Source organism: Camarhynchus parvulus, chromosome 1A, assembly GCF_901933205.1.
Source record: "Camarhynchus parvulus chromosome 1A, STF_HiC, whole genome shotgun sequence".
NCBI lineage: Eukaryota > Metazoa > Chordata > Aves > Passeriformes > Thraupidae > Camarhynchus > Camarhynchus parvulus.
This window is the reverse complement of record NC_044586.1, coordinates 31,952,485-32,074,380: the sequence shown is the minus strand read 5'-3', so window position 1 is coordinate 32,074,380 and position 121,896 is coordinate 31,952,485. Positions and strand designations below refer to the sequence as shown.

The 121,896-nt window shown below is 37.7% G+C and overlaps 1 protein-coding gene across 2 annotated transcripts; it reads right to left on the bottom strand.

The window, feature by feature from the left end:
- Positions 1–1,834: 1,834 nt before the first annotated feature.
- PPP1R12A (protein phosphatase 1 regulatory subunit 12A) lies at positions 1,835–115,443 on the bottom strand. 2 transcript variants are annotated; one of them, XM_030960395.1, is made up of 25 exons: positions 115,101–115,443; positions 70,616–70,746; positions 52,088–52,206; positions 45,747–45,906; positions 43,811–43,955; positions 41,533–41,607; positions 41,003–41,091; positions 40,719–40,876; positions 36,529–36,650; positions 33,792–34,007; positions 32,907–33,001; positions 31,791–31,913; positions 30,260–30,424; positions 29,642–29,818; positions 25,944–26,034; positions 24,307–24,504; positions 23,962–24,130; positions 21,826–21,944; positions 21,104–21,169; positions 17,923–17,939; positions 16,631–16,772; positions 15,872–15,976; positions 14,955–15,002; positions 10,435–10,485; positions 1,835–3,960 (listed from the first exon to the last, which is right to left on the bottom strand). In XM_030960395.1, exons 1-25 carry the CDS (start codon positions 115,335–115,337, stop codon positions 3,874–3,876), a joined length of 3,105 nt encoding a protein of 1,034 aa, XP_030816255.1. In that variant the 5' UTR covers positions 115,338–115,443; the 3' UTR covers positions 1,835–3,873. The 2 variants fall into 2 exon arrangements, with proteins under 2 accessions (XP_030816255.1, XP_030816257.1); XM_030960397.1 differs by lacking the exon at positions 1,835–3,960 and adding an exon at positions 3,992–8,788.
- Between the last annotated feature and the right edge of the window lie 6,453 nt (positions 115,444–121,896).

The window sequence follows — 121,896 nt, the reverse complement described above, 5'->3', positions numbered from 1 at the left end:
GGGCAGAGACAAAAGGGTCCATGTTCCTTTCCTGAAGAGCTGGTGTGCTACTGAGATGACTAATACCTCAAGATGGTCATAAAAGAAGAGTAAAATGCCAGCTGCAGGAAGTCAAGACACTTCCAGGATCACCAGATCAAGTCAATGTAATGATGATTTCATACTCAATTTAGAAATAAATTAATACCTCCTTTGAACAGTATTATGAGTCAGCAGTGAGCCATAACTCATACTGTTGGCTGCACTGGACATTTCTCTGTTCAGGAGTTTGGATGAGATGGGGCCTGGCCTTGAACTCTTGACTTGGGGCCAATTTTAGTCTAAAGTCACCATGCAAACCATTCATTTTCTGACATGGTCCTGCCTTTCCTAGTCTGACATCATGGCATACTTTTTCCTCACCCCCTGCTTTTTTTGGTGTAGATTTCCTGTCTACCATTATATTTTGGCATTATGTCATCACTCTTGACTATAAACCTTGTGGTTATGCCAGCTAACAGTCATAGGAGCCTTCTCAGATGGAGTCCATTTGAGTCTGATAGAGGTGAAATAATTAAAATTTCTCCCTCAGCACACATCTCCTAAGGCAGGTATCTTCAGAAACTCAAAAGCATGTCTTTTTCCTTGTCTAAAACATATGTAAGTAACTACTCTTCCTAAAACAGAAATGAGAGGACCCTTGTATGGCAACCCAATTGCTCTTATGGCAGCAGATGAACAGTGGCTAGGAATCCTGGACAGGTAAGATTAACACCAGTTTAATGTTCATGTGAGCACAACCCAAGTTTAGCCAGGACAGTATTTCTAAATGAGAGAATTCTGAGATTCACATTTTGTACTTGGTGCTGAGTAAACAAATGCATTGACCTGCACGCTATGAATTGTAACGGTGCTTTTGGGGATCTGGCAAGGAAACAGCAGTAAAGCAGTATGAAGTAGCAATTAGGAAAGCTGAGAGGAAATTGTTTACAAGGGAGACAAGGTGGACAAGAAATGAAATTCCAGCTCCTGAGTTTTTTCTTCTAGATAACTGCTATTGTTTGGACCCATTAAGGTCAGGCAGTCCTTATGTAGCCATGCTTCCTGCATTCTCCTCCCACTCAAGTGTCCTGCACTCATTCCTCCTCCCCAGGTTATGGTTCTCTCCACGGCTGGAGCTGGTTCTGGGCAGGCCCTTTGCCTCTTCACTCTCCACACCAGCTACTTCATGCCTCTGTGTCTGACGTTAATTGTGGACACAGAGATCCCTCTCCATACTGTGACAAGTCCCCTGAAAATCTAAGTTGCTGGTCTGAATTACCATTTAAGGCATTAGTCATTTAAGGAAGCTTGTCAGAGTCACCAGCCAGCAATAATATACTTCTTACATGCAAACAGTCTCCTAAATAATAAAATAGTCTTCCATGACCCATTTTTCACTGTGTTGTAGCTGGATTTTCTGAGGATGTAATGGATCTTGAACACAATCAGGAACAATAAGACAATGACACAAGTTTAGCAATTGCTTTGTGAGATTAGGTTAATATAACGTAAAAAATGGTTCTCACATTCTGCACACAGACAGGTTTATGTAAAATATATAAACATTTGTCCAAGTTGTTACAGATTGCATAAATATGGCATTTTTACTGTTGCATTTACAGATGTGCATGTACAATGATGTGCAAATAATCACAATCTGATTACAATCTTTGAAAGGTACTTGAACCTTGCATCCAAGTAATGCAATGAATGAAAAATGCCCACCAAAGAATTTAAATAGCAAACTTATAACATGGTTTAAATTCATAACAAATTTCAATGTCTTATCAGTAAAACTTTCACACATTTAAAATATTTTGTATTCAGTTTATTTGTATATGTCAAAATACATTTTTTTCCAAAATAGTGGGTTTTGCAACTAGTTTCATGCAGATACAAGGTCTGCTCAGTACTACCAATAAAATCAATATAGCACAGTAGCCATTCATTTTTTAGATATAAAGAATAAATAACCTAAATATAAAACACTAAAATATTAGAAACACGTATTTAATCATTCACAGGCACCCAAACTTTACCAAATATAATCCAGAATATGCCTAACTGTCTTGTAACAGAACTCAATATGTTGCAGCCATTCAATTCTTTATGTTAGCATAAGACAATGGAAGTCCCTATGGTTCAGACCCAACCTCTCATACAGATCAATTACAATAAGATATCTCAAACTATCCGTGTACCTTTAAAATCAAAAATCCTGAGCTTGGTAGTAAGAGCATAACCTTACATCTTCAAAAAACCAATCAACAGAGAGAGGACATCACGTCTTCCTTACCAAAACATATCCCACCCCTGTAAAGCTAACCCTCCCTCCCCCCCAAGTAGGCAGTAGGACACAACCTTTTTAAATGAAGGGGTACAAATTCACATTTAATATAGTATACAATATAATCCATAATACAATAGCTACTACAAGCTTTACAATGTACAATTTGTTTTAATGGCTGATCTGTTCAGTGGTTTTAGGCAATAAACTATGTGCCAATAGGATGTCATATTTTGAATGGTTTAGTGAAAATATAAAAGCTGTTCCTAACAAAAACGATCTTCACTTAAGTACTTTTTTGTTTTTAAAGGCCACTGAAATGTATAAAATGGTCTGACACGGTGTTATCAAATTGGATGCCTTCTCACATGGCAACAACAGTGCATATAAACATTATTGTGAGTGTAATGGGTTATGCTTTTCAAATGATTTAGTACATTACTTTGGCTAGCACAACAGTTTTGGACAGCACTCAGATAAATACAGGTATGTGAAATGTAGTGAAGCAGTTATATTTATGCATTTTTTATTATGGTGAACACTATCAAATGAAAAAAAATGGGACAAAAAGATAATAAAGTTTTTATATAGTTTAGACCTTTTGTAAAGATAGGGCTCCATACAATGTACAATGTCTAAATTCTTTATACCATAAAAATTAACGAACTTTGTTAAACACACTATTCTGGATAGCCTAATTTGCATTAACAGACATTTGCAATAGGGAAATATATTCAAGCATGCCACGTGGTGGTCTGAAAAATCAAACCAGTACACATTTATATATACAGCATCACTCAGTACCTGCTCAAATGAATGTGACGATTACAGGATCTAACGTCTTTCACTACAAACTTCTTTTTTTTTCTTTTTTTTTTAAAGTGACCAATAAAGGCAGAAAACAGGACTCTTAAAATATTTCTAGTTTCAACTGATTTTTAAAGCATTTTGTATAGGAAGTAAATGCATATTGCACAAACAGTGAAAGCAAATGTTCCACCAAACATCTCTGTTCCAGGTGGTTGAACAATACAATTCTAGTTAGCTACACAAATTATGTAATTTAAAAGGGTGTGTGGTCTCTGCAAATGGTAAAGCTGTGAAAACACTGTACAAGAAAATCTGGTACACGAAAAATTAGAAGGGAAAAAAAATCCAAACTTAAAAACTGAGTATAGGAAAAAAATGGGAATTGTGGCACAACAAAAATGTTATTGAGTAACTGTCTTCTGTGAGAGCTGAAAGCTTTTGTTGATGTAAAGTGTTTATGTACAACTAAGGCTTACTGGTTAAATATCTGAGGCGTATCTGGCCTTGAATACTTTCCTTATTATGCTGTGGCTGTAAACAAGATTTCTCAGTCATTTTATCTTCTCAGCAGCTGCATTTTAACAGAAACAATGATCTTGATACAAAAAAACACACAGGTAAGAGGGTGTTTGGCAGGATATCTGAAAATGACAGTCTCCGAAGGATCTTCCCGCACTTCCAGTGACTGCCATACCATGGTCCACTGGAGTTATTAGTGATGTGCAATACTGTTACTTGCTGCTGTAGTAAACCTTTTATTTGGAAAGTTTGCTTATAACTCTGATCAAGGCCCCATTTTCATCTTTTAGCCTCTGGTTGTCTGCCTTCAGGTCTGGTAGCATCTATGAAAAATGAAACACGGTGGTTATTTGCTGTTACACCCCAAGTAAAAGCAGCAAGACTAGACAAGGACTCTGAGTAAAAATCTTTATTCAGCTTAATTATCTTGGCAGTTCTCACACTTCATATCAGCAGTTCAGAAAAATCTCCCCTTTTAGCATGATACATTTAAGGGTTAGAGATTAGAAGTTTTCATTTGCTTGGACTAGATGCACTAAAACTCAGTGGTGCAGATGACCAGCCTCTGACAAAAGCATTTATAGTAGCATGAGGAAAGTAATGAAATACTTCGAATTCCAGGGGGGAGGAAGGGGGGCAGAGGGAAATTAACTACCAACAATTTAAAGAGGCTTGTCTATACTGCACTTGCAGAGTTTCAAAAAAACATGCTGTGGCTAAGCATCTCTACCACGGTGCCCTTGGATGATTTCATCCTGATCAGATACAGTGTGATTCAGCTTGTTAGCTCATAGCATTAATCCTCCAACCACTTCCAAAATCATGTTGAAGCACACATCCTGTAATTTGAGATCATGTCCCTGAATAGCATAGTTCACACAAGATCACATCACTGAAACAGATCACAGCAATACCAGGCTACACACTCAGGCAGACAGGTTAGGGATCGGCAAGTTACGGCTGCCAAAGGAGATAGGTGACACACAAGCATAAAAGCTGCAAGGCAGAAGCCAAATGAGGTGAGAGTTGGACAGGATCAGATAGGAAAGGAGGACAAGTCAGGGCATAGAAGTTGGTACTGGGAGAATTCAGCTTCCAGAGAAACAAGAAATTATCTCAGCAGTTCTCTGTATCTACATTCACACACTGATAACAAACGACCTATCACACTCACAGCTCAATTCTATGGATTCTAGCAGGGGTTTCACACAGGAGGTAACACCTATTCCTGGACACTGGTTACTCAGTAACCTTAAGTGCAAGTGTATGCAGGAAGTTCAGCTACCAACCTACCTAACACCTGTTACCCTCTTCTTCATTATTTTTTTAGCACTGTTTATTTTCATTTTATTTAAGCAAAATTATACTTTCAATCCCATTATATTCAGAACATTATAATGGAATAGAAAGAACTAGTAAGTTTAAAAATGCAGGGTCAGTTAACTGTGCACTAGAGCTTTCATTTTTACATCTCCTGTCCACACTCACTTCACTGAACTGCACTCTTTCAAAGTGAATCTACTGAGCTTGTAGATTTCCCTGTAGTTTATTTCCGTGCAAATACCAAAGTATGTGAAAGGAAGTTGACAGGAGATCATAAGAAGAAAAAAGGTAGTTTCTACAATTAGAGTAGTCAAAAATCATTCAGGTATCCTTGATTCCAACTCTGTTTTATGGATGGGCCGAGGGAAAGCCACTGAAGTTGAGCTCTTTAGAGTCACAGGGAAGCTTTCGTTATAGCCAAGTGAGAGCTGTGCTCTGAACAAAAGGAGCTGTAAAACGCTGATTACTTTCAAAAACTAGGTAAATATGTTTGAAATTGGGCAACATGAGTGACCTTTTTGCAATTGTCAAGCATTATTGTTATTGTTAAAGTGTAAGCTGTAAAAAATAACTACTGTTGTCCAAGATAGGGGTCATATCCAGACAACACGCATGTGTCCACAAATAATGGAACAGCCATTTGTTCAGGCAAACAAACCAAAAGCTTTTCTTCCTCCTTTCCATTCTGCTACAGATTTCATACCAAAGGTACTGGATGAAACCACAACAACCCTCATCTAGCCATGCACAGGCAATCAAGGGAGTCTGGTTTTGTACTGGTTAAATAGGTACCTTGAGTAGCATTGTGTGTGCATTCCAATGAAACCTCAAAGTAAACCCAGGAATGTCACAGTCCTCTTTCAACTTACTGAGCAGCGAGGGAGCTGCAGCCCAGAATGGTTAATTACATAGAGACAGACCCACAGAGAGGTAGATTTTCTGGTGAACTACTTTAACAAAATCCACTGCTCAAAATTAGAGCTTTAACATAATCAGTACCATTACATATCTGCAAATGTCTGCAGGTAGATTTTAATCCTGATTCAATTAATAGGTAGAATAGGTCTTAAGGAAATACTCTCTTTTGTTGTGAGTCTACTAGAGCATAGGGGAAGACTTGTAAGAGACAAAAGGGTTATATGACAAGATAAAATGGTATTGAGTTGCACTAGGAGATGTTTATATTGCATAGTAGGAAAAAATTCTTCACCAAGATGGTTGTCAAGCAAAACTGCTCAGGGAAGTGGTGGAGTCACTATCTCTGACAGTATTTAAAAGATGCGTAGATGTGGCACACAGGGCATGGTTTAGGGGTCGTTGGACTGGGGTACTGGTTGGAGTTGATGATTTTGGAGGTCTTTTCCAATTGAAATAATTCTACAGTTCTGTCAATAGCAGGAGATTCATCAGGAAGGATAAGCACACATAACCTAAAATACTTACACTTCTCATCTATACTAATCCCCACATACTTTAAACAAATCTCTTGGAGCAGTGCATTTCTGTGGGTACTCAAACTTCTTGTGAGGTGACACCATACACCTTTAATGTCAAGAGGGAGGAAAAAAGGCCTTTGTAGTAAATTCAATAAAATTACAGTAACACACTGCACTTTGAATTCCAATTTGCTTCTCACTAAAATAGCAAAGTATCTTCCTGTGCTAAGATTCGATTAAAAATGCACTGTTTTGTCTGTCTGTACCATGACTAGCTAGTAACTTTGCAGTATTATCATTTAGCAAATCATGATTCAATAATCATCTGACATATGTGGAGCCATCTCAGATCTGTAAAGTAATCATCATGTCTGTGTTTGCTGGAGGATTTACCAGTTTGTACATACAAAACAACCTGGTTAATAATGATTACAAAAAGCTCATGAACTGCTGAAGTACCTGCTCAGATTACTCAGGCACACTGCTATTGTTAACCTACCACCATACTGTCAAGGCTCCCTGGATATGTGACCATTGCTTCTCTTTTGCTGGTCAGGCTACTCAAGCTCCACAACGACCTGCCATTGAAAACTTCTGCTCTCCTGCTATGGAGAGGAATACTGAATGGTTTTCTGTGGTTAACACCCCAAATGGCTTACCATGGTTAAAGGAATGCCAGTGCTAGCAAAAAAAAAGACAGTATGGATGTGTAGATGCGGATAGCAGTCATTAGATTAGCTCAGCTGTGTTGAAAAACCACATTGTTTGCCGAAGCTGATGCAAGATGGACAGCCCCAAAGGGGCTGCTCTCCCTCCTCATGCAGCAGTGTGCTCCTGCTGCTTTCTGCACAGTTAATTTAGTGATCTAACAATACTGGGGTGAGATGGATCAAGTACCATTATGAACAAAGTGATTTGTTTTCAGCCAGGTCAGTGAGCTGACTTCACTTCCTCAGTAAGGGTTAACACAAGGGAGCATTGCAGAATGCAGGGCCTGGATGAGGAACACCACATCTTAATGTTAGTCCAATTCCAGAAAGACATCAAGCAAAAGGATAAACCTCTTCATTTCAGGCCTCTTAGTGGGGAAAACCCGAGATCAGATTCTGAGCAGAATGCACACTCATCACGTTCCTTTCCAAGTGGGAAGGGGGGTAGATGAAAGGAAGCAGTTTAGCAAGAGTCACTGTGCAGAAGGCTGCCTTATTTTTTTCAACTACACATCTTAAAAGCTTGCTGTAAACTCCAGCCTAGACACTTGTTATATTTAAGAGGAAGAAAGGCATATAGATTTGGCATAGAATGCAACCACATTTTATCGTTATGTAAGTTTTGAACCTTCCATGGGTTTCTGTAACCTCCCTGAAATAACACTAAGAACAGGAGACTAGCATTGTTTTCCAAGATGAAACTCAAAGTAGTTCATACTCTTATCAGAAGGGATCTGAACCAATCTGACACACTAGGCAGAGTTTGTTTTGTGTCTGTGATTTTACAGTCCATGCACTGTAGGACTCTCATCCACACTGGGATGCCTATATGTATAGCAATATAAATCAATGATCTTAACTCTGTGCTAGAACCGCATGTTTTAAATTGTCTATGTAAAAATAAGGATTGGCAAGACCCAAATGGGAAGTTAAATCAATAACAGTAATCAACTTGAAATTCCAATACATTTCTGAAAAAACAATACTTTGGTCCCCTCTGAAACACTGAAATACACAAATGTAAGAAAAATGGTTGCTAATGCAGCCATTCAAGAATGCACAGTATTGAAACTGGTTCTCAAACACTCTTTTTTTGTTAAGGTAAACTTTTATCAACTCTATGCACTTAAACCAAACTGCAGAAAGAAAGCTCAAATCTTAATTTTAATTTGTTAGAAACTAGAGGCAAATCTACTTGAGCATTTACACAAACATCAAAACAAGAGACTGACTTTAGTGTATCCTCATGCAAACCCAAATCCTTTCAGTTGCTGCCAAGATTTTAACATGTCAAAGGTCTCCTAGATCCTTGCCAATTTATTTTCAAGGACAAGCTTCAGTGCTAGCAGGGACAATACCACACCACTCCAGCACATCTGCAACATCTCCTGCTTGTACACTGGGCACCATGCTTTAGCTGTAGCCACACCTCCAGAACCGAGCAACACCGAGTCAGTTTCTGACACACAAGTGTTAATAGTAAAATTCTGCCCAAGCACAAACTGAATGTCAACACCTGCCTGGCTAAACAAAGGAGAAGGAAGAAATTACAAGTCCACAGAGCGCAGTTGCCTACAGGACCCTGACAACTTGGCAAGCACTCGGGTCAAGGCCCTATTCTCAGTCACCAGTCGCTCATTTATGTGTTTCAAAGATTGAATCTGCTTTATTTGTTGCAGCTTCTGCAGGAATCAAAGAAATAGGAGTGAAAATGAGAAAAAAATCCACATGTATATTAGATGAGCAGAACTGAAAGAAAACTTAGAAGAAACAGTCCTGTTTAAAGTAAATAAGCTGCTGTGAAAGGAAAGCATCAAACAAGTGGCACATTCTTGAAAAGCAATCTAAGTACCAGTAGTGATTAGTCACAGCTTTCCAAAACAGTTCAGGATGCATTAACAATGAGAGCTATTCCTGGAATTCTTCACTTAACATCCTAATTGCACAAACTGAATCTCCTATTCAAAACCCTGTACATAATGACACGTTTAACAGATACTTTTAAACAACTGTGCAACAAACTGGGAAGAATATTTAATATTTAATTCAAAACTTTCACTTCTTGCTTATTGAAAGCAAACTTTTGGAAAAAGCAATATATCTGTATTCTCTATTTTTATCAGAAGCCCTGCTTCCCCTAGAAGCTCACATCCTGTCTTCTATTCTTAGGCAGACCATTACTTTCCTCTATCATAGTTTGTTTTTTCTGTATTTCACTCTTCAGACCCTTCAAAGAATCACGGACCTTGTGTCCTGCCTTACAGTAAACTCTCTTGGTCCGAATCCAAGGGAGCCAGAGGCATCACAGTTGCTCTTCTGCCTGTCAGCTTCAATTACTTCAACAGAACTTGGTGCGTGTATTTTAATGAAAAGTATTTGGAAGTTTATGCCATTTCCCAGCACCAGAGGGAGCTAAAAAATGAGCTTAAAAGGAAACTTCTTATTAAGCAGTACAAATTTGACAAATATCAAATGTCAAAATAATGGTATTTTCACATTCCACTTAAATTCTATGAATTTTGTAGGCCATATCCAATGTTTATACAAAAGGACATAATAGAAAATAAACCCACCCAAATTCTCACCCTTCTTAATGATATCAGAGGTTTTAACACTGATAAAGACTGGTTAAAAAATGCAAACAAACAGAAATGTAATTTATTTAAAAAATAATATTGCTTCTGAGATTCACTTTATACATAGGTGAAAAAAGCAGAAATCAAAATGGTAAGCGTCACTCGTCAACAGCTCAAATCTACCTACTGCATTTTGTTAAGTAAAACATGATTCACACTATACAAACAGAAGTTTTTCTATCAACATTGTAACATGCCATCTAATTAATAAAGAGCATGAGATAAGGACTGAAACAACATTTAACGCTTAAATATCTATACAAGTGTATGCTACCACTATTTAATAATAATGGATTTTAATAATAGTAATTAATAAATAAAACTAATGAGTATCACATCAAAATTGTAGACTGCTATTCCATCTTGATTAGCTCAAGATATGCTTCACTCTAACCACCTCCAAATGTTTCATGTTAGCCACGTTATAGAATCCTAGAACTCAGCACCTTCTTCGCAATCGTACCCATACAGCTGCTTATGCCAGCACCGCAGCTTTGCTACAAGCTGTGTGACAGGAGTGACTCTGACATGCAGCTGTAACTTAGTTATTTTCTAGTGAAATTATAGAAACCAGTAATACTGGTAATTACGAACAACAACAACAACAATAATAATAATAAATACCAGTAAGACTACATGTCTTACTGACATAGTAATACACTTTGTTACTAATAGTGTACTAATTCACTTACTTTCAGTTCCTCTTCCATTTCAGATATCCTTCTTTCTAGTGCTCTTCTTTCCTAAATCAGAAGATGTGTGTTAATGCTGAACAATACAATGTTTTAAAAATTATAGCTCGTAAATACTGTGGTAACAGTGAAATACTTCAAGTTTCAAAGATCATACAACCAAAAGCATAGTGTGGACAGAAAACTTGTGACGGCAGTGATACATAGAAATTTGGTCAATATGGAATTTTAATATCCAAAGAGGAAGAGATAGAGAAATTCATATCAAGTCCTACAAAAAATACCCCTTCCTTTTCACCAATTTAGAAAGGTTTTAAGTATACAACTTGTTTGGATTTATTTTTCATGAGCTAGGCTTTTGTAAGACCTTAATATCCAAGAAATGCAGAAAATTATCAGAAACAAGAATATTAAAAGATACAAGCACAGAAGCATAAGCTTTCACAGGCAAAGCTAGCTGAAACATCTGTCTCAGCTCAGTGGGATCTGTCCACACTCCAAACTGCAACAGTTGATACAACTGACACTATAGGACATAGCTCAGTACCAAAGAAATCTAGTTACATGAGATCAGCTGCTTCTTGAGAAAATGCTTCTTGAATATTTTCTGCATTTCTCGTATAGTTTAATTTTCCTTTTATTTCCCTTTTTACCTGAGAAGCAGGAAAAATTATCCTTTGTATATGAACTTGATTGCACAGACTATAAAACAAGCCAGCTTATGGAAAGTTAGCTTAGGATTTTCTATACTACACTGCAGTCTGCAGTGCAGATACATTTTTATTTTGTTTAAACCTGTTTTTCAACACATCTAACAGATGAGCAGCTAATGCAATAGACTTTGGGGTTTATAGCTTGATTGCTTGCTTTCCTGTGTCAGACAATGCAGTGTATCTCATTTAAAAGCAGCTGCAGTTATCAGTACTCTACATTCAGATTTTTTTCCAGAGGGTGAGAGGCAAAAGCAACAGATTATTGCGAAGTGGACATATGCATCTGCATACAATAGTGTTATGCAAACAGCAAGCAGCATTGACTGAGTGTGTAAAACTTTGGTTAGATCATACCGCCCAGTAGATACTGACTCTTGCCGGAAACCTTTCAGATATAAATCATTTGAATTTAGTTTAATCACAGTGCAGTTATACCCCAACATTTTCCCATTACAGCAAACAACTTTAATTTTTATCAAAGTAATAAATATATTACTGCAGTTGTTACTAATTAATGTACTTAACTCCTTCAAAATAAGACTTTTTTTATAATGACTCTAATGAGTGTAAGTACCAGTGAGTCAACGGGACGCAATTAACTAATAAAAATCCCACACTGTCTTACAATACTTAGAATTTTATCTGTTACCTACTAGTTTTACAAAAAAACATATATGATGTGTTCTTATATTAAGCAATATTCAACAATTTTTTCTATTACCAAGAGATGAACAATCAAACAAATTTCAAAATTCCAGGTGTCTAGAAATTCTTACTCCTTTTGAAGCATTTGCTTAACTAGCACGTTGAGCTTGTCTATTAGCAATAAAAACCAATTCAGTAAAATCTTTAACTGACTTTTTATACTTCGCATTATACAAATGAAACAAATAGACTGGTATAGGAATAACAGTCTTTGTAGAACTGTTTTGTTCCTATTATTTGAAGCTATGCTCCTCTTTTTCTTGAAGTGCTTACTCTTTTAGAAACTGGTTTGAGGGATGCCAATGAAAGAATGCACTGCAGTGTCACTGAGAAGATTTGCCAGTATTATTTGATTATTTCCTGGACTCAGAGAAAGCATGTGAAATCTATGAGGACTAAAATTTTATTATATACTTCCTCAACTCTGTAAGATCTGTCAAGTAACATTTGTAACTCACAAAAACAAAAGGAAAAAATCAGATATACACAGATATACAAATATGAAAAACTGACCCCTCCAGCGCTATACAATTTTTAAGAAGTAAAACCAGATGTATGTGCTTACATATATTTGTATAATCAATAATACAAAGAAATACACCTCTCCACAATTCAAATTTCCAGCTGAAGAATTCTAAATTTGGGAAAGATATTGTTTAAAGGTACCTATATTTTTCTGATTTCTCATCCAGACTGAAACCTCTAAGTTTAAGTTTTGGTTTCAAGTCTTATTACCACATCATACAGAATTCTGCAAAGGGCTGTTTGCATATTCGGCAGAGTGACAGGTTGTTAAAGAAACCCTCATTTTTGCCCATGTGTTGCTAGGACCTTGCACATGTGCTCTCATCTGTACCCCATTAGCCCCTTTCTGGTAACCAGTTTTCAAATGAACAATATTTACAGTGTATCACCAAGTCACATCATGGAAACCCACTTCTGAAGGGCAAATTTAAATAAAATTCAAAGCCAGTATTTTCTGAATTTTACTACTGTGCAAATCTAGGCTTAATATATATTCTCATTTTCTTCACTGAAAAGGTAGGTTTCAGCTGGAAAATATCACAGTCCAAAGATGCCTTCAGCTCTTTCTCTGCTGGCCTTTTTTTTCTTACAATTTTTCCTCACTACTTTACTTTTTCCCTCTTCTCTATGTAATTTATATAAAAGTCTTTAGGTTTTTACTTTATTTTAGTGAAGTCACATACTTCGAGAAGTATACTTAGAAAAGCTCGACAATCTCTTTTAATTTTTACATTTTTATTGTTACATTACACATTAAAAAGGCGTTTAAAAAATTATTTTTTAATGCTGAATTCAATAAGCTTATTTCTAGAGATCAGCTATTGATGACTAGCAGCTGAGAATCCTGCTTCAGTCACATTCAACGTGAAGCTTCAGATTTAAACAACAACAACAAAAAAAATCATAAATATATTTCTCATTTAAATTCCTATCTGAAAAGAAGTGTGTAATTATAAACAAGATTAGATGTACAAATTTTGTGTAAACCCTGTTTCAGCCATACAGCACCTAAGTTACATACCTACATCACTAAGTTAATTATTTTATCCACTAGATTTAATACTAATACATTTAGGGAAAATAACATTTCTGAAAGACGTTTTCCTGTTGGACTGAATACCTTAAAAAAAACAGTGCAAGACTTTCTAAAAAAGCCAGTTGTCGTAACGCAATGGCCTGTTTTCGGAGAAAGCCAAGCAGTAATTCAACACTGAAATAATGTCTATCTATGCAGCACTCCATGCATTACCTATGAACCCACACAGTAATGGATGCAGTTCCATCTATTAAATTATAAATGTCCACTTTTGTGGCCATGCTAGCAAGCAGGAAACCAATTAACTGCTGCTGAAACCTTTCTACTGATGAAATCGCTGTCCACACTAGGATGCCAAAAAAATTAAAGAGAAAAATACATGCTAAATGGTAGCAATAAAGTGCAGAGACTATTAAGATAAATATAATGAAACGTCAGGAAGTGCCTGAGAGTATTTCTACATCTCCATGTGCTTTTGAAAAATCTGTTTATATACTGCACAGTTTTGTGTAACTAAAACTTGTTTTGTATAACTAAAACCTAAAATATTGGAAAATCAATACAAAAGGCTAGTGACTATGAAATTTACCAGGGATTAATAAATGTTTACCACATCACTTCTTATTGTCAAAGTCTAATTTTTTTTTCCAGTTTGTCTCTAATGTGTCACTCTAGGATCACAGGAGAAGAAAAGAACACATGGTGTCCAGAGTCATGAAGGAAGCCAAGACCACCACAAAATCAATGTAGTTGCTTTACACTGCCGTGAAACTAAACTTTTATAGGGCTGGATTTTAATTAGCACGAAATTGCAGCCTAAAATTATCATGTGTCCAACTTCTGAAATAATTCCTGTAGTCTACCTCACATATGAATTCACTGCATGACTTCTTTCCCATGCAATTTAGGATTGTTTCTGACTCTGATGCCTCTCTTCCTGCATTGCTTACTCATTCTTCCACTTTCTCCCCATCCCCATTATCATATTCCTCTGGAAAAAGCTACAATGCAAGGAAAGAGGCGCATAAAAATAATTTTATATCATTAGCAGGTTTAAAGTCCCATGTTTGCAAGGCAGAAATAGCTATCTCATTACCAAAAATAATTGGTGCCTCTGGAAAGCTCTGAGGAAATTAACTTCTCTGAATCTTGGAAATGTGTTAAAAGATGAGACACAATGAATCTGCTTAACCCTCTGGAATGCCAACATTGTTTTGGATGAGATGGAACAAGTGGCAGATCCCTGGAGGGCAGCAGAGTTTAGAAACTGGTTATCATGAATGAACAGGCAAACTAAAGGCAATTCTTAAGAGTAACTCCCATCTCACATTCATTGCCACTTTGAAACCTAAAATCCCCAAATCCTCTAAAAAAATGCAAATTATAAGAAAGGCTTCTGTTCCTACTAAAATATATCCAAATCAGGGGTTGCAAAACAAGCTAAAACAAAGCTTGGAGTATTTAGAAGTTCTTTTAATAGGGCAGAAAAGTTCTTTTAATAGAGTATTGAAAAGTTCTTTTAATAAAGGGCAGAAACTCACCCTTTTCTCCATTTCCAAGAGTGATCTGTCAGCAAATCTTTCTTGTCTCTGAAACACAAAATTGATGAAGATATGGACATGTGCTTTGACATAACACAGAACTGAGGAAAAAGACCAATTAGACATTTTAGTATTCTGTCTGAAGTATGTAATCAAAAACATTTTAAAGGGTGTTCAGGGAAGTAACACAGAAATAAAGAATAAGCTGGATTTATCATGCACTTCTTTTGTGACCATCCCTGTTACTTAATCACTACACAGCCTTTGGCTAACAGGAAAAACACAGTATTTCTATCTAAAAGCATTACAAAACAGGCATCTTTTAAATGTTCCTCACTAACATTTGCAGGGTATGCATCAAAGACAATTAAGTACAGGTAAATTGTGGTAAATGTGATCCGACCATATGAAACATTCTACAGCAAGAGTAGACAAATTTAGACAAATCTAACTCCAGTGTATGTGTCTTGTAAAACTGTATGGAGCACTGTTGTCTGACAGCAGTTATTAGTAACAGGAATGCATTATTTGCTCTTCATTTCCAAGATAAAGCTATCTAACCAGCCAGGAAGAACTGTCAGGTTATGTCAATTTGCCAGCGATCCCGCTTGTCAGTTTGAATATAAGCTTAACAGTGTAGAAAGTGTTTACTCCTACCCTGCAAAAAAGTTGCATACAGATACATGCTGGCACGAACCACTACTACCTAAGTAGGCAGAAAGCAGTCTCACATGTTTTGTTCACAGCTGAAGACCAGAATCCTGCACGCTTTTCTCTTTAGAAAGAGAGAAATTCTCCATTCCCATCTTTGGATAAAAAACAAAACCGATGCCTAGTAAAGAGCAGCCCATAGCCTGGGGTGCTTCTGGTTTATTATCTACATTGTTGGTTAAGTACATTTTTTGTTTTCTACAAACCTGAGTGGTCTTCTCCAACTGTAGCTTAAGATCTGTAAGTTCCATGTTGGTGTCATGTAACTGTGCTTTCAGTTTTTCATTTTCAGCTAGAATCTGTTCATAAAGCTAAGAGAAAATATTTGTTAAAAAATCAGATAATAGTGAGATTAGCCAAAAAACCTCAGAAGTATGATGGAAGCACATGTAAAATTAACAAATACATTAACAGTCTAAGAAGTAAAATAAGGATGTTTAAAATTAGCAAGCACGGTAAGGAACTGTTACTAAATATTTTTAGAAACAAACAGCTTTGTATAGGGAGCACACAACTTACCTTACACATAATTAAGCCACCTTTTTTTCTTCAGACTCCACAGATTACCCCACCACAGTAAACTTTTCAACAAACTCCTCCTCTATTTTAAAACAAGATCTAAACATATTTTTACCTTATATGTATGTAAGCTGGCAAACACATAATAAAGTCTTCACATATGCATACATCAGTTTTAATGATACTTTCTTATGATAAATACTATCATATTATTTTTTAAAATTTGACTGTATCTCAGCTCCTCTGATTTCTCCCTTGCCTTGAAAAGTACAAAAGCCAGAAGCTGTTTCATAATGTATATGTACACTGTAGTGGTTGCTGTGCTTCTCCATTTGGCTAAGTTACTTTAGACAGCATTTCAGATGCAATGTGAGACTACTTTCACACAATTGAAGAAAAGCAGTAATGAAATCCTATTTTTGCACCAAACTTATTGAATCAGATACCTTTTTAAAATCAGGGCTATCATCTTTTTCTAGTCTACTGCAGTATGGTTTTCGATCTTCAAGATAACTCTGTGACCCTGATCGCCCCTGCGCTGAATCGTAACGATCACCTGCAGACACGCTGAGCGATCCCGTATCATATCTGTAAAAGAAAAGTTCTGGTTTTTCTTTGCCTTTGCAGCCAAACTGCGACCCCTGACTGTATCAAATGTTTTAAGTTTGCTGCTACTCAGCTGAAAACAACCAAATGCAATTACGTATTTTTGTTAGACTACCATTTTCTAATTTGACGCAAATTTCATTTTTACATTTTCCAGTACTTCAAGATTCTGGGTGAATATGTTTTCAAATTGTTCAGTCTGCAGAGTAATGCATGCAGAGAAATATTTTAAATGTAATTAAATTATTTAATGCAAGCAAATATTTACACATCTTAAAATACTTTAAACATGGCTTAGATAGCTTAATTCTTATTTTATTTATAAAGAACATTTTTTTAAAAGTGCATTAGTTTAACTGAAGTGTTTTAAAAAACGCTAGATGAATGGCCTAGATGAATTTTAGGTTTTGTTACAGCAACCAGGATTTCAAAACTATTTGTTGTGAATTCTAGTATTTCAACAGAAACAGCTGATGAAACAAATCTTTAGCAGTCTTTATCCTAATAACTAACTCAATAAAAGCCTGTATTAATAAAGTTAAGAGCAATTTCACACTGTTCAATCTTCACTAATCATGTGTTAGAGTAGTTTTATTTAACAGATTTTCACCAGTCAGAACATAATAAAATTCAATAATTAAAGCTAATGGCCCAAAAAGAAATGATTTTTTTTTTACATTATCAATATTCCAGCATTTACTTTTTAACAAATCTTAAGGAATTATGTTTTTCAGATACAGTATTTTTCTTGAGGTTACATAGAAATTTTTCAGTAGGATACTCTAAAAGAAAGGCAGTAAGAACCTCTTGTCTTTGTAAAAGCTGGGTCCATGCTGAAAAATCGTTAGGGCATAGGACTGTGTCCACTATGTTCTATGAAACACCCAGCCTGCCTTCAGTGCACTACAAATACAGAGTTCAACATATTTCCCTACCTGGAGTAGTCCACCCACACATGGCAGGACTGTAGCTTCACAATCATACTTCATGCAAAACACAAGTATCATCACAGCTTTTGAAAGCTCAATCCAACCACTGGATTTAAGCTGAATTTGTACATAAACAACTTAAAATGACAACATGCGGACAGAAAGTGTAACAATTCTAATTAATTTGTTTAAATTGCACATACCTTGAAAGGCTCTCACTCTGAGGTGGGGAAAGGTAAAAAGAGAGAAAAAGGATGGATTGGTGAATAATTTAATTAAAACATATGACAATCTGTGAATAAATACAACTAATCAGGTTAAATGCACATGCTATCCACCAGTATGTATTATCTGAACTGTGTCAAGCTTCAATTTTGTTATGTCTGGAAAAGAAAATAAATATGTGCTAGAATGCACTTGACAAAATATGATTTACAAGGATGTTAACATAACACTCTAGAAGTCTGGAGTGCCCTAAACAGTGGAGTTATTTCAGCACTTGGTGCCTTCTGGGTTTGCTTCCTTGTTATCAAAGGCATCAGAACAGTGTTCCTCAAAGTCACTGTTCCTTCTTTCTCTTCTTTAACATCAGCTACAATGTTTTGAAAATAATGACTTCAGCCCAAAACAATATATTAAGATACAGGATCACTGTTTCAACACAGTGTGACTGGAAACAAGTTACTACACCAACAACATAAGGAAGTTCTTATTAGACTTAATTATAGTAAATTTTGTCCCTGTGGATTCACCACGAATGAATGAACGAATTAATGAAAGTAATATTAAAAAAATAACTCTTTTTAGTTGTCAAGTAAACTTAATTAAAAGTAATGACTTAAGAGTAAGGGAATGTCCTCTAAGTATTACATCAGTCATACAAACCCCTCTGCGTGGTCAATACAAATTCATAATTTTTTCCAATTATTATTCCAATCTTGAGTGAAGACATTTCAGTCAAGAAACTCTACTGATGTATCATCACCTGGACATCCCCCAGTGTTATTCTCCTAGCAGTGGCTGAAACCTTCCCCACAGGTGGTTTTCCAGGGGGGCTGATGTGGCTTCCTTGGTTTCCTTTTATAGAAGGAAACTGTACTTTTTCAATGTACATAGGTAAACAGCCACATCCTCCACAATACACTCAATTTCCCCTTTGACACTTTGAAGTGTATTTACTGCACAGAGGATATCAAAGGTACATGCTGTAGCCTAACCACTCCTAATAAAACACTATTTTCTGTCAAGAGCATAAATAATGTTGAGAATTAAGACATTTTGTAGAAAACTGGGCAAACTATTCTGTTGTTTCACTATAAAATCACTTGCATTGGAAAACACTTCCACTGTGTTTTCCAATGCAAATTGGATCACTGAGTCCAACCTTTGACTGAGCACCACCATGACCATAAAGCTGTCCTGTCCAGTTGCTTCTTACATGCTTCCAGTGATGGTGACTCCACAGACTCTCTGGGCAGCCTGTTCCAATGCTTAACTACCCTTTTCCGTGAGAAAATTCTTCCTCACGTCCAACCTGAACCTCCCTGGCTCAGCCTGAAGCCGTTTCCTTTTGTCCAGTCCCTGTTAGCAGGGAGAACAGACCAACCCCCACCTGGCTACAGCCTCATTTTGGGGAACTGGAGAGAGGTCTCTCCTGAGCCTCCTTTTCTCCAGGCTAAACAACCCCAGCTCCCTCAGCCACTCCTCACAGGACTTCTGCTCCAGACCCTTCCCCAGCCTTGTTGCCCTTCACTGGGCATTCTCCAGCACCTCAATGTCCTTCTTACAGTGAAGGGCCCAGAACCAGACACAGGACTCAAGGTGTGGCCTCACCAGTGCCAAGTACAGGGACAATCCCTGCCCAGGTCTTGCTGGCCACACTATTGCTGACCCAGGCCAGGATGCCATTGGCTGTCTCGGCCACCTGGGCACAGCTGGCTCATGTTCAGCCACTGTCACCAGCATTCCCAGCTGCATTATCCCTTGGGCAGTTCCCAGCCATTCTGTCCTCAGCCTGTAGCACTGCATGGGGTTGTTGGGACCCAAGTGTAGGACCCAGTTCTTGGCCTTATTGAACCATATCCAGTTGGCCTTGGCCTACTGATCCAGCCTGTCCAGACTCCCCTGCAGAGCCTTCCTGCCCTCAGCAGATCAACACACTCCTGTCGAACTTGGTGTTACTTGCAAACTGACTGAGGGTGTCCTAGATCCCCTCAGCCAGATCATATGGGAAAGTACTGAATAGGACTGGCCCCAACACTGAACCCTGGAGAATTCCACTCATGATCAGGTGCCAGCTGGACGGAATTCTATTCACCACCACTCTCTTGCCTGAGGCACATAGCAAAAAGTACACGTCCAAGAACTCTTGGTCAGTCAATTCTATACTTCGCCACCATTCCAGCCCAACACACTCACACTTTCAATAATATTCATGATTTTGGGACTGATTTAGCAGTATTTCGCTGTAATGTTATTAATTCTATCAGAAGCACCACATGTAATGCTATACCAAAATTAATGTCTATAGAACAGAATATGAAGTAATTACAGACCTTAGGATAATGATATGTACCACTGGAAGGGAAGGAAACAGAACTATGCAGTTATGTTAATGTGGCACAGAAATAAAAAAGACAGCAATAGAATGAGTCTCTTAACTAAAATATTTAACAGATGTGTAATGGAAGCTTTTACAAAAAAAAGAAAGAAATATCACTTGAGTTTTATTTCTAAGTAACGAACATGATTCTGTAGTGTGCTGCTCCAGGGTTTAGGTCAAAAGAAATACATTCTTCTTATAGCTCAGCTTATATAAATAATCCCTTTTAACACCTCTTCATCCCACTGCCAAATACCTTTCTGTTTTCAAGAACTTTTCCCATCAAATTAAGCCTATTATACAGCTTTCCACTGACTTTTTAACAAGACAAATAGTATTTGTTTAGGATATTTAGAAAACCATTTTGTTCACTGAAGAAATTACATACATTGCGCTCTTCAATTTTCTGTGATTATTTAAATTAACTTCGCATATTATTTTTTAATTATAATAACGACAGCACTGGGATTAATTTTCAAAGCTTTTAATTCATGTGTGCAAGTAATTGGCCATAATTTATCTGACAATAACAATGTAGGTGAAATAAAAATTTTGATGGGTAGAAACTGAATGCTTGCTCCAGTAACCCGCCGCATCATGTCCCTGACCTGTGCGTCAAAAATCGAATCTACATTTCCTGGATGCTAATTCTACACAATCAGAATGGAAGTCAAAATGGTCACTTATGGCCACTGTTGATATGCAAATTCAACCATAACAAAAATTTTACAACAAAATGTATCTCTTAAAAGTTAATGAACAAATTCTCTTTCTTAAATTACCTGAGTTTCTTTCTTATTTGTTCCTTCTTCTGAATCAGACTGGTGATCCTGTTCATTTTCATCACTCTGGTGAAAAAGGTAGGAGAGGAAAAATAATTAAAACTGTTGAAAGCTTAGTAAGATTTTAATGCATACTACACTTTGAATATGAAAATGTAAGAGCAGAAGAATACTCCACAGAGAATATACAGGATATATGAAGAAAATTCTCAAACAGGTACATGTTTTCAGTACCAGAAGGAGATGAAACAATTTTGCATTTGACACACGAAAATCTGGCTTTTACATTACATATGGATCCCGTGACAAAGAAAAGGGAAAAGGAAAAGTCTGAAACATCAAATATAATCTTTCTAATCTGACAGCAGTTCTTCAAGTTGCTAAATACATAGTTACTTGCAATGTGCCAAATCAAGAGTCTCATTTTCACAGCTTTGGTATGCATGCAACAGAAAAGATTTGTTCAATAATTTATTTCTTTTCCTTAGATTATGATTAATTCCTATTAAGTTATGGTTACTACAGTGTTCCAGAATTCTGGTTAGCAGTATCAACTGAAAAAACTTAATTTTGATTTTGCTCCTGAAAGCACCAAACCAAAAATGAGGAATATTTAAATTTTTTCTAGAACAGTGAGTTACATATTGAATTACTCTAAACAATTCTCTATTTTAAGACTATACTATACACATTTCATTTTGTTACAGGTGAAGTTTACTTACATCCTGAGTCCAATACGAAACTCCTGTAGATCGTCGTTTTTCTCTTGGTCTCCGTCTTTCCCTTATAGACTTAGGCTGTGACTTATCTTCTTCCTTTTCTTCTTCTTTTTTGCCCCCTTCTGTTAATAACAACTTTCTCATTCACTGAATTATAACACAACCTAATTTTCTAAAATACTTCTTCTCAGTCCTTAAAATGCTCACAGTAAATTCTTTTTACCAGAAATAAATTCACCGAAGAGCTTCTTACCACATACAGGGTTTGCGGTAACATACACTCCCCAGAACACATAGCTCTAAAATAATGTAAACTCTAATTTCACCTCAGTCACCTAAACAAAATGTCTTAATGTAAGAGTAATACATACAACTTGGATTTACAAGTCAGTTTTCAAAACTGTCATATAATAATTGAAACATCTGTATCAGCAGATGTATAAAAGTACAAAAAAGAGAAGGTAATCCTTTGCCATTCTTCCTCAAACAAGCTTTTTTTCATACATCAAGGATGCAGTATTAAAAAAACCCCAGCTTTTACAAATCCTTCTTAGATGCCTCCTTTTCACCACAGTCCCTTCCATTTTTGCTGTAAGGAAGAATAAACTGGGACTGCCTAGATTAGATTATTACTGTATTACAGATATCCTTTTTCTTTAAAACTAACACAATGGCAATTCAAAATAGGTGTAACAACTCAGGATTGTGTTTGCTACCCTATGTGTTTACAAGCAACTTGTGCAAAAAAACCCATTAAAAAACCTGCCCAAACCCAAGTTCTTTGCTTATTATCATCCAGTTTGTTCAGCCTGTTCTTTTATTAAATAAAGAAACCACAGAATTGAATCCAGATAGAAGAATCACTAATCATTAATAACTATCATCACTAGACTTCAGAGGTAAACAAACACTTTAGAGTGAAGCAAAAATTAAATAGGAAGTAAGAGAAATACATTTATGGTGAACATACACCTTTCCAAATTTAATAAACTAGCATTTTCCCTCTGGGATTTCAAATGATAGTGTATTTCTCCTTCAAATGTCATAGCTTGAAAAAAAAATACAACCTCTGGTAGCTAATATTTACCAAATGAAAACATTTTCCATTGAAAAATCTAGCATGAATTTCCTAGAGTAAGCATGCATTACAAAAGAATTGTAAACCAAATTTCAGTTCATTTTAGGACAAAGGGAAAAAAATCAGAAAACATATCCATGAAGCCCAGCCCCAGTAACTTCCTCAGGAAACACCATTCTAGGGAACATGGCAATACTGCTATACAGTTTATGGAGATTTCATCAGTGGATCATTTTATCTGACCCTCTGTAGAACAAAATTATCAATTTCAATCAGTAACCCCACTGAAGTTACTGATCAATTAAAGTCTTGAATTAAAGTATTTCTCTCAAGTCAACAGTGGCAAGTCCAAGAATAGGAGGTCACACTGTATGTTAACAGGCTTCTCACTTGACAGGCAGAGAATCAGGCACAACACCTCTCAAAATTATAGCAGGGGACTCACATTTGAAATGAAGGCAAAATCTCTGTAACATCAGAGAACCTTTTGTGATCTCTGTATCATGTATCTAATCCTCAGTTTAAGATTACACAAACCAGTGAAAGCATGCAGAAGTATGGTTACATCTGAATGGCAAGGGGAAACATCCCCTTTCCTTTTCCAGCTGCTCGTACAACCCTGAGAGGTCCTTAAAGAAATAAAGCATCATTCCAGTCCTTTAACGTAGAAGGACTGAAACAAACCCCTAGTTATTTAGCAATTATTTAATAAAGTAAAATTCCTTCTTAATACCTGCAAGTATTCAGACCCTGAAATATAGTATTTTATTGTAGTTGCTGTGTTGAAGTAGAAATTACAGCATTATGTAGTATTTATGCGAGTATATTTGAAATTTCTGTGACCCAACAATGGAAAAAAAATCACATGGCTGCAAAACACCACCAAATACAGAAAATCTTTTTTCCTCTCTGAAAGTTTTGAAATTTCTTACAGAAGCTTTGAGCAAGGCACATTCCCAGTGGTCTTACGTATCTCACCGCATTTTGACATACCTATAGGAATGTAAACTGCCCTTTGTCAACAAAACAGCAAAAAACTCCTTCATAAACAGTACTCCTACCTCTCTCACTTTCCTTTGTTCCACTCCGAGAATAGGCAGAAGTTATACCTATAAGGCTGTTTGGTCTGTTTAGCTGACTTGAACTTGATAGAGAGCTAGTGGACGTGGTGAGTAAAGAGGTGGATGATGAGGAGGTTGAAGTTGAACTTGGTCTATAACGATGATACGGCTATTCAATAGAAAAATGTCAGAATTAATTTACCAAGATTAATGAATACAAACCATGGGATATGAAAACATTTAACTATATAAATTATTCTTACAGTACTATCAAAATTAAAATAATATTGTTGGAGTAAAGATTCATATAATTTCTCTACCTAAAGAGACTTATCATGAAAATACCTCTTCAGCAGTTCGGGAGTATCTTTGTCTATAGTCATCATCTTTAGTTTCAGATTCTTTCTTTTCTTCTTGTTTTTCTTTGTCTTGCTTTTCTTTCTCCTCCTTTTCTTTTTCTTCATTTTCCTGTTCTCTGGTTCGTGTGGGACGACTTCTTCCTATAGTTTTTTCAGCTTCTTGAAGATCTGTCAATGTTACGCCCTGTGAAAACAACAGTCAGCAAACATCATTTAAATATAACATTAACATTAATGTAGATGATCACATTACATAAATATTTTAACGAAAACATTCAACTTAAGAAAATTAAATCTATCTATTAAGAAATAAATTTTACCTATATATTCTACCTATAAGGTTTCCTCTTGAATCTTGAAACCAAACATCCCTCTGATATGTGGCAAGTATTTGCTGTAATGCAATCTACCATAGACTCTCCAGCAAACCAATTTTTAGCTGAACTAGTAGATAGATTGCATAGAAGATCCTATAGAAATAATTTAAGAATCCAATTGATGCTTTTAATATGATCGAGAGCATATTAAACATTTCTGAAAGAACCCTAAAATTATAATGCTCATATTTTCAGAAAGGTTGATACTCTACAAATTAATTCCTTGCAACTGGATTTTTAGGTCAGCAACACTAAAAAGTCTCTTGTTATTTTTAGGCTATAAACTAGTTTTGAAATAAGCTCAGAAAGCAAACAATTTTATGAAGATAGCTTTTTTCTACTATACTTTTCAGCTGATGTATCTTAGTGAGACATTGCTCAAAACACTTTGTAATCTACTCTTCAAAGCCAACTTTGCATCTTATGAGTTACTGAATTGCTTTAAGTGTTGATCAAGTTTATTCCAGTAATTCCTGGTAGCTTCTTCACTGCACGGATTCAGCAATAGCTAGCCTGTAGTCTGACCACCATTCAGGGCTCTGAATTAGTACTACGAAGTACAAAAAAGTCCTATACAATGAAGTTGTATCAAGCAGTACAGATCTCTCATTTGGAAAGCTAACCAGAAGTATATGAGGGGTTTAAAACTGCAAATATTTGAAAGCAACATCAGTAAGCAATGTAGCTACGGACTCAGCCTAAAAACAGGAAAGGAAAATGGCTACAGTATTTCTTTGTGCTGTTTTATTCAGGGACTATTTGCTCATAATTCTCAGTTTGCCAGCAGACAGTGGTTGACAGTTGCTCCACTGCCCGAAGAGCATTCAAGTACTATTAGAGATCCTCTATTCTGCTCCTGCCACATTGGTCCCTGTGACAGGATTGTGCTAGTTGCTGATAGATATGAATAAAAACTGGGAAGAACTTTCAAATATATTGGTATGTAAACTAAGAGAGAGAAATGCTGCAAGGAGATATGCAGTTAGATAGTAGACTATTAGCACATAATAGTTTTAGTTTGTTTAGTTTTAGTATGTTTCCTTCTCCAGAGAAATTAGATTAAAAGTATTTTTTATGTCATGAATCTTATTAGCTATCCATGTAGATCAGCTCAATCATATTATCTACAATAGCTCCTGCACAGGAAAAAAAAGGTTAGAAATGGATGCAAATGCAGTATGCTATGCCTGTTTCTCAAGAATAATGTTATGGGTAGAAACATGCAGAAGCTTTAGTAATACTATACCTGTGTAGATCTTCTAGACTGTCTTGCTTGCCTGGATCTAGCTTTTCTTTGGGACTCGGACTCTTCATCCCGTACTGGAGTGAGGTATGATCTAAAGAGTTAATTACAAACAAAATTGGCACATGATAATTTCTACATGGTAATAAAACCCTGTCCCCAACACTGCAGATTGAAAACCGAGGCAGTCAGAAGAAAATATTTAACTATATAGGATAGATTACATTTTAGACATTTCATTCACATCATACCAATCTACTTATTCTTCAAGACGGCAGCTTTAGAACTCAATTAAAATACACAGTTTTCCTATTTAATTTAGATTTCTTTTTACCATTTTCTATAAATTTAACTTCAGCTATTTTGGTATATCACTGGTCTACTAACACAGGGGTAGAAGACCTCAGAGATTCAGCCAGTTAGATGTTTATATATCAAATATGTGTGTGCATTACCTTTTCAGAAAAAGCCAAATGTACTGCTAATGCAGAAAATCTAATTATATCATCCATTTCACTAGAAATTAAGAATCCCTGAGGAGGTGGTTACCATATTTTCACATTCAACATCCACGCTTTGAGTAATCCAAATCCCTTTGAAAAAAATGAGCTTAAAAATAAATCTTCATGAAACTCACAGAAGTCCTGCAGAATAAGCAGGTAAGTGTACTCACAGATAAAAGGCTACTAGAGTAAACATACAAGGTCTGGATTCTTTTTAAGAAATTCTCTAATCCAGATAACAGGTAAAAAACCAAAAGGACATAGATACATGCACAAATGCATATATTTGTATGCATGTAAATCCATAATTAAAGAACTTAGAAGATTTTAATGCATTTGTTGATTTTCTATGGGAGAATACCCTGGGAAGCTGCTATAATTTCACACAGTTTTTAAATCCCTAAATTGGCTAAAAACTGGAAAAAAGTGAAAAGAAAATTTTAAAAAGCGAAATCAAAAGGTTGCTAAAAGGCTGCTTAAAACCTTTCTGAGGCTTCTTTAGATCAGATTCTATCATATTCTTTGACTGTCTCTCTTTATATATCATTAGTTAAGAATAGTTAAGCGTCACTGGATAAAGTTTCAATAATTTGCTAGTAATTATGCCATCGGTTATTAACACCTAAATAATTTATGTATGGAAAGAGCAGTTTGCTCACCTAATAATATATTTAGTAGCCTCAGCACATGCTAAAGAGTTCTGAAACAATCGTAAGATTTAAAAAACTTCATTTACACAGACCTATGATTACAACCTATGCTCTACCCCATTAAAATACTCACAACTTACTGCTATACTTAAAAATATTGAAACAAATCCCATCTTATGGTGCATCTTAAAAAATCTACACTATGTAAACCTGATTTCCTTATCCAGGTTTCTTGCAAGCAGCATTTTTGATTGACTTTCCATTTCCCAAAAACTCTAGGCCATTGTGCTGCTTTAGTTAACCTGACCTGAACCACCACCTACCTAGGAGGGCTTGACTGCAGAGCAGATGTCATCTTTAGGGCTTAAAATTGCTACAAAACTGTTTCCCATAACTTCCTTTTTAGTAACTGCTGCACCTACACCTACGTTCCAATAAATCTGAAATACTTTAAACTGCACTGAGAAAAAATTAAAAGTCTCAACTTTTCAGGTGCACCTTGCAGCTACAGTCAAGAGCAGAAAGTGCTCTTCCCTAGCATCTCTTGCATGTGCCACACACAGCTACCTATGCTGTATTATTCACGATACAAAGACTTAGAGACTCAAGTTTGTAATTTCCTTCCCTGTTTCTCTAAACCAATCCTAAAAATTAAATGAAGACTATAGCTTCTTCAGCTGTTCCAAAAGAATGCACCATTATCTATGTGCTTAATCAATAAAGTACTTTATAGCTTCACTTTCAACTATCTTTGAAATAGTCTTGCAAACATACTTTCTAAATATACAATTTCAGTCGATAAACACAGATTAACTGATTTCATTACTTACAAGAATATATAGCATGTAATATTTCATATACATTTATTTCTTCATGTGCATAGAAACATATGTAGATACACACACAAATATATCTATCTATCTGCATATATACAGATAGATATGCTTGTGCTCATATTTAGAGCACAACATTCTCAAATGCATGCAGCAATTATTCCAATTTTGATTTCTAAGATTCATGGATATACTAATATGCCATCAAGAATGCATCTGCAACAGTACATTACACAATCAGCCCAGTCAGAGAAAACCACAGCGTTTCAGGCCAGCTGCAGGTATCTAAAACATATGTACTATATGCACATTAGTATACACACACTGGTGAGAGCAAACGAGACAGCAAAAACCTAATTCTAATTTTCCTTGCCTTTCTAGCTATATAAGATAGATAAAGCTATCTATCTAGATATAAGACTGAAAGAGCATTTGAATTTTAGAATTTGAACTACTCTGAATTACTTTCAAGAAAACGCACATTTTGTTGGTTATGCTTTTAATTTGTTGGGTTTGGTTCAAATTTCACTATGGAAAATGCAGGTTCTGACTACTGTAGCTATTGAAATGGATTGTTAGCACATGTGGACCCTTCCTGAATCATGGTGGGGAATAATAAAAACATAATCCACTTATCACAGAAGTTTTTTCATCTCAGTTTTAGGTAGGAAGGCAGACTACAGAACACAGAGTACCCTAATTGGGCCTCTATTAGGAATCTTTAAATGCTGCTGCCTTAAGTGAACCAAAAGAATAAAATTTCTCCTATAATAAGGAACAATTTCATTACCTCCGTGAACATAGAGATACATGTATCTGGCACCGATACAGAAAGTACATTTTGAACCTACTACACGAGCAACACACAAATCTGAACTTGCAGCAGGAGAGTTAAAGGATAAACATTTATAAGTACCCAGAAAAAGAAGAACAAAGGAAAGCTAACATGAATTAACAGTCTTTTGAAATCTTGGTTTTGCTTCCATAAATAGAAAGAAATAACTCTCTATGGAAACAAGTATGCACCAATCTTAAGTCATCCTTCATATAACTGTAAACAGAAAAACCCACCATTATTCTTAAAATAAGATTTACATCAGCTTCTTACTCATTCTTCATACTGAGTATCTCTTAAAGCATTGCATTTAAAATTGTATGACTATGTTTCAAGTAGGAGAGACCCTAAATCATGCAATGAAATAAACAGAATGTGTTGGGTTCAATACTCTCTTCTCAATAATGTCAGGCATATAAAATGATTGAAAAAACACTACGCTGTGACTTATTAGCATACTGCCAATGGCACACTACCTCAGTCTGTAGCAATGTAGTTGTAGTAATTAATTAATTGATTGATTGATAATTTAATTATTTTTAATTTAGTGTTTTTACAGAGTTGTATTACTGGTACTTCTAAGAGGACTCATTTAATCTGTAAAGATAAACATAAATCTGAAAATACCATATACCATATGAGTAACCAAGGCCAGTCAAAAACATACAATATCACAGTTTAAATTTCATTAATGGTCTCTATTAGTGCTAAGCTCTTAGATAAACTGAAGTACCAGTTGTTTCAATGCACAGCAAGAAAACAACATTGCTTTATACACCGTACTGTTCAAACCTGTGGTAACCAACACATTCCTTTAAATAGTAAATAAAAAGTATAACTTTTGGGTAAGAGCAACATTACTCTTAGGACCTTTACACACCTCCGTCTCTCCCTGACCTCTGATGTTGAGGACACAGTGCCAGAAGTAGCTGTAGTCATGGCTGTAGTAGTGGCTGCAGCATTTACAACTGATGGTGCAACAGGAACGGTCACTGCTGTAGGAACACTGTCCTTTTCTTTCTCAGTACTATCCTCAGCCCACAAACGATTTGAGGTACTACAGCATAACAAGCAGCAACACAAAAAAAGAGAAAAGGAAACAGCTAAACAATGAAAGCACTTTACTAAACAACTAATAACATGTAAATTGAGGGATGGATTTTTTTTTTAAGAAGCGAAGTGAGAAACGTCTCTACTATGAAAGCTCAGCTTGAGCTATTAAATGGAATAAATTAAGAATTACCAGTTCACAATAATTGAACTTTTATTCTCCAGACCCTTCTAACATTTGATTTATTCTTTTATACCGACATGGCTTTCATGTTACAGTAGAAAGCCATTCACAATTTTTGAGCCAAATTGAATAAAATCAAAACAAATTTAACAGTAAAGTGAAAAAATCCAGAGCCCCAGGATCCACTAAACAAGAACGCATGCACATACATAAGCACACAGTAGACCTGACAAAAAAAGGAACAAAATGTCCTGGTGCCATTACCTGCTTTGTACACCTGCTGAAGTAGAACCCGTTGTACTCTTCGTAGTAGTAGTGTTTGTGCTGGCAGGCAGCATTTTCTGAGGACCAGCAGAAGAGGTAACTGTTGATGCAGTACTTGGAACATTAGAACTTATCAAATCATCTTGTTTTTTACCAAAGGAGCCACTGAAGGAGAGACATGCAAAATGATGGCATTTATTACTTATATTTACTCATTAAAATATCACCAAGCTGTGAATGATCTATTAAACTTCTGCCCATATTCTGTGCCTCAGTTGAGTCTTGGAAACTTCTGGTGCAAAAGAAGCTTTTTTTTCCATTGTTTCCTTGGCTAGGACTTTTAATTTATGATTTTGGAGGGCAGCAGAAGTGTCCCTTAGTCCCGACCATTTCTACACCAAAGAGGATAAAGAATGGAATCTCACTCGTTTATGTAAGAATGTCTTGATCAGATCTACTAAAGCATTCATATAGGGCCCCCAATGTCCCATTTTTAAACGGCTGTTTCACCCACACTGAATACCTCAGAACCTTACTGTACAGCTTGTCAGGAAAGAAAATGTCATCAATATCACTCCTCTTATAATTTGAAAGCAATTAAATATACTGCCCCGTTTTTAAAATAATCTTTAATCACTCCCAGGAAGAATAACCTCCCACTCAGGTTTTTCCCTTGCTCTTCAAGCTATAAAGCAGACCCAGTGATTTACAAGAAATAAATATGCATTATGCCGTATGAGACAGCCTGGTTACTGGTAACATCAATGTCAAGACTCAAAAAAATGCTAAGTATGTATCATGTACATCAGTAGCATGTATCAATATGCAGCTTAGTTATATGACTCTTTTCCTTGATCTATTCATTTTAGCTATTTATTGCCCCAGTAATTACAATGAAGAATTTGACTTACATAGCCACATTGAAACTACACAATGCAGCAAAGTTAATAATGTATTGTATGTGCAGCATATGATTCCTCCTAGGAAAATTCTGCAAGTTAGGAACCAGCACACCTGAGAATATTCTCGTATTTTCATAATTTACTTTGCATTCAAGTGAATTTTATGTATTCTACGATGCTGATACTCAACATAGGTATGGCTATAATTTACAATTAAGGACGGCGGTCCAATACCTCCAAGACTGTTCACGCAATAACCAGAATTCAACAGAGACAGTGTTTTCCCCCTTTTCACATACCAAGCAGAATTATACCTATTGCAACATATCAAGAAATTGTCTTTGACTACTGAACTAATCTGGAAAGAGTCAAATGAACCCCAAATGGAAATAAACCACAGGAAAAAAAAAGCATCTAACTTTAATTACATAGACTAAAATCAGCACAACCACTCTATCAGCATACAACTGCACGTTTAAAACCAGCATAACCACTGCAATACACACTTTGCAATTATTATGAACATGGTAATATGTCACCACTCAGTTTTAAACTGTCCTTACAAAATGACTCAGTGCTTGTTAACTTTTAAGCCTATTTTGATTAAAAAAAAAGAGAAAATCCCACACCTTCTTTGATAACTTGTGTTTAATGATGCAGGACCTTCATTCAAACTGTTTTTCTTGACATCTTCCTCCCATTTTCTCCTGGTGTAGGAACTGCCACCACGTATTGAACTAGCAGATGAATCCCTGTAAAAGAGATTTTAGTTTAGCAAACTTACATTAAAGAAGGCTGTTCTTGATGTGAGTTGAACAGGAGCTTTGAATTAAAATCCTGGATAACTCACTTAAAATAAACATAACTGAATAAGGAATAAAATTGCTTTTATGGACAATCGTTTTTAAGCCTCTGTGAAAAGATACTACATTCATAGTAACACAATTAGAAACAGAAGAAGAAAGCAGCATCAAAAGAAAACTGCTAAAGAGGATTTAACCAACATTAAATCAATTGTTGCTTTTTATCTGTGGTCATTGCTAGCTTTGTTTTTCTCAAAAAAGGAACAGGATGTTTTTCTGTTTGCTCCTGAGATTATCCAGTCCAATAAGGGAAATCTACTTGGCTTTTTTAATAGTTGATTTGATGGCATTTTTCATTCTTTGATGTTATAAGAAGTTTAAAAGCTGGCAAGCCTTAAGAACTCATGATACCTTAAGACCAGCCTAAGTAGGCTTGCAGTAGCCATTCCTGAGGGGTCTGACATGTATCACTAGCTGACATGACTTCAGTCATAAGGAATTTCCAGACTGTTGTTGCAGTTTATAGCAGCAAGGAATGACCTTGCAAAAAGCTACTTAGAAAACCTATCCCAAAAACTGATACACAAAAACCGAATTTCTAATAAAAATACCAGCTCAAGATTTGAAGTTCAGACAATAGGAAGAATAAAACATGTCTTTCGCAAAATTATATGTAAGGCAATCAGGTGTAAGAGGCAAAATAAAACAAAACTTTGAAAACATGTATTCTATGTTCAGATACCCTTGGCCATCACAATGTACCTCTTTTTGCATGAAAATATATGAAAGCACTTTTGCAGTTGCAAACAGTTGGTATTCTGCATAATCTATACAGTCAGACAATGCTATACATTAGCAAAGTTTCAAAACATCAAAGTTTGTCAGTCACTCTAAAATCTTATTTAAATTTCATATTAAAAAGATATATAACTTCATAGTCACCTGTTTTCTTTTTCATCAATGTCAGAGGTACTGGCCAGCCGTCTTGGTATTGTAGGTGCAACATATGCAAGTCGAGTTCCTTTTCCATCTTTCTCCTGAAAGACATTATTTTTTTTTTTTTGTTAATTGTTACTATTATTGATTATCTTGTCTGGAAAAGCATCATTATGCCAACTCTGACCATGTTTATTGTAACCCGATTATACAAATGAGTTTAAAGCTTTAGTTAAATATCATAAAAGACTACAATGGGAAAATGAAACTGCTAATGTTTCCATTCTAGTGATGCTAATTACTTATTTTTTCTGCTTTGCTGCAGTACACTTCCAACAGTGATTCCTGAAAGCAACTGGTTCAGTATTTTTATATAGCACAGTACATTACTATTCTTAATCTTTAAATCATATAAACATTTGTATTTTAAATAGAAGCACAAGTTTTATTTTGTTCAGCTACCGGAACAACACTTGGTTTACTATATCCATGTTTAGTTACAGAACCAATTTTTGAAAATAAAAAATCACTACAAAATGAAAATTAATACAAAAGAGACTTCTTTCATTTGTAAGATTCTTCTAGCATAATTCTCCAAGTGATACAAATGCTATCAAATCTCCCATGTCCCTGAATTGTAAAAATGACTACTAGTTTTGCAAGTCCTAAAAAGGAATAAAATGCCAGACCTATGTACCAGGTCACCAGACACTGAAGAAGCATATTACACTTTGAGAAATACTATAAAGAAGCTCTGTAATTTAATTTTTTGGAATTTTAGTAAAGAACAGTTGTGTACTACAATCTTACTTCTGTAATACATCATTAGCACCTATACTAAGAAAGGTATATGAATTCCTCAAAATGTTGTTTTATCCTGAAAATTATTACCTTTTCTTTGTTGTCCAGCGAAGAGGAAAGTCTAGGACTTGATGCAGAACGCATAACACCTGCAGAGTCCTTTTCTTTCTGAGCTTCTTTGGAAGCAGTAATCTCTGCAAGTGCACCATAACTACCAGTTTTTCTAAGACCCAACCTCCATGAAGCAGGAGATTCATCTTTCCTCTCTTCATCTTTGGGAGAAACCTTGGTTGTAGATGTTGGAAACTATAAAACACATGAAAATGAATTTACATTATTAATTTACATTATCTGTGGTAATTCACGCTCCTTGCAAAGATTCGAGAACACAAATGTTTTTAATAATCGTAAGTGCTGAACTTGTAGGGAAGTTGTAGTGAGAAGCAACCTATGCACTTTTCTCTTGAATTAGTCAATGAGATCAGAAACGTAAGACCGGTCAAGGAATACCACTCTTATAAAAGTTAGCTTACAAAAACCCACACTTTGTAATACACGCTGTGAACTTGAGATAAAAACTTAGAAACATGCAAATCTGGTATTAACATTTTGATTAAATATGTTATTTTGCAACCTGTACATAAACCTGTGCACACAAGAACCTCACCACAGATTTTTCACCCTTATTGGGCACAAGAACAATGCCAGTTTTGCGCAAGCCCTGCCTCCATGATGCAGGATCTACTGACTCCACGACAGGCATGATAGGAGAAATGAAATCATACTAAAGCCAATTAAGACAAGACAAAGATGAAGATTGAAAGGAAGGAAAAGAGAAACCAAAGGTTGTTTTAACACCATATAGTTTGTTCCTAGGTTTATAGTAAGTAACTCTTCATTACAACACAAAGATACCAAAAAAGCAGTATGAGACTTAAAACCACAGTAACAGATTACAACTAAATGTAACACAGCATGTTTACCTCATTCAGAGACAGAATTACAGCTTGCATAGAAAAGAACAACAAAGCCTGTGACCTTACAAGGTCTGTGGCCTAAATCTTCACACCGTTGAGAATACTGGAAGATTCACACTAACATACCCCTCATCATCTTACCATGTATCATTCATATCCCTGAATCACATTCCACATGCCAATAGCTAGCGTGGCTATCCTCCCAGACTTGCCTTACCTTCAGTACCTGCAGTCACAGAGCAGCACTACTGAAAGCAATGCAGACTGAAGGAAACCTGACTTTAGCTTAGTATACCGCATCTGCACCCCTTGGTTTGGCCATCTGTGATGTAAAAGCAGAAGTGCAGCTACAGCAGATCAGATGGTGCAGACCCAAAAAGGCAGGTGCAAGATCACACACAGAGTGCTGCTTTACCTTCATTGGCAAAAACGGTTTAAAGCATTTTTGTTTTATCGATAGGAGCTGTAACTGCTCCTTTAGGTCACATGTACCTGCTATGTTACAAGATAATAATTTTGATATAAAGTGCATTTATTTTATAGCTACAGAAGGCCCTGAGCTTTCCTAGCAATAGGAAGATAACTAGTTTATTTTAGCCTTTTAGCACCTTTTACCTAGAAGACCAAAATATAAACCATTAATTTCTGCATAACAGAATCAGAAGTGTATTGATGATTTATAAAAGCTTATAACTTAGCTTAAAATCAAGCTTATTTCCTCTCTTGTGAAAATACTCCCCCATATGATTAAATCACATACCTGCACCTGTTACATTAAAGTATACTCTGTAAGATGAATCACTATTAGATTCTATTGTGAATATGGAAGTATAATCCCAGTAAGCTATACAGGAGCAAAATACAATTCAGAGTAGTATGTCCTAGTAGTGTATCTTTTCTTTCTACTGTGGCTGAAGTATATCATGGTTACCACTTCTCCTGAACATGCATTTCAGATGCATTAGTACAGGGCTACACTTTGATGATGATGTGTACAGGAAAGTTGTAAGGAATGACAAACGAAGATTTACTGGCTTACTATCCAGCTTGTTCCAATACTCTAAAAGTTGGACTTCTGACTATGCATTCTCATCTACTGTAATTTTTTCCCAAAGATACCTATCTTTCCCTTACCAAGTAAAACTCAAGTTCATCCAAATTAACTTTTCCTGTAAAGTTACAAGCTGTAAAAGCTTCCAGCAAGCAATATGGCATTGCTAGGTGCGGCTTTGAGCTATGCATTGAATAAATCATGTGTCCCTATTATCTAGCTCTTCCATGAGATCCTAACCATACTAAAACAGGGATGAGACCCACACAATTTTTTACTTCTTATTTCAGGTGTAATTTTCAACTTCTCTGCCAAAGTACTAGCTGAATACTTCAAGGGACTCCCAAAAGTCACATAGTCATGCCTGCCTCCCTTGAATTAAGTGCATCAGAAATACAGGTACTGAGAAACACAAGAACTGTAGGTTCCAGAAATTCTGGAGGAGTTTGACATAGCAAAGACTTTCAAAAGATGAAGTTTAGTTTCAGAAAATACAAAAACTCTACTCACTATGCAACAGCATTTTCTTTTTCAGAATGATTTTACATTCAGCTATTTAATAGTTCTGTGTTTTAGGTCCCTGTGCAGAATTAAAGTCATTCAAAATTTAAAAAAAATTAACAGCATCTGGGGAAGAACACAAAGTATTTTAAGAATCTGTGCATACTTTTCTCAATTCACCGGTTAACCAAATCTACTATTTACAATAGAATCAAAAAAGATATACTTACACAGAAAAAAGAAAGAGAAAATCATAAGATAATGATATAATAGAAAATAAAAAAGTATTTTCTTTTACCTTCTTAACAGGTGATGTAGGTGCCCCTTGGCCACCAGCTACTGAGGACGCCGTCACAGCCACTGATGCTGATTGTGTACTTGTGGTATTTGCATTATTAGCTGCCAAGGTTTTGGTCTTATCTGCAAAATATTTACAAGATTTAATCTTAATTCTTCATTCACAATTTCATCACCTTTACAACACCTAACTGAATTTTCATCCAAGAAATTTGACAGTTAACTTTATGACCAGCATTTTATTATTTGCTCCTCAGTGTTTTCTCCCTCACTCCTAATTTACATCTTAGCTAGGTCCACCTTGTTTTCCTAAACAGTTGTGCATGCAACAATTTTTTTGTATTCATCAGGTGTTACCACTCAGAGATGCAGAGACAGAGGTACGGAATCATTCAGGTTCAAAGTGACTCAGGAGATGACCTAATTCACCCTTCTGCTCAAAGGAGGGTCAATACTGCCGATGAATCAGGTTGCTAAAGGCTTTGATGAGTCACATCTTGGAAACCTCTGGAGACAGAGATTTCAGTCTCCCCACACAGCCTGTATTTAAGCAGCTGGCTAATGACCATAAAAATGGAAACAGCAGGAGATATGTTAGCATCTCATCTGATCTCATTAATGCATATGAGTAACTCAAAAGCAGGTGTCGAGGATGGTGCCAGACTCTTCTTGGTGCTGTCGAGTGACAGGACAAGGAGCAATAGCCATAAACTAAAATACAAGGAGTTCCACCTCAACATGAGCAAGAACATTGAGGGTGGCAGACTACTGGAAGAGGCTGCCCAGGGAGGTTGTGGAACCTCCCTCTCTGGAGACATTCAAAACCCAACTGAATGCTTTTGTGTGTAACCTGCTCTAGGCCACCCTGCCTTGGCAGGGAAAGTTGGACTTGATGATTTCCAGAGCTCCCTTCCTACCCTGACTATCCTGTGATTCTGTAACAGTTAATTAACTACAGAAGGCAGGTGCCAATTTAAAATGAAACCTTTATTCTCTGATAATTATGCATGTTTGAGTTCAAAGAAATAATTAACAGTACAGAGAAGCACATCAGGAATTCTGGTCACCAGAATGACCTGAGACAGGGACTACTTGCCTTCCAGAGCACCAATTTTCCATTTGCTTCATTCTGTCTTTGTCCCTTGTTTTTCTTACCTACATTTCACTGTCTACCTACCTAGTCTCTTCTGCTTTCTCCAAATTCCTTCCTCTGCCCATGGTTCATGAACCTTAACCCTTCTTACACAAACTCACAGAAAATGTCATGATTGAGATACAACAACTGCTGTCACTGCTTTTGCTTGAGCTTCATAATGTTACACCTCACTTCTGTTTTGTGTATTTGAACTGCACATTCTTCAGGCTTGGATGTTGCCTCCTATTTATTAGTGCAGTATGAAGCAACATGGGGGTTCAATCCCCACTGGTTTTGGCCCTACTAGACACACATCCTTCCATCTATGTGACCCATACAGCCTGGGAGCAATTAATTTAGAAAGTATACAAGGTTTTCAAGCAGTGTTCCTACAACTAACACCTAAATTCAATAAAGTACTGATATACAATTAGAAGTTGTGTAATTCACAGTATTGGTGTTACACACTTGTTTTAGTTATGGACAGAGTTGAACAGATGTTTTGAATGTTAGTTATGCAGTAAACAAATACAAATATAAATAGCTTACATGACCAACGGCCCCATATCAGAAAGTTCTCTTTAAACACAAATGAAAAAAATGGGTGGTAAAATTCTAGGTTATAAAAAGTTGAACAAGGCAATGTGGACTGACAGTATGATTGGAGATGATGCACAGGCAGATCTGATAGAAATTTGTAAGTAATACATCTTTAAAATACACAGAAATGATTCCTTAAATTTTAGCTTTCAGTTTTCCAGGTTCTGTACTGCAGTAGTATATAACTCTGAACTTCATATAAAGTGTTAGCACCTTCTCCTCACAGTTTAGTTCGACAAAACAATCCTTTTCCAGCCTGAGAACCAAGAACACCATTGCAACTTAAGGCCCAAAAGTTATAAACCACAGTGAATTGAGAAGAGCAATCTGGGAGAATGGGACTTCATAACCTGAAGCTGTAATTGGACAATTAACCCCAATATGTAAATGGACCAAAAGTTTTAAAAGTCTAAAAAAACCTCGTGACCCGTTGTCCATTTGGGTGTAGCCTCGGCCAGGCTCTTGTACTGCCCAAGGTGTATCCTTTGAAAGCCTTTTAATAAACACCTACTTTATTCCTTTAATGCTGTCGAGCCTCTGTTCTAGGTAGCCTCTCAAGGCATCAGAAAAAGTTACCAGGAGTGAAAGCATGGAAGGAAAAAATGGATTTTTCACAACTGTATTCTGAAATTATTTCTAGAGCAGCAAGAACACAGTTGCATGCATGACTAAGCTGATATGGACTAATTAAAAAAAAATTAGAGTATGTCAAAAAGAGCAAGTTACAAAACCTGAACGGATGGAAATGTTATTTTTTATCTTGTTTCCTTGTCCTTTGCAATAAGCTACTTTCATATTCATGTTTTCCTGCTTGGTCTTACAGACAGAAGTGTATTTCTATTTAAACTATATTCTCACATAACCAATGAAACAAAAACACAGGAAAACCTTTTAATTATCCCAAAAGATTTGAAATCACCATTTCCACAACTTTAGAATACTGAACACTATTAAAATATTCCACAACCAGAATGCTCCTTATAATATTTTTCACTTGAAAAATCTTTCACTACCTTAAGCTGAATAATGGTAAAAAAAAGGAAAGTAAAATCTTGGAACTTAAGAGATGTAGCTCTACAGGGAAAAGCTTCAAGTGTATCTTGCCAAATAAAGTATGATAAAGCCTTGTTGATATTAAAACCCCCCGAAGTTTACATAAATTAATTCTTGTGTCACAGTCAAATTTTCCTGGCACGAACTACTGGCAATGAAGAGAACACAGTTACCAGAGTCATAAAGTTCAGCAGACATTACAGTCAGCTCAGTGACAGAGAAATTACTACATGTTATATATTATGAGTAGTTTGAGTTTAGCAAAGCTCAGTAAATAATGGATGCAAGTACACTAAGGTAAAAAGTAATTACAAAGCCTGCCAGACCTTTTTTTTCAGCTTAATAGTGAAATGCCGGATTATGTCAAACGACAAAAAAAATTAAACCATAATAGAAAGTTTGATTTCACAAGTTATTTTTACTTCTATCTACATTAAATGCTTATGATAAATTGGCTAGCTCTGAAATACATTCTTAGTCTTGTCTTTTCAGGTGTAGAAATTAGAATGTATTAAAATAAAAATTGACAGCTCACCAAACCCGGTTACTTTTAAAAGTTTATGTATAAAATATTAACAGGCTGTTTCTAATGACATCCATGTCTACGTACGTACTGCTGCATTGCAATTCTAATATTCTTTATTAGGATTAAACATACATCTTTAAACACTTATTGTCAGACACTTGTTTTCTGGTTTGAAAGGAAAATATGCATTTTGCTCTTTTATTAGTACTTACTGCTCTGATAATTGTTCAAGAAAAAAACAACCCACTAATTCTATTTCTCAGGAGAAAAATACAGAGTAATGTGCATACAATGCAAAACTTTTCAAAGAACATTCCTCTTGAAGTTCTATAAGAATTAACAGTCAACATTAAAACAACACATTTAAAAGTTTATCTCAGTACACACTGAAAATATATGCACTACTACTTTATGAATACCTGAGCCAGATTAAGTAGTAATTACTTCAAGATGGTGAGAACAAATGAGAATGTTTGCACTTCTTCTCATCCAGTCTCTGTACCAGTTCCACAAGCAAATACTGCTAAGAATTCTTCCTCTCTAATTTGACCTTCTAACTTTTTCAATGTTTCTGACATGCTACTTCAGGCTTATATTGTTTTACCTATCTAATAAACAGCATCTATTTGTTAAGGAGCCAGTCAAGTAAGCTGGCTAATAGCTTTAACCCAAGTAGCTACCAGTGAAGACATCCATTTGATACATCTGTTATGACTCAACTTTAGACAGATACAAACTTACTTTAAAATAACCGGAAACTTAGTGAAATACAGAAGAATAAAAGAAATGTAACATACTTAACTCCGTATCATGTGATATTAAACAAGTAAATTTATAAAGTAATATTTGATGAAATGCAATGCTCCAAATAACATACCTGTCTCTGCTTCAGATTCTGAGTCATCATCCTCTTCCTCTTCACTAGAACAACTGGATTCATCCTTCTTTCCTTCTTCTTCTTCATCTGCTTTCTCTTGCTCCAGAGACTCTATACTAGATGCATTCTTTTCTTGCTCCATAATCAGTGTCTCCTTACTGAGTTTGTAAAGAGAAGTATTTACTAAGTACTGAAAAATTTACTGAAGCCTGTTAAGTAGGACTTTGTGACAGTTGTAAAGTCATCTTTTTAAAGACTTCATAATTTTTCTTATTTTTACTTACTTTTTAAATGTTTTCTGTGTCTGATTATTATCCATGTTGGCTGTGGATTCAATTAGGGGAGATTTCTTTTCACGTTTTTCACTATGAAGCTTCAAAACAGAAAATGATGCAGTTTAATTGTTAGAACGGCATCAGTATGACAAAATAACAAATGGAGGGGAATTTTTAAATACTACAAACACCTGAATGCGTAAAAAATTTCAAAAAGTACGAATGTTCAAAGCTCTAAAAATCTTAGAAACTGTTATTCCAAGTAAGATGCTCATTATTGATACTTTGGATCATAAAATGCCCACTGGACAAGACAAGTTGTAGATCGCCTTTTTTCTTCCAAGGCTTTTTTGGTCACCATATGTGACCAAGTAAAGGCATAAAAGACCTTTTAAGATGAGTGTGGCATGACCTGAATTGAAGCTCTGAATTTAAAACTTTGGTTTAGTTTTAATTTATTTCCTGACCTGAGGTGGATACCATAATCATATGTATATTAAAATGTAACATACATATATCTATATATGCACAAGGCCTACCAGATTCTGCTTCTTTTGTAACTCTTCTAAATATCCTAGAATATCTTCATCTGCCACATCAAACGCTGTCTGGCCCTGGAGAAAGGGAAGAAGTAAAACACCGTAATTGTACAACAGACTATAAATGTATGGGACTATGATGTCTTCTCATCACATGATGATGTAGGTTAAGAAGAACATTTAGAGAGAGAAATTGGAAAATATGAATCAAGCTCTACTGCAAACTGTTAGTCTGTCAGTACTTGAAAACAATTTTGCAATATTCTCTTTTTTTGGTTGGGGTGGGGTGGCGGGGGGGGGAATTAAAAAAAAACCCACTTATACCTGATGAGTAAACACATTTTTAAGTGATAAAGACATGACAATAAAATTTTACTATCGTTTGAAGGAAAAAAAGAACATCATGAATGAAAAGTAGATTGATGAATATAATCTCACAGTATTAGTGCCAAACAACTGTTCACAATGGCAGTTGAATTGATGGATCTTGAGCAGTTCAGTATCCTGCCCATCTTAGACTATCACATACAGCTTGATTTTTAAAGTTTTAATGATTTAAAGGAGTTGCACTAAATTTAAGCAGTCATGCATTCACAGTTTACAGCAAAACTCTATGTTACAATTTACATTCTATTTTATGAAAGATCTGCTACAACCACTTGTTATTTCTCCTTAGGGTATGATTTCCATGGCACATATACTTGAAGGCTGGAATCTGGGCAAAGTCCTGTATTCACTGGCATAAATGCAGCTGCATCAACATGCTGGGTGGGCTTACTGAGATGTTGGGGGGGGATCATGACAAGATCATTGTACTTCACATGTACAGAAGTACATATTGCACTTCTGCACGATAACCAGTAATAAAAAAAGAGCCGTCATTTAAAAGTGGCCACAGCAGCTTATAAAAATAATGAAAGGTGTTCATGTTTGTCTGTGCTTATTTCAGTTTCTCAAAATGTTAACTAAAGGCAAACTTATTCCTAATTACACTGTGAAGACTATCTTAACTGGTTAGAAAGGATGAACCTCTAAACTACTAATTCTGATCATACAGCAGAAGCACGTGCACCTTTCAACAAGAATCAGCCAAAACAGCTTGAGGTCTTCTACCATGTGAACTATTATCACAAGTTTATATTTGCATTATAACTACAGTTTTTAATGTGGCCTTCTACTTTCAGGTAGCTGTTAGGTGGTAGTTAGACCTACTATGACCACAAAAAGTCACTTTGCAGAAAACTGTTGCAGTTGGAAGGTTACATCTTAAATCAAATCTGCAACAGCTGATAGCTGAAGTCAGGCGCCTAAACAATAATGGCCAAGTTCTCTGAGATGCTAAGCACATACAACTGAAACCAAGTCCAGAGCTTTCAATCCCCGTATCTCCGAAAGCAAAATGCTTACTAGCTTACTTAAAAACAGGCAAATCTTTCCTAGCTTGCAGAAACAACTCCATATGCAAAAAAAGCTGATTATGTCTCTATGCCTCCTTTTTTCTTATTCTTGTCCAGTGGATTTGAACGTTCTAGAGAGTGCTCTCTAGAGCATAACATCCACACTTTCACAACCCCAGTAAAAACATCTAACACATAAACTGTAAGGAGAACAGAATCTATCTGTAAAACACACTACAAAGAGAAGAATGAGAGCTCAGCACTTACATGGCTGAATGAAAAGGTTTGGATCCTTTTGACGGCTATGTGAACTCATTAACATATTTGTGTCTACTGGGAGCAAGATCAGCAAGCTAGACAGGCCATCACATAAAAGTCAAAGAAATAGAGCTTAGGAAGCATTCAGGTTATGTCCAGGGGGTCCAGAGCTGCCTACAGCTTTCTTCCACCACACTCAAATCAGCATAATATAGTGACAACTCTTCAATATACCAACACAAACTGATTTTAAGAGTTAAAACACTACCCAAAGGCACCATCATAATCTTCAGAGATCAAATAAAAGCCTGAAATGCAATCCATCAAGTCACTAATTTTGTACCTCTGAAATGCCAACAAACTCTTTCAATTATTAATTTCCATGTCAAAGATTGAATGGGTCATTTAATACAGAGCTAAGCATAAAGTTGGCCTTGAAATTAATTTAGGCAATCAGAGAATTTAGTTCTGAACACAACCATGCTGTTTTGACAACACATGCATTATATAAAGCTCCACGGACAGCAAACAGCAGTTTATCATCACTTTTCTTACCCTGGCTTCTAAAGTCACTTTAGAGACCAGAACTTTGTATCTTGACAAGGATTACATAAAAATCCTACCACTTTGTTGACAGCCTCCATATCACATAGGTTTTCCACTAAAATGCGACATGCTTCTTCTTTACCCCAGTGAGCAGCAGCATGAAGTGGTGTCCAGCCATCATAATCTTTAATATTTACATCGTAGTGAGCCTGTATTAAAAGCCTGAAGAAATTAAAAGAAATAGATCTTGACACTGTTGACAGGGATAAATAAATATTCGAGAAAATTGTAAAACTGCTCTGCGGCGATATCTTTCTCGATATTTTAGTTGGGCTACTGACAATTGATTAATTTTACTTCTCACAGAAACACCCGCCTTTTCATTGTTTAGCAGGTGTGTATACATATTTTAAGGAAAATTCAAGAAAAACAGCCTTTTCCATTTTCTTCTCTATTCACTTCCTCTCCAAAGACCATTGTTTCTACAGTTAGATATTCTTCTCTGTACATGCAGTAATAGGCAAAAGGCTTTTTAAGGAAAAGAACTGTAAAATGTAAAAAATTGTTAGATACAGTGTTCTTATTAGTAAACTATTAAAACCTCCTTCTATTCTAAAATTAGCTGCTTGAAACTTTCACTTCCTGTCATTAACTTTTTGTAAAAATCTAGTGTTTACATGCTTCAACTGCTCTGTGTGAGGGAGCAGAGTTCCTCTAAGAGGGAACCTGCTGTTCTGCCTGCATTCAGGACTCACATTCATCATGGCTCTCAGGTGAGCATCAAAGTGACAAAAAACACTTAACCTAATAAGTATTTTTATGTAAAGAGCTGTCTGAACCACTATCCATAATTGTTAGAAATCACGTAAGAACGAAATATTCTTTTCCAAAAATTCTCTCAAGTTTCTCAAGAGCCAATAACTTACTGTAATATCCTCCAATGAGTCAAATGTCACACATGCCGAGCTGCAAATCTAGCAGCCTCGCATCCAATATAGAGCACACATTTTTGATAATTTGAAGCAATCACAAAAATTGCCTGCACATATGTTTTGCCTCTCCTAGGAGAAATATACAGACTGGACTACAAAAAACCACAGTAACTGAGGGTGCTAAAAAATACCGAAACAGTTATAGATACAACTCCCTTACAGACACACCTGCTACTCTAAAACAAAACTTCATTTTTTTCAACAGAATAATTTGTCTCCATCATGTTGAAGCATCAGGGTTTTTTGAAACAGAACTCCCATTCAAGAAATTGCTCTGCAGACCTTAAAGGCATCAATAGTCACAGTCAGGATGTGCGCTCATTTTCACTTATGTTACAGTTTGTAAGAACTCCTAGCACTGCTAAAGCAGTCAAATAAATTTACAATCACATTAAAGCAATGTATTACTAATTATGCTTTATTACAAAAAAAGTAAAGCTTTGATGAAAAAGAAATTAAATATGTTACTATATATACTGATATTACATTAATGAAAAGCAGCAAATTAGGGGACATCTGAAGCCTAAAGCTTTCCAGGGAAGATTTCAAGAGTCATTGAATTGAATTTTAAAAACATCATCAAAACACAAAGCTAAATTATCTGCTTTTTAAGTGTAAAAACTTTTAGCCTGAATTACAAACTCTGCTTTATGTATGGAAATAAATATGGTGCGCTGAAAATATGCACCAACCAGGATGCTAACCGGCATTATAAAAAAGTCTTAAGCTTGTTTACATAGCTGCCTTTAGAAACAGGGAAGTTTTTAATCAACTTTCTTCTCCTACAAGTAAGTATTTAGGTTCAACATGTATACTGTATTCATATTTTGAATGACTTAGAATAGAAAGCTAACCATATAATGATTTATGAGTGCTTGAAAACATCAAATCAAGCTTTGAGCATAGATTGTTCTAGAGACACTGGGATTTTCAAGATACACTCCCTAAATGTTAGAAGGGCCCAATTCCAAGCAGCATTACATCAAGACAATAAAATATGAAAAAGCTAAACCACACTTACTTTAAGACTTCTGTATAGCCCTTAGCAGCAGCTACATGAAGTGCTGTACCACCAGATTTTGCATGCCTGACATCATTTATATGGCCACTGTTGAGCCACTGTCTTGCATCTCTTAGCATTATTCGTTCTTCTTCTTTTCGAGCTGATTCTATATCAACCCCTAATTCAGTCATGGAGGGGAGAGGGGAAGAGAAGACACAAAATATTTTAGGTCCAATATTTAATTTCAATTATATAACAAATTTTATGCCACATTTATATGATACAGTAAAAAAAACCTAAACCTGAATAATGTTCAGAGTTAGATATTAATATTTTTTGGAAGATGATTTCCGAAGTTATGGAAACATCCAACATTGTAAGACAGCTTGCATAATGCCTCTTTTAACAAAAGGAGGGGCTGGGTGGACAAAGTATTATCAATTATTATTATTATTATTATTATTATTAATAATAATAATAATAATAATAAATCTAGTAAAACTCTTCAAACTCATTCTTCTAAGAATGTCTACCATCACACTAATAACTACTGAAGTGACCTGTTAAAAAAAGAGAAAAATTATATTTTAATTTTCTAAGCACCAAAAACCAAGTCTGTGTTGATGCAGCTGTATACAGTAGAAAACAGCTGAAGTTGTTTTACAAACAGATCTCTATGGGAAGAGAAAAAATCTTGCTTCTTAACAGTGATGACAAAATGGAGCCATACCTTCTATACTTTCTAAAGCATGAATCACAAACCTTTCACACAAATAGACAACACTCTGGATATTGCACTTTCATAGCTCTACTAAAAAAACACCCAAAACACTGAAAACTTTTTACAGTATGTCTCACAAAAAAAAAAATTATGGAATTTTTTGGATGGAAAGGGAGAAACACAGTCTATCATCATAATACCTACAAGTATATGCATCAGGTTAAACAAATGGAAATAAATTCCAGACCCTGAAAGGGTAATACAAACACATTATTTGCAAATATTTTTGTAAGTACGACTTAAAAACACAGCAGGAAAGAGATCTTGAACTATGCATGAGCATAATGCTAGCAATGATGGCTGAAAGGTGACAACTCATAAGGAAAAGCAATTTAGAAACTGTGATGATAAAGAGCACAAACTGTATCTGGGTTGACCTCTATGAGAAAATCGGTGGCCCAACCTTCAACAAAATGTTTTTATATGTATGATTTCTCTAATCTTACACACTGGTGTGCAGGGACTTAAGAGATATATACTGTAAAACTTAATGCTAAAGACAATCAAAAGATAAAACTTCACTAAGTACCATAAAGTAATTGAAGCAAGTTAAACAGTCAGTGTTGTGAGGACTTGACCAAACCCCTAGGCTCATTCAATTAATTGCCCAGCAAAACCATTCTAATCTTGACAATTTAGGTAAAAAATAATTAGAATTAGATTTTATCAGAAACTGACAGAAAACCATAATCTGGATGTTGAGTCTCCAAGATGCAGGAAGACATACAAGGCTGTTGAAGGACTCAGCAGAGGAAAAAGCTGAAAAACTTTCCAAGTATGACAAATACGAAGAGTGAAGACCAGGAACTCTGAATCTATAGTGCATTGATAGTCACATATTCTCATTCCTCAGGAAGCTCCTACATATTGATAGGTGAACTACTAACTTCATGGGCATGAGCATCTGCTTTCCTTTCAGAATGACACAGCAGTGACCAGCAGATCCTGGCACAATACTCTAGAATACAGTCATTTACATGTCAGTGTTGCCTGCAAAATACTACTGCATAAATATATAGTGTATATTTGATAATCTCTTAGTCACATTTATGTCCATTCCCTTTTTTCTATGCTCAAAGTCCAACTGTGAATCCTTATCAGCATGAGTAACCTTCTCCACCTGAAGAATCTGAAAAATCTCCTATCAGTGTAAAATTGTTATTTACATAGCTGTTTGTTCTGAGGCACTTCGGTATAAAGGAAGAACAGAGTAAAAACTCATTCCAGACCCTGATCTTGTGAGCTTCTAATGGGTCACATCTAAGCTTACTTTTCAGACAGGCCTAACAACCCAGATTATTATATCAAAACAGCAATGCTTTACAGAAAAAGTAACTAATACTCAATACAGACTTCCATTAATATCACAAACTACTGCATTTCTGAACCCTAAACAAAACACAAGGGTTGCAGAGGAGTAATGGCTGTATCAATACATTATTTTACAAGACAGTTAATTTCTGGTCATATTTCAACAGAAGAAAGTACCAGAATCTTGCCATTCTAAATAAAACATTCCACATTAATAACTGGCGTGAAAATAGGAATTAAACTTTGTGGCACAGAAAAAAAGTTGTGCTCTGAGATAAATACAATTCCCATTATTAACTACAGAAAATGGAATGTAAACAGCCTTTATTATACCTTGTATGGGCCTTTCTCCTTCCTTTTGTTTTCCAGACCAGGGGAAAAGAAAATGCTCATCATCTGTTTCCAACCCTTTCTCCCGACGGCCCATAGATGGCAATGCGCTGCCTCCCAGCTCAGCCTCAGCCACAGCACTAGCTCACACCACCAGTGCACTTAACCTCTCTGGCAGCCTAACAACTTATATCATTAATAATTTATTGCTAAATGCTTCCACTTTTTTCTGATCAACAAGTTTTACTCAACAGCCCAAATCAGGTTTGAAAACAGTGTGCCATTCAGTGAGCATTTAATGAAAATTCAGCATAAATTTAACTGCTGAATCATTGTTTCAGGACGACTCAGCCATATAAAGGCATGTTTTATAGATACTGCAGGGAAGATCAACCCACTTTTTACTTCGTGAAGTGAATGTTTATATACAAATGTAATAGTTCGCATTTTATCCATATAAACAAATCCGAGTTAAGCGATACATCTGGGAGAGTCTTTTTACATCACCTATAATTAAGAATGAGGAACATGTGTTTCTCCTTGGAACAGGAGCGACCGTTCTGATAGTTACTGAATAAATAGCTATCACACTGAACCCTGATTCACCTCACATCACCTCTCCCCACTAACTCATCTCCTGAGAATGTTTCCTATAATTCAAAATAACCTGCTTAAGCAGTTAAAAATATTTTTAAGAGGACATCTGACAATCAGTAGCTAAAAAAGTCACTTCAAATCATTATACATAACCCCACTCGAGCTCTGAGGAGAGACAACATTTAAAACTGGCCAGGGCTGGCCAGGACTAAAACCACATCTCTTTTTAAGTCTGCTGGTTTTCACCAGTGCAAATGAAAACTTTACTGGTAAAAGATAACTTCCACAACTCTGTGTTGAAACACTGCAGAGTAGAAACATGACAAGTCACAACAAGAAACTTAATAATATTTTTGATGAAGCTAAATGATTTTGAGAATTGCATTGGCCCCTTATACATACATAGGACTGACCGATGCAAAAGATATTAGTCATATGGAGGAACAACAAAACAAGTCCTTGATAAAGAGTTTTTTTATAACACACAAAATAGTTTAACCATATGGAGTGCAAACAGAACAGTTGTTCAGCACTACTCTGGAATAATTTCCATTAAACACCTGATTTTGTTATCTGTGAAGTGTTTGTAACTGGGTCAAAAAAATCTTTATACCTTACTTGAGCATGTAATTTACCTTCTCATAAATTACAAAACTAAGGTAGGTTTTAAGCTTAAAAAATAATTAAGCTAATAATTCTCCACTGAAGATTAGGGTAGAAAAATATTTTCCTAATTATCAGAGTGGTACAGCTTCAGTTACAGGATAGCTATTCCCTTAGTTCACAATTCCTGCACAGTCCATTATGTCAAGTCATTCTATTTGCTCAGCAGGACACAAGAAGACATAGGCACAGAAAAGGCACCTGACCCTTGGTGCAATTTAGAGGTGTAGCATGTGGGGATCAGAATGACTAAAGAAAAACAGACACTGGATAATAATACTAGGAAATCTTTATTCTTTAATGGCCAACACTCATAACAATAGAACCTGTATAACAAGAAGATTATTTTGCATCACTGACCATCTCCTCTCTAGTCAGATCAGATCTTGGAGCCTGAATATTAAAATAGGATGAGGAAACATTGAAGATCCTTCCTTTCATTAAGCCTGTAATGTCACACAGAACTGAACTGTATTGTACTCTATGATTTATTTTTGTGCACTTAGTGTCTCTAGAGGCTTCCACGTTTTGTCCTGTAATAAGACATGTCCTTAAAATACAGCTTGATAGCTGCTAAAGATTGGGCAGAAGTACAAATTGATGATTAACAGAATGCTGAGTAGCTGAGTAGTCTGTTTCGACATTTCCTATAAGGCCTGCAAAAGCAGCAAAAAAGGAGACATAACAAGTGATTCTTCTTGGATTTCTAACAGGAACAAACATCAAATATCATCACGTGAATCTGAAATCCCAATGAACCTGACCAATCTTTCCAAGCAATTTTTTGCCACCAAACAACTCTGCTAATCTGTAGGAAGCCAAATTCACAGCATTAACACTGCAAAACAAAAATGAAACTACAGTGAACGCAGGAATAAATACATGAAAGGGTTGCAAGGCAAAAATGTTATGGAAAATGCCTACTTAATTTTCACACAGCATATTTTACCTACACAGAGATAGGATATTTTGTCACCCAGGCTTGTTTATTTTCAAAATAAATAGGCTGGTCTTCCATTACCCTTAACACTGAGCCAGGACTGATCATTCCACAGACCCCACTGTTAACTTGCATTATCAAAACTGCAGCAATGCTTTATTTGATATGAAGGAGTGTATCATATGGAAGAAATACAAATTACCTCACTGCTAGAGGGATAATTATACTCAGCTACATGTAGTTGAAAAGCCAAAGATGAAACTGTCACAATGCCTCACTATTAATTGCACATTAAGAGAAACAATTAGGTTCCTATTTTAGAGCTATTAACTTCTCTAGCCACAACACACACAATTATGTACTTTTAAAGTGATTCTGATAATGACTAAATAATCCTTTTTCTAATGTAACATTAACACACAAATTTATGTAATATCTATATGCAAGCTAGGATGCCATCAAAGGTGCATAATTAAAACCTTATTGCTGAGACAAATGTCTCATGATTTAGTAAGATATCCACTGTAAGTTCACATCCAGATTCATACCCTTCCTAGTCCATTCTCATCCACAATCATGAAATAATTCATTTGATTTTATCTCTGCACATAACAGCCCTCAGTTCTTATGTCTTCAAACACAAGTTTAGAAGGAGGGATAACGCATGCCTTCTTCCCTGCTTCTGTGAAACAAGCAGGCAAACCAGGTGCCATAAAAACACAAGAGGAAGGAAAGTAGGTTGTCCATACTAAGAGATATTTAGTATTTTAAAACAACCTAAATTATTCCTTTAGAAGCTAATAGCTACAGTGTGGGAACATGTACCTTCTTCTCAAATTTATAAGACAGTACCCTACACAGTTCACAGTAAGCTTCAATTGTGAAAGATGTAAACCCCACTGAAATTTTCAGTGCCGTAGCATCATCCCCATTTTACAGCTGGGATGTTCAAAATAATTTAATTAAACTTGCAAAAGGATAAAGATTAGTGTTGTTGTAATTAGTAATGTTGAATATCCACATAATACAAATGTATGTAAAATCCTATATAGCAAAATATTTCTTTAAAAAATGCAGTAACATATAAAAGAGAGATTTTGGAGGAGTTGATTTCCCAAACAATTCCAATTTCATAAAGAGCTACTGCAGTTAATTTAGTATCACACATCAGTAAAGCCAAGCGTTTCAAGAACAACCTTAAAAAATCTAGGCTGAGGTGAATTCCAGAAAAAACTCCAAAGCAAGACTGACAGTACTGTTAGAAAAGAGAACAACCAATTAAAACAGAGAAATGGTAACAGAGACAAAAAATACACACAACTGTCTAATCTGCTGTTCATTGTGTGTTAACTGTAAAAAAGGCTAATCAAGTTTCTGTTAACACTACCAATTAACTGAGTCAAAGCCTTTGCAAATCCACTCTATTTCTGTGTATCTCTTATCTTAGTAGGTATCTCTTGTTTCCCTGCAGATCATGTCTTCCAGTTGCTTTTCACCATTTGCTTTGGGCTTTAAATGGGTTTAAGCATATAAATTAAAACTGGGCAAAGCCTGAGACAATAAGTAGTTTACTGTTAAATTATGTAAATCTGTTTTAAGAGATCGACACCTAAACACCATACATTCTATATTGACCAACTCTCTTTAGAAAATAAATTGACTTCAACAGTCACAATTTAGCCCAAGTTTTCAAAAATACATTTAGTGTCCATAAATACAACCACTATTCAAAATTACCTTGTCTATTTACTTCATTCTGAAGCAGCTCTTCCATTGCCTCTTCTTCAGCAATATCTAATGGAGTGTCTCCTTCACTATTTACAGCTCCTACATGTGCTCCTTGACTAATTAAATACCTGCCAATAGACAAAGAAAAAAAGCCTGTAAATAACACAGCAGAGCTGATGAAAAAAAACCCAAAAAACCAACATATCAGTCACTAAGATATCATATGCACACCTACAAGTAATAGAAACATTTATATTGGGTGTAAGTACAAACCCTTTTGACTGTCTGCAACCTATGAATACTCGCAGGCCTCTTCATCCTAATACCCATTAATACAAATAGCCTCCTGGTGTTAGTTTGCCACAAAGACTCCTGACATGTTTCATATATACCTGAAGAACTGAAAGAAGAAAGTGGCTAGATAATGACTAAAAGTGATGACAAGTTGAACAGGGATGGAACCACCAATTCCTGTGACCTCCTCTAATTAAACCACTCTTGCTTTAACTCAGTGGCACATACAATTTGCCAAAATGATGACTCCTGATCTCTTTGCCAGATTCTTTCAATGAAAACAAAACTACATCTCCTTCTAAGTATTTATAAGGTCAGCTTTTGGTGGGGAAGGAGGCAAGGGGGAGAAAGAAAACAGTACTTTACTCATTTCAATCCCATTATGTTTTCTTATTTAACATGTTACTGTCTCAGGAGTCAAGAACCCTAAAATTCTCAATTTCCAATTACATCAAAGGATCAATTCCAACAATAGGTCACAAAAGTATTATATTATTTAACTGTATTAAACCATAAGCCTACGAAGTTATGGAAAAGCTACAGTTAATGAACAATTAAAATTGATCAACAGAGTCTTGCAGCTTCTGACCATAATATTTCCATTTACCTAAAAAATTCAATACTTTGAGCCATGACAGGAGTCAAGACAAGAAAAAGCTGCAAACACACCTCCTGTCTTGCACAGCTTAATTCATATATTCCACATATTTGAGAACAAAAAAAAATCAGGTTATAGCAAAGAATCAATACCCTGTCATAACAGGTGTACAAAATAAAGAGTGCTTTCCTACCTTCACTATTACAGAATACCAAATTATGCAGGAGACAATCAGAAAATTAATCCAACACTAATACAAATGCTTTGAAGTACTTTATTGCTGCCTTAACTTCTGCCAATTAATTATCATCCTAGATATCTGGAATCTGTTATCTTTAATAAATAACTCAGAATGTAATACTCTCATATATCTGTATTTTTTAATGTATGACTTAACTAGTACTTGTTACTAAATCTCTGTAATTACGTCAAGAAGTGGTAAGAACCAGTAGATCACAAAATGAAAACTAATTCCCAGAAAGGCAACTTTTATCTCCTGACATATACATCATCAGTTGCTACCAACAACTTTGATGCTGGTAAACCACGCTGGTTTTATACTGTTCTTCTTGAAAGAGCGCTGTGCTCTAACTCTGACCTCCCTCCTTTTAAGAGATTGAACTTCTGCAGGAATGAAAAAATAATACAGAGGAACAATGTTTCTCAACAATACTAGTTGTATTAACAGTGAAACAGCCTCCCAGGTCACAGATCAGGTAATTGCTACGCAGGGGGTTGCTAAACAGGCAAAAACAGCACTGGGGAAATCAACTCTCTTACAAAGTCAAAATAAAGTCAACCACTTACAAAAATATCTTTATTTAAAAATCCAAGTGAATATTAATGTTCTTTCAATGTTTACGTTCTAATACAGACAGGAAAAAAAAACATTTTTACATATTTCCACAGAATACCTCTAGCAGAAAATTAAACCACTTCTCTAAGGAAAATACATATCTCATTGAAGCAGTTGTATTTGGTCAACTGGGTCAATATAGATACGACAAAAGAAGAAATGCATAAAAAAGTGAAGGGAATGAATCAAAGGCTAGCATAGCATTTTAAAGTTATTATTTTTATAGATGGACAACTTCACAATTAATTGATCCTTTAAAGCAGACTTCAAAATGAAGCTGCTTACAGATCAAAATCAGATCAGCAATGCTAGGGGATTAGTAGGGTTGGGGAAGTACAGTTATCTGATTTTCCTTTTGCAGGTGCTTACAGAGCTTTGGTTTTCCTGGGTCAGCAAAGCAAGCATAGGTGAACTTGCTCTGAGTTCACAGGATTTAAAGGGATGGAAGAAACACAACAAAGATGAAAGGCAGCACACTCCTTGCCACAGAAGTGAGAACAGAACGCACTTTTCCCAGCCTTCCTTCAGCCACTCCAACTAGTCTCCTCCACTGCTATCCCTCTCAAAAAATTACCAGTGATCCTCTCAGGAAAATTAAGTGAAAGAACATTACTTACAATAAACCAAATTCCAACTATGTTAAAGACACCTTTTAATGCGTAACCTTTTTTCACCTGACAATGAAATCTACATTTGTTCTGTTTTCCATATAATTCAGATTACCGCATCCTGTAAAAGTGTATTACGCATTTATTTACTTACAGTACAGCTACTTTCAGCAAGCAATGACAGGGTTCACATGGTACATGAAGAAGTCAACCTGCTACCTACAGAATCAATGGTTTTATTAGGAACTTAGTGCTACCAGTGGAAAGGAAAGGAATCATTTTCCATGTGCGCATAACATGACTATACATCTCATACACAAAGGAAACAGATTTGGTAAACAAGACCAGGTGAATAATGCCCTGACTTTGTAGGACATCACTGAGCAGAAGACAGTACCAGAATAATCCTAAGAATGAGAAGATTTTGCTGTTTACAAAAGAAAAATATTTCTTGAATGAACTGTATTTCAAACGAAATGTTAATTAAAACTTATATAGTATGACTTCAAATAAAGGTGTATTTGACATTTCAGTTACCCAGTCCCATATACTAAAATCTTCACACGCTACCATGTATTACTGTGTGTAGGTATGTATGCATATATAAGACTTCTATGTTTTGGGAAAAAAACCCAAACAATACGTACAAACACCTGCTGGTATTTTACCTTTTTAAAAAAAAATAGATGTTACCTTCATCTTGAAATTTCATCTTTCTAAAGCAAGCAAGCATAATATAACTTCACTTCCTTGACAGATATTTAATTTATACAGCTACATGTATACAGTGAAAAGGAAATTGAAGCTGTGTAATAAAAAGTCCAGACCCATGCATTTTGACACCATGACTATAAAAAGGTGCTTTATGTAAACTTGGAAGCAGTGAAAAAGTAAAAACATATAAGATTTCCACCATCACCTACTAAACTTTTTTGGTATAGCACTTGAATTTGTATCTTTCGAAATTCACTTGTTCAAAACATGGTCATGTTCAACAGACAACTACAGAAGAAAAATTCAGAAAATTCAGTGATAATCTGTATAATGTATTGGAAGGTTTTCATTCTAAATCTAATTAGATGACAAGGAAACAGTAGTTTGATTCATACCATCCTATTTTATCCTATTTTATTCATACCAACTCATTTTATCGAGTTAAAGCTTTCAAGTGTTAACACTGAAGCTAAAGGTATCACTTTTAGACTCTCAAGATCTAAATATAGAGAACAGTAAGTATCCCAGGAATACCAGGAGAGACAAAAGCAGCAAAAGAAAAGAAAACAATTCCTGATACTTTTGTTCTGATATTTCCATGACAAGGATTATGCAGTCTGGGTAAGACTGGAAGAAGTTTGCTTTGCAATACCATTGTTTTATGAGGGCAAATATATTTCTAACTGAATTTTTTCTTCTAGGAGTCACTGCTATATACTCCTCAACAGCTACTGAAAACTGAAATTAACTACTTTGAAAAAAAGAGCAGCATTTATTTCTCTAGAATTATTATGAAACCCATATACTCTCCCATCCTTTAGTGAAAAATATATTTTTATATCACGAATAAAGGGCTGGAATCTTAGTATATCTGAGACAATAAAAATCAACCCTCTGAGATTACTGTACAAAAGCCAAACAGTCCACACCAAAACCAATCGCAGGAACTGGAAATAAAAAAAGTTTAACTAGCAATGTGACCTACATTCTGAATTTAAAAAAATAAAATCCCAAACCAATAAAAAACCCTTACAACTGAACGTTGTGTGTCTGTATATCTGTTAACAAAATGCATATACAGACAAAAAGAGAGGAAAACACCTATCTCTGAAGAGACTTTGTGTACAAAGTTGAGTCATATCTCTGAATTTAGAACTCAAGAATCTGGAAGATGCTCAAACTTGGCTAACAGCATCCACTGCAGATAGCATTTTCATATTATTTATCTCAGCAGCAGAAAGAGGGGCATATGTTTACATTCGAACCTTGGCCCAGTTCACAGTATCTGGAAACAAGTTTGCAAAGGCATTACAGATATAATTAACTTGAAGTACTGGCTGAACCTGAAGGTCACCAGAAGGGTGGAAGGCACAGGGAAGGGCAGAGAACAAGTGGCCATAACAAACTGCTTACTGAGCTCATTGGAGACTCACTGGTGCAAACAAGTGGTCCCTTCAGACCATTCAGAAGACTGGACAGCAGTTCCTGACTCCTAGAATGTGATGAGAGGGACATGCCTAAAACAATGTTACATATACATTTTAAAAAAACATGCTCAGTGCGTCCTTCCTGGGAAACAAGGCCTAATTACCAGTGGGAGGCCCAACTAACAGCACAACTGCCAAGAACTTTTAACTAATTAGCTAACATTTAAGATTTCAGCTAAACCCAGCTGGTTTAAAAAAAAATCCATACATGTTGGAGTTCAAATTAATTCCATGAATATCTTAACCATGAATGATAATAAGGAGCCAGAGAATGAAAAAGTATCACTGTATTCATGCAGCTGTGTAAACCCTCACTAGAAGAAACAAACAAGGAAAAAAATGAAAAACAGATGATTTTGGAATATGTATTTTAATTCTTTTTTGTTTTTTTAAAGCCTTTCAGAATTGTTTCACTGTTTATTTTTTTAAATATAAAGTATCAATGCACTTATAAAAGCACATCTTTGTAAAATACCCATATTACTGGTAGAAATACATTTACAACAACTCTGGCCAAACAATTAAGCCTCCAAGAGACACCTAACAAATAAAAATATAAAATTTTAACATTACTATTTCCAGTTTTTTTAAAAGTTGAAGTACACTGAAACTGTAAAATTTGATCCTTCTCAGACCTTCTATTGCTTTAAAGGTCAGGGAATATTTCTTAAAATATTTTCTAACTGTAAAATAGTTCCACTCTGATCTCCTAACAATGTTCTTATTAACTCAGACAAGGTAGAAATGCTAACTCAAGATTACTTGTCATTTCCAAATGTACTTTTGTTTTGGTCTGGCTTTATCAGTTTGGAGTTTTATTTATTTTTAACTTTCAGCAAAAATAACACTTATAGGCCAGGTAAGAAAAGGTATACATACCTGTATAGGCAACATATTGGGAATTAGGATTATAACTTACATGTGATTCTTGAATGATAAAGATGCACTTCTCAAAATATTTAGGAAAGTCCTGGTCTTTTTATTTTTCTTGAATGTCTTAAAATAATACAAACCTGAAGCAAATCCAGTAGCATTAGAGTAACATTATGCTAATTCTGTTGTGGTACACAGTATAAATATGCCCTGTGTCAGTGGGCAAGCCCCATGGAAAACATTCAGTTGGCTGAATAGGTATGAACAGCCAGGGTACAGCCACCCCTCAATCACTCCCTCATGCACCCTCACCATGTTACACTCGCTTCTGAACATGTAATTCAAACCCAGATAAATATAACGACAAAAAGCCACAACTTCACAGTTTTGGAAACCTATGTTGTAATCCCTACAAGCATTTGGTGGAGAGTGTTAAAATGTGTGCAACGTGGGGCAGGCAACAGCAGGTCTGGCCAGGTGTGGAGGAGCCCTGCCTGCCTGGGCAGGGTTCCCTCCCACAGACCCCCCTGCCCTGCACCACCGGGGACTCTCCTCACCCCTGGAGAGAAATCCAACAGGTAACTTTCCTCAACCCCCTTTCTCCACAACTGAGGTACTACTGCACTTCTCTCTTCTGAATCTATGATTTATAAAAGAACACGAAGGTTCCAAATTCAGCACTGGAACCAAAACTGCAGAAATTCAAGTGGGCCTAGAATCCTTTCTCCTGCATGATTTTAAGACCAAAGGAGAACAAATCAAATGACTTGAAAAACAAAGTCAAACTCGCAGGGATGTCTTATTCAGGCACTCTGCAAAATGCCATCCCACACTGTCAGTCACTGCTGTGCCTCAACATTCTGCCTCTGAGCATTTAAAACTGAATAGAAACTGGCACAAGAAAGACAGGCTTCTGTGATGGCATTTAAATTTAAACCAAATAATGAAAAAACTCATGCACTTCTAAGGTTATGCTGCTTTGCAAAATCCAGAAGACTTTCACTCACATCTTCCTCTTCTGAAAAAAGAGTGCTGCAGCACTTTTTAAAAAGGAGTGCTTCCCGCATAAGCAGTATCATCAGCTAATAGCTATGCAAAACACCAAGTTAAATCAGACCAATTAGGGTTATTTGGCATGACTAGACAATTATTTACTCTGAAATACATGAGTGATGATTTTAAGACAGCTAATATCAACAGGAGACCTGAGGTAAATTTCTGATTTTTCTCTTGCGGAACACAAACCCCAAGAATTTCTGATAGCTGGAGATGCTTAGAAAAATAACAACAAAGAATAGGTGAGAAACAATTGGCCACAAGATTTTAAGCAAATAGAAGGGAGACATTTATTTTCAATTTTCATCAGGATAATTCAGACTAAAGCATGTGTCTTTTTTTCTAAATAATTAACCAGTTTGCAAAGACTTTCTTTACGTCCTTCAATATGCAATAGCTCTTGCAGATACCATCACATCCAGCTTCTGATTCTCTCCTGTGAAGCTCTTATGACAGGCATCTTGGACCGACACACATCTTTGCTTCAAAATTGTCAAATACTCCCAAAGCTATCAAAGTAGTCAAACAAAAAAAAATATCTTCCTATGTAAACACCACTTTCTATCACTTCTAAATATTGAACCTATAGAAAAAATATATTTATGATTAGGAAGCCAACATTCCATAACATACCAACATACCCTTGAATTTTGCACATAGCTGGCTGTTCCCAGCTTCCACTGCTACCTGTATGCCCAAGGAAGCACACTCAGTACAATCTCATCAGTCTTCCTTTTTGGTATGCAGGAGCATAAAAGAAACAGTGTAGATAACAGTATCTGGTTAGTTTTAGTCCTCTTGTACTCCAATAAACCTCTGAAAGAAGCCAGCTCTAGAAATATTTGCACGTAGGTGGCCAGCTAAACTTAATAACACAAAGATGGAAAAGGAAAAATTCCTACTGGCAGCATCTGAAAAGCAACTAAGCCTTCATATTTTGCCTTATCCATATAGAGGGAAAGACATTTGAGAGGTGGCAGAGCAACGTTTAGGTGAAAATAAACAGTGAGCGAAGCAAGTCAAGTCAAAAACATGAAGAAAGCCATATAGGGAAACATATGGCCTATTCCAAAAAAAGAACAAACCAAAAACCAACCTACCACAAAAAACCCTCCAAATGAAGCAGCACCCAAGAAAAAACTGGAAGTGGAGCCTGACATTGCCAGGAGGAATACAGGGCAAAAATTTCAGCAGGAATGAAATGAAGCAAAACTAGAAGTATTTTTGAAGTGCATATCAAATGTTATTTTCATGATGCACTTCATGAGCGAGTGTTCATTTTGAAGCTTGCAGCACATTGTGTAAAAGTGAAGGCTGAGTATGAAAAATGTCTCACTGCAGCTGCAGAGGTCACACTGTAACTCCAGTTGACAACACTATGCTTGGAATGCTTTCCCATAGCAAGTCTCCAAGCATTTGTGGTGATTTACCTAACCATCATCAAGGTGAACAACTGGGATTGAGTTACAGTGGTTGTGAAGAATAGGTAACAGCAGCATGGAGGTAGAAGAGGAGGCGGGAGAAGGAAGACAATGCTACTTCCCACTTTCCTCAGCTAACAAGAGGTGATCCCACCAGCAGCTCACCATCCCTCCTGCCTTATTGCCAAAAGCAGCATTGCTGTATTTGGGTACGGTAGCACCAAAAATAATGATTTTACCTGCTGACTTCTATTTCAGCAGAATTATGAGTATGGAATTAACAGGCTTGTTTTTCTCCAACAGCCACGATTGCATTCATATCAGAAAAATTTAAACCAAGATCAATTCATTTCCTGTATTAAAAAGATCTTAGCATATACATAACTACTACATCACAGAACTTATCTAACTTGTAATTATATTATGTAACAATATAGTCAGCAGACCTCTCTGCAGAGCAACATTACTATCACAGTTGCAGTTTCTAGCATCACTCAGTAGTATACTGAACTTAGTCTGACCCCCATTTAGATACCAGCAATCTGCATTTCATAGCAATTGTTTACATGTTCAGTCTGCTTTGAATTTCCTTGAAATCAATCTTCTTCCAAAAGAAAGTCCTACTCTTCATTCAAATGTCTCAATCATTTATTTGATAAGCAGTATCTTGTCTGTAATAAAGAGGTTTCAAATAATTACTTTTTTATACCTTTTTCTTGTCAAATCCACTGCTTATAGAAAACCCTCACACTTCTGTGTCTTAGTGTCTGAATTGTACCCAAATAACCCACTTTCATCAATGCACAGCAGCCCTTATGTGTCTAGAGACACCATGGCTACATCTACATGCATTTTAGGAGAACTCAAACATCTTTTATCCTGCCTCAGTCAGGGGTAAGACTAGAAAACCACATGCAGATTATGGTCATTTGCACTGAAATGACGCAGTTTAGGATAGCCAACAAAAGACACGACTTTAAGACAGGACAAGTAGGTCACAAATTGTTTTAGTGTCACTAGAAAATCTACAGTATTTGTCAGAATGGAGTCAAACTCACAACAGATAAACCACTCAAGTAAAAGTTGAAAGAAAATCAAAACTGAGATGCAGAGAAGTGGCAATCTATACCACAACCTTGTTTTCTCCTAGAACACAATCCTCAAAACCAACTTTGTTGCAAGTTAAATTATTTTTATACCAGATAACTCAATAAATACTATACTCAGTGGTCAACAGCGCTAATAATTCCACAGATTCCACAGTGTACAGAGGATCTATCATTGCCTCTGTCATACAGCAATTTTGAACTGGTTGATGAGGCCCTCACATGTGACAGTACACCACACTCACCAAGCCTTTGTGCAATTCAGAACTTGGTTGCCCATGTATATAATATACCTAGAGCTGTTCTCCCATGTTCTAGTCCTACCTAGAAAATAGGAACTTACTGGTGGCAATGGGCAGTTACAAGCTATCAGCTGGGAAGGACCTGAGTGTTGTTTCTTGTGAGTCTATACAATCTCTCAGGTTTCCATATCTATTACTCTTCTGTATATGTTCTTTTCTTCATGTACCACCTTCAACTTCAGAATTCAGATGTAAGGTATCTACTTTAAATTGTTCTCAGAATAACAATAAAATCAATGTTTTGTGAGAAACAAGTAAGATCTCTCCTATTACACTTCTCAAAGCATGATGGTTTTTTAGACATCAGCTCCATTTTCAAATTCTTTTTCAGCCAAATACTAAGAGTGCGTTGAGCATTACAATGGGCATCAGTCCCTTGACTTTCATTAGGCTGAATGAACTGCTAAACTGTATTAAAAGAAAAAAAGGTATTTCCCATTAAATTGTGTTCCTGAGGAAGATATCTCTGAACTTAATTTCTATTACATTTACCCTTAGAAGAACAGGAAGACTTACTAAATACTAATACATTAACTAAAAATATTTAGGGTCACAAATAGAGATGCACACAGTAAGCCAATCTGAAAAAAGGCAGCTACATAGCACACACTTTGTACATTCTACAGGGACCAGCTCTCCTTGACTCCCTCACCTGAACAAACATGTATGAAAATCACTTAAGTCCTATAGTTTCCTCTAACCCATCAACCATATTTTAATTTGTATTTCTGTCAGCTGGGTTTTATCCACACATCAGATCACAGCTACACAGTAGAAAAGATTAAACTCTACCACATAATGACATGATTTCAAAAAGGGAACTTCACCATCAACCTTAACAATCTCATTAGCATTTCATTATTCTTACGACATACTTACATGCAGCAAAAACATGCTGGAAACAGGACACTGCCACAGTACATCTTCGTAAAAGAAAATGCCAACTGATACTAGTTCACTGGTCTTCTCCCAGTCTGTCCACTATTTTATCTAACAGAATTTAGCTTTATCATTGCAGATAACTAATGCAAGTTTGGGTTTGGAGAAGGAGGAATTTTTATGTTGCACAGACCATCACAATTTGACTGGGGGCGGAGAGTAGGGGACACGTTTTTTCCCCAATCTGTTTTTCCAGAAAGAAGGCAACAAATGGAAATTAACTGCAACAATCTTCTAAAGCCTGCAGTGACCTTTTCCCAGCTCTCAAAACAAACACTGCAGCTTTACCAATATCAACTTGTAAGAGTCAGTCATTCTTCTAGAAGAGATGTTTTTCCTTGACTGGGAATATATCTTCTTTCCCTGTTTTTATTTTGTCACATGACATGTTTTATCCTTCTGAAGTCCTCTTCTCATTTTCTTTAGTGGGTTGTATGATGTTTCATCTTCGCTTCCTTTTACTTTTAATTCTACACCTCCAGTCAGCATTTCCTACTATTTAAACAAACATTTTGGATCCTGACAAAAACATCCCTTCACCTTATAGCATCTCTGTAAGATCAAACCCCATACCAGTTTGCATCATAAGTTTGCATGTGGTTTACCTCAGACCACAAGCTTTACCTTGTTGTTCAAAAATCCAAATTTCCAATTATTCTCCAACGATCCATATCTGAATGTATCACTAGTAATATCACTTCCTACTCACTTAATTGAAACCATAAATTGTAACCGAGCTGAAGGAGATAGGAGCCATCCCTGACATTTTTTATAAGTGTGCTTTGCCTAAGTAATGTTTTGCTCTTTAGGATTAAAATGGGTTACAGCAAAAGAGTTTAGATTAAAAACTCACTAATAAGTAAGAAATAGCTTCAGATGATCAAGTTATTAAGACTTTGGGAGAAGATGGATTAAAAACAACTGCTTTGAAACATACTTTCTGGCACTAACACCCTCAGATATCATGAAAGAACACTGAACAGTACCAAGTGGTTCAGGTTCATGAGCTGGGAGATGAACCATGGGACTCCACCACTGAACAGGCAGCTCTACTCAGCCAGGCTTCCAATCAGAAGTAAAAGATATGTCTGAAAAGCAGCTTAGACTTTTTTTTTAACCTGCATATCTATGCCAAGTGCTGCTGGCAAGCCAGGTCAGCTCAGTGATCCAAAAGAGAATAAAGCCTCCAAAGCCCCTGAAGGCTTTTCTTATGCATATAGTTCCCACACTGTTGTGTGATCCATTAGATATCTAACACAAGAGGGAAGGTGGAGGAGGCAAAGCCAAGGGAGGAAGTGAGTACCTGCCTGTTTGTGCAATAGTCTCAAGTTAGATCACTCTAATCATGTTGTCAAACTCCACTGAATTCTCTTGACTAGCTGTTGCCAGATGAGCACAGGTCCTGTACCACAGGCAGGAATCACTAACAAGCAGTACCCACAGCAGTCCCCCCAAGGCAATTAGAGCTGTATGAAAACCACCTATCACTGAACATCTAGATATCCAACTACAAGTTTGCAGGATTGTCTCGAAGTCCTCTGTCTATCAGACAAGGATCACTCATTTAGTCTTAATGGACTGTTACTAAAATAGGGAGATCCCGGGACAATGGTTTGCAAAGGCTTCAGAAACGAGTTTGGCTGGGTTCACTTTCAGGTATCTGGAGTCTGGAAGAACAGATGGGCTTCAGCAGCGAGCCTATGGTTACACACAAGCCTGTTAAAGTCTGCTTTAAATATTAGGGGAAGGAAGGGATATATAACATAGGAAACTTTGGGCAGAAAGGAAAAGTCGGTGTTTTACAGCAGCAGAGTTGGTCAAACTACTATTCTCTTCCTAAATACGCTGAGGAGACTCTGAACTTGAGATGTTTTTCTGTTTCTGACTGTAATCATATGCTTCAGCCTTCAAAACCTCTTAAATAAAGGTGTATTTTGAAACTAGGCTAAGTCTTAGGATTTGTATGGGTATCAAACTACAGGTATATCAAACATGCTTGTCAAACATAAAAGCTACTGAAAAGAGTCAGTCCAAATATCCAGTTAACATCAAGCCCATCTCCAAGCATAAGATCTCCAAGGAGAACTAAAGCAGAGCAAATACATGCTACTTTTCATGTAATACCTTTCCAACTACTGCCATGGACCTTCTCAGTCAGATTCCATTTGTATGTATGTATTCCGCCTTAATATTTTTTTACTGTATCCACCCTCCATAGATTTGTCATCCCTTGAACCCACAAGGAATTTCAGTATCTCCAGCAACATTTGTCAAACTGCTTGTAATACCTACTGCGTGAAGGTATGAAAATGCTATTCTTCCTTCAGCAGACATCTCTCTCGTCCTTCAGTTTTGGGTGTTTTTTTGCAACAAAACTGTAACTGTCACTGACTTTATGTTAGTTTTGAAAAACACTTTTCTTATATTTCTTGGAAGATGCATCTTTCATTCTGGATAAAATGAAAAAGCATTCCTATTTAAGTAGTATAACTGTATAGTAGCCTCTGAACAGTTGCAAACAAGGTTCAAAATACATCAACTACACACTCACAACTAGGCAACCTACAAAGCCCCCAAGAAAGTAATTTTTAACACAAACTTTAATTATTGAACAAAAGAGAAATTTCTGCTACTTCAGATTTTTCTTTATCTGGTGCAATACATAGCAGAGAAATAAAAAAGTAAGCATTTTAAAATTGTTTCTTAAATGCCACTTTTGCCCTCCCCCATTACTTATTTTGCATTCAAAAAAAGTTGTTTATTCCCTGATACTGAAATAATATACCAACTTTTCAACCATAGAAGAGATCTATCAGACAAAATAATTCATTATACACAAGAAAGCAATTGTATAAAGGTAAATTCAAGGATCCTACCCATTAAATAGCATCTTAAAGAATGCACACAAAATTTCTGTTCAAGTCCTGTATTAAAGTTAGTTTCTTTTCAAATAACTATAATTTTACAAAGCATTTCATGTTGGCTTCTTAATTTACACTAATACATTAGTGAAAAAAAAAAGCTTGCTTGGGTAAAGCTTTCTGTGTATAAAAAAATTGGAGAACAGAAAAGAGAATATACTATACAAAATCCACCTGTTATGGAAATGTTGAAGAATTTTGATTTAAAACATGTTCATATTACAATTACTTGCAAGGTGATTTACATAATCAAAAACTAGATGAACAGCAATCTAAATAGACAATTCTAAAATTAAAGTATTCAATGAACTTCTAGTAAGCTGAAACACTCTCAATATTTACAAATGTCAGAAACAACACAGGCAGCTGCCTTCCATACCAGAAATTTTACTTTTACAGCAGGACTCCCCCTTTGCAAGCAGCTGACACATTGTTACACACTAAACCATGTTCTTTGCTGTATTTCAATTGAAGTGGCCTTCTATAAGACAAACATTTCTAAAAGTGGAAGATGAATTTTTTTAGAAGAGACAGGAAACATAGTCAAGACAAGATGGCTATTCTGAAGGAGCAGGAAAGTGAAATGGCACAGGAGATACTGCTGGGAGAAGCTGTCACAGGAGTGGTGAACGCAGTGAAGGATAACAGGGACAGGAAATACAGTTGCAATGACAAGCCCACTGACCAGACAGTACAGAGCAAAATAAAATCCCAACAAGTGGGAGGCCATGCCACATATTCACTCAGCTCACTAGCAATTAGCATGGGACCAAGGCAAAAATATTGCTCAAGTGGTGGCTCCCTGAGACATCCAGAGTTTTTTTTCAGAGAAGCTTCCTACCACCTCCATGTTCTGTACTTCTCACAGATCTCCAGCACATGGAGTGCACTCACTGAAGAACATCTGAGTGGCAGCAGGGACTACTTAAGAGTAATGTGTACATTACAGCTCACATATATACCTTATAGCCAGCCTTCTTGTACCTAAAGGGGCCTATAGGACAGCTGAAGAGGAATTTTCAACAAGAGCACGCAGTGACAGGAAAAGGGGAAATGGCTTCAAACTGAAAGAGGGAAGGTTTTGATCAGATATTAAGAAGAAACTCTTCACATCTACAGGGCAACCAAGGGATCAGGTGCACCCAGCATGGGTTTAGGAAAGGCAGGTCCTACTTGACCAACCTGATCTCCCTTCTAAGACCAGATGACCCACCAACTGGATGAGAAAAGCTGTGGATGTTGTCCACCGAGACTTCAGAAAAGCTTTTGACACTCTCTCTCTCAGCAGTCTCCTGGAGAAACTGGCTCCTCATGGCCTGGTCACGCACATTCTTTGCTGGATAGAAAACTGTCCTGACAGATGCACCCAGAGAGTGGTGATGAACAAGTTACATCCAGCTGGGAGTTGGTGTTCCCCAGGGCTCTGCACTGGGGCCAGTGCTGTTTATTATCTTTATGGATGATATGGCTGAGGGGATCTAGGACACCCTCAGTCAGTAAGTTAAGCAGGAGTGTTGATCTGCTGAGGGCAGGAAGGCTCTGCAGGGGGGTCTGGACAGGCTGGATCAGTAGGCCAAGGCCAACTGGATGAGGTTCAATAAGGCCAAGTACTGTTGGGTCCCAACAACCCCATGCAGTGCTACAGGCTGAGGACAGAATGGCTGGGAACTGCCCAAGGGATAAAGCAGCTGGGAATGCTGGTGACAGTGGCTGAACATGAGCCAGCTGTGCCCAGGTGGCCGAGACGGCCAATGGCATCCTGGCCTGGGTCAGCAATAGTGTGGCCAGCAAGACCTGGACAGGGATTGTCCCTGTACTTGGCACTGGTGAGGCCACACCTTGAGTCCTGTGTCTGGTTCTGGGCCCTTCACTGGAAGAAGGACATTGAGGTGCTGGAGAATGCCCAGAGAAGGGCAACAAGGCTGGGGAAGGGTCTGGAGCAGAAGTCCTGTGAGGAGTGGCTGAGGGAGCTGGGGTTGTTTAGCCTGGAGAAAAGGAGGCTCAGGAGAGATCTCTCTCCAGTTCCCCAAAATGAGGCTGTAGCCAGGTGGGGGTTGGTCTCTTCTCCCTGCTAACAGGGACTGGACAAAAGGAAATGGCTTCAGGCTGAGCCAGGGAGGTTCAGGTTGGACATGAGGAAGAATTTTCTCACTGAAAAGGGTAGTTAAGCATTGGAACAGGCTGCCCAGAGAGGCTGTGGAGTCACCATCACCGGAAGCATTCAAGAAGTAACTGGACAGGACAGCTTTATGGTCATGGTGGTGCTCAGTCAAAGGTTGGACTCAGTGATCTTGGAAGTGTTTTCCAATGCAAATGATTTTATGGTGAAACATCAGAACAGGTTGCCCAGAGAAGCCGTAGATGCCCCATTCCTGGAATTGCTCAAGGCCAAGATGAACACGGCTCTGAATAACCTGATCTAGTTGTAGATATCCCTGCTCACTGCAGAGGGGTTGGACTAGTTGACCTATGAAAGGTCCCTGCCAACTCAAATACTCTGTAATTCTAGGATTAGAATTAAAATCTCCTAGTTCAGTTGCTTTCTTAAATATCATTTTAGATTTTGGGACATACAAGCCTGAAATAATCTTTTGCATATTTGGATGATTTAAAAAAGTTGTGCTATCTCAATAAGTAAAGGCGGGCGGGCGGGCGGGCGGGCGGGCGGGCGGGCGGGCGGGCGGGCGGAAGGAAGGAAGGAAGGAAGGAAGGAAGGAAGGAAGGAAGGAAGGAAGGAAGGAAGGAAGGAAGGAAGGAAGGAAGGAAGGAAGGAAGGAAGGAAGGAAGGAAGGAAGGAAGGAAGGAAGGCCTAAGAAAACTTAAGATGGCAGCTGAAGAAGCAGAAGCAAGATTGCCAAGTCCCCGGTTTGAGAAGCACTACAAAGCTGTGCAACATGCAATTCCACAGGAGGATGAGAAAGGGAAGCACAGGTCAGACTCTCCCCAGCCCTTTATTAATAAAGGTAGAAAACAACAGAACTCATTCCCTGAGTGTCTTCTCTCTTGCACAAAAATAGGTGCTAAAAGTACAATACATCAGATTCAGTCACAGACATGCACAAACACACATTCTCATGCTTCCCAGCAATGCATCCTCACTAAAGGAGATGCTGAAACCAACACATACTATGGACTAAATAAAAACAAAATTTCTTATCTCTGGTAGTTTATTGTATCATCCTTTCACCTTCCCCGACAGAATTCAAAGAATCACTGGGTTGGAAGAGACCCTAAAGATCATCGAGTCCAACCCATGCCCTAACAGCTCAACTAAACTGTGGCACTGAGTGTCACATCCAATCTTTTCTTAAACACACCCAGGCATGGTGACTCCATGACCTCCCTGGGCAGACCATTCCGGAACTTTATCACCCCTTCTGTAAAAAACTTCTTCCTAATATCCAACCTGTATTTCCCTTGACATAGCTTGAGACTGTGTTCTCTCATTCTGTCAACTGCTGCCTGGTGAAAGAGACCAACCCCCACCTGACTACAGCCACCTTTCAGGAAGTTGTAGAGAGTGATTAGGTCATCCCTTTTCTCCAGGCTAAACAGCCCCAGCTCCCTCAGCTGTTCCTCACAGGGTTTGTGTTCCAAGCCCCTCACCAGCTTCACTGCCCTCCTCTGGATGTGCTCAAGCGTCTCAACGTCCTTCCCAAACTGAGGGGCCCAGAACTGGACACAGCACTCAGTTTTGCTCCAGCTGCAAATTCTGGTTTCTAGAATTTATTTTTGTAAATTATTTGAAGATGAGATTGTGGAGAAGCAGTCTGAAGAAGATCTAAACTCTATGGGCATCATCAGCTATAAATACTGCTCCACTCACATCAGGTTCCCCTTCTCAGCTGTATATGGAAATTTGTTTCAACAGCTTATCTTCGAAACTCCATGCACCTCAGAATCACTGCTCTTCCAACATCTTAGATTCTCACATCCCAAAGGACTACAGTTCAATAACCCCGTTTCTCTAAAGGCTATCTATAGAAAATATGCAGAGAGGTTCTGCTCCAATCTGAGAGAATAAGAACCAGACAGATCTCAGATATTTAAGTCAATAGTGAAAAACTGTTCAGTGGACAAGGGACATTGCTCACTCTTTCCTAAGCAAGGGCCTATGTTTGGCTGCAACGCTAAATCAAGATCATTTAACTAAACTTTTTCCTATTGTGGAATAAAGGCAGGTGTTTTACCTCCACTAAACTGTAGAAAGGCCTATATTATCTCAATTTGCAGGGAAATTCTTTAGCCAAGTATAGTATAATAGTATAGCCAAAAAGTAAACACTTCCAGTACTCATGCAAGGGGGACAACAGCATCAAACATCTGCATAGCTTAGAAAGGCAGATTACAAAGTTAGTGGTCACACAGTGCCCCAGGTATACCAAGGATATCACTCTGTGAACACCACAAAAAAAATTCCAGGGAAAATTATATACTAGAGTCCCCAGAATTTTTCACTTCTCTCTAGACTGCAGCAAGTAAAACTCTCAAATTCACAGAACAAACTCACAATTTTCATTCTTCACCATTGCAATTAATACATAATTACATGATAAAAATACCACTTTCTATTTTATCCAAATCTTATACTGGATCAGATGTCACAATGAGTAAATGGTAAAATTAATGAATTTTGTGTTTACCCAAAGGGTTTTAAAAAAAACTTTAACTGCTTAACTGCAACAACAGCATGCTGAACAACATATGCCACACATTTTCTCAAGAGTCGTAATTTCAGGCTTGAACAGATAAGCTAGCAAAAATTTTAATTTTATCACACCTTCAGTGGCCCTCAACAGATTTTAAAAATAACAAAACCACTCCTAGAATTCAGTAGTGAATAAGCTTTAAATAATACTGAAAAAGCTTTTATTGTAGGCTTTTGCTCCACAGTCAAAAGAACTAGTCAACTGTTCTATACCATAGCTGAAAAACAAACGTTTCAAGACTGCAAATACAACTGTAGAACTTATCTCCTACACATAGACTTATCCCAGGATAATATTTCAGACTATTAATAAATGTAATTTGGACCATTGTCCCTGTGCCTTCCCCCAGAAAGCCTTTCTACAGAAAAAAAAATATTAATATAAAGAAATAATCTGACAGTCATAAGCAGTCTTATGTTTATGTTTGTATCTACCCAATATGCAATGTAAAAAACTAGAAAGAGAAAATGCAACACACAAAGTTATAGATGTAGCACACTTCACAATCAACACACAATATCAAAACATTCTTCCTCACTACACATCCCAGAGGCAGCTAAAAACACAATTTATGAATAGCAACTGCTTCTATTGTCTCTATAGCAATGAATGAGCAAAATACATAGATTTAAAAATAGAGGTAAAAGTCTTACTCTGCTATATCAAGATATCCACAGGAAGCAGCTGCATGTAGAGGTATCCAGCCTTCATTATCTGGTTGATTAATATTGGCTCCATTTTCCACCAGAAATTTCACCATATCTACGTTATCATCTATACAAGCCTACAAAGAAAGAAAGAGTTAAGAAGTAAGTTCATATCAAAGCTGTTCTACAATGGACATCTTCAAGCAAACGTAAGTAAGGAGAAAACGTAAGTGTTTTCAGTTCTGATGAGGAAGTAGAGTTTCTTTGTTGGGGTCTGACAGCAAAACAGGAAGAATTTAAGAGATAAACAGCAGGTGTTCCAGGTTTATAAAACTTTTTAAATAAATGAGTTTAAACAGTTTAAAAAAGCAAAAAATATTATTTTTTCAGGTAAATGCATTCTGGTTTTCTGAGAAGCCCTTTACAATCCCCACTGGACCCTTATGCTCCAGTATAAAGTGGTTCCTCAGGTCCTCACTTCGTCCCAGGCCCAGCTCAGCCACCTGAGTGGATATTAAAATTGAATAAACAGCTACACCATGAAGTAGAATTGTGACTACGAGCAAGGGAAGCACTTTGAAAACAACACCATAATGTGATTTTACCTGTAATGTAAATGAAACTATGGAGTACCATGGGGATGCTACATAGTATTTCAACATCCCCCTATTGTTTTCTACTGCAGTATATTCTATACCACCATAAATCTTTTAACAGTCTATTAATCACTCCTGTTTATAAACTTACTTGAGTAAACTTATTTTGTCAATTGCAAAAATCTTATCTGCTCACATCTGCTAATTACCAAGCAAACAGTGTTGTTCAGATGCAGAACTACTGCCATTCTGCAGACCTCCATCTTGACTGACTCCTGTTTTGCCTTTCTTCTCCGTGTTCGAGTATTTTTCTCACAGGGTGCTTGGAGAGTTTTCTTGCCAACTTCTATCTTGCTGCCCTTAAAAGGGCAGAGCAACTGAGAGAAAAGTCCCTCTGCGTTTCAGGGCAGCAAGAACTCCAAGCAGCTAGACCCCACAAGACTGGTATTAATTTTTCAGCTTAATAAATCAACAATACTACATAGCCACATGGCTGAAATGAGAACCTCTACTCTTGGGCTCCTAAATCCTACTAGGGAATTACGCCTCTAATGAAATGCAACTAAGGTATAAATTTTACTTTTCAGAATACTTCTGAAAAATCCCCAAAATTACATAATGTTTCACTATAGAAAGAAAACAACTCGGATATCACTATTTAAGCAACTGCATGCTCAAAGATGAATCCTGAAGCTTTCCTCCATTCTGCAATGCTGAGGCAACAGCTACATCATGAGGAGAATGCTGCTGCCCAGTGTAATGAGCCAAATAAAACCAGCCACAAATTATCCTTCTTTAACTCCATTTGCTTTAGTTAGGTACAGATAGACTGCAACTAGACTGCAATACACTGCTTGCATTATTTGTTTTTCAGTTAAAAACAAAACCCAATTCTTAAATGAAACCTTCTCTTTCTTTTCAAGTATTCTTGAAAACTGACTTGAAAACTTTTTAGTCATATCAATCCCTAATAAAATAATTTCTTAACATACTCCAACAATAAAGACTACAAGTTTGTCAACCATATTAGTCTTCAATTTCTCCCACTTATCAACAGTGTACAATGATTACACACTTATAACAAGCTCTGAAAGAAGAGAATCACCTCTTTTTGTAAGACTTAACTTTGTAACTTAGTGAAAAAGAATCCAAACACAAGACATGGTTAATCAGTTCAGGAGGAAAACAAATTCAAGAAACTCAGATGTCTACACTTAACAGAAATATCAACTATATACAGCCATATATCCAGTTTTTCTGGATATTCAATTTGTCCAACCACTGATATTCTATATCTATAATAATATTCACCATATAATTTTTCATATAATGAAAAATAAATTTATATCAGAAATATTTTTTCAAACACAGATATTTGAATATTAAATTTTAATATGATGCATGCTTATCTTAAAATTCCAAAAAATTCATTATGTGTGAAAAAAGCTATCTTAAAACTGATTAGCACTATTAACAAAAAAACCCAAAAACCAATCAACCAACCAACCAATATAAAAAAAAACAAAAACAAAAACCCCAAAAATGAAAATCCAACCATCTGATTGTGACACAACTCAACAATCCTTGCCTACTTCTCAAATACACATGAGAAAACCTGGCAAGACATAGTCATAAAAGTGCTGTTGCTAAGCGAATCAAAAGCTTACATATGCAGCACATTAAAAGACATATGACTAAGTGGCTAAAAATATTTGACCAAATTTGGGCAGTTTATTGTGCCATACATGGCAAGAATCAGGAGAGCTCAAATACACTTTTCAGGTATTATCAGAAACTGGATATTCATAACAACCAAAAATATTTCATTAAAAACTCACTGTTGTCTCCAAAAAGGTAATACCTATCTTAAGTCTGGTACAACAAATTGCAATTGATTCTATTGCTGAAAAACATGAATCTATTGAATCCTATGTCTCCATGTCCCCTTTTTCTTCTTAACAGAACTACAGGCAGGTGTTAGATAGATCCTATCACTCTCAGCACTTTCCATAGGAAAGGCACTTCTCACTATCATCAGGTACTGTAAGACAGAAAGCCAAGAAACAAATGTTATAAAAGAAATTTTATCTAAATGTTTTTCCATTTCTACCGCACTGCTCACTTCTAAAAGCAATATTTATCAAGTGTCAGAAGTGCCTCTGTTGTTAAAGACTGACATCTCAACCACAAAAGGAAAGCTTGTCAGAGCAGCATGATAAACTTAAAGCAGTAGCCTCTGAACAGACTGCCCTTCTAGATCTCAGCCTGCAAGTGATTACAAAGGAAAAAGCAATGTACATGCAAGATGTAAATAACTAGAATTCCACTGATGTTGCAGTAACTCAGAAAGATAAATTCTCACTATTATTTCTGTCCCAGATTCTGAACAGAGGACACAGACAGCTGCAGGTCTTCCTTTTGCACATCTCTTACAGCCCTTCCAAGATTCATCTCAGTTCTTCGCAGTCATCTGCCCTTATCCCCAGTCTCTCCCTGCATGGCCTGCAGTTCCCATCTAGAGCATCAGTCACCACTTAGTGAAACCACAGGTCATCCTGAAGCTCTTTCCAAGTGCTTGCAAAACATATCTACAGAGCATATACACCAGCCAGCTCCTAGGACAAGCAGAACGTGGGAGCTCACATATAAGATACCCTTCATCCCATGAACTGCTTTCTCTCCCTCAATCCCAGTCTCACCAACTAGCAGAAAGGCATTTCCGCATGAAGCACTCACTACCCTGCCAAATTTGACCTAGCAAATGGGCCTCAAACAGAACAGCACCTGCCAGTGCAATCATATAAACCTTGTTTCCTTTGAGAACCAATTTAGAAATTAGGCTAATCAGTCATAAAGTCAAAGCAAAGTTGAGAATACAAAGTCTGGTTATCTTTTCTGAATAAGAAAAAGGAAGTACATTGAAGTCCAGAAAAGAAAACCACTTTCCATTTGTACAACAACCTGAAACTTGGACTGCAAAGACCAGCGAAGATCAACAGCACCTGGCTCCCACACAGACCAGTCCTAGGTAGGTCTAGCTTGTGCTGGTAACAACATTTTAATCTTTTCCTGTAAATACCCAAAAGGGGATAACCAGATACCTGCTGAACATGCTAGACTATAAACTGTTTGCCATGACTTTGTATTTCAGTGCAAGTGGCAGGTGATGTAGCTGGCTCTTGATACTACGCGTTAAGAACGTAGGTGACGGGAAAATACAACTTAGTCAATAGCCTTAAAAAGAAGCAATTTTAAACAGAACATCAGAAATGCTTGGTTCTTCAGGGAGCAAGTACCCAAAGAATTCAGCAGACAGCACTCTTCCCCAAAAGACAGGAAGAACAAGCCTGTAATTATTCTGAAAAAATCAGAAATCTTGTAGGGAAAGAAGCAATCAGTCTGTTAGACCACTGTCCCATATACATGAAGCAGAGCCATACAACATGCACCTTACATGGGGCTACAATTTTTACTGATTTCCATTAACATTTACATCTAAAGAGGTAACACCATCTAAATTAGGCATTCAGACATTACACTTCTTTTAGTAAGTTTTGGTAAAATTTGTCTCCATTCCCCATAGACAGATTAAAATCTACCCTTTTACTGATTAGATCAGTATTCTGATCTAGTCCACAAATTACTTTGCATCTATTAGGAAAACAAATGTTTTTTGTTTGACACCTCTGCCATCACATTTTATTTTTTCCTTTTTTACTCTTGGTACAGAAAAGACTCAAAAATATGAATATAGAAGACTATATTAAAGGGATAAAACAAGTCCAACAGCCATTCTGAATTGCCTTGTGAATACTGGAAACACAAAGAAGACCTCACACAGTGGGTCTGGAGTATAGTTTGTCCCCTCTTTCAATTTTTCCAGTGAAGTAATTCCAGCGGGTCCAACAGGACTTAGCAGGACGTGAACATCTGTGCTAACGCACCCGAGAATCAAATTAAAGCAGCAGAGCTGGTTAAAAGTGGTTCCTGTTCTCTTGACCTTGGGCTGCTTGCTCCTCTGCCATCACATACCACACTCCCGTACAGCTATGCTGACACATTGTGTTAAACTGGATCAGAAAGGCAGTTAGAATTTAAAATAAAATAAATAAGAAAAAGAAAGAAAAATACTCTTATCTTTTATCTGTTTAAAGCAGAATTATCTGCTTGGATTACATTAAAATGGGTTTTGTATTCAGAGAAGCAGCATTGTTCTGAAATTCATTTTCATGTCCTAATGCCACTATCAAAGAAACAAAATTTAGTTTCACTCTGAATTTTCACCCATTATAAAGCCTGTGTTAAACCTTCTTGTTTCAAACTGACACTTTTTGAAAGACATATTTCTAAATTAGCAACTGATTCTACCACTTGTACTTTTGAATTTACAACACATTTAAGCCTAGTTTCTTGTTTGTAAGTATTTCACAGAATCGTAAAATATTTTGGGTTGGAAGAGACACATCCAAATGCCTGTCATGGGCAGGAACGTCAGGTTGCTGAGAGCCCCATCCAACCTGGCCTTGTACAGCCTTCCTACAGAAATCGCATAACTCACTCTGTCTGTCTCACTGTCCTCCTTCCCTCCCTTGCAGAGCAGTTTCAACTGAAACTGAGACAGGAACAGAGGCTGAAGAGAACTAAATTCACCAGTTGTCATGAGAAGGTGGTTAAGCATGAATCCTCTGAAATAATGGTGCCACAGAGCAGTTCACAGTGTGAACTCAACAATTACTGCTCCCACCCAAGTCCTTGCACTGACCTCCCAGTGAGCACAGCACCATGAGATAATCCCCACAAGTTTGAATGCTGGTCTCACTCTGCAATGATTTTTGCCCTCATGAGGAAAGGTTTTCTTCGGAGAGAGGACATTACAGTTCACTAATCACATCTTCTATTCATCTTCACTGACACTGGGAAAAAAAGATTAAGTTTACGTATTACAATTCTTAGAGGTTTTCTTCTGTCAATAAACCACTAATGGAGAAGGTCTAAAAAGAAGTTTGGTCAAAAGAACCAAACCAGGTCCGAGCAACGCTTTCCACTTTTCGATAACTTACATATTTATGCTGCACATTAATTAACAATGAAGTACCAACAAATGAAGTGGCAGTAAGGTGTATGAAATGAAACATGAGCCTTATCTAACTTCCAAGTTACAGAGTCAAAGCAATCTGGGAGTTACTGCCACTAGAACAAAGGAGGAATTTTTTTTGCACCTAAATTTGTTACTCGGTTATTAATTCAATGTTTTCATACCAAGTATAACACCTTAAAGTTCTAATACTTGTAATGACTATATCCTAAGACTCAATGAATATTCTGGAACACTTTCAAGATGAAAGGTAATATGAATGACCAACAAATGAGGTTATGAAATATTAGTGATTACTACACTTATTTACCACTCAAGCAATCACTATAAAAGCAGGTATTTTACATTTGCCAAGCATTCTGTTTAATATAGTACATAAAGGGTGAAGAGACTGCTGTTGATGTTCATGTGTATGTTAAGAAACAGAAGAGTTTTGGTGTTGTAACAGAACTTCAGGCCTTAATCTAGTATTACAGATGACAAATGTTGCTCAATTATGAAATTAAGTGTTCATTTAGTGAACTCACAAGTCACAGCTTCTATTTTTCACTGAGCTGGTACCGGATACCTTGCCTAGTAACAAAATCTAGTTTTAGGATTGAATATTTTACTTTATTAAGGCATGCTTTCTAGTAAAAATGGTATGGTCTACAATGCAAATATCCTTGCTAAACTAGTAATATTACCCTTTTGCTAGACTAGTGTTACTTTGTTTAGCTTGCCTGTAAATATTGTGCCTATGATACACTTGTGTGTTATTTTTTGGTAAGAATGGTCTACTATTTAAAATCCTGGAGAACTGACCCATAAGAAATAGTTAAAATTATTATTACTTTATCTGATAATTCAAACTACCAAAGTATTTCAAGAGTATCTGATGGCTTCTGCAAGTAACAGGAAAATCTTCTCCAGAGAAATGTCTTGGAAACACTTCACTTTTAAGTGCAGAAAATGAGAATCATTTTAGACATCTGCAAAAGCAGGTAAGAAAGACACTTTCTCCTAAGGAAAAACCACTACTTGAAGATGATACATTTAATGTCCATTCAAGTCTCATGGGGAAGGCATGCAGAGGCTTTTGAAACTGAGCACCCATTAACTATAGTTACTTAATTCAAATACCGCAGAACTGTCAAACATTGACAAAAATAGACAAATCATTCCAGAACTCAAACATCTCTAGCTATTATTTCCACTTCATGTAAACAACTTGTCAAAGTTTTCTAAGATATACATGAATATATCTCAACAAAAGTTCACTTAAGATTTTCTTTCAGCTCCAAGATAAAACCAGGAGCTACATGAAGTCAGTAAATGTTTAGCTCAAATATGCAGTAAGAGCATAATGTAATTTCCATCCTACAATTCTGTCATGTCTTCTTTGCTACACTAAATTACTAATTTGATTATATGCCTTTAAGCTTTGCTAGTTTGTAACTTAGAGTTAAAGCTGCAGGTTTAATTATGGGCACAATTAATGAAAAATACTAAAATCTATCACTGCCGATACTGGTATAATCTACATGTCAAAAAACTGATCTCATAGGGATTTTCCTCTATTTAAATCCTAATGAATGCTTAATCATAGATCTAAATCAGGACTGCAATATTTGAGTCGTTTCAGAGTGTTTCAAGTAAAGATAGAATTATTCTTGTCCTCTAACCTCCTGCCAAGATAAAAAAGGAGGAGAGTTGGCTGCTGCAATGTTATTTACTCTAACCAGAGATGCTACCCTTAGTGTTACCAATCCCAGTAATGGATCAAGACTCATTCTGACAGACATTATATGGACAAAACAACCCAGTCTAATGCCTGCTCCTTTTCTTGCTGAAATAATCCCAACTATTCCAGGCTACCTAAGTATTACATGCAAATGTGCTTCAAATAAATATTTGTTTTCATTTTTAGCTCTGCGAAAATCTATTTTCAGGAACACTTGAAATTCCCATACCAGAAGTTATCTCTTAATTAAAACCACCGTACTAAATATGTAGTATTAAATTTTAATGGTATTCATCTACTGCAACGTGAAGGAAAATCTTAGGACAACCTGCCAAAAACATCTGCTTAAACCCCTCAAATAATCCTTGGAAAATGAGATGTCATGGAAAAAAAACTATTTTGGAAGAGATCAAACCAAATGGCATTGAAAGACTAAGTTACTGAAGCTGGTGCAGCTCTATCTGCCAGAGTGGTCTTTTGTGTCCTGGCTCAACAGATTGACAAAGCTGGTGAAGAGACTGGACTCTACGAAGCAATCTCTGTCTGAAGTTCACACAAATGAGGCTTTTTCTTAAACTTGTGGTATTAAGGTGCCTGAGAAACAACTTCTGCTTTTTCTTCTGATTTCTTTCAATTTAAAAAGAACATTAGTACTTTTAGTGGAGCTTGCTTATAAATGAACTTTCAGGTTTCTTAGGCAGCTTTTTAACCATATGCCAAGTGAAAGAACAGGAGTTCACCAGGCAAAATGGAGAAATGAAGATCTGACTGACACCATGGTATTAGAGCTGATACAATGTGCAAATTCACAAGATGTCTTGAACCCTGAAGGCTTAGGCAGGTACGTATGTATAAATTACATATGACAGATCCTCATTTTAGCTACATACCAAAAATCAGTGAATGTGGAAGTCACATCCAGAACTAAATTTCAAGCTCTTTTGTTCCACAAAAGGCTTTCTCTTTTTTCTGGCCTCTGCCGAGGCAATTTTAACAGATGACAGATCAGAGAATCACAGAATGGGTCAGGTGGGACGAGACCCCAGTGGGTCATCCAGCCTAAGCCCCCTGCTCAAGCAGGGTCATCCTAAGAACACATGGCACAGGATTGTGTCGAGACAGTTCTCAAGCATCTCCAGTGAGGGAGACTCCACAGCCTCTCTGGACAATCTGCTCCAAGGCACAGTAAAGAAGCTCCTCCTCACTCTGGTGGAACTTCCTGTGCATCAGTTTGTGCCCATTGCCTCTTGTCCTATTGCTTGGCATCACTGAGAAGAGTCTGGAAACCTCCTCTGACATGCTACCTTCAGATACTGACAAGACAGTGACCAGGTCCCCTCTCAGTCATCTTTTCTCAAGGCTGAACAGGCTCTGTGGTTGATGCACCACGCTCAGTGGAACAAAGACAATAAAACCCTCCACATCTGCCTCCTGACAAGTATTGAAAAGAAACAAGGTTCAGGAGTAAACAAAACTGGCATACTGTAAAAATATAGTGCCACTATACAGTAATGCTTTCATTAAGCATTTATTGCTACAACTTTGGCAGATAGCAATTAGTTTTCATGGTCACACAATGTGTAGATATTAAATTTCAGAAGGAGAAAACAACGTCATATAGGACATATATTTTTGTCCCAGTCAAATTAAAGAGTAGCCAATTGCATTTCAAATAGGTTTGGTTTTTTTTTCCATGAGTAAACATAACCTGCTTTTAGCATATGGGTGACTAATCAAGTTCTTCAGCCAAAGTAGCTTTTCAATTTAAAATACTTAACCTCCTGATATCCCCTAATGCATTTTCTTAACCAATATAATCTAACAAAACAAAAAAGCATCAAGAAAACTTTGTAGGGGAACTTCTTTACATAAACAAATAGATTTTTTCATTTCTATGTTCTTTCTATTAAATTTAAACAAGTGCCAAGTTTTCTTTTTTTCCCTCTGCTTCTGACTATCACCTCTATACAGTTCTGAGTTCTTCAGAGTGGAAGAGTGCACTGCCTTGGAAGAAAGCAAACCTAACCACATCTATCAGCCCTCCTCTGTGACCTCATAGGCTATGTTTGTATTCTAGTCATCAGCTGACGTTTAATCTTCTGTATTAGCAGGATCTAGGGGAAGTGTTCCCTGCTTTCTAATTTTAGCTAAGTGAAGTGGCAGAACTGAGTAGAATAAAAGAAATAACATTGAATTTAAGAAAAACAATAATAACCCTTCACACCATCAAGGGGGAAAAATTTACATGCTGATAGAGCATCCCAGAGTAATCAACTCTCTGCTGTGATCCTACTATACCTTATTGCTGACAATAAAAAGGGCCTTTAACAGAAAAAAACCCCAAGATTACAGGTACAAAAGGCAGTAAGACACTCATTCAATTAGCACTTGCCACGTGTGGTTTTCTCCTTAGCATTATACAGTATATTAGTAGTAAAAGCAGATATAGTAAGCTGATAAGGGTGGTATCAGTCAGGGCTCTTTTACTCCCTAAGCAGGGGAATCTATGCAAATAAATGACTAATTTGTATAACTCAATTTAACATAGAATAAAAAAGTACATGTGAAGTATGAATAATACATCAGTTAGATTTATATGCATTTTACATGTAAAAAGTGAGTATCATCAAATTGAATGAAAAAACTCATACATGGATGGAACAAAAAATAAAATCAGAAGCAACACTGCCATTTCAAATTGCTTAAACATTAATCAGATAATCCTAAATATGATAAATACATTTGTTTATCAAAACTGCATTCTGTGCACAAAGCCACTTTAAAAAGGTAGGACTACATATACACACGAAAACTAATTGTTTCTCAATTTTCCATTTTTAAGGAAAGAATATCTTGCCCCTGCTACTTTCTGTTCCTAGACTGGGAAAAGAAAAGCTATTCTTCTCTCATGTAAATCCCAGAAAATTCTTCAATTTGTGATCAAACTTATGATTCATTGAATTGACTAGATAAATTGGAAATAATTTTCAGCTTTTCAGAAATGCTACTAAGTCTTGAAGCTGACTTAGGTTGCAAATCAGCAGGTTCAGGATGAAAATAAAGTATTCTGAGAGGGTCACCAAAACTTTAGCAGAAAACCAAGGTTTTTCTGAAAAAACCCAATTAAGCAGAGCTTTAGTGAAATTATCCAAAAGCAAATTAGCCAAACTTGTTACAGTAAATATCAAACAGCTTCTTTTTCTCAAAACTGTATTTTTAATATAGATTTTGCCTATTCAGATGGTAGTAAGGTGAGAAACCTGCAGCTTCCAGTCCCTGCAACCCTGCAGGTGTCAGACAACACCTTTGCCAGGTGTATCAGCAGAAACACCTCAATGCTCCTCAGGACAGGCCTTGCTCTGAGGCAGGGCAACACAGAAGTGTTGAGAAACCTCCAGAATAATCCTTGTAGCACAGTGTGTTTTGCACATAACAGTGATGTCTATGCATTTTAACCTAATTTTTCAACCAAAAAAACCCAAAAACCCCAGGAAGCAACTCAAATTTTCTCCAATGGCTGTGGAACACACATATATACATAACTTCATTTTACAATCACTCATTTAATTTCTGCTCTCAGAAGTACATTCAGAACAAAAACAGAAGAAACTGGGACCTAGTTTGCTTTCTGTTCTGTTGAAAGTTTGAAGGAATTACTCAGGGGAGTGCATAAGGCATACACAATGCTAAAAAATCCGGTGTCAGGTAATTTCCATATACATTTTCATATTCCACATTGTAGGAACGCACAGAGCATCATTTGGAAGAACCTGTCCAAAGCCTTTTTTCTCATTTAATGTGAACAAAAAATGTCCCTGTGGTCTCCAAAAGGTAAGGTACTTGCAACAGACAAAGATCACCAAGACTCAAATTCTCTGCAAGTATAAGATGAATGACATCAGGATATACCTAAAGCCAAAATTCAAGTCAGCCAAGTCACTTAAAGAAACCTTTGGAAGTTAAAAAAGGAGTGTTTTTATGGTGTCCCATTGCTAAGCAATCTTCTAAAATAATTTGTATGCTTGCTTCAGAATATTTAACAAAATCGTTTGCTCAAACAAATAAAGAGATAATAATCAAACACACCACAAGCCTTTGTCAATTATAAAGAATAAAAAGAAATATTCAAGACCAAACTCCCTCTCTCTCAAAGGCCAGCTATGCAGCTGTTCATCTGCGCACACATAGTTTGCAACTTCTAAAAAAGGCGTTTTTGCCACAGTGTAACTTAACACCGTCCTCAATAGGCTCGCAACACTGTGAACTTGCTGAGCAAACCCTCACTGGCTGGAGGGAAGATGCGCTCCCATGTGGGTACTTCCTCTGCCCCAGCAGCAACCTCAGTCCCACCTCAACAACTGTCTTTTGATTCTATCCAAATTTTTCACTAGCATAAGAAAACAGATGTGAGTACTTCCTAACAGGGATGGCCATCTAGGATTTCTCTTGAGCCCCAAAATTAACAACATCCACTTTGGAACCCTCTCTCTCCCAAAAGAGCACAACAGAAGTACCAGCTTTGACATCGGATTCCCTCTGGTCTATATAAACAGGAAATTCTTTGGTACAGTTGTCCCATTAGAAACTCATTATGACAGATTAACAAAGAAACTGCAAGTAATCACAAGTTTCTAAGAAACCACTTCCATCCCAATTACAGTGAAAAATGGTCAAGAAGACAACAGCCAACAAGTAAAATAATCTGAGCTTATTTAGACCCACCCACAACAGTATGTATCACTATATATACACAATACATGGCATTTTAAAAGAGACAATTTTCAAGTCTTTTTTTTTAATCCTCTGAATGGGCATCACATGGACCAGAAGCCATTTTCTAAAAGGCAATTTTATTAGGAAGTTACAGTAGTAAAGAAATGAAGCAAAATTATGGTAGCAATTAAAAATAATTTTTTAACAAATAAAACTGAGAAAATCAAGATAAAATCTGAAGTAAAAATGGGTATGGATAGTATAAACTTACAGTAACAGAGCAGAGATTTGGAAAGAAAAGTTAGAAACATCAATGAAAAAACAGCTGTCGGGCAGGAATACTAAAGCATTTATGTTAAGAGTGGAAAAAACCCCACAAACAGTATATAGGGTATAAATAAATAAATAAATAAATAAATATAGAAAATTGGTCAACAAATTGGTCAACAAACCCCCCTATTCGTCTGATCCGTCCTAATCACCGCAGTTCTGCTACTTCTGTCCCTCCCCGTCCTCGCCGCAGGAATTACAATACTCCTCACAGACCGCAACCTCAACACCACCTTCTTCGACCCCGCAGGAGGAGGCGACCCAGTCCTATACCAACATCTCTTCTGATTCTTCGGCCACCCAGAAGTCTACATCCTAATTCTCCCAGGATTTGGAATCATCTCCCATGTTGTGACCTATTATGCAGGCAAAAAAGAACCATTCGGCTACATAGGAAAAGTATGAGCCATACTATCTATTGGATTCCTGGGCTTTATCGTTTGAGCTCACCACATGTTCACAGTGGGAATAGACGCTGATACACGAGCATACTTTACATCCGCCACTATAATCATTGCCATCCCAACCGGTATCAAAGTATTCAGCTGACTGGCTACCCTCCACGGAGGCACAATCATTTTGTGTTTTGAAGGAATCAGAAAGTTTTATCTTGCGTAATGAGGCTGATATACCTTCTATTCTACTAGTAATAAAGAAGAATTTTAAAACCCCATGGATCACTATTTTAACTTAGTAGATCTTGGTAATACAAATTACAAGTGTGCTTGGGTAGCTCCCTAGGCACTATTCAAGAACTAATGCAGCTTCAAGTTTGCCAGTGTTTGTCTTCTAAACAGATTGTGAAATACATGGAAAACAGCAAAGGACTGATAATACTGTACCAGCACTGCAAAGCAGCAACAGGAACGCCAGAATGTGTTAGCTTGTCAGCCATACTGGATAAAAGAAATAAAAAATTAACTAACACACAAACCAAAAATAATCCATGTGAAAGATTCTAAGATAGCTGAGGTTCGTTAGGCTCATCAGCCAGAAGGCAATACCATGTCAACATAGTTATACTGTCCCAAAACCTTTGCTTAGCTTCACCATCAGCACCACTGCTTTTCCTGCACCATGGAGGACACCTGATGGGCGAAGAATGCAGCTGACACTCACTCCTAACATCTGGGGCACTAGCAAACAGTTTTGAAACAACATGGGTCCAGCGAGGCTCTTTAAGCTTGCAGCCTTGCCAGATGAAAGCTTACCCCACTCAGAACAACTGTTCATAGATGTTCATGAAAGCTTACCAGCAGAGGCACCCTCGATGCAGAACCTGAAGAGGCTTCCTCAGGAGAGACACCTTGAAGTATGTCTCCCCAAACCTGAGTTACAACAGATTTCTCTTTTTTTGGTCACAGTATACCTTTGCCATATGAAGTATCAGATTAACTCCAATGCGCGCTGTTTTGGCACACAGTGCATGAAACCCCAGCACAAACTGAGTATTTTTGAGCAGCGGTTCTCTACACTGCATCTGCAACCAGTGTTACTGTTGTTCTCTTCATGGCATTAAAAAGCAAACCAGACTCTGATACAGAGTCTCTGATATTTATTCTGATACAGAGGTCAAGAATGATATATGCTGACTTTTCATCACTATATTAGAAGCATTGTTATACTAAAAATGTTATACTTTTTGTCAGTATATTACAAAAGCAGCTTCTTTTTCTTCAAACTGCTGTGTGTGCTCCAGTACCAATTGCATCTCAAGCCTCATTCTAGGTTTGTTTGCATGCTCTGATGTAGGCTGCATCACCTTCACCACTGCCACCAAACACGTAAGATAGCAGATGTGCAGCATTTCACAGGGCAAGACTTTATGACTCTCCAAGTCACAGCTCTGGTCACGCCTATTTTGTGTGGCAGAACCTGCACTGCCTCAAGAGGTCATGCCTGCTATCCCCTAAGTGTCTAAAAATTCTAGGGAAGAGCTTATAGACAGGGCAAGGATACAGCTGTATATTCCCCATCCTCTACAGAGCCTTTGACCCTCACACATCAAGTTATCTCTATGTGTAGAGGTAAACCTGCAAACTAGTCAACGCTGAATTTTGTACCTCTTGCTAACCTTCTTAAGAGCAATTTAATCCATGCAAGCAAGCCAGAGAAAAATACTGTAACTAGATGAGCAACTGTCACCCACAGCAAACATGCCAAAATCAGCGTGGCAAAATCATGGTGTCCTCTGCACTTTTGTCAGAGAACAAGGAATTCAGACTTTCATACACATGCTGCAGCAGTTCACCTCCAGCTTCTCAGTCCCACATGCCAAATTTTGGAAGCTCAGAAATGAGTTCCAAGGAGAAAAGGCACTAAAGAAACTTGCTAATGATGTATTTTTTCACTGTCTGTAGCTGCACACAGTACCACTTTTAAGAGATAATGGAGAATACACCTTTGGTAAAAGTTCTTGAATGCTGATAAAAATGGACACTTTAAGAAAGCATTTAAAGTGAGCTTTTATGATCTTCTTTTCCTGCTACACTTGATTTTAGGCAGTCACACAAAAACCACATCCCAACTGATAGCAATTAGACCCTATCTGAATATTTTGCTTTAGAATCTATGACATTCAGATGACAAAAACATTTCAAAGTACTTATAAACGCCATCACTATCCAATAATTTGCCTATGTTTCAAGATGACTTTTAAGCAATAATCTGTTCCCTGCAGGAGGTAGTGTTATAAAACCAGAAAACCCTAATTCCTTTGAGCTAACATACACTAATCATAATCACTCAGGGCATGATTCTACACGAGCTCACTGTTGACAAACAGGGAGGTCCCACTCTCCCTCTTCATTCTCAACTGCACACTCCCAAAAGCATTTGTCAGACTCTCCATTAGCCAATTCACTAACCATCAAGGCAGAAATAACCTTTTCTTCCTCCCCACCCACTGAAACAAACAAAAAAGGAGGAGGGAAAGAAAACAGCATGGTGGGAGGAAGAGCACACCCTTTCAAGGCAGCAAAGTAGGGTACTGCCTCAGTTGCAACTGCAGGAGCTGCAGCCACTTCAGAGTTTCAGTCTAAGAAAGATTCTAGAGAAAAGGACAAAAGCCTAAATTTCTAATTATACAGTAAATAATTTGTATTGACTTCTAACTTCTGAGAGGCTGCTGACATCTTTGAATTGCATCAGGACACAAAATACACTGACTTTCTCTTTACCAGGACTGTGTCAGCTTGAAAGAAATAACAAAAGCCCAGAAGTCTGTTGTTTACCTGACCTTAGCAGTATGCATGTCATCACAAAATCAATCACAAATGTTCTGAAGTTTGCTTCTTGCACATCAGATTTCTAGTTAAAAATGATTATTACTAAAGAACACAAAAATGAAAGCCGGGCTGAAAAGCACATTGGCTTCAAGGTCAGCCACACAAATGCACACTGCTTTACGGACTGCCTTTCCCCCACAAATACCTACGAACAAATGCTGAACAAGTGAAAAAAACCCACAAAAAATGAAATTGCTTTAACATTATGGAGAAAGCACACACACTGCCTGAGCACTGCAGAGTTTTCGTGGGTAACCACTCAGTGTCCCTGGAAGGGGAGGAGCAATAGCAAGGACAGGGTTAGGGTTTGACAGGGAAGACTTGAAGCTTTCACATTTAAGACAGATGAACAAAGGCCTGTGTGACTTTCTCTACATTCAATCATCCACTGTTCATGCTGTAAACTGAAAGCTCCTGCAATGCAAACTGTTTTGAAAACTGGTTCTCAATTTATTTTCACAAAAGCTCTATCCATCAGGCTAGGGGCTATACTCCAAATTCCTCAGAGTACTTCATGAGAAACTCACTCCATGTTGTACAGAAGAGAGAAACTCACTTCCTGACATTCCAGAAGATGACCTTTGATGCCTTGACCTTGCTTTTCCTCCTCTACACACCTCTACAAAAAAAACTTCTGGAGGGGAAAGCTGTTCTGCCAGCATAATTTTCACTATGAAATTAGACAAAAAAGTGCTAGAGCTTTATGCTTCTCCTAAGGACTCTACTTTGACATTAAATATTCATTTATGCACCTATATATAAGCAATACTAAGGCTGAACAGCCAAATATTCCAGGCCTAGGAAATGCTTTAATTAACACTGCCTGAGCCAAAGCAATTGCCCCAACAAACCTCTGACCTATGTAGAGTCCTACATGATTTCTACTTCCCTGTGGCTAAATGAACTTGTTTCATTCAATCTGTGAGATGATCAGTACTTCTGTAATGTGTGGCTATTCAAAATTATGGATTTTTCTTTACAGCTCAATGTTCAGCCTATACTACTTAAATCTTGTTCCAAATAGAGCTCACTCTCTCATGTGCTCTTACTTGCCACTTGACAACCATTTAGGTACATAAGCAGGATTCATAAAACCTCCACCCCAAAAGTTATTGCTTTACAGATCATAAAACAAACAAAACAAATGAAAAGGTCATCATAAGCCATGTCCCCAGACTTAACCATACAATTCGAAATACCATGGAACTGAGGTTTTAGGATATCCACTACTTCATAGGGCTAAAGAAAAGCTTCCTTTGATTACACTTACAATCACAAGTGCATACAGATTTTCCTGCAGATTTCCCTCCTACCCCATCCACCATTCTCTTTTTTTCCCCCTCACTGATAAAGCAAAAGTTCGATGAGCAACAGCATCTTTTATCAGATGTTCTGAGCTATCCCGAGAGCAAATCCTCTATGAGGCCCTATAACCTAAGTATGATGACATAATACAGTATTAAAAGGTTAATGCATGTTAAGTCCAAGTACAGATTTCATGTAATTACCTCATTATCTAATATACCAACAACTGAGTTCCTTTATTTCAGTATTCCCAAGATCAGTCTTTCTTTTCCACACTATCACTTAATTTTCCTAACTCTCAGTTTCATCCTGACAGCCAGCCCACATCTGACAGCTTGCTTTTGCCTCCACTCTTCTGACTCACTCCTACGTCCCTACTCTATTTTTGAATCTTACAGCTTCCTCCTCTGTGCTAGTGAAGGCAAAGAGGTCACAGCACAGATAGAACCAGCCTAAGTCTAGATGAATTTTACAAGTCCACAGCACACTGACATCTGTACAGCTTCTGTGTTCTGAATTATCATACTCAAAATTAACACAGATGTATCACTGTATGGTACTGTAGGTTATTTAGGTCTTGGTATATTCTGTTGGATATCAGATTTTCCCTGAAGCACTCTTCTGGTAAATCTGAAAATATTTGAAAAAAGGTTTTCTTCTGAAAAATCCTATCTCACTGCAAAATGCTAGAATATTAAAACATAAATCCATCCAAGGAGATTTTGCTTCGGGCAATCTAATTCAGTATTAAAAAAATTCCATCCTCCTTTACAGCTTCATAGCTGAAAACAGTAAGAGAACAAACAGTAAGAGATCCAGGGTCCTGGTCAAAGGGATGGACTATCTCCTAGAAAAACAACTCAATAGGCAGAACTCTTTGGCCTAGAACAAAATGACACTGACGACCACGTCACAAGACTAAAAATCAGTAATAAGAGAAATCTGTTCACCATTTCTCCTAAAACAATGAGTTCAAGTCATCACATGAAGCTAGTAGAATCTGCAACCAAAAGACATGAAGACACAAAAGCTACTTTTCTGAGAGCTGATTGGAATGCTACATATCAGCAGAAGCAAAGATGACTTATCACTGGTTTCAGTAGACTGGCCTCTCCTCTTCACACAGACACTGGAGCTGTATGATTAACTGAAAGAATGCTAAAGGCCTCAGACAGCTATGTAGAGGAAAAAACCCTCTTAACTACAATTTAAATTAATACTGTAGCATTTTTACTGATACTTCTCAGAATGGGTAAGTGCTGAAGTGCTTTGTTTTTTTCTCTTTCCTGCAATAGAAAATATGTTGTGGTTTTTTTTATTAGGACTACAAGTAAAGGTAATGACATTCTTGCATTCAACAAGATTCTGTGTATCTGAACAAAGAGATATGACTAAGTTTAACAATCTAGTCTCTCATTCGGGCGGGGGGGGGTTCTAAAGTATAGGTATATAAATTACCACACAGAGAATGACAGTAAAGTTTCTGTGCATCCTACTACTTGAGAGGAAGTACAGGGTAGCTCACCTCACTGGTGCTACTATACCCAGATGCTTTTTCCAGAGGAACCTGAACCAGATCCCACTGAAGCAATCCCTTAATATGCAAGCCTCAAAAGGTGCTTATTTAAACTCTTAGCATACGATGGGCAGAGCAACGACACCATCCACCTGGACTTATGCAAATGGTTTGACACTGTCCCACATGATATCCTGCCCTATAAACTGGAAAGATTTGATGAATGGATTTGATGAATGTATCACTTGGTGGATAAAGAAATGACTGAATGGCTGCAGGTAAGAGTTGTGGTCAATGCCTCGTTGTCCAAATGGAAACCAGTGCCAAGTGGAATCCCTCAGCAGCTGGGGCAGGTACTGCTCAACACCTTTGTCAGCAACACTGACAATGGGACCAAGCACAGGCTCAGCACGTTCGCTGACGGCACCACGCTGTGTGATGCAATGCCAGCCAGGGGACCTGGACATGCTTGAGAGATGGGCCAATGCAAACCTCATGAAGTTCAACAAAGCAAAGTGCTGGGTCCTACATCCCAGAAACAATCCCAGAAACAATCCCAGAAACACCCACAGGGGTGGGCAAAAAAGTGATTGAGAGCAGCCCTGTGGAGAAGGACTTGGGATGATGGCTGATGAAAACTCAACATGAGCCAGCAGTGTGTGTTCACAGCCCAGAAAACCAACCCCGGGCTGCACCAAAAAGAGCATGGTCAGCAGGCCAAGGTGGGGCATTCTCCCCCTCTACCCTGCTCCGGCTGTAACAGCTACTGGAATGATAACCAGTTTACAACAAGCTTGGGTAGAGGCACAACAGCTTACATGATAGCAGAAGTGCATTATGCAATAAAGCAGTATTATCAATATGCTACTACCCTTCATTAAATTAATTAAGTCTGTCGTATAAAGTCATCGCCACAAAAGAAATTTCTTCTACTAGCTACACAGGCTTTTGCCACATTTTCAGTTTTAATAATCAGCTACTGTGCTACTGAAGGAGGCCAAGAAAGAGGGTATTAGAGACAAAGCTAAAGACAGCTGGGCTGGTTTTTTTCCCCGTTTTTGGATGGCTGCCTTCATTTCACTGGAACACTACAAAGCAAGTTGACCATATAAGGCACTGGGATTCCCATGGAAAATGCTTACACAAATCTATCGGTAAAGTCTATTTAGTTTATATATCACAGTTAAGATGAATATTTGCAGTACGTTTTTAAGACACTTTAGAATTAAATCTTACACATATAGCATTACTTTGCCTTAAATGAGCTCATGCAAATAGCCTTCCAAAAGTATCTACAGCTTAACATTCAACTGAATGCACTTCTTTACATAATATTAAGACCAGATCAATTTCTGAACTGTAGGGAGCAATCATAAACACAACATTCTTGATTTTGGTGCAAAGGAAAAGTACCAGAAAAGCCTAATTCAGGGGTCTGACAGCAAATGAATCTCACTGTCAGACACTGGCTGCAGCCTGCATTTATCAGAGGCAGCAACTTGCTGCATGGAAAGATTATTTGTAGCCCAGATTCCAACAAGAATAACTCTAACGAGCAAGTGCTTATAAGGAGATGGTTATACACAGTCTACAGAGAAAGGACAGAGAGAACTGAAGAAAGCAACATTCTTGAACAGATAGAGGCGTAAAATAGAGAGGACTGCAGGGTTTCCACTTGAGAAGGGCAAGGGACCCTTCAAGACAATGGAAGGAAATATCAGTCTAGAAGATGCAGCTAGAAAGAAATAAGTATGAACTTCAGGATTAGACATGTAAATACAGGAATACAAAAAGCTGCAGTTAGAGGTATGTGCCAGCATGACAACAGTGTCTTCTTAGCTCTAGGGTTTATTTTTCAGAAGGAATCAAGCAATTAAACATTGGGAAGCAACACTTCTAATACAGTATCAAAATTTCTAGAGAACTCTGCCATACTTTTTATATACTACCTCCCCATAATATTTGCATTAATCTTCTTAGGTAAGAATTTCACAATTGATCTTTATGAAAGGTCAATTTTGCCAATAAAATGCATAGTTTAGTCAATACTGGTTTTCCTCTTCAAACAGATACCCAAACCTCACAGTAAAACCAGACTACCAGACCTGTTGAATTAAGTAGGATATTTTGCACCTACTTTAGGTAGGACTAGAATGTAATTCTTGAATCAACACATAGCCTATTGACTCCTAAGGACAAAAAAATGTGCTTGTAGATGAACACAATCTGAACAGAACTATTCCTTCCAGTAAATGTTAGCTGCTGCCAGATCTAGCTCCCTTTTTGCACCTCAGCAAATAAACTTCATCTAACAAGGACACTAGCAAAAAACAAAGCAGAAAAACTAAGCACTGTGTAGCCAAACAAGACCCAGAACCAATTTTATTATAGAAACTGAGTACATATTATAGAAACTGAGTGACCATGGTAAAAATACAAAAAAAAATTACAATTACCTTTGTGTAAAAGATGAAACTTTAGTCTGATCTTAAATTTGACCCTGAGGCTAAACACATTTGAAACCTATACGCCAGACTGTGAATCAGGAGCCATCTCTACTCAGGTTTGGAATTCATTTGGCTAACATTCCCCCAAATTAAAAACATTCCTTAAGAAGCTGTAGATTTATGTAATTTTATCCACAGAGGAGAGCTAAGACTAGTTCTCATGATCATGTCACTGGGTGGACCTAAGCAGCAATTTAATGAACTGCTCTATTGGTTCTTGTATCAGTATTGCAGAATTACTGCTGTCCAACTGCAAGCTCATCTACCACACTGACTTGCCAAGTCAACAAATTAAACTTCCCTACACACAAGAGTGAATGGGCATGGGAATGTACTGGAGCTGTCAACAGGATATGGGAATGCACAGGAGCTGCCTACTTGTGCTTAAGTAGGCATTTAGTCTATAATAACAACAGCATGTAGTTCACAATATCTATACCCCATCTAAAGTAAATGCATTCTTAGTTCAGAAATATGTGCCATTATACCAAGCTACTTCAGATAACTTCAGAGTAGCTACAAATATATTTTTGCTCTGCAGGGTATCAACTTGCTAAAAGCATATTTTACAAGGTCTTAGACTCAAAAAGCCACATATATGGGCTCTCCTTAGAAGAAATCTTTAAGGGCAGAGACTGCCTCTGTGGGGTGCCTCAGCTGGGATGCTGAGGTTTTGTTTGAAAGGACTGTACTGATACACTTCTAGATCCAAATTCACTCCTTATCAGTCCAGCACTAAATATAAAGCACTAAGTAAAACTGAAGCAATAAATACAGCATTAACTCTCCTGCTTTAGGAATGGCACAGAAAATACCTACTACTACTGCTCTGCTGAGGACTTACTCATTAGATTGAATTAGGTTAAGCAAAAGACAACACAACTATAGCATGCTGCAGACATACGAATATCACAAGCACTCCTCTGTAACACACTGGGAGCAAGAAGGGAGAAGGAAATGAGAAGGTGAGTTTTGCCTTTCCATGCAGGGACAGTCTGGGCTATAGTTTACTTTCTTCCCATGGAAATCACTAATGTCTGAGACAGAACAAGTTGCTAAAAGAGTCACATACTTTGTCATTAAACATCTTAAGCTGCAGTGCACAAGACGTGGGGCTCTACACAAACAGGAGTTGATGCTGCACAGTCACTCTGGGCCTTCTTATCCAGTCACTGGCAGTCATTACCTAAAAATTTTAGAATCAGTTCATATCTTCCCCTTTCCTCACTCCACTCCTGCTGCCCAGGAATAGTGAGAAGAGGTGGCAACTGATTATCACCAAAATTCAGCCCACCAGTCTTCACAACCATTTAGGAAAAGCATGGAAATTCAGGTCAGGGAAAATCAAAAGTTTTAATATGTGATTTTGAAGTTTTAAGCCTAGTAAGATCACAAAGGTAAAGCATTCTTTGAAAACCTACAAATAGCTGACCTTGAACACATGTTGGGGCAGTGCTAATTCTCATTTTAGTCACAAAATTGCATCTCAACTGCAGAGGACAGTTGTGAAAGAAGGTATGTGGCAGAATGCAACACTCACTTTTTGAGCTCAAAGTGAAGAAGGAGAAATTCAGATCCAGACTATTTAAATCCAAATCAAGTCACTTTCTAATCAAGAAACTTCCAGTAACTTTGCAGCTGTTCTTTGTATCTTCATACAACATCATTTTATTGATATACTCATCAATAAAATATGTATATATTTGCACTAAAATCAATGTACATACCGAGTTTCAGAAGAAAAAGGTTTAAGATGGTTATGAGAATCAATTCCCACAGCCTTAATGAAAAGCAACAGGACACCCACACATTTATGAATGGATAAGGTCATTAACCAAGCTGAGTAAAACTGAGCTCAGCTGTCCCACATGAAGATGGCAAGCAAAAACAATGGTGACACAAAATACACTTACACCATCTTGCTGCTCTAGGGTTTGCATCTAACCATACTATTCCAAAAGCAGAGCATATAATTATCTAACAGACCAGAAAAAGAACTTTGATAAGTACTGCTGTAAAACAGGTTTAGGTATTACCATAGATAGTTCCTTTTACTAAGCAACTCATTTAGCTAAAACAGATGCAAATCCCGTGCTTGGATATGAGTTGTTTATTGTTATAGAGAAGAGAAAATCTAGAAAGATGTGTTAAAGCTATAGCTATAGTTGTGGAGAACCTAGAAGATATCATTTTAAACTTGAGCACTAAAATGGATGCTCCAGGTATACCAAGGGCTGTAGAGTTTGGCCACATATCTACAAGCCTTAAGTTGTGGCATTTACAGAAGCCTAAGTGTTTCCAGGAGTAGAAGCAAGATCCAATTCTTGAGTCTGTTTCTCACTACTTCTACAGTAGAGCTGTATAAAGACTTACAAAGAAATTAATTATTGTTTCTTACACAAACATTGAAAATTAAGGTTTTCAGATCAAGGTGTCAGGTATTGATTCATAATGTTCTTAAAAGTGATCAACAGTAGTCAGTGAAGAAGGTCTCAAGTGTAACGTGAATTGATGTTATCACAAATAACACAAAAGGGGCTCAGAGTGTTAATTTTCCTTATGTTTTAAACTGCTGTGTTCAGGTGTCTTTGGAGTCCAACAATGAGATCAGAAAACTGTTGGACTGAAATGTGGCCAGTGCCTATAAAGGTACACCAAAGCCCTTGCTCCAGAACTTTCCCATTCTTATTTGGGAAGCTAATGTTATCTAGGGAAAAAGTCTACGGCATGCTCATGCCTTAAGCTATCTGCATAATGGAGACAGCATTCATGCAAGAGCCAGCAGCAAAGACTGGATGTGGGAAGGTAAAAAAACGAAAACTCAGAATTATCACCTTGAAAAAGAAGTCGTTCTATGTTTAATTTTCACTTCCCCTTGAGAAACCTGACAACAAAGGCAGTTCTCTGTAATTTGGAGCTAATTTGGATGTCATAAAATCAGGAGTTAATTCCTGCCATGTTATTTATACACATATTTAGAGAGCACTGAGGTAACAAAAGAAGTATCTCTAAAACAAATGTCTACCCAATTGCAACATGCATTACAACACAAGTTCGAAGTACTGCTTCGGTAGGTACCTCTACACGTCTAACTACAGGCCTAGCAAGAATATCACACTGCAGATTATGACTATGCAGTTTAGAAAGAACATTCTATTTACTAGCTCTAGCTTGGGCAAATGTATAGCTAGAACAGCTTGAATTAAACAAGAATCCAAGGAAAGAAGCACCTTATTGTTGATTTGATTAATATCATTCTTTATATGAGACATCTATGAGCTAGACTCATTCAAATATGAAGTAATGATTCCCTAATTACAGCAATCTTCTCTATTAATGCTTAATATTCAAAATTACCCTGTACTTAAGGTCTTGAACTGAAGATATGAGGTCTAAATGAAGGTTAAATGTGGAACTGCAATACATTATTTGTCTTGCTCATAAGGAAATGGCTTATTTCTTTCATTTGCGAATTGATCTACATCTCAGAACTCTGGCACGCACACAAGTACCAGAGAAGCTGAACAGCTGATGGCCCTTGTGTCACCAGCAATCTCCTCATGACTCCCAAGAAGCATACAGCTATTGGCAGAAGACAAGCAAACTGGCACCACCCTTATTCTTCAGGTGTCATATATAAGCGGGTAGCATGAGTTTCCTCAGTTAAACTCTACCTTAATCTCAGATGACTGTACTGTGTTGTCTCATGGTTCTTGAGCTAAGGTAGCAGCAGGCCCATCCTAGCACACCAAAGTATGAAATCTATTGGGCAAAACCAGGAAATTTTACTAAAAGTGGCACATGAACACTACGACTGAAGCACTCATGTAACTGGAAAACCAGAAGTACAGGATGATCCTAAATGTCATTTATGAAGTGCTTAAACTTAGCTTCTGTTTTAAGAATTACTGTTTGCCTTTTAGCTAATTTCTGTTCTCAACTTGGACTGAGTCATTTTTTCCATTACTGCAAGCAAGCTACTTTGTTTTTGTTGGATGCTTTAAGTTTAAGCATGTTCAGAACATCACAACTACAGAACTATAGTTAAAGCAAGATAAAATTTGCTGAAATTAACAATTCAAATGAGCTTGAAGCAAGAGTTACAGCCCCTTTATTTTAAAAAAATTTTTCAACTACTTTAATATCAGTATACAAAATTTAACCCATTCCTTCTTTGCCCTCAACTACATAGCAACAGTTTTATCACCTCTTGGATTGATTTTCGAGACCCAACCTTTAGATCTTTTTACCAGTAGAGATCTAAACGTATACCATCTCATATGCAAGAAGGTAATCAGTTGTGTAGTTTTAATTTATTACTTTAGGATCTTGGCTTTCTATAAATGAAAACTTAAAAATTAGAGACTGCTGAAAGATCCTCTCTGTCACATTAGAAATAAAGTCTTTGAACAGCAAGACAGCATTTCTTTTATTTAATAGCTATTACATTAAATGTGTGAAGACACTATTACAAAAAAAAAAATCGCATTTTGCAAGATCAGATAATTTCACATGACAGCATTCCTGTTTCCAAAAAATGCCAAAATGTTTACAGGTTGGAGTAAAGTTACCCTAAGGAAACTGAATAATTATGTCTACCCAACTAAATAAGGTAAGTTAAAAAAGCCCAAAACACCACAAAGCAAACACCAAACAGCCCAGGAAATGTCAAGAACTCCCCCCCCACCCAGTACTCCTATAGTGCCCCTCAATTACTGATTGATCAGTTACAGATACAAATATAGTACAATCTATGTTTGACAAAATGGTATAAGTTAAAAAAAAATCTTCAAAAAGAATCAAACATTAAAAAATGCAAGCAAGCATATTTCATGTATTTGATGGTGTTCTTCCTCCCCAAACTTCATACACATCTTCCACTATGATGCACTGTAGAGCAGGAACGATGTCTTCAGAGGTCTATGCAAAACCTAGCACGAGTGAAGCCACTGTTTCATTAGGAATTTCTGCTGTGTCTCTATGTCAGGCCCATTATTAGAGAAAAGCCATTGAATACAGCAGTTACCACATAAATTCCCATATTTCTGTAGCAACTAAGAGCTCTAATCAGACCAGGATCGCCAGAAAGATCTATATCCACATCTGTGGAGTATTTCGGGTTTTCTGCAAGAGATTTCTGCTTCAGTAGCCAAAAAGCTATTGGAGTGTAGAAAAAGCCATGTCTCCAAAAAGGGAAAAAAAAAAAAAACCCAAACTAAAAACAGAACAAGAAAACCAGACAGAAAAGCGTTAGTTAGGACATCAACAAAAGTCCCGATCTCCCCAAACAATACTCCTGAAGAACTATATTGGGCATCTATGTTTCTGTATCCAATTCAAAGAATCATTATTCAAAGCAGACAATCTAAATCATACTTTCATTTTAACGAAAAAAAAAAGCCACACCCAAAAATACCTTCTATTGAAACTTATTTCCCATCAAGCCAGTGCACTCTGGCACCTCTCAGTCACCTGTTCACATGTCATTAAAAAAGTCAAAAGACAATGAAAGGCAAACTCTAGGAATGTAAGATAACCCATGTATTAAATAAACATTTGCTTACTTACACAGTACTAAAGTTAACAACTGCATTTTACATTTCTGCTTTGTGGAACAAAGAACGCAATACTATTAAAAAAACTTGTTATTCTCTTATTGTAAGAAACCTTTTTCTGCTTGGTATGCTACAACAATTCCTCTTTTCCACTCATTTCTCTGCTTCCTATGCCATGCTTTTCAGGAATTAAGACCACACTTCTGTCCAGACTAACTTTGCAGTAGGTGGAAAGATTACAACACATGCCTACGTACCTGCCAAAAAAAGTAAGCTCTGAGATCCAGGAATAGATTGAGCAAAGACATCCCTGTTCAGCAGACTCAAGCCTGTATGCTTGCATTTAGACTGGAGAGAAACTCCTTGCTTGGACTGACTAAACCAGGAAAGACCACACTACATGCTATCAAACAGCATTCTGAAACTGCAGGCTAAATGCACATAGGAAAAAGATGTGTAAAGCAAAAATAATTTTGTTCCTTCTGGTAACCTTGGGAACAGAAAAAAAGTAAGGCACCAGAATACAGCGAGAAACAGAAGATTGTTTGGTAGATAGGATGCTCACTATAGTTATCTCTAGTTATGTACTTGCTTTCAACAGCCAAGGATTTGAGGAAGTCAGAATTCCTTAGACCATAAAAATCAAAAGCCTCATAATTCAGATTAAAAAAAAAAAGTCTTTAAAGTAGAAGAAAATTCTTCACTTGTATTCAACTAAAAGTAAGCAGACAAAGGCTAAGCAAATATCCTCCAGAAACTTCAGTGGCAGAAGTATCTACTCCTTCTACCAGACACTCAACAACCAGCATCTAAAGATACTTTAGATACTTTACATACAGCCCACCTCATAACAGAAAGTAGTACCATGCTCACTGCATCTACCACTTGAGAGCTAAATCAGAAAGGTTGTAAAACCAGTGCAACAGCAGTTTTTTGTCTTCAAGGACCAGTAGAAGTTTTTTGGTTGTGTTTTTCTTTCTCTTTTACATCATTTTTAGCAAACTACAGCTCTATTTTGTCTTCCACCTTCTTAATGATCACTCAAAACGCACTTACCACTAAAAAAAATTCTTACTGTGATCTGGCTATTGGGAAAGATCCTTATGATTTTGCACCTTTCAATGCATTAATTGGGTTTTTTTGCAGCCTTGGGGCATAACCACAAAAATCTTTTTTCTTTAAAGGCAAAGCTTCAATATGGCTACCAGAACACAGATTAAGGAGGCTGCATAATTTTTCTTACAGTTTATGTGGAACCCTTGGGAACATGTGAGCAGAACTGTTTGGTGGTTTGCCTGCATATATTGCCAGCTTTGCTTCTGCCTATGAGTCAAGATTTTTGTCAAAAACTAAACCTGAAGTAGTGCTAGTTGCAAGCCTCCACGAAAACCTAAAATATGCAGTAAGCTTTCACACAGACTAAAACTTTCTACAACACTTAAATGATGGTTTTCTAGGTTTAAATAAGTAGTCCCCTGGTAACAGCACAGAACACTAGAAATTAATACAATTTCACCGAGTTTTTGTCTACAATTTCCAAATCTAAACTAAGGATGAAACAGTAGATCTTTCATCTAGGCAGTACATTTAATTCTGAGCCACAGATTCATGGAAGTGTCCTTGTAACCATATAATTTGTCATTTCTACATTCAGTAGGCTTTATAGCTAAGCAATTCCACACCAACCTCTACAACTGCAGGTGATCAGCAGGAAAATGTACATATTTGTCAACCTATCCTGGTTTCCTGCCATTCAATCAGTAAAAGCTGATTCATTGCAAATAATCACTAACTCCCTAAAACAGCAGCCACGGAAGTAAAGGTTGGGAAATAGCAAGAGTTTGTTGTTTTAGGAGAGGAAGTTAGGGAAAGTAAGTATTACAAAGAAAAGACTTATGTGAAAAAAGAAACAAAAAACTTTGGCTAGTAAGCAGTGCCTTCATACAAATACTTCCCGACTTCCTTGAAAAAGACTGAAAGCAAGTGGCAAATGCAAGGCTCAACTATTATTTTTGAACAGAAGACCAAAGTTATAAGTTTGCTTCTGTATTTGTCTCCTGGAATTCACAGCTGCTTGGCTCCAATTTCCATCTGCAAAATGGATAATTTCCATTTTAGGAGACCAGCTTGCAGGAGGTCAGAGCAATGTGGCTATACTTGATTACACATCATAGCTGGTTACAAGTTGAAGGAGCTGCCTGTGCCAGTACATGCACAAAATAAAATCTAAGTTCATCAAAGCAAGTTTACTAGGACTTCATCAACTGAGGCAAAAGTTGCCCTGAACTTTACTCCTGAGATGTAACTGCTAGCGGAGAATTTAATATCTACTTCTAGCAGTTTTAGCTCAAATGCTGGATGAAATTACATACTAAATAATCCCATATCACAGTGCTGGAGAGCCAGGATTTTGGCTTTATGCATTCAAAGATTTCTCTATCTTCTAATTCAGTGGCACGTACAACTTGTACATTTACCAATTAGCAAACGCAGAACATCCATTCTTCTCCTTCCCCAGAGCCCTTTGCAAGAAATCTGGGGGAAAAAAGGATCAGTGATTTATGGTGCTTAGTGGAAGTACAAGTTGTTACAACTACTGGCAAAATACAGGAAAGAATTATGGTAATACAGAAAATTCAGAATTATTTAATTGTACGTGACACTTACATTGAAATCACAGGTCAAACCCAACACTAACACTAAAGCAGACATTTGAAAGCTAAAGCTTGCCAATTTGAACATTCTTCTAAAAGAAAGGAAAAAAAAAAACTACTGACATTGACTTTAATTGTCAAGCTCAAAAAGAATGCTGCCAAGGTTTATTGCATCAAGGATTCAGAGATTTAAATCCAAAATTTTAGCTTGTTGTTTTATGGCTGAAGAGCACTGTTGATCAGCTAAGCACCCGTTCTACCTATACAGGAACTGTAGTAACTGTAAACTCTAAAAACAGTATGAAGACATGGTGATATTGCAGATTAACTGCATCACTTCTATACATCTGAAGGTTCTAGAACACACCTGCCTATTAAATCCTGAACACAGGGGACATCACAAGAATCAATAGAAATTACATGACATGAAGACACCTCTTAATAGCTGCAATGAAAAGGCCCTCAATGTTGAGAAGTATTAACCATAAAATATAAATTACACTTAGAGTGGGAGGGGAGAAATGTATATCAACTTAGACAATAGCCATCACAGCAGCCTGTTTTAAAAACAGGCTGCCACTCCTTGGGGTAAAAATGAAAAGCTGTTTAAGTGAAATAGATCAGAAAGTCAGAGATCTCCAAATACTTCTAAAGCTAAGTAGACAAACAAAGCCATTATGAAGTTGCTCTAATCTATAACCTTCTGATACTTGCCTATAAAATATATCTATTCCTCTTGCAAAAATGCAACTTTTCTGACCACAGCTGCTTGTAACTATAGCATCTTCAGCAAGAGGTTTCCAGTAAGCTTTCCTCAATACTGCAAGTCCTACAGCCTTTACCATAACCAGTTCAATCAGACCTTTTGCACTATTTCGATGAGATGCAGCACTTCCCCTTGATTCTTGCTTTTCTGGACATTACCTGTGACAAAGGGGTACACTTGATGGCAAGTCAAAAGTCTCACATTAAACAAGCCTCAGAGTACACATTCAAATCCAAGACAGCAAAGCAGCCACCCACTGACTCAACTGTAGAAACTCAACCCTTGCTGGCTAAAGGGAGGATTCTCTTATCATGACAGACCAGTCATGTACCAGCCAGTACATTACAGCCCTGCTGTATTTTTCAGTTTAGTCACTGTGCCCAGTGTAATTTTCAAATTAAAGGCTACTTTCATTCCCTCCACCCCTCCTTGCAGAGAATGGGGCAGACACATTACTTTTCCCTAGTTATTCCAGAAGACCCCATCACTCTGCTATATCTGTTACACCATCTCCCACACCACACTCCTGGAAAAGCTGGCAGCCCATGGCTTGGTCCCTGGTGGCATCCCCCATGAGCAGCTTTGGGCACAGTCCTGTTTAGTATCTTTATTGATGATGGGGATGAGGGGATTAAGTCTACCATCAGGAAATTCACAGACAGCACCAAGCTGGGGGTGTGCGTTGATCTGCTGGAGGGTAGGAGGGCTCTGCAGAAGGCCCCAGACAAGCTGGATCCATGGAACGAATCCAATGATACGAGGTTCAATGAGACCAAGTGCCATGTCCTGTACTTTGGCCACAACAATCCCATGTGGCACTGCAGGCTGGGAACAGGGTGGCTGGACAGTGCCCAGGCAGAAGGGGACCTGGGGGTACTGATTAACAGCAGCTGAATGTGAGCCAGCAGTGTGCCCAGGTGGCCATGGCATCCTGGCCTGTATCAGGAACAGTGTGGCCAGCAGGACCATGGCAGTGATTGCTCCCTGGTACTCAGCACTGGTGAGGCTGCACCTTGAGTGCCGTGTCCAGTGCTGGGCTCCTCAGTTTAGGAGGGATGTTGAGATGCTGGAGCGTGTCCAGAGAAGGGCAACGAGGCTGGTGAAAGGTGTGCAACACCAGCCCAGTGAGGAGCAGCTGAGGAGCTGGGGATCTTTAGCCTGGAGAAAAGGCTCAGGGGAGACCCAATCACTCTCTGCATCTCCCTGAAAGGAGGCTGTAGCCAGGCAAGGGTCAGTCTCTTCTCCCAGACAACCAGCTACAGGACAAGAGCACAGAGACTCAAGCTGCACCAGAGGAGGTTTAGGTTGGACATTAAGAAGAAATTGCTCACGGAAAGGGTCACTGGGCATTGGAACGGGCTGCCCAGGGAGGTGATGGAGTCACCATCTCTGGATGTGTTTAAGGAAAGACTGGATGTGGCACTTAGCACCACACTCTAGATGACAAGGTGGTTTAAGGTTATAGGTTGGACTGGACCTCAAAGGTCTTTTCCAACCTAGTTGATTCTGTGATCATATAGTAGGAAGAACTTCCCACCACTCCTCATTCTCTGCTAAACTGGCAACAGTATTGCTTTTGTATGCATACAGTGTTTCGGGCAAGGAGAGAATCCTATTCATCCTCTAAGAAATTGACAAATTTCTGCAATTTTGACTACAATAACTAATAACATCTTTCCAAACATTTATCATCATAGAGTCAGGTTTCACCAACCGATAAAATTCAAACCACTGCACTGTCTAGAACTTGAAGTCCTACATGCAGAAAGTAAGAAGATTGCAGAATCCCCCACCACCACACTGTGCCTAAACTGGATATACTATCTGCATCTTAACCTAAGATTTTAAGAAAGATTCTTATATGCCACTTCTAAAGGCAGAGCATTACTTAAACTGGACTTCACCCTGACACACCTACAGGTTGGGCAGAGAGATGATTGAGAGCAGCTCTGTGGAAAAGGAATTGGGGTGATGTTTGATGAAAAACTCAGCATGAGTTGTCAGCACGAGATCACAGCCCAGAAGGCAAACCATACCCTGGCAGGTCAGCAGGTCAAGGGAGGAGACTCTCCTCCTCTCCTCTGCTCTTATGAGACCCCACCTGGAGTGGTGTGTACAGTTTTGATGCTCTCAAGGTAAGGGCATGAAACTGCTGGAGCAAGCCCCGAGGAGAACCACAAAGTTGGTAAGAGGTCTGGAGCACGTCCCTGGCAGACCAGGTTGCGAGAATCAGGGCTGTTAAGCCCAAAGAAGGAAAGGCTGCATGGAGACCCTACAGCAATCTTCCAATACCTGAAGGGGGCCTACTGGGAAGCTGGAAAAAGACTTTGTGTTTGGAACTGTAGTGCTAGAAATAGGAGTAATGGGTACAAATAGAAAGATGGGAAATTTAGACTAGATGTTAAAAGAAATTTTTTACTGTGAATGTGGTGAGACACTGGAACACACTGCCCAGGGAGGTTGTGGATGACCCAGCCCTGACCGTGTTCAAAGCCAGTTTTAGTAAGGCTTTGACCAACCTGATTTAGCAGGAGGTGTCACTGCCCATGGCAGGGGTTTGGCTGGGATTAGATAATATTTAAGGTCCCTTCCAACCCTTAATACTCTATGATTATATGAAAAATAATTGGGATTAAGGAGATAAATACCTTAACAGAGTCATAATATTCTCAGTGAATCAAGAGTCATCAGAAGTGCCAGAAGCATTTCACAATCTACACTCTGAGGCTGACAAAAGCCAAAGTACATGGAAGCCTTTGATTTACATATTTGGCTTTACAGGAACAATTCCATGTATTCTGCAATTAAACGAAGTTAAAACATTACAGAGAGGGAAATTTATAGTGCACTCATGGGTCTGGGGGCATGGAGAGTCATCCTTGGTAACCTAACAAGGAGGAGGAAAAGCAGATATGTAAATATCATGTGTCTCAATGGTTGCTAATAGTACTAAAGGAACCAACCATCATTAGACCTTTCCTGGAGAAAAAACTCAAAGCAGGGCACATGTTGGATTTCTGCAAACACCAGCACCTTGTTAAGGTCTCTACAGATTAAGACTTGAATTTGGAGACTGCTTTTATAACTCTAAAAGCACCAATAACCAACCAGTGCTGCTTATTTATTAAAAGCTACAAGGCAGATAGATTTGATTGTCAAAAATCCAGGTTCTGTAACACGAGTAGACCAAGAAGACAGGAGGACATAAAAAGAGAAAGGGGGGCAATTTACCTGGATTAAAAAAATTCCTACCTCTATCACTGTTTTTAGGATCAGAAGATTATTTTTTACTCTATGTTTCCCAATGCCCACTTTCATCTAGGTCACAGAACTTCTTAAAAAGGGAAACATATGCAACTGTGTGGAGTAATATGGGTCTCATGAATCACAGCTACGAAAAGATAAGCACAGAAGTGTATTGATAAACAGTTGGTGATGTCACTCCTAGTTAAGTGACACTCCTCAGCTTTACAGCTTACTATGAGCTCAACGGAAGAACAGCTGAAGCCAGATTTTAAGCCATTTTTGTTTTAAAAAGTGAGGATTCTGACTTAAAAGTTTAAAACCCAAGTAATATTTGCAGCTAAGCTGCAATGAAGCAGTCCAATCAGTTGACTTAGGCTGTTAATTGTTTAAATTCTGCATAAGCACCCTTCAAGAAATAACAGAATTCAAAGCATGTTATCAAATACATTATCAGCAGCAAAAAATGACAAAGCAAAATGAGCAGGAGAAAAAAGCACCACAAAAATCCTCCCATATTTAAGTCATTTAACTTGGCAATATAAAATAAAATTAGATAATTACAGAGAAAATATTAAAAGGGCCCAAACTCCTACAAGAAATGAAAGAGCAAAGTCTTTCAAATGTTGTCATGAGAGCTTGTCTTGAAAAGACAAAGTACTTGTTAAAATATGTGCAGGTAAGAAACTACTGAGATACAAAGCCCTTGGAGGATCTCCCAAAGGGGAGAAATTACATATCAGCTCTTAAAGCAAACACTTCATTCATATCTCTGTGTAGTTGATGATAAATGATGTCACTGAAGAAGATATGGCTCTGATGCCAAGGTTTCTTAACAGAAAGTTACCTTTAAGTGCTATTTGGTCTTTTATTTGAACCCCCTCAGTTTGCCTGCCTTCAACTTTTAGTGGTGCTTTTATTTATATACTGTGTTTTGGAACCAAAAAAAAAAATACACAATACACGCAAGAAGCCGTAACAAAAATCTTAAAAACAAACTTCAAGGAAAAGTATTTTTATAATAGGACTACTATAATGCAAGCTTTTCTATGCCAGAGTTTTCTTGGTTTTATGTTCTAATCCAGCATATGCACCTGACACTGCAGGTGTCTTAGCCTAAAAAAGGATGCCAAACCATAACTGCAGCAACAGCTTTTAAAATCCAACATCTTAATAATCACAAATTTTGTTTTAGTAGACTTTCCCAGCTCTTGCAAAGTCTTTGTAATTCAAACTGAAGCTGTTACCTTCCCTTGGGAACTGTTCCATACACATCCAGAAAAAATTCTTGTTTCCATGTTCCTTGTGCCATAGAACCTACTAATGATTAGGCTCCAGAAGTCATGACACTTTGTTCACAGGTACAGATTCTCACAAAATTAGGCTTCTTGCAGAAAAAAATTCTAATAGTGCTCATCTCCAGCAGTCACATCTTAACAGCTACTTGAGCTTGCAAATGCTATTTAATATAATACAATTGACACTTTTTTTACTATTACAGAGTACAGCAACCTCCTCAATTGCTGAGAAAACAACTGAGAAAGAGCTCTCCCACCCCCAGATCCCACATGGGTAAGCGATAAAACACTTTATAAAATATATAATTCACATCAAGTTGTTCCCTGTTTTCCTTAAAACTGGTAGGTTTTGAATCACCAGTGCAGTATTTACCTAGAGCTACAGATAAGACTTGTTTCTACAGTAACTTCACGAGCTTTCTTAGGAGTCATATTTGATAGATCCAGCCAAAGTCCACCTTCAATACTGAATAAGTCTATTAGAAGTGCTAAGCACAAGAGACACTAGACCTGTTAAGTTACTCCTCTGCAGAGATGCAGGAAAGCTGTTTCTCTTCCTAAGTGTACAAATAGATGATAAGTGCTGTAACATACAAGCATTAGCATTCACTATTGCTATTAAGCACAGACAAACTCAGGCACAGAGAGCCAAGCACCAAGCATGTGCTAGCAGGCCAGGCTGTCTGCAAGGAAGCAGACAATGAGCGACCAAAAAGCCATGTCCAGGGAGGTTCATAAACAAAAACCCACTGACAGTCCCAGTGCTAGCACAACTCACCCCTTCTGCTCTGTTATACTCAGAAACCAAGAAACTGACATCACACAAAAATTCTTCTTTCAGAGGTAAGCACTAAACTTTTATTTTCTACTGAGGACATCAAGTGCAAGTGTCTCAAAAAAATAGGACCTAAAATAATTCAATTTGCTACAGTAGCTGAATAAAATAAAAGTGGTGGGAAATTGTGAAGTTTGGCAAGCTTTCTAGAGATACTTTTATACGATTGGATAAAAATACGAATATTACTTATCAGGAGTCCACATTTGACCCGCAGACACAATGCTGGCACCTCAATTTCCAGTCTTCATTTTGGATAAAACCTAAGGTAATTAATTTTGCCCAAATTTTCAGCAGGTTAAAGCATCATGTTTAAAAACATTTCCAAATAACAGATTAGCAAAACAAGTTAAAGAACACTGACTTTTCAGAAAAATACAAATAAAAAAAAAACAACTTAATGCTGCAATAACAATAAGCAGGGTTACTTATATTTTCTAGAATACAGGACAAGTAGTCATAATTCACACTGATTGAGGAAATAATACAAGTAGTTTCAGATTGTTTAATCTCTGGGGTGGGGAGATGCACTTTTAGAAAATCAATTTATTTCAATAAAATTATTCACTTAATTAAGCTTACTTATTCAAGTATAATTGCATCTATTTGCAAACGCATTGCAAGCAACAACACTTCAGTTAAAACTTGGGACAACATGCTTTGCAGCCTTAAAATAACAACTTTTCCACTTCAGTAAGAAAAGCGTAGGTTTTTAGTCAAGAGCACTAAAGCAAATTTCAGGGTATTTGTAAGCTGAAAGTTTCAAAGTCTGAGATGGTATTCCAGTTTCAAAAGGGGCCCACAAGGATCCCAGCTTTGACAGAGGAATGAAGCTCCTCAGCGGAAGCTTCATCCAAGTTAAATGCTTCAGAAGGTGGCACTGACCACACACATAACAGTGTACATGCCTGTCAGACGTGTTCACCTCAGTTACCAGATGAAGATATTGTTATTTTGCCCAAGATAAATACTTGCTTCAAGTGTGAATTTTAAGAAAAACTGGTAAGATAAGTTCATCCTATAAGACTGCAGATTTGTTAGAATTACTAACAAACAGGTTTCATGTTAACATTCACCTCAGTCTTTCTGTGAAAGAACAAAAAAAAGAAAACCCTAGGAAACTGAAAAAAACAAGATATGTCTATCTATCTATCTAGACATATATCAGATCCACAACACAAAGCTAACACTTGCAAGTAATTCCCTGATGTACAAGAAATCTCAAATACTCAAGAAGTGTATCTATATAGATGACTCGTTACTCTTCTAGCTTCACAGTAAGGGCAGTAAAACTCCAAAATTAAATAATTACCCCAGAACTAAAACTTGTCTAATAATCACCACTGGCTGGCTAACAGATTACATCAAAGCAAGCTGTCAGTTCCAACTCAAGACCCTGACCTACAATCATGAGAAAATCAATCAAAGTGTATTTCAGACTGAACTAAAAATAATTTTAAAAAAATTAGTGAGAGACACGGCCCTTTTGAATGTTTTAGGGCTACAACCATTTCTAACAATAGCTTAAAGATAATTTAGTATCAGAATCAATGGTCATGTGCTAGTTATAGACCAAATATAAGCATTCAGAAACTACAGTAGTATAGGAACTATTTATTTGCCATCTTGAAGATAAATCTACTTCTGTGTGTAGGCCCAAAATAAGGCTGCAATTGATTCTCAGAGGCTTCACCCTCTTCTTAAAGCCAACTCCACACTTCTCTCTGTTTAACAGACCTTTAGAAGCCATTAGCCTAACAAATATACTGTTAATGGGGTAAGTGCTAACACCACTCAAGCATAAACGGAAACAGTCTTGCTCAAGGACTTCATCACATTGCTCTAAATTTGGTTTTGTTAATGAGCCAGCAAAGATTCAGTTTCCAGGATAAGCACAGTGGCTGATTCAGTGCTCAATAACAAACACAAGAGCTGGGTACCAGGTCTTGTCAAAACAATGCATTAAAAAAAAATAATTTAACAATGCTTCCCCCCCACCAAGTAGCATGATCATCTTTTGCCTTCTCGTATTCTATCTACAGACTTGAAATTACTGGAAAGGAAACAGCTGAGGAATGCTGCTACTCTTATGCCACGCTTTCCATTGACTGTCATTTCAGGAATGCATATAAGAAAGTAAAGGAGCTTGGAATGTCTCCACCCATCCAGCAGCATCAGAGGCTGACCAGCTTAGGGATGGCTCCACTGCCTTACAGCTGCATTCCACTTTGCATTTTACGGTTGTCAAGATCAATGAAGAAAAATATACTCTTGGGCATCGACAAAACATTTGTTAGGCAAATGCCCTCATATGCTGCATGTCTCACTTGGTATGATCTATATTTATCCGACAATACAGAAGTAATAAGATGTAAGTTACAGTTTCTTGGCTGCAAGAATCCCAGAGAGGTGCTGTACTCATGCTACAGTTTCAAAACTACCTCCACATTGCTTTCAGAGCATATTAATTCATCTAAGTCTAACCCATCAGGACATATTCTTGGATAAAATATTTGCTAGAACAGGTGATGTTCTTTAATTCCACACCGTGCGAGTCCAGCCTCAGGAAACACAATTACACTGACAGAGACTACCAGTTTGCTGGGCTCTCAGTTTTTGAGAGGATTGCACTAAGTGTCTTACTAGCCTAAGTAATAACTTTGAGAAAGGGAGCAACTGAGAGCATGAGCAAAGGGATAAACAAGTAAAGAACTGCACAAGAGCCTGTCAAACCATCTGTTCCAACTACAGCGTAGCATATATTGTTAAGCCTGGAATACAGATCCCTCCAGAGTGGTAAATTTGCTAGTGATTTATACTGACTGCTTCTGTCTCCTAGCCTCAGATTTAGCTAACAACTGAAATTCATTAATTTGGTAAAACAGCATTCTTGCTACCACAATGTCAAAATCATAAAGGCCTTGAATCAAGTGTGTTCATATCCATTTTATTCATACAAACAAAAGCACACCTCTTCTACTCTTACAAGGTGCTTTTTGTTGACCTATCATGAGAAAGTGTTCTAATAATACCAAAAATATACTAGAACACATAGAAAACCAGAGACAAAGCTGTACTGTAAAAGAAGCAGTAATGCTACAGTGAAATTCATATCTAGAGCCCAACAGAAATTGACCCTGAACATTAGCTTCAGTAAATACTAAACTCCTACCAGAAGAATTCATTCTTACATTGGAATGCAGAACTCTTCCTCCATGACTAGCAAGTTTAGGCAACCTGTCAGTTACACTAACATGAAACTGGCTTTAAATATTTTAAGTAATTTCTAAATGCTAGAATTCACTTGGGTTATTCTGTTTGTGCACAAGAAATATCCATAGCAATGAAAATACATAGAAATCCCAGGTTCAGACTTGACAGAAATAATAAACCTAAAAAGATGAAGAGATTGTTACTCACTTCTTTCATAAAACACCAAGGAGAACACAATTTTTGAATACAGTATTTAAATATCCACTATTATACTCACAGTATGTTATGGAAAATCACACCTTTTTCCCCTCTTCTTGCCTCCCTTTCAGAGAGTAAAAAAAATTTTAAAATCTTGGATGACAACATCAGTAGGAAGTTAACAAGTACTTACTGTACCATCTGAACCTAGCTACTGTAACTACAGAGAGAAAGATCTGCGGCCCACACAAGAACCAATCACAAAAGAGAATTTAAACAAATATGCCTCTGCAGTCTGATCACTGAGTGAAGTCAACACTACATTTATTTCTGGACTCATTTTCTCTGTTTATCTTGTAGCATAGATAAATAGGGGGAAAAAAGCCATGATAAAAGAATAATAAAACAAGCTGAACAAAATACTCCAAAATTCTCAGTGGCAGAACATCCACAATGAGAGCATTAGGAGGTTTGGTGATTAGCAGGTTGGTTCCTATCCAAACAGTGAGACTTCAACATCAGTTTTGTAACTGAGTACCAACCTTTCAGTACGAAATGACGTCCTCCTACTCAATAGTTTTGAAAAGTTAACAAGTTTACCATATGCACCAGTATTTTCAATCTCTGAAAGAGTAATGGTAAAAGTCATAGCCAGGAGGTTACTAGGATAGCTTTGAGCTATTTCCATACCTTCCTTACCCTTGGATGTTGGGTATGCAAACACTAGATATTTAAGACTGGCAACCTGGTCTTTGCTCTTAGAGCTTGACGTGCTGCAGCCCCAGCTCAAATACATGACCTGTGCTACCACCCATCAGAAGGAATACGGACAGCGCAGCCCTAACGCCCTCTATCAAATTCTAAGGCAAAGGGACCCAGTGCTGGTAGATTTTATGTTCCTTTTGCATCACTGGCTGCAGTGTGAAAGGGTGTTGTAATAAGAACACAGTTGGTGCCAAAGGTATCCATACTTGTTACCATATCAGGTACTAGGAATATGCCATCAGAAGCCCTGACAGAACTTTTCACATAAACAGTTGCAAAAACTCCTGCAAAGGAAGGTACTTCTTATCTAAGAAATAAATCTCACAGAACCCAGAGGAAATAACAGCAATAACTGTCCTTACTCAGAAAGAGTAAGCAAACATTCTGTGAAACACACAATCTTAATTAGTATTCAGAGATAAACACAGCATAGTCCTACAACAGTGGCAGCAAATCAAAATTTCTATTTAACACTGCATTCTGCTCTATCTGCAAACTAGTACGTAACTATAACATTGGTAAAACAATCTCACCTTCACATTCAAATGAGCGCCTAAAGAGTTGCAGAAAAACACTATCTGATACAGAGAGATAGCCTTTGAGGAATTTTGTTTGATTAAACTGTAGTTATCACAGCCAAAAAAGACAACATGAATCCTTCAACAGGAGCTGGGGCCTTCACCAACAACGTCCCCTGTGGTTACGCAATGATCCCCCATGCACAAACAGCCAAGACAATTTCCCTTATCTTACCTCAAAAGCAGTACTCTCCCCAGAACAGGTAAGAGCAGCACAGCAGGACATGCTCTTGCCACACTGTGTGGTGGAATCAGGCTACAGCACTCACTTTCCTCACCCAGAGAGAATGAGGCCAAAAACAAGGTTACCATCTCCTAGGTCTGACCTGCCTCAGAGAAAAAGGGCAGTCAAAAAGCAGGCTACATAAATTGTGATACCTAACCACAGCCTAATCTCAGCCAGTGCTGAGGTGTGTGCAGGTACTCCACACTGCACATCCCAGGGGAGCAATGTGCACAGGAAATCCAGCCTTCCAGGAAACTGGCCACATCGTGGTCCCTCCCCACTACACGCAGTCTTTCTGTAGTGCTGTCCAGAAAGGGTGGGCTCCACTTTCCTGTACAAAGCTCTATGTAACTTCTAGACAAACTACTTTCAGCCATTTAAGCAATAAATTCCAGTCAGAGCTAGTGAACTAAACTCTCTTTCATGGAAGCCAAGGAAAGCAGAAGAGAGTCCAAACTCTGAGGAATGATAGGCGTTAAGCTTTCGGGACGAGAGAACTGAATCCCACTCTGAAGAAATATGTCTGCCTAAGACGAGATCAGGTTTTATTGAAAATATTATCTAGCCTCTTCTTAAGATTGTTTCTGAACATGCCACTTCTACCCTTCCCCCCCCCCCCCAGAGACACGAATAATCTGCAAGGTCGCATCTCACCTTTGAGCTTCTTTCTTTTCTCAAGTTCCCCCTACATTCCATTGCTAAGGCAGATTAAAAAGCTGCACTTCAAATTAGAGCTCACCCTGCATAACAGCTGTCTAAGAGTGCAACATTCAAAACTTCCACCTCCACTGGAGTAATGACATTGACATCTGATTGTAAATTTAAAGTTCTCATTTAGAAGTTTTCTGGTCTTACAGATACATACACACAATATGTATATAATGCAGATCATGCAGCACAACATATTATCCTGCTGCAATATCCTACATTGCATATATATCTCAGATAGGAAAACAGTACACAACAGTTTTGTCCTTTGTGCTGAAGGCCTAACCTGAGGACTTGTGATGAAAAAGTTCTTAAAGCGAGCTTTGAACTCAAAATTCCATAGAGGAATAATAACCATAACCTAATGACAATTTTTCCTCTTCTGCAAGATATCAAAGAATTTAATTCATCTGTCCTCAGATATGATACACTCAAGTCCACTCATTTGTGCACATGCAGATATAAAGCAAAATCTGCTCACTGGCACTGTCAAAGGCTGCAGCAAGTACCTATATATATCCTCCCTGCTTTCCTCCTCTCAGCTACCAAGTCAAGTAATATTTTCCTTCCCATATGCATGAAGAGAAACAATTCTACAGGCAGCTCTCTGATGGTGATGGCGCTCTACCCCACTCAGAGAAAAAGCTTAGTTAATGGCTTCAGCAACAAAGCTTGATGCTCCATTAAAGACCAGATGTGAAGTTCACCAGAATTTCAGATTAATGGTACTTTCCCCTCAGCACTTCCAACTACCTGGGCCGTGAAAAATAAAACAAAGCTGAAGTCTCTTCCTATAACTGCCATAAGTAGCAGGAAAACCAAAGGCTAAATATTACATTAAATATTTAATTCTATCGCTATTTCAGACATATGCATTTGCTCTCAATAACTGGAAAAAATAAATTGATGGAAGACAAAAAAGACACAATCCAAAAAACTACAGTAATTTTACCTTCGCTGAGATAAATTTATTTCTCTGAAGAGTAGTGTCTTCTACATGGGATCTGACAGATGACACAAAACAGAAAAAACCCCAACCAACCAAAGAACCACAAAGCAACAGCACTCCATGGCAATCTTAAACACAATAATACGGACTTGAACAATTACCATCAGTCAGTCAAAAGTGTCAGAAAGAACAAGTTTTTGAAGAGCTTCCTTTGAGAACAGATACAGCTTTTTTCACACTGCAGCCAAAATTGATGAAATTAATTCATGCTACAGACTGCATCATGTGTGATTTGCACCTTTTATATGGCATATTAGAAGAAAATATGATTTTGTGTTAATAATGAAGTGAAACCATTCAGAGTCGTCACAGGCACGGATCTGCTTTATGGTTTTTTTAATAGCAACAGGTAACCTCCACTTACTGTACACGGCCTCAGGAGGATTATAACTTCACAACTGATCTTATTTACTCTCAGTATCATAAAATCAGAAAAGGTCTTTTGGTATCACTAAAGGAGGGGAGGGAGAAGGAGGAGCGTGAGCAAGAATTTTAGCAGGGATGTAAATCTTTACCTCTGTTCCCTTAGACTTTGCCCTTCCAAACTGAAAGCTGACTACAATGTACAAAAAAAAAAAGGGGAGAATATGCTCAGAATTACCCTGATGAGAGCTTTTTTGTATACAGTGTCACAGACGCTTTGAAAATGCCTTCTGGACATCAGAAGGCAAGAACGCCATCTCTCATTCTAACAATAGAGTTAAACTAAACGTCATCCTTCCCTACCAATGGCTGGAGTACAGCAACTTGCAGACCCAAGGATCTAACCAGTTAAGGTATGGCCTCTCAAACAGAGCTCCCTGGAAGCATGACCCGACCATAACTTGATTAAAGGGAGATAAATACAGAAAACCTTGCAGCGAAGTGACAGGCTAGCCTGCAGTCAGGTAACCGTGTGCAGTAACACGCTGACAGGCTTAACCACAACACACACTCATTCTTCCAGTTCAGTTCACAACTGAAAGTAAACCAACACCCTACACAGGGGAGCAAGTGACAACTCAGCCACAGCAAACAGAGCAAAGAGTCATAGAATTTTATAACCCATGCTCAAGAGGGGATTCTATCCAGTTCTGCAAGGCAGTTTATGTATTTCTAAAGCCCCACATGCTTGAAAAACCTATATAGGATGGAGAAAACAAATTCACCATCTCATTTTTTTTAATGTAAGAAGCCACCTCACCTAACCATTTTGGTAAGATTTCTACTTGATCAACCTACAGCACATAACCATTAAGATATTTTTTAAACTACTGAACAACTTCTAAACTTAACAACAAGAAGCTAGCCTGTCAGAGATATTTTTCTGCTTTCCAGATATTCACTGAATCCAATATTGTGTGGAAGCTTTTGGCCTTCTAGAGAAAAAAACTATTCAGGCAAACCCGCATTATCTCCGGATTGCCACAGCCTTTCCTTATTTGGCTAACGTTTTGAGATTCCAATCAGACTGCTATGAAGTTCAACATGCACAAAGCATCCATTTTGAGGAAACTTCACAGCCAGTTTCCCGTCCATTCCCCCCCGGCCCAAGTGAAAGTTACCTCCCTCGGCACCAACACCCCTCCCACATACCCACACCAGAACAAAGCAATATGGATTGGGTTTTTTACCACTTTCCAACGCACGAAAAAAAAATTAAGACCCCTGCTCCCCTTGAAGTTAAGCTTTCATACTGCGGCGGGAGCCCTCGGTAACGAAAACAAGCAGCCTCTTACTGATACGCGTTTCTATATAATGAACAAAACACTGGTTTCCCCTAGAAACCGGAGAGAAATAGATGATCCGTCTCTCAACACGGCCGCCCGCACACACGAGCGGGCTTTAATCGGCTAAACTACTGCGGAACCGGGGATCCGAGGGAAGCAGGGAACTACTACCGGGATCCCGGGCAAGGGGCAGCGGCAGAAGCGCCCCCCGAGGGCGGCCCGCTCCTTCTCACCTGCGGTCACCCCCCCACGCCGGGGGGCACCTGCCTCCGGCCCCCTCAGCCCACACGGGGCAGGGCCCGCTCCCCCCAGCCCTCCGAGGGAAGCGCCGCCAAAAGGGGAAAACGAAAGAGGGTCAGCGGCACCTCCTTCCCGCCGGAGGAGAGGCCCATCCGCCCCTTCCGACGCCCTGCCCGCGGGGAGGGGGTGCAGCCTCCCGCCCCGGCAGCCCCGCCGGCCCGGGGCTCGGCCCGCGGCCCCGGCCGGTCCCGGGCTGACCCTGCCGCCACCTCCCCGCCCCGACACCCCCCAGCGGAGGGAGCGCAGCCGCCTCCGGCCCCTTCCTCCTCCACCTCCTCCTCCTCTGGGGGGGGCACTCGGCCGGCCTCGCCTCCCCTCCGCCCCAGTCCGGCTAGGGGTCCCTCGATCGGCCCAGCACCGACCTGATGGAGAGCGGTGAGCCCGTCCACATTGGCGTAGTTGATGTCGGCGCCCCGCTCCAGCAATCGCAGCACCTCCTCTGTGTCTCCGCTGGAACAGGCGGCCAAGAAGACGGCGCCGTCGTCGAACTTCACCTTGGTCTTCTTGCGCTTGACCACAGGCGGCTCCAGGTCGGTCTCGGAGCCGATCCAGCGCTTCAGCTGCTCGTTCCGCTTCTGCTTGGCGTCCGCCATCTTCATGCCCCGCTCGCGCCGGCCCCCTCAGCCACGGCCGCGCCGAGCGTACACTTTATACCGCCACTATCCCACAGCGCACCGCGGCGCGCGCGCTCACCCGCCCAGGGAGGGCGCGGGGCGGGCGGGGAGCGGAGAGGCGGGGCGGTGTCGGCTCATTAGCATAATCCCGCGAGATTGCCGGGGGGCGGGCAGCGTGGCGGGGCTTGGCCAGGCCGAGAGGGGAGTGGGAGGTGGGAATTGAGGGGGGAGTTGGGAATTGGCGGGGGGAGTTGGGAGTGGGAGTGCAAGTGCAGCCCCACCTCCTGTCCCCTTCGCTGAAGGCGCTGCCCGTTGCCGCCTGTGACTTGTGTCACCTGCGGCGGGGTCGGTGGTTCCGCCTGCGCTGGCAAACGGGTCACATGCAGCCGCTTGACTGGAAAAGAGGAAATAAATGGAGCAACTTGCTTGAGGGTCCTTTGTTTTGGGAGGTTTAGGACCACCTCAGACCAGCTCGATGTACGAAAGCACCAACTACCATTTGCCTCTACACTTCACAGCGCCCCAGGGAAGCTGGAGAGGGACTCCTTGACCGGAACTGTAGTGATAGAACCAGGAGTAATGGGTACAAATTACACCAGATATTTTTGCAAAGAGTTATTTATTGTGTGTGGTGAGACACTGGAACAGGCTGCCCAGGGAGATTGTGGATGCCCTGGCCCTGGCAGTGATCAAAGCCAGTTTGGATAAGGCCTTGACCAACCTGGTCTAGAGGGAGGTGTCACTGCCCATGGCAGGGGATTGGGATTAGATGACTTTTAAGGTCCATTCCAACCCCATAACATTCCATGATTCTGTCATTCTACATGGCAGTGGACAAAGCCCTGTGCTTATTGTCCATTTCACTTACATTTCACTTCCATGATATCAAAGCTGGGGGGATAGCACAGCCATCCTTTCTCTTGGGAGAAAACAAATAGTTACAAACCATGCAGCGTTGGGAGATAGAAAGACTAAAATGTTTTTGTTCAGAGTTGCAACTTCTAGGAACCAAGCTATAACTGATAATAAAGCTTTTTCTATGCACAGCCTGTTTTCTTTAGCTAAAAGCAATATGTATTTTGCTTCAAATGGAATAATCTCTGGGGATAAAATGTGGTTTTGAACTTACTGGAAAATAAGTTTTATTTCCAACTAATTATAGGAAACAAAGTATAATTTGAGAGGGTCACCAAACCTCATACACTTCCAATTTTGCATGATTTGTGCTTTTCTAATTACCATCTCTCCTTCTTATGGTGGGCAATCGTGCAGCCGACTCAGGCTCTTATTTCCATTTATATTGATAAAGATGTCTGACATTTCACAAGAAGTAGTAGTTGCAAGGTGCCTGCAGCAACGTGCTGTTCTTAATGTCTTTCAGAACAGATTTTCATCTGGAGATATTTGCATAATATCCATCAGACTTACTCATACAGTAGTGCATGAGATACATGCACTGACAGTTTGCAGGGGTAATGTGATTGAGAACAAAAGACAAATCTGGTAGTCGAGATGAAAGATTTGCCAGAGAAAGATTTGCAGTCTAAGTAGGTGGATGAAAGATTACCTGGCGCCTAATTTATACCTTCCCGTTGGGAGCCTGTGTGACTATCCAGGGGTACGTTTTTGATTCCTGGGTTTGAAAATATGGCTGACTGCAAAGCACAACTCAAAGCCAGTCTTTGCAGTGTTTATTACTCCCACGAGTGATTTAGCTGTGCTTTGGCATTGCACTGGGACCATCAGCATGGCATGGACAGTTCCCAGCTGGGAGCTTGGCTGCAGCACCCGACTCATGTCTAAGGAGGGAATTTGTGCAGGTTCCAGCCTCCTGCTGTGGTCTTGTCCTTGTGGGCAAACTCCCCTGGGGACAGACTCTCAACCCAGTGCCATTTCCTAAGGACTTGAAAACTATAACCTGGAAAAAGGTAATGCAAGATAAAAGCTGCATTCCCCTGCCCCAAATGTCTCAGATATTTTACAAGTCACCTCCCCATCATGCTGCTGCTCTCTCAGTTGGCTGTCTGAAAATTTGACTCTTCAAGAAACCTCATATCTGAAGAATGCTTGATTTCAGCACACAATATTTAAATAGAGTGCTTTATTAGCAACAAAGTAATTCTAGGCAAATTGATAGGCACATGTTCAAAATACACTCTCTCAGGAATTTCAATGTCATGGAGCGAGTTTCTAAGTTTTCATTAGAGTTCCAGTCCCCTCTGCTAGATTTCAATTTTCCAGCTCAGCTTTTTCTTTCTCGTCGTGGATCCTCTTGTAACTCCAACTTGCTCTTCTTGGCTTGTTAGTGAAATGCAGAGGTTCTACAGCTCAGTTTTGTTTTTAAATATCATGCAGTTAGTTTGGTTTTAAAAACCAGGTCTCATACTTTCCTTTTATTCTTCTTTCCAGGAAAGTTTTTTCACTGATTCAGCTCCAGCTTTTCAGAGAACTTCAGTAAATGTTTTTCCATGCACTGCAGCTATTTGTATGTTCCACATTCTTGACATTATTTTCCTTGACTTTTTAATTTTTTTTGGATTGCACCTCATGGTTGGGAGTTATGTTATGTTTGAAGGGTTTTGCAGACACTACAGGCAAGATATAATTCATTTGTACAGTCAGCTGAAGCTAACATATTCCATATATATTGAATATAAATGTCTTTTGGAGATAGTTGTGAGCTCTGCTGGAAATTATATGTAGCAGTTAAATCCACCAAAGCATATGGTCTTCCTTCAGCAAAAAGTAGAGCTGTCATTTGTGTATACTAGTTAATCTCTGCAAGTGCTCGCACTTCAAGAAGGGAATACTACTGCTACTGCTACTAATATTTTTAATTTCTAACTTTTTCCTATCTCATATATCCCATAAATGTTTGTAATTTCAATGGCAAAGGCATGTTGGGCCATATTCTTTACCCCATTGTAATGCCATTCTACCCCATGTCTAATGTCATTCCATTTCATTATAAAATCAGTGTAGCTGAGAGAAGATGAGACAGTCTTCTAATTCCATACTAATTGAGATAAACTTATGTAAATACCAATAATAATTTTGGTAGAAATATGAAATTATTTTCCCATTATCTAAGCATGGAGTGTTAAATTCATTTGTGCAGAGGGTTAGAGCAAACATATATTAAAGTTGTCTTTGAAGACCATATTAAAAGTGAGTATCAAATTAATTCTAAAAGAGTCAGTACTGCAAGAGTCACAAGAGTGAATTAGATAACTGCATAAGTGTGCATGTGTGTTTGCAATAATCACAATATGCTAGCAAGAGACACTTAACCATGTGAGCTACATTATATGTGCAACTTAAGAACATACTAAGTTAGACCTAGTTTTGTCAGGCTTATTTGATGTATTGCTACCAGACTACCCAATGCACTAGGTGTGCTTTTAAATCCCTTGTTTGCATGTATATATACAACACAAAAGGTGATTAAGTGTGTAATTTTCCACATACAAATATTAGCACTGAATTCAGTAGGGCTGCTTTTCTGTAGAGGTAATGTGTAAACATTTTACAGAGATAGCATCTATGTGTATACATATTTCCAGTTAATTTAACAACAGGGTTCAAGCGATCAATACAATGATTTAGCAATGAGATTACTATCAGTGTGCTTTCTGGCTTTCTAACTTTTCTTAAAAGCATTACAACCATTGTTTAAAGCTATTTCACACAGGTTCCTAGACAACAGATGTTCACAGATGAAGCTTTTGCACTACCCAAAATCACCATCTTTTGGGATGTAGAATTTTGTTCTGACCTCCAACTGGATAATTGCTGATTTGTCTCTCATTTTGAACAGCATTACACACAGTGTGGCTTCTAAAATTTTGTCTTAACATTTTTCTCTCCCCATTGAAGGAAAACGAATATTTCAAAGTTAATGCCATTAATTCCAGCTCTGGGAAAAAAGGGTAATTTGAAGGATAGTGACAAATATTGCATATATATATTGACACAAAACTTTCTAATAAATTTAAGAGATTCTTATGAAGAATTCTGGATGGTAAAATGAGAAAAGGGATAACAAAATATAGAAGTATCTTTTCACATGAAAACACCATGACAGACATACCTATCATAAGAACAAGGCATTTCTTTCATTGCTTTACTTGATAGTCATAGTCATTTCTGTCTTTAAATCTGGTGCATTCTCTACCCTAATTGTGTGACACACCTACACACGTAACAGTGAAATCTCTGGTACAATCCTTATCTAGAAAAAAAGAGGTAAGAGGACTATGCACAAATTGCTATCAAAATTTTCAAGTAAACTACATAAGAATCAGACTTCTTGCTCTTAGTCAGTTCTGAGGAAGATTCTTATACAGAAACCCCACATTTCAAGGTGGGTTACTTTTTGTTGCTGCATAATCCTGAGTCACCAAAACCAAAACTAAAACTACCATAGCAACCAGAGCACAGATTTATAAACTATGCAGTTCTGAATTGGATTTGCAGTGGTGTATTCTCCCAGCATCTTCCATGAGCTTTACACAGATTGGTGTCCCTGTATTCCTGAATGGCAATGCAAGCTAACGTTTAAACTTGATTCACATAGAGATGCTTTCACATATTGTTATGTGTACCCATCTGTTAAACTAGCATTTGTTCTACGGACAATTTCACCAGTACATGGATTAAGCTAAAAATAGTTGTCTTGGCTAGTAAAAAGTAACACTATGTCCTTTAGAAGTAGGAAAATATACTTATTTATAAATTTGACTTTATAAAATCATTCTTACTTTCAATTAAATTTAAGTTTTGTCTAGTCATGTCATGAAAAAAAAAGAACTGAGCCATGTGTTGTGTAACAGAAATATAGATGCTCTGTTTCTATCCAATCTATGCATACGTATGGATGCAGACAGAGTGTTTGACACTGCTGTGACAGTTGTCCATTTTGTCCTCTTGATATTGAGAATAACTGTCTTTGATTTATTTTGCTGTCTTAAAGGCCACATAACCTTTTAGTAGCTTTTATGAACCTCTGTTCAACTTTCTGAAGTGTTTCTTTCCCACTCATGTGTGTGGCTTGAGTCAACAAGCATACTGCTGAAACATACAATTCAAATACTGAGGGGGAATGGAATGACCTGTCCCTCTGAAATACATTCAAGTTGTTCCTTGTGAGCTGCATTCTGAACATATCACAGCTAGGAAACATACTTCCAGGGCTGCAGGAGAATGTTTTGGACAAATTGAAATGAAAGACATCCTATTCTAGCTTCTCACTCACAATGCAAATGTACATGCACTCAAGGGTTATTGACGTCCATGGCACATTTCTGCCTTTCTGCTACCAGAAGTTATATTAATTTCCTTTTAAATATTTGTTTTGGTATATGAATGTGTCATTTCTCTAAATTAAAAATGCTGAAATCTATATGTGGCTGAACAATTGTCTTGGCTTGGATTTTGGGCACCTAGGAGTATGCCTTGCTGCTCATGGTGCCTACAGGCTCTATTTTTGTGAGCATGTGACACAACTGCACACTCACATCATGATTAATCTTAGCCACGTACTAACAGAAGTGACACACCTATATCACTGCAAAAATAATGTCATCCTTTAGTCTATTCAGACAGCCACTACAACAGGAGTTTTTAAAGAAAGAGGACTGGCTGTTAGGATACAGCAGTGCATATTTATAAGAATATTCAGAAAGACCTGTGGCTCTGAATACAACAGAAACAAGCAACTGAAAGCAATTTTCTTGCTCAGAAATCACTACTTCTAGCAGTTCATTGTCCTAATAAACACTTCTACTGGTTTTCTCTCCTCCGTATTTGTTGCAAGCCCTTTGTTTGCTATGGAAATCTGCTTTTGTGGGTAACTTTTCACACTACAGCTCAACTTATAAGACTTTATCCCAAACCATCAAGTGACTTCTTTGGTGATCTCCTATTATTCCCTAGCACAAGGCCATTAAGAAATTGAATTGCTTCATCTTGTAAGTTCGAAAGAAGAGTTACTTAACTGAGACAATAATCTGAGGCAAACTTACAGCAGGCACTAATGTAACACTAAGGTACTCCAGAAAATTTAACGTCTATATCATAAATGAAGAGATGTATGCTTTAAAATCTTTTTAAATGGCTTCTGGTTTGATAGGTTTGCGACTTTCAAACCCCATCTGATGAAATTACATTTCCTAACCATTCCAGTATTGGCATGCTGGCCTGCAACTGCCCCATTCATCATGGTAACAAAACACTTGAGAAGGAAACTTTCAAATTAATTTTCCTTTTAGTAGATGCTTATGTAACTCAAAACCATCTTCTTTTCACCAAAGCATTAGCCACTTAGTGTAAGATGAGGAAAAGGCTGTAACCTCTAGATTTTAGCCAATTTTTTTATTTCCCTAAAAAATTTGAATATATGACTCAGCCTTCTCTTTGCCTGAGAGAAAGACATGTCTTCCAGCACTTTCTTGGAGACCTAGGCTAAGTTTCACTAGATATTGAAGATATTCAGGCAGGTTGCTGACACAGAAAAGTCCAGTTGTCTTTTTTTTTCTACTGCCCA

Excerpts from the sequence above, each read along its gene's own strand:
- PPP1R12A (XM_030960397.1), bottom strand. The coding sequence starts at position 115,337 with ATGAAGATGGCGGACGCCAAGCAGAAGCGGAACGAGCAGCTGAAGCGC. Across the intron at positions 43,956-45,746 it reads GGCTATACAGAAGTCTTAAA|GCTTTTAATACAGGCTCACT; the intron begins GTAAGTGTGGTT and ends TAATTTCTTCAG. Across the intron at positions 26,035-29,641 it reads GAGGTCAGGGAGAGACGGAG|ATCATACCTCACTCCAGTAC; the intron begins GTGTGTAAAGGT and ends TTAACTCTTTAG.